The sequence below is a fragment of the Megascapheus bottae genome, chromosome 34 (assembly GCF_031878675.1).
Source record: "Megascapheus bottae isolate mThoBot1 chromosome 34, mThoBot2.hap1, whole genome shotgun sequence".
NCBI lineage: Eukaryota > Metazoa > Chordata > Mammalia > Rodentia > Geomyidae > Megascapheus > Megascapheus bottae.
In genome coordinates, this window is record NC_143542.1 from 4,258,997 (window position 1) to 4,389,025 (window position 130,029).

The following is a 130,029-nucleotide window of genomic DNA, read 5'->3' on the forward strand; positions in this document are numbered from 1 at the left end:
TCTTCTTCCTTCCCTTCTTCACTTCCTTTTTTCCTTTCCTTTCTCTCTCCCTCATTCCCTGTCTCTCCTTCCTTCCTTCTTTCCTTGGGTTTGAACCCAGGGCCTCATTGCTGACACTCTATTTGAACCACACCTCCAGTCTTGCTTTTTTTGCTATCCTTATTGGAGACAGAATCTCTCTGAGTTCATTCTTTCTTTCTTTTTTCGTTCTTGCCAGTCTTGGGGCTTAAACTCAGGGCGATGTCCTTAGACTTTCTCAAGGCTAGAGTTCTACCACTTGAGCCACAGCATCACTTCCAGCATTTTTCTATGTATGTTGTACCGAGGAATCGAACCCAGGTCTTAGTGCATGCTACGTGAGCACTTTACCACTGGACCCCACTCATGGACCATTTCTCTGAGTTTTCTGCCTGGGCTAGCTTTGAACATCAGCTCTCTGGATCTCAGCCAATCCTGAGGTTTGAACTCAGGGCCTGAGCACTGTCCTTGGGCTTTATCAAGGCTAGCACTGTACCACTTAAGCTACAGTACCACTTCCAGCTTTTTCTATGTCTGTGCTATGGAGGAATGGAACCCAGGGCTTTGTGCATGCTAGGCAATCACTCTACCACTCGGCCATGATCCCGGCTCAGGTAGTGGTTTTATTTGGTGTAATCATTGAACATTTCTGAGGGAAGTGGGGTAGGAAAATAAGGTAGAATTTTGTCCATTTTATGCAATTTAGTCCCACAGTATTTGATAGATGGTGACTGATGCCCAGAGAGTGAATGGCAAATGGGGAGATGCTAATTCATAGGAGGTTCTTCTGTGCAGAGGGAGGCCCTCTGTTTCCCCCATATGTGTAGAACCTCACTGAAGGAAAAGCTAACTGGCAGCTCAAGAGAAAAATGCCAGCTGTTTAATGCAAGAATGCCAGAAGGCCATAAGCATGGTAAGAAGGTGATTGTCAAGGACAAGGCATTGTCTAGGAGTTGAGACAGAACCATGGCTTCAGTCTAATATAGCCTGTAAGGGTTATAATAAGGAGTTGAGTTTAGCCAGGCAACAGTGGCTTGTGGCTAATCAGGAGGCTGAGCTCTGAGGATCATGGTTCCAAGCCAGCCTTGGACAAGAAGTCCAGGAGACTCTTATCTCCAGTTAGCCACCAAAGTATTAGAAGTGGATTTGTGGCTCAAGTGTTTGAATGCTAGCCTTGAACAAAAGAAGCTCAGGGCTAGCACTATACCTTAGGAAGAACCAACCAAGCAAGTAAGCAAATAAGTATATTTAGCAGGGTATCTGTGTGTATATCTGTTATCCCAGCCATCTGAAGACTGAGGCATAAGGATCATAAATTCGAGGCTACTCCAGATACATAATGAGATCTTGTCTTAAAACAAAAACAAGGATAAGAAAAGAAATGAGCAGCTTGATAGAAAAATACCATTAGCATGAAACTACTAGTCCCTGATAGTTCTAAAAGCTCTAAATTCTCAGCCTGGAAAGTCAACCTGGATGTGGAACATTCTATCTTTCAAGCAAGTGAACAGTCTCTACCTGCTCCTTTCTCCTTCTGGGACACAGCATACCCCAGTCAAACTATTATCGCATTGCAACACAGAACCCAATTGTCTGGTTTATCTCCCTTACCAGACTTGTGCTGCAAACTGTAGGGTGGAGAATGAAAAATGAAATAAAAATAAAAGGTTACATAAAGGTGCTGGAATGATAATCAGGCCTTGAAGAATGGAGATAATTTCAACCATTATTCTGGATGTGGAGGCTGAGGGAACTGCAAAGGGGAGGAACAGATAGAAAGAAAGGGGGAATTGAGCAAGACCAAAGATGCCTGCCTACCCATGGTGGAGTGAAGGACTTGCATGCTTGTTCAGATGTTCAGGCCCTGAGGTGAAGCCTCTGTGTGTGTGTGTGTAATGCAAACACATGTCACCAGCCAGTGTTTGGAATCAGTAGGGCATTGTTGTAAAATACTACAACACTAACTACTCAGGAGGGTGAGGATCATGGTTTGAAACCAACCCAGGAAAATCCATGTGAACCAGCTAAAAGCCAGGAGTGGAACTGTGGCTCAAGTGGTAGAGCACTAACCTTGAGCAAAAGAAACTCAGGGACTTGGGGGCCGGGAGTTTGGCCTAGTGGTAGAGTGCTTGCCTAGCATGCACGAAGACCCGGGTTCAATTCCTCGGTACCCCACATACATAGCAAAAAGCTGGAAGTGGTGCTGAGGCTCAAGTGGTAGAGCTCTAGCCTTGAGAAAGTCCAAGGACAGTGCTCAGGCCCTGAGCTCAAGCCCAGGACTGGCAAAAAAAAAAGAAACTCAGGGACTGTTCCCAGGCCTTGACTTGCAAGCCCCAGGACCAGCTTAAAAAATGCTCTAAAATGTATATTGATTACATTCTACTTATTGACTAGCAGATTTACCAGTTTTATCCTTAGACATCAAAATTGACAAGCAAAATATATACCACACTATGTATATATTTTCAACTGTGTTATTGAAGTTTTCTGCCAGCTATTTTATAATTAAAAAAAAAAGATCCATTTAGTTGTCAACTCTTAGCTTTAACTAAGTTCACAATGGTGCTGGATTCCTGTGGTTAAACTAAGGTCTTTGTTATCAAAGAATGAAATCCTGGCAGTTGGAACAACAATGTCTTGAGAGAATGGGTTTCCTCCAATCCCTTATACCCTCATTTAATTTCTACTGTTCAAAATTAGGAACATTTGATCACAGGAGCTTGGAAACAAAGAATGATGCACAAAGTCCAGTCAGAGGAAAATAGGCTGAGGCAAATGTTTTCTAGAAAGTTTTTTTTTAGTGCGTGCGTGCGTGCGTGCGTGTGTGTGTGTGTGTGTGTGTGTGTGTGTGTGTGTGTGTGTGTGTGTTGGTCCTGTGGCCTGAACTCAGGGCCTGGGTGCTGTCCTGAGCTTTTTTGCTTAAGGCTAGCATTCTAGTGCTTGAGCTGTAGCCCACTTCTGGCTTTTTTGGTGGTTCATTGAAAGTAAGAGTCGCATGGCCTTTCCTGCCTGGGCCGGCTTTGAACCACAATCATCAGATCTCAGTCTCCTGAGATTGATTATCAGCAGGAGCTTCCAGTGCGTGGGCCCAAGGATTTTTTTAAAGAACTCCACTTCTACCTTTCTGCCTCTAAGCCACTAGACCTCTCTCTCATTCAGGGAACTAATGGGTTAACACTTAGCACAGCTGTTGACCCTCAAGAGCTTGAGTTGGGGCTAAAGTGGTGTCTGTTCTAATTGGCTGGTGGCCATATGGAAACCAGCTGTTTAATATTTTGAATATCACCCTACGTTGTGGCCACACACACACAAAAAGCCAAGTAGGTGTGGCAAATTCATTTCATGAAATGGCCAAAGTGCTGAGTTGAGGTTTTGGCTTCTTCCTGAAGTGTTGGCAAGAACTGCACAGATGGGCAAGCCTGGGTTATGCTTCATTTAAGATAGCAAAATTATGTTTTAGCTTAATGAACAAAGATTTAACATAAGCCAGAGCACCACTCAGAGTCTTTGTTTCTCTGACTATAGTCATCTCTGAAGAAGACAGGGTAAGGCTGCTTACCTTAATGCTTGCTTATTTCCTTTATTAATTAGTTTCTATTTTTTGGCTTTTGCAATTATCTTTGATACTGGGGTTTGAACCCTGAATCTTGTATTTGTTAGACTGGCATTCTATCACTCAAGCCATGCCTCCAAACTTTTCACCCATTATTCTTTTTTTAAAAAAAATTGCCAGTCCTGGGGCTTGAACTCAGGGCCTAAGCATTGTCCTTGAGCTTTCTCAAGGCTAGAGCTCCACCACTTGAGCCACAGCACCATTTCTGGCTTTTTTCTATGTATGAGGTACCAAGGAATCAAACCCGGGTCTTCCTGCATGCTAAGCAAGCACTCTACCACTAGGTCAAACTCCAGGCTCTTCCTTAGCTTTTTCCATTCAAGGTTGGCACTCTACCACTTGAGCCACAGCTTCAGTTCTGGCTTTCTGCTGGTTAATTGCAGATGAGAGTATCACGAAGAATCCTGAGGAAGCTGGCTTTGAACTGTGATCCTCTAATCTCAGTCTCCTGATTAGCTAAGATTACCGATGTGAGCCACCAGTGCCCAGCCTCAATAAACACTTTTTTTTTTCATTTTGTTTTCTTTCCTCTAGCAAGATCCATTTTAGACTCACCATTCTTGGAAATACTGACTGTGTGTAACATAGAGTAGTTGTGAGACAATTGTCTGCCACCAAGCAAGTCACTTCTCAGTGACAGGAATTGGATACTTGGCCAACAGAGGGCTGTTATCATATTCCCTGTCCATTAGAAGCAGCTGGCCTGAAGAACAATGACATAGTCTCTTGAAAACCTATCTAGCAATATCTAGGAGGCCACACCTGCAAGCATGGGAGATAAGGAAATGTGATCTGAGCTGTGATGGAACCCCAGTGCCAATTCTCCTCCAGTCAGGACAGAGATCCAGAAACTCAGGGCTAAAGTGGAAGGTGGCATCTCTCATGATTACTAGTCTCTTTTAAAACATTTGCACCCGTAGCTTGCACCTATAAACTTAGCTACTCAGGAGGCTATGGTGTGAGGATTGAGGTTTTGAAGCCATCCCACGCAAGGGAGTCCATGTGACTCTTACCTCCAAGCAATCACCCAGAAGCTAGAAGCTTGAGCTGTGACTCAATCCGGAACACCAGTGCTGAGTGAAAAAGCTAAGGGACAGTGCCCAACCCCTGAGTTCAAGCCCCAGGGCTCAGCACCAAACAAAAACAAGGAGAAAACATTGCTTTCTATCCCCCAAGTCACTCAGACTCTGTGACTAGGCGAGGTGTTCTTACCAAGGAAGCCAGCAAGGGTTCCACCTGGCCTTCTGGGACTCCTGTTGCTAGAGCAATGGCTGTCCCCATGTTTGCTGGTCTTCCATTGATTATGAAGGATGAATAGAATTGTCACTCTCAGATATGACCAGAGTGGAACTGACATGGGGGGGAGGATGAGTCCTTTGGTTTCCCTTGCTGGACCACGCCCAGTGGCAAAAACGACCAGAAAAACTGATCAGAGCGTGAGGAACATTTTAGTTTTGTTTCTTTTCATTTACTACCAGTGTTAACTAAATTTTCCAACTTACTCGAAGACTCAAGATGGGAAGAAATAACCCTTGACTAATAAGGAACTACAGGAGGGATGGGTAGCACTTGGAAGTTCTGAACTCTGAAAAACATTCAGAAAGAATATTAAAAATGGGCTGAAATATCCCATTTGCATGTCTAGATGTTCCTTAGTATGGCCATTGTGTGTGTGTGTGTGTGTGTGTGTGTGTGTGTGTGTGACAGGACTGAGGCTTGAAGTCAAGACCTTTATGCTCTTGCTTGGCCTTTTCACTCAAGAGTGGTGCTCTACCACTTGAATCACAGTTCCACTTCTAGTTTTGGGGTAATTAACTGTTGGAAGATAGATTTATCAACCTCACTGTCCAGGCTAGCTTTGAACATAGTTCTCAGCCTCCTAACTACCTAGGATTACAACTGTGCGGCATCCTCACTCTCGACTCATGTGTCTTTGTTTTGCCTCTGCTTCTCTCCTTTAGAATGTCAGTTGCTGCCATTTCTTAGGTTTAGAACATGCCTGAGAATAAAAAAGCAGATGTTTAGAAAGAGTCTGTCAAACTAATACTATTCTACAAAGCATGGTTTCTAAGGTCAAGTGACTCAGATCCAAATCCTGGCTGAGCCATGTGCCTAACCTGCCTGTAACATGAGGATTCCACCTATGGGGTAGGGTAGAGGTAACTGAAGTAGAATTTATAAAGCCCTCTCTCCTTCTTCCAGTCTGTCCTACGGGACAGCTTCTGCTGCTTTGGCTGACAATCGACGCAGTCCACAGTAAAGCGTTGAAATCTGGAGAGAATGTTATCAGCATGTGTATGTGTGTGTGTGTGTGGGGGGAGGGATGGTAGTGGTGGCGGTGGTGGGGTTGGTGGTAAGAGCTGCGCATGCGCGGGGGCACGTCCACGCCCTCGCGCGCTAACTTTGCGGCTTTGACAGCCAATCAGAGTTATCCTAGGAACGCTAGTGCCCACAAGTGGCCAATTGAAACTAGGGGGCGGGCCAAAATCGAGTCAGTGGCGAGAGTGGGCGGGGACGAGGGCAGAAGGCACGCACACTTCTTGCGGTCGGCGTTTCTACTAGCCAATGGGAGAGGCCGAAGCCCCGAAGGCGGTGGGGCGTGGCGCTGGGGGGGGGGCTCCGGCAGTCAGGAGAGAGCCAATCATCGTGAGGAGGTGGGAGAAGGCTAGCCAATCAGCGCGCAGGACCTGCGAGGCAGCGGGGGGGGGGCGGCGGAGGCTGGCGCGGACGCCGCTGGTTCTGTAGCTTCTGTCAGGGTTGCCGGGCGTGCGAAGGCGGCGGAGGCGGGAAGGCGGTTGAAGGGAGCGGAGCATTTTGCGGACTTGCAAAAGGAAAAAGAGAGAGAGACTGAGCAGTGATGGTGATGGCAGCCAAGAAGGGCCCGGGCCCTGGCGGCGGGGTCGGCGGGGGCAAGGCAGAGGCGGAGGCGGCCTCGGAGGTGTGGTGTCGCCGGGTGCGGGAGCTGGGCGGCTGCAGCCAGGCCGGGAACCGTCACTGCTTCGAGTGTGCCCAGCGCGGGGTCACCTACGTGGACATCACCGTGGGCAGCTTCGTCTGCACCACCTGCTCCGGCCTCCTGTGAGTGCGCCCGCCGCAGGGTGGGGGTCACCTCGAGGAAGGCGGAGTGGAAGACGGCATGGGGGTGGGGGGCGGCCCTCGGGGACCCGGGGCGATGTGTGTGGGGGGACCCCTGGGTCGGAGGGCGACGAGGTGGGGGGGCATCAGAGGGACCCTCCCCACCCCTGCGGGGATCTCCTGAGGAAGGGCCGCACGAGGGGACAGGAGAGGGGGAGAGGCCGGAGCCGTGGAGGCAGAAGTGAGGGTGGTGGGGGCGAGGACAGACAACGCCGGCAGGCTTCCTGGAAGAAGGCGAGGCCTACTGCAGGTGGGGAGGGAGAAAGTGGGCAAGAATCGAAAGAGAAACTCGGGATGGGGACAGACGACAGAACAGGCACGTCGTGGAGATGGAGAGCCACCCATGCAACGAGTTAGGGTGAGCTGGGATTATGCTGGAGTTGCACGATGCAGAACGCAGTGGGACAATAAATAGGTGGGTTAACCCAGGGTGTTAGCCGAGGCATACATAATGGTAGATCAGGAGCGTGGGTTCAGTTGTATGTAGATCTTATTCTTGCAAGATTTTGAAATGTTAGCATCGTATAGACTTCAGGATCTAATATGAGATGAGAACCAACGAGTTATTCTGGTAGAGAGCTTAGCTTTTTGAAAGGTGTGGGGATCTCAGAGCACCTTCGTTTTATTTTTCTTTTACTTTTGTGTGGGTACTGAGGTTTGAACTGTCCCTTAGTTTTTTGTTTTTTTTTTTTTTTTCACTCAATGCTGGAGCTCTACCACTAGAGCAAAGCTTCTGGCTGTGTGTGTGTGTGTGTGTGTGTGTGTGTGTGATTAATTGGAGATAAGAGTCTCATGGACTTTCCTGCCTGGTTTGGCTTTTTTTTTTTTTTTTTTTGCCAGTCCTGGGCATGGGCTCAAGGCCTGAGCACTGTCCTTGGACTTTCTCAAGGCTAGAGCTCTACCACTTGAGTCTCAGCATCACTTCCAGCTTTTTTTTTTTCTATGTATGTGGTACCGAGGAATCAAACCCGGGTCTTTGCGCATGCAAGGCAAGCACTCTACCACTAGGCCAAACTCCTGGCCCCTGGCTTTTTTCTATGTATGTGGTACTGAGGAATCGAACCTGGGTCTTCATGCTCACTAGGAAAGCACTCTACCACTAGGCCACACTCTCAGCTCCTGGGTTGACTTAACTGCAGTCCTCAGACCTTAGACTTATGAGTAGCTAGGATTACATGCGTGAGCCATTTGGGCCTGGCCATTTATGCCTTTTAGTTTCTCCTTGACGTGCTAGATCTTGATGGTATCATACAGTAAACCCTACAAAATTTGGGGTCGGGGCATTGTTCTGTATCATCTGTCTTGTTACCCTTGGCATGACACTGTATTTGGTCCTGCCAGAGCTACATTGGAGCCTTGATTCTAGTTTTATAGTTATAAAGTAAGTCCTATCTACTTAGAAATTGATAAGATGCGTAATATAACATCTGCTATCAGGCCTACATCTTTTCTTTTTAGAAGTTTGTTGAGGGTTTTATTGTGCCTGTTTTTTTTTAAAGCATTATTTTAATACATCGTTGTTCTGTTTTAACAAGCAAAGCTTCCCTTGTTTTTATATGCTTAAGAGCTGAGAAACAAGCAGTATTGTTCTTGTATGACAGATGGGAGAACAGAAGCAAAGCATGGTTTAGTAACTTATCCTGTGCCATATGGGGGTTGCTGTTTTCAACATTTGTTGTTTCATATTAGTTATGATTATGGCAGGACCAGAAATGAAGAGCTAAGCCTCCTCTGAGGTGCAATTTGAGACTATTTCTGTACTTGATTTTTTACCTGCTTTATCCAATTCCTCTGGGTGTTGTATCAAATTTCCTGGTGTGTTGTGAGGATGAACTTGATTTTGATCTAAGTAAAAGCTATTGTGGCTCTTGAGACTGGAATTTAGAACACAAACAAGAATGTCATAAGATGAAACAGAGACTCAGTTGAAGCAAAAGAATTGAGACTTTATGCAGAGAAGAAGGAATGAGGTTTAGGAGTATTTTATTTTCTTTCTTTCTTTTTTTTTTTTGGCTAGTCCTGGGGCTTGAACCCAGGGCCTGAACATTGTCCTTGGGCTTTTCTTAAGGCTAGTGCTCCACCACTGGAGCCACAACACCGGCTTTTCTATATATGTAGTACTGAGGAATCAAACTTAGGTCTTTGTGAATGTCAGGCAAGCACTCTACCATTAGGCCAAACTCCTGCTGCCCCATTTTTTTTTTTTTTGCCAGTCCTGTCTTGAACTTAGGGACTGAGTACTGTCCTTGGGCTTTCTCAAGACTAGAGCTCTACCACTTGAGCCACAGCACCACTTCCAGCTCGGTCTTCATGCATACTAGGCAAGCACTCTGCCACTAGGCCAAATTCCCAGTCCCTTTTATTTACTTTTTTATTTTTTGTCAATCCTAGGAGTATTTTATAGAGGAAACTAGAAAGAGGTAGAGAGTCTGGGGAGAAGGAAACAAAGCAAGATGCTTACATTGACAGTTTAACAGATACAGGACCTAGGAAGAAAATACCAGGAAATAGCATTCCATTGCAAATCTGGGACTGTATAAAAGGGAAAACTGACTAAATGGGAAGGGCAAATGCTGTTCTTATTCTTTTCAAGCTCTTGAATAGATCCCACAAATAACATTTCCTGTCTATAAGGCATATCCTGCAATCAGGACAGAAGGAAGGCCAAGGGATGCTGTCTACATTCAAAACCTGATGTCTTTTACTAGAAAAGTTAACTTCTGTCATGTCAGCACACAGTTTGCAGAAAACCTTATCACTTTTTCCTGGATCACTATCGCTCTGACATAAATTCAGACATGTCATCTGCGCTTACACTGGGTAAAGTGACTATGATGAGAAGATGCATAGTTATTTTATTTTTTAATTTATTTTTGCCAGACCTGGGGACTGAACTCAGGGCCTGAGCACTGCCCTTGGGTTTTCTTCAAGGCTCTACCACTTGAGCCACAGCACGACTTCCAGCTTTTTCTATGTATGTGGTACCCAGGAATTAAACCCGGGTCTTCGTGCATGCTAGACAAGCACTCTACCACTAGGCCAAACTCTGGGCCCCCACAATTATTTTAAGAAAGAAGAACCCCAGAACTGGAACATGGCCTCATGGTAACTAAGCCATGTGTATGTGAGGTACCAAATACACAGAAAAGGCTGGAACTGGTGCTGTGGCTCAAGGAGTAGAGCTCTAACCTTGAGAAAGCTCAAGGTCAGTGCCCAGGCCCTGAATTCAAGCCACAGGACTGGCAAAAAGAAAAAAAAAATGCCCCCAAAGGCCTGGCTTTGTCAGGTGTTTATATCTTAGACTGAGCGGGGCTTAGTTCCTTGGAGCTTCTGTTCCCATGGTGCAGAGTGAGAGGGATCTGCCAACCCTTTTGAAGTTTCAAAAGGAATCTTATAGCTGGGCAAGGTGGCTCACATGAGTAATCCTAGCTACTCAGGAAGCTGAGATCTGAGGATCAAGGTTCAAAGCCAGCCCGGGCACAAAAGGACCTGAGACTCTTATTTCTAGTTAACCTCTAGAAAATGGGAAGTGGGGCTTGGCTCTAGGGTAGGGCAATATCCTTGAGCTAAAGAGCTCAGGGACAGTGTCCAGACCAAATTCAAGCCCATCACCCACCAAAAAAAAAAAAAAGGAATCTTATATGCAACTTTGTTAAAGCAGGAGAATCACTCAAGGGGTAATTTTTGAGGTATGTTTGGGGGAATATTTTTTTTTTTTGCCAGTCCTGGGCTTGAGCTCAGGGCCTGAGCACTGTCCTTGGACTTTCTCAAGGCTAGAGCTCTACCACTTGAGCCTCAGCACCACTTCCGGCTTTTTCTATGTATGTGGTACCGAGGAATCGAACCCGGGTCTTCATGCATGCTAGGCAAGCACTTTAACCACTAGGCCAAACTCCCGGCCCCAAGGGGGGGGGAATATTATTTTAGTGCTTAGAAGTGAGGCCAATCTTTTTCTAGCAGGAAGTAAGAATAGAGTGAAAGGTAGCTGTCTGGACCTGAGAGCCGGGCATGGTGGCACACACTTGTAATCCCACCTCTTGGAATCTGAGGCAGAAATGAGATTTCTAGGCAAGCCTGGGCTACATAGGGAGACTGTCTAAAAAGAAAGAGAGAGAGAGAGAGAGAGAGAGAGAGAGAGAGAGAGAGAGAGAGAGAGAGAGAGAGAGAGAGAGGGAGAGAGAGAGGGAGAGAGAGAGTTGGGCTGGGCGTGGTGGCTTATACCTGTAATCCTACCTACTCAGGAGGCTGAGATCTGAGGATCATAGTTCAAAGCCAGCCTGGGCACTAAAAAGTCCCTGAGACTCTTACCTCCAATTAACCACCAGAAAACCAGAAGTGGTGCTGTGGCTCAAGGGGTAGGGTGGTATCCTTGAACTGAAGAGCTCAGAAACAGCACCCAGGCCCAGAGTTCAAGTCCCATGACTGACAAAAAGAAGAAAGAAAAAGAGTTGGTACAATGGGAGCTAAGATTTCCCTGGCTACGGTGCCAGGAGTTTGGCCTAGTGGTAGTGTGGTAGAGTGCTTGCCTAGCGTGCACGAAGATCTGGGTTCAATTCCTCGGTACCACATATATAGAAAAAAGCCGGAAGTGGTGCAAGGCTCAAGTGGTAGAGCTCTAGTCTTGAGAAACTCCAAGGACAGTGCTCAGACCCTGAGCTCAAGCCCAGGACTGGCAAAAAAAAAAAAAAAAAAAAAAAGATTTTCCCGGCTATAATTTACCTGGGTTCTGGTAGTACTTCTCATGTGCTAATTGGACTTATTAGCAGGACTAGGAAAAGGCATACAAATCCTACAAAGGGTCTTCCAGTGTTATCTCTGTCCTATGTGGGGCCTGGAGGAGCTGGCAGCATTTTTAGTCCACATGGTTGGATGTGCAGATTAGGATTCAGTTGTGAGGTAGTAAAATTGTGGCAGGGCAACAACCTACCTGCACATTGATTCACTCAAATAATCAACAGTTATTTACTCAGCACCTGTCAAGCTGCAGGTTACGTGTAAGAAACTGGAGATAGGGTAGTCATAAATAAAATAAGCAGGCTACTGGGCCTTGCTAATCAGGAGGCAGAGATCTGCGGATCCTAATTTGATGCCAGTCCAGACAGAAAAGTCTGAGACTCTTATCTCTAATTAAGCAGCAAAAATCCAAGAGTGGAGGTGTGGCTAAAGTAGTAGAGTGCCAGCCTTGAGGGGAAAAAAAAGTCAAGGGAGAGTGGAAAACCCTGAGTTTAAGCCTTCGTATTTGTGTGTACATGTACACCCACATGTGTGCTGCCCTCCCCCCACCACATTAAGTCCTTTTGCATGTACTCGTAGATAGTGTGATGGGAAGAAACCATCTTTCTGAAAATTTCCCTCAGGCATCTTGAGGGGAAATTTTGAAATCTCATCTTTAGAATCCTAGCCACAGAAAGGAGACTTCAGGATTTTTTTATTTTTAGTTTTAGTTTTTAAAATTTTTTGCCAGTCCTGGTGTTTGAACTCAGGGCCGGGGTATTGTCCTTGCACTTTCTCAAGGCTTGCACTCTACCACTTGAGCCACAGCAGCAGCAGTTCCAGCTTTTTCTGTGTATGTGGTACACAAGAATCAAACTCAGGGCTTCCTGCATCTAGGCAAGCACTCTACCAGCTAGGCCACACTCCAGGCCTGTCCCTGAGTTTCTTTTGCTCAAGGATAGCACTCTACCACTTGAACCACAGCTGCATTGTAGGTTTTTTGGTAGTTAATTGGAAATGGGAATGTTTCAGATTTTCCTGTCCTGAATGACTTTGAACCAGGATCCTCAGAGTTCAGCTTCCTGAGTAGCTAGGATTACAGGCATGAGCCACCAGTACCTGGAACAGTTGGTTTAATTTTAAAAGCAGACTTTCTTTAGACTGTGTTAAAAATGTGTTTGCCTGTGAGATCTGAGGATCGCAGTTGTTCAAAGCCAGCCCAGGAAGGAAAATCCATGAGACTCTTATCTCCAGTTAACCACCAGAAAACCGGAAGTGGTGCTGTAGCTCAAGGAGGCATTGAGCAAAAGCGCTCACGAACAGTGTCCAAACCCTGAGCTCAAGCCCCACAACTGACATACGTAAATGAATGAATGAATGCATAAATAAATATGTATGTATGTATGTATGTGTCTGCCTGTTAGCGAGAAGGAATACTCTGGGAGACAGTGCAGAATTGCGAGAGTTTCTAGCTGGCTGGATTAACTGGTAGAGAGCAAAGTTGATTGCTCTAGCCAATGTTAAAATTCCTAGGTTGTAGAGAAAAATCCACAAGTTAATATTGGTGGGTAGCTGTGAATATGTCTTTATCCTTGCATGGGTGAGTTTATTCTCTTTTTTCTTTATTCATCTCTCTCACTTCCCCACCCAGCTCTCTTTTTCTTTTTTTTTTTCCCCCACCAGTCCTGGTCCTTGAACTCAGGGCCTGGACACTGTCTTTAAGCTTCTTTTGCTTAAGGCTAGCACTCTCCTACTTGAGTCACAGCTCCACTTCCAGCTTTTCTGTGTATGTGGTACTGAGGAATTGAATCCAGGCTTTTATACATACTAGGCAAACACTCTACCACTAAGCCACATTCCCAGCCCCCCTGCTTTCTTTTTTAATGAGAATTATTTTCTCAGCTGTAGCAAAAACCTGTAGCGTTGGTGTAAGGCTTCTGGCTGCTGTTTCTAAATATGCATGCATGCTGACACATTTGTAGGTCCCAAATTTGACCTAGTTTTAATGATTTGGTTTTCTTCCAGTACCTCCTGTCCTTAACCTGGATTCATATCCTTTTAATTCCCTCCAACATATACATATGCTTGTTTGTTTAGTTATAGTTTTAACTCATCTAGTGGAGAAAGAATCTATTATTTGATGCTTAAATAAGATAAAACAAGCCATTTACAATGGATGCTGGTGCATACACCTTCCGTCTTAGCTACTGTGGAGACCTGAGTTCTGAGGATCTTGGTTCAAAGCCAGCCTGGGTAAGAAAGTCTATGCGGGGCCAGGAGTTTGACCTAGTGGTTAAAGTGTTTGCCTAGCATGCACGAAGATCCGGGTTCGATTCCTCGGTACCACATACATACAAAAAAGCCAGAAGTGGTGCTGAGGCTCAAGTGGTAGAGCTCTAGCCTTGAGAAAGTCCAAGGACAGTGCTCAGGCCCTGAGCTCAAGCCCAGGACTGGCAAAAAAAAAAAAAAAAGAAAAAAGAAAGTTTATGCGACTCTTTAACCAGCAAAAATCCCTAGTGGAACTGTGGCTAGAATGCTAGCCTTAAGCAAAAATGTTCAGGGACAGCACCCAAGCCCTGAGTTCAAGCAAATGTTCAGGTCTAGCACAAACAACAAAAGCATTAGCTACTAAGAGGTATCTATAGTATCTATAGAGGAGATTTAAAATATTCCTTTTTCGCTGGGTGCAGTTGGCTCACGTCTGCCATCCTAGCTAGTCAGGAGGCTGAGATGTGAGGATCGCAGTTGGAAGCCAGCATAGGCACAAAAGTTCATAAGATTCCTACCTCCACCTGACCACCAGAAAACCTGAAGTGATGCTGTGGCTCAAGTGGTAGAGCAATAGCTTTTAGCTGAAGAGCTCAGGGACAATGCCCAGGCCCAGAATTCAAGCCCCACAACTAGGGTAAAGGGGGAAATCCCTTTTTTTTTTCTGTTTTGTTTTGTTTGCGGTACCAGTACTGGAACTTAAACTCAGGGCCCAGGCACTGTTCCCTAACTTTTTCACTCAGGCCAGCATTGTACCACTTGAGCCATTGCTCTGGTCTGGATATCAGGAGATGGGTTTTTCTTTTGTGAAAAGCTCCTGTATTACATGTGTCTTAGTTTCTCTTTCTGGATTGCTAGTAGTGATTCCTAGTTAGAGTTTTGTCTTTTTTTTTTTTTTTTTTTTGGTGGGGGTGGTTTGGTGGATGGTAGTAAACAGTGTGATTTGAATTCCAGACCTGTCAATTGCCAGGCTAGTGCCCTACCAGAGAACTTTTTATTTTTCCCAGATTGGTCTCAAACCTTGATCCTGCAGATCTCATCTTCCTGAGTAGCTAGGATTAGAGCCCTGAGCCACTGGTACCCAGCAAAGTAAGGACAATTTTTTTTTGCCAGCCCTGGGGTTTGAACTCAGGGCCTGCGCACTGTCCTTGGGCTTTCTCAAGGCTAGAGCTCTACCACTTGAACCACAGCACTGCTTCCAGCTTTTTCTATGTATATGGTACTGAGGAATTGAACCTGAGTTTTCGTGCATGCTGGGCAATTACTCTACCACTAGAGAGAACATTTTTATCTCTGTGGAAGGGAGATATAGTGTGTTGTTCAGTAATTCAGTACTTTTCCATCTGTTTGGCTTAGAGAGTTACACATATAAGTTGCTGCCCCTGTTTAATCTCATTCCTCTCTCCTGCTCTCTTTAGCTTCTATCTTTACTTCTACTGGGCAGGTTGACTGACAAGCACTCTAAACACTGATTGAGGCACTTTACATTAAAAGGATCATTAGGGGCCGGGAGTTTGGCCTAGTGGTTAAAGTGCTTGCCTAGCATGAATGAAGACCCAGGTTCGATTCCTCGGTACCATATACATAGAAAAAAGCCGGAAGTGGTGCTGAGGCTCAAGTGGTAGAGCTCTAGCCTTGAGTAAAGAAGCTCAGGGGCAGCGACCAGGCCATGAGTTCAAGCCCCAGGATTGGCCAAAAAAAAAAAAAGGAGAGAAAGGTGAGGGGAGAGGGAAGGAAGGAAGGAAAGGAAAGGAAGAAGGAAGGAAGGAAGAGAGGGAGGGAGGGAGGGAGAAAAAGAAATGGAAAGAAGGGGGAAATGAAAAAATGTAAAAAAGGATTCATATTAAAACTGGAAAGGAAAATAGCCAGTAATATCAGGCCTGTACTTGACTCTACAATGATAGAAAGGCTGGAGAAGCATAGGAAATAGGTTGAAGCAGAATTTAGGAAGCGGTCTGCTAAATTTAGTGAAATTGACCTTGGAACAGGGTAAAAGGAGAGGTTTCTTATCCCTGATAGAGTCTCTTTATTTGAGTCTGGGAAAAGAACTAAACAGAGGCAGAGGAGTGAAGTCCCAGGAACAGAGAGACACAACCCAGGATGTATGAATTCCAACACAAATATTCAGAGGCCAGGAATTCCCAAGTTCAAATCTGGCACAGATGAAAGAAATTAGGGTACTAGGTGGAACTGGGTTTTTTTCCATTGTTGACCTGGCAGAACCTTCTTATCTGAGCAGCTGAGCAGGTTTGATATTTTTATGAAGCAAAATATAGGCCAGCTTGAGGCTAATTACCACAGAAAAGCAAAAGTGGTGGTATTTGTGAAAATATTTGCGTGCTTGATGGAACCAAAGGAAAGGGGAGAGAGGAAAAGAGAATTGGACCGAGGAAACAGTTTTATGTGCAAATGGCTTCATTTGCCAAGAATTTTTGAGCATGTCAGATGCTTTTTGTTTATACTGGGGCTTGAACTTAGAGTCTGGGTGCTGTCTCTTAGCCATTTTTTGCTCAAGACTGGTGCTCTACCACTTGAGTTACTTCTCCACATTTGGCTTTTTGCTAGTTAATTGGAGATAAGAATTTTATGGAGGGTTGGAAGGGTGACCTAGTGGTAGAGTGCTCGCCTAGCATGCATGAAACCCTGGGTTTGATTCCTCAGTACCACATACACAGAAAAAAGCCAGAAATGGCGCTATCCAAGGACAACACTGTCTAGCAACAGTGCTCAGGCCCTGAGTTCAAGCCCCCAGTACTGCCCAGGTTGGTCTGGAACTGAGATTCTCAGATCTTGGCCTCCTGAGTAGCTAGGATTATAGGCAGGAGTCACCTGTCACTTGAGGTACTTTAAAGGCCCAATGAAAAAGAAACTAGAGAAAGACCACACGATTTGCTTAAGTAATGGACTTTATTTCCATTGGAAAAGCTGGGCCTATTCTGGTTGGGCAAATACATTTATCTTGGTATTTCCCCCAGCACTGGGGGTGGACGTAACTGGAAGGATTTAGTGCAATAACTAAAGGGCAGTACCTCTAACTTTCTCCTCTCTGGAAAAACCTGCGAGTTACATTGGGAGACATGGATACACTTGGTTGGGAGGGTTGGGTCTTGTTTAATTCCAGGCCGGTGACTCACATCTGGCCCAGCACATGATGCTGGACCAGACCCAAGGAAATGCAACACACCTAGACCATTTGATTTCAGCAGCTGGCAGGAGAAAGCTCTGTTCGAAATTGCTTCTCTCAGCCAGAAATGGCCTCCCTATGATTCAGAAAGAAGTACTCTGACTCATAGGCCATGTCACTAGGCCCTGTTCCTGGGCTGCACAATGTTGCCTTGTCAACTTCTCCCTGCCCCCAAACTGTGGCTCAGGTTATACATAATCCCGTTGACAGACATCAAGGTCACAGCAGTGCTTTTTGTACTGTACTATGGAAACATCGTGTTCCCTCACATTTCATTTGGCCCAGAGCACTTAAATCATTTCTTATTTTGCTGCCTTTCCCTTCATCCTGTCACCCTCCTCCCCTCCTTAAATAACCCCCCCAGTTCCGGCTCAGTTCTGTTGTTCTAAGCATCTGCCCCCCCCATAATAAGGAAGCACACCTCCCCTATTTGCACTTTGCTAACAGTTCCTCATTATCCTTTCAGGAAATGTCAACGACTGTCTTGTGATAGGCTCAGGATCTATTTTTCTAGTGTAAACATACTGCTTTTTGCCAATCTCCTGACCATACCCCCCTCCCCCCGCTTGCCATTGCTATATTCTGGAGTGTCATTCTTCCTGGTCCACTGGTGTCTGATTAAATGGTATCCTACTACACACTGGAGCCTCTTTTTTTCTTTCCTCACCTCCTCTCCTCTCCTGTATATGTATTATATATATATATGTGCATTATAGATATATATGTACATAATATATATGTATTTCTCCCCCCTCCCCCCCAGCACTAGATACTGAACTCAGGGCCTAGAACTTACTGGGCAAGTGCTCTATCCCTTGAATCATGCCTCTAATTGTCTGCCTCTAATTGTCTTTTTTTTTTTTTTTCTTCCCAATTCTGGGTGTTGAACTCAGGGCCTGAGCACTGTTCTTGGACTTTCTCAAGGCTAGTGCTCTACCACTTGAGCTACAGCACCACTTCTGGCTTTTTTCTATGTATGTGGTACCAAGAAATCAAACCCAAGGCTTCATGCATGCTAAGGCAAGCGCTCTACCACTAGGCCAAACTCCCGGCCCTGTCTTTTTTTTTTTTTTTTTTAAGTTTACTTCGCTGTTGTTCTGGCTAGCCTCTGACCATGATCTTTCTGCCTTCCCTTCCTGAGTAATTGAGATCACACGCCTGTGTCCCTGAGTATCTTTTTGATCCTTTCTGTAAGCACCTGGTAGTCAAAGACTAGGTCTTAGGATTTTTGCATCTTCTTCCCTTTGCCTTGTGTTTTGGCAAAGTCAAGATTTGTTAGTGATGGACTGGGAATGTGGCTTAATGGTAGAATGCTTGCCTAGCATACATGAAGCTCTGGGTTTGATTCCTTAGGTATCATATAAACAGAAAAAACAAGAAGTGACACTGTGGCTCCGGTCATAGAGCACTAGTCTTGAGCACAGAGAGGCTCAGGGACAGAGCCCAGATCCTGAGTTCAAGTCCTAGTACCGGCAAAAAAAAAAAAAAGATAAAGCTAAGGGACAGCACTCAGGCCAGATTGTAGGGACAGTAAAGGCAACTCTAGCTATACTTCAAGGAGGCCTAGAGGGGCTGGAAGCGTGTCTCAGGGGTGAGTGAGTGATAGCATTAGGTAGTGAGTTTGAGTCTCTGTCTCAGACAAGAAAAAAAAAAGGCCTAGAATTGGGATGAGGAGAGCCTAGAGATTAAGCTGAGAAAGAGTCAAGGGGGGGGAGTGGCCTAATGGTAGAGTGCTTGCCTAGCATGCATGAAGACCATAGAAAAAAGCTGGAAATGGTGCTGTGGCTCAAGTGGCCTTGAGAAAAAAAGCCCAAGGACAGTGCTCAGGCCCTGAGTTCAAGCCCCAGGACTGGCAAAAGGAAGGAAGAGAGAGAGAGAGAGAGAGAGAGAGAGAGAGAGAGAGAGAGAGAGAGAGAGAGAGAGAGAGAGGAGCATAATAGCAGGCTGGCTAGCATTAAAAGCTAAACCCAACCCAGCCATTAGCAAAAGAGGCTAAACTGGGCTGTCTTGGAAATGAGATCTGCACAGCCTTGGGGCAGATAATATTTAAGAACAATTGTTTAATATGTAGAGCCACAGCCTGGCTCTTAGCTTTCCTGCCCTCACCTTTCCTTCAGGCACCAGCCCCTTTGATAATGCTTATTTCATGTGAGGACATTTTGACAGCCCATATTTGAAAACCAAACAGCAGACTTGGCAAGAAGGACCTGAAGGTGGCCTCCTGGTTCTGTCCTTTGTGAGAATCCCTTCATAAGTTGTTTATCATCCATAAGAACAACCACTCACGCTAGTGGTGCACGCCTGTCCTCCTAGCTACTCAGGAGGTTGAGATCTGAGGATCAAGGTTGAAAGCCAGTCAGGGTAGGAAAGTTTATGGCATTCTTTTTTTTCATATATTTTTATTGTAATTAATAGAAGGGTTACATGATATTTGCCAGATAGATGGTGGTGCATTAATTTCCACACATTGATACCATACATTGGTCTCCATTTCCTTCCCCCCACCCCCACCCCTCATCTTGTTTTCCCCTGTTTCCTATCCAATTTCAAATAATCAAATACAAATATATGGCATTCTTATCTCAGCTAAGCACCAAAAAAAGCCAGAAGTAGAGCTGTGGTTCAAGTGATAGAGTGCTATCCTTGGGCAAAAAAAAAAAAAAAGCTCAGGGACAACATCCAGGCCCTGAGTTCAGGCTCTAGGATCAGCACCCCCCAAAAAATAAAGGAAAGAAAAGCCACCCAACTCAATTCACCCTTTGCTATGTCATTCTCCCCCCCCCCCTACCACTCCATCACCTAACACTGACGTATTCACTGCCCATCTTCCCTCTTTACTGGAGTGTCGTGGTGCTGTATCGATTCCCATGAGCACAAATGTGTATTATGTGTTTTGCTTTGCTTACTTGTTCTCTCCTTCTTCTCCCTCTGTGTTCCTAAGAATCATAGTCCAGGTTTATGGCCATCCTTCCATACTTGGGGGGCTGGTCCCAAGAGCTCCTCCATATCCCAGAACCTCAGCTGGCCAAGGCCCTTTCCAGCTTTCTGCTTCTTGGTCATTCTATTCTGTCTTTGTCATGTTGTTGGGATTCATCGCAGGCCTTCATTTTAGCCTTTCTTCCGGTATGAGAAAACTTGAGCCTGGCTACAGAACTAAATCAATGACAAGGCAGGAAATGGGAGGAGGTCATGTGTCTGAATTCCCAGAAACAGCTGTGCAGCCTGAACACCAGACCTGTGGGGACTGAGCCAGGCGAGAGGGGACATGCCCCCTCCCCAGAATCATGGGGACACAGTGTGTTCCTGACTCCTCCCTGGATCTCATTCAGAGTCTCTAGAATATCCTCTTCTTTCCTGGAATTAGGAGGTGGCTGTGGGTAGGAGGCTTTCTCTCCCTTTCCCCTACTTGAGGGACAAAACCCAGGCAAGTACCCCATCACTGAGGTGCACCCCCAGCCCTGGGGTAGGGGGCTGGTTCTGTTCACATGCTGCTGTCTTGATCTCCCCCCTCCATCTCTTCCCATGAATAGCCCTGTGGTGCTCACATCATTGTGCTTTCTCTTCTCCCCACAGGAGAGGCCTGAACCCGCCTCATCGCGTCAAGTCCATCTCCATGACAACCTTCACTGAGCCCGAAGTGATGTTCCTGCAATCCCGTGGAAATGAGGTAAGTTGCCTTGGAGGAACTGGGTAACCAACTCTCAGAAGAAGGAGGCCTGGGCTCAGAAGATCACAAATGTCGGCCCTGCCACCCAGGAAAGTTTTACTTCATGATTGGAAAACAACAACAACAACAAAAAAAAAAAAACATAGTTTTCTTTTTGGGGGAGCTCTACCACTTGAGCCACAGCACCACTTCTGGCCTTTTCTGTGTCTGTGGTACCAATGAATCAAACCCAGAGCTTTGCACATGCTAGGCAAGCACTCTACCACTAGGCCATGCCCCTGACCCCACAGTTTTTCTTTCTTTCTTTCTCTTCTTTTCTATTCTTTTTCTTTGCCAGTCCTGGGGCTTGAACTCAGGGCCTGGGTGTTGTCCTTGAGCTTTCTCAAGGCTAGAACTCTTCCACTTGAGCTGTCACAGCACCATTTCCAGCTTTTTCTGTGTATGTGGTACCAAGGAATCGAATCTGGGCCTTTGTGCATGCTAGGCAAACACTCTACCAGTAGGCCAAACTCCAGGCCCCACATTTTTTGAATATGTAAAATTTCTTATCTTCATGTATAGACATATTTATTTTTTTAATTAATTAATTTTTTTTGTCAGTCATGGGACTTGAACTCTGGGCCTAGATATTGTCCCTGAGCTCTTCAGCTCAAGGGTATCGCCCTACCCCTTGAGCCACAGTGCCACTTCCAGTTAATTTGACTAATTGGAGATAAGTCTCATGGACTTCAGTCCCAGACTGACTTTGAACTTCCATCCTTAGATCTCAGCCTCCTGAGTAGCTAAGATTACAGGCATGAGCAACTGCACCCAGCTTAGACATATTTTAATTTTTATTTTATTTTAAATTTTTGTGTGTGAGTATGGGGGGGTCATGGAGCTTGAACTCAGCCTGGGCATTGTTCCTGAGCTCTTCAGCTCAAGGCTACCACCCTACTCTTGTGCCAAGCCTCACTTCCCATTTTCTAGAGGTTAATTGGAGATAAGAGTTTCAGGTCCTTTTGTTCCCAGGCTGGCTTTGAACCTTGATCCTCAGGTCTCAGCCTCCTGAGTATCTAGGATTACAGGCATGAGCCCGGCTCTTTATAGAGAATTTTTAGGTTTTTTTTTTTTAGTTTTTTTTTTTGTTGTTTTGTTTTTGTTTTTTCCAGAGCTGGCACTCTTACCATTTGAGCTCCATTTCCAGTTCTTTGGTGGCTAACTAGAGATAAGAGTCTCAGAGACTTCCCCGCCCAGGCTGATGTTGAGATCCTCAGATCTCAGCCTCTCGAGTACCTAGGATTATAGGGGTGAGCCACCAGCATCCAGCTGAACTTGTTGTTTTATTTAATCTAAGGCTTGACTTCCCATTAGATAAGAAATTCTATGTAGAGAGAGATGGAGTCTGATTTGTAGGCATACCTAGATCCTAGCCCTATATCCAAATCAGTAAATATTTATTGATGATGACATTGAACGTGGCATGTTGGTGAAAGGTACATTTGGAGCGTCTTTCATCTTTCATGCTGTGGCTCCAACTCTTCTGTCACCCTGCTCTATCCCTTCAGGTTTGCAGGAAGATTTGGCTGGGTCTCTTCGATGCTCGCACCTCCTTAATGCCAGATACCAGGGATCCTCAGAAGGTAAAAGAGTTTCTCCAAGAAAAGTATGAGAAGAAAAGATGGTAAGTGTGAGGAAGGACTTTGTTGTGGAGATGTATGCCAAGATAGGGTTCACCGGGCAGTCAAAAGTTTCCAGAGTGCGCTTTTCTCAAAGGCCTGGTTTAGATTAGGGAATTCAGATTCAATGAAGGGCTAAAGTCTGACTTTAGAAAAATAAATTGAGGGACCCGGAGTTTGGCCTAGTGGTAGAGTGCTTGCCCAGCATGCATGAAGACCTGGGTTCAATTCCTTGGTACCACATACTTAGAAAAAGGCTCAAGTGGTAGAGTTCTAGCCTTGAGAAAAATCAAAGAACAGTCCTCAGGCCCTGAGCTCAAGCCTAGGACTGGCAAAAAAAAAAAGAAAAAAGAAAAAGAAATTGACATGAAAGGGTTTATTCTTAACCACTGACGGTTGTTTTTGATGTCCCTCCTTTAAAGAGACTATAGACTGGAGTAGAAAAGTAGGCTTGTGCTAACGAGTTCTGTGAGTTAAAAAAAAAAAATGTTATTACTGGGCCTAGTAGCTCACGCCTGTAATTCTGCTACACAGAAGACTGAGATCTGAGGATTGTGGTTCAAAGTTAGCCACAGCACTAAAGTCCATGAGACTCTTATCTCCAATTAACCACTAGAAAACCAGACATGGGACTGTGGCTCCAGGTGCAGGGAATTATCCTTGAGCTGAAGAACTCAGAGACAGTGCCCAGGCCCAGAGTTCAAGCCCCACAACTGCCAAAAAAAAAAAAAAAAGTTATTGAGGGTTTTTTTTGTTTTTTTTTTCAAAACTGATGGATTGGCCACAAGTTTGGCCTAGTTGTAGACTAGTGCATGCACAAAGACCCAGCTACAATTACTTGCTACCACATATATAGAAAAAAGCCAGAAGTGGTACTGTGGAAAAAAAGCTTAAGTGGTAGAACTGTAGCCTTGAGAAGGCCCAAGAACAGTGCTCAGGCCCTGAGTTCAAGCCCCAGGACTGGACAAAATACAACACACACACACACACACACACACACACACACACACACACACACACACACACACAAAACTGATGGACTAAACTTGACCTCTTACTTGGTACCTCACAACACACACACATTTTTTTATTTGGTTCTGGTCCTGAGATGAACTCAGAGCCCAAGTGCTGTCTCTGAGCTTTTATTTTTTGCTCAATTGGAGATTACTGTAATTAGAGATAAAGAGTCTCATGGAATTTCCTGCCTGGGTTGGCTTTGAACAGTAGCCTCAGATCTCAGCCTCTTGAGTAGCTAGGATTACAGGCATGAGCCACCAGCACCTGGCATGAACTGATCTTCATAGTTTAGCTGATCTTTTACATGAAGAGGAGTGTATAAAATCACTTAGCTTTAGGCTTTTTCTTTCTTTTCTTTTTTTCCCAGTGGTGATAGTCCTAGAAGCTTGAACTCAGAGTCTGGACACTGTCCCTGTTTTTATTTTTTTTGCTCAAGGCTAACATTCTACCACTTGAGCCCTTTATACTATTTACCCATCATTCATTCATGGTTTATAGTTACTCTGTTTTATAGTTGAAGAAAAGAGAATCTCCATTCTCCCTTTCCTTTTCTCTCACAAAGTTTTCCCTGCTGTTGTTTGATCGTCTCATGTGCTGGTGATGGGGAGAAGCTGGTGACTGTTAGGTGAAGGAAAAAAGGAGATAGACATGGATAAAAACCACATATTGAGCACATTGTCAGCTTGTCCTGGAATTAAGAGGCTCCTAGAATAGAGACCACATGTGCTTTGGTAGGAAGAGGTTTTTGTTTGGTTTTGTTTTGTTTTTTTTTGCGGGGGGGGGTGTGGGGTGGGGTGGGGGTGGGGTGGGTCATGGGGCTTGAACTGGGCCTGGCGATGTCCCTGAGCTCTTCAGCTCAAGGCTACCACCCTACCCTTGAGCCAAGCCCCACTTCCCATTTTCTGGAGGTTAATTGGAAATAAGAGACTCAGGTCCTTTTGTGCCCAGGCTGGCTTTGAACTGCGTTCCTCAAATCTCAGCCTCCTGAGTAGCTAGGATTATAGGCATGAGCCACCACACCCAGCTCAGGAAGAGGTTTTTATCAGAAGTAGCAGGAGCTGGAAGTCAAGAGGTTGAGAGCACCGAGCATGCAGAGGTCAAACCCCTTTCTGTGAAATGTAGAAGAAAGAACCTGAAGACGAATCCAGGAGGGAAAAATTTTAAAAATCAGTATTGGGGCCAGGAGTTTGGCCTGGTGGTAGAGTTTTTGCCTGGCAAGCATAAAGACCTAGGTTTTATTCCTGTGTAGTACATACATAATAAAAGTCAGAAGTGGTGCTGTGGCTCCCTTGGTAAGGTTCTAGCCTTGACAAAACCCAAGGAAAACCCTTAGGCCCCAAGTTCAAGCCCCAGGACTGGCAAAACAAAACAAAACAGTATTATTGTATGTGTTATTACTTCAAATCCAAATGATTTTCAAGTAATAGAAAATAGACACAGCATAAGCTAAGGACCCATGGTTTATGCCTGTAATCATAGCTACTCAGGAGACTGAGATCTGAGGATCACAGTTCAAAGCTAAAAGCTAGCCTGGGCAGGAAAGTCTGTGAGACTTATCTCCAGTGAACCACCAAATAGCTGAAAGTGGAAATGTGGCTCAAGTGTGCCAACCTTGAGTGAAAAAGCTAAGGGGAGTGCCTGGGCCCTGAGTTCATGCTCCAGTACTGTGCATACCCTAAATAAATAAATTAAAATGAAATCTTAGACTAGAAAACAGATATAACATGAAACAAACAAATTCTTCTACATTAAATGAGCATCAGAATACCCAAGGGGGATCTGGGAGTGTGGCTTAGTGGTCTAGAGTGCCCAAGGCCCCAGGCTTGATCCCCAGCACCTCAAAAAGGAAGACAGACACCCAAGAGTCTGCTCAAGGAAAGAACTTGGTTATGGAGTGTACAAAAAAAATTTTTTTTGAGAAAAGACTGTAATATGTTTTGCCAAACAGCTAAGCTGAGCATAATCTGAGGTTTTAGTCAAGCCTTAGCCTCACTGTTCTTTCTCAAAGGTATGTGCCCCCAGATCAAGTCAAGGGGGCTGCTTGCACCAAAGGCGGTGCCCCCACCACTGTCCAGGGCTCCATTCCTGGAGGGAAGCCGCTGCGAACCCTTCTTGGGGACCCTCTACCACCCCTCTCAGATGCCGCCTCCACCTCAAGCCAGGTAACTTTCAGATCTTCCTTCCATGTTTCTGTTGCAATTTGGATACCGAGAGAGACGTCACTTTGCTAAGTCTGGGCTTAGCTGCAGCACCACCCTACAGGGCTTCAGCCCTGCTGTCCCCTCTGGACACCGGAAGTGACATTGAGGGGATCGTGAGTATCAATTCCAGAGCCGGGTTCCAGGGCTCACACCTGGAATTGTAGTTTCTCAGAACCTGAGACCACTGATCTGAGGATCATTGTTAGAAGGCAGTCCAGGCAGAAAAGTCCCTAAGATTTTTTGTTGTTGTTGGTTGTGGGGCTTAACTCAGAGCCTGGGTACTGTCCCTGAGTCTCTTCGTGCTCAAAGCTAGCACGCTACCACTTGACCCACAGCACCACTTCTGGTTTTCGAATGGTTCATTGGAGATGAGAGTCTCAGGGGACCTTTCTTGCCCGGTTGGCTTCGAACCATGATGTTCACCTCTCAGTCTGCAGAGTAGCTAGGATAACAGACATAAACCACCAGTACAGACTCTAGCCTACTCTGGTCCTAAGATTCTTATCTCCAGTTTTTATCAGCAAAAAGCCTGAAGTAGAGGTGTGGTTCAAGTGTGGTTCACTAGGCTTGAGCTGAAAAAGCCAGGGGAGAGCAGGAAGCTCTAGATTCAAGCCCCAGTACAGGTCACACACTCACTCACACTGGTATGCATGGGGATCGATTCTAAGCATGACCATTTTCCTTCAAGGAAGTACAGACGTGGCTAGGGCCCTGCCTACCAATGAGAGATGAGTTGGCAGTCACGGAGCACTGCTGGGCTTGTGTATCTTTTTACATTGGCTGATATACTATAAAATATATGGTCCTTGTTTCTGGGGTCCTAAGAAGGCAAGGATGAGCTGAGTTAGGAAAGAGGCTAAGTGACTTGTGCTTGGGGAGCCTCTTAGCTAAGGACAGTTCCTTTCAGGTCTTTCCATTTTCCTGGGAGAATCTAGATAAAGGGTTTGCCTGCCTGCGTGCCTGCGTGCCTGCCTGCCTGCCTGCCTGCCTGCCTGCCTATCTATCTGTCTGTCTGTCTGTCTGTCTGTCTGGGTCGTGGCTGAATTCTAAGTATTGCTTATCATCCTTCTCGCAGTCTGTTAATCAGTCTCAGAGCCGGACAGTCCAGGCCCGGAGCTCCCAGCCCCCGCCGCATTCCTCAGCCAGGAAAGCCAGCACGGACCTGCTGGCTGACATCGGTGGAGACCCCTTCGCTGCTCCCCAGGCTGCACCAGCTTTTGCTGCCTTCCCAGCTTTTGGGGGTAAGTGTCTTGGTGGCCGTCGGGGTGCCCCAACCTCCCATGGCCTGGGAGCTCTTGAACATGAGCAGTATGGCTGGCAGGACTGGGATAGTATAGTATGACCAGGGTTACAATTTTGTATTATAGCTGGGGGTTCCTGACCCTTCCTTTTAGAACTCAGAAAGAACCCACTTAAAATGTGAGGAAGGTAGCCGGGAGTGTGGCCTAGTGGTAGAGTGCTTGCCTAGCATGCACGAAGACCCAGGTTCGAATCCTCAGTACCCCACGTACATAGCAAAAAGCCGGAAGTGGTGCTGAGGCTCAAGTGGTAAACCTCTAGCCTTGAGAAAGTCCAAGGACAGTGCTCAGGCCCTGAGCTCAAGCCCAGGACTGGCCAAAAAAAAAAAGCTCAGGGTCCATGCCCCAGGACTGGCACCAAAAACAAAAACAATCTGTGGTCTTTGGCCTGCTGCCAGTAGTTATGTAGATAAGCTTCTACCTTTTCTTTAAATAACCTATTTCTTCCACCTTTAGGCCAGATACCTTCCCATGGGGGTTTTGCCAACTTTGATGCCTTTGGCAGCAACCCCAGCTCTTCTGCCTTTGGAAGCCTTCCTCCAGCCGGCCAGACCCCCTTCCAGGCCCAGCCAGCCCCTGCAGGTAAACTGCCCTGCTCCTGTCCACTCTGCCGTCTAGCCACTTCCGCTACCTGAATCCATGCATCAACTCTGCCTTCAAACCCAGCTGACCTAATAACCATGCAACAGAGAAGAAGCTTCAGGAAGAGAAAGGCAGGGAGGGGAGGATGGAGGCGCTGTGGACCTATTTATCATTTTAAGAAAAATGGCTGGACAGGGGCCGGGAGTTTGGCCTAGTGGTAAAGTGCTTGCCTAGCATGCATAAAGGCCCGGGTTCTATTCCTTGGTACCACATACATAGAAAAAAGCCAGAAGTGGTGCTGTGGCTCAAGTGGTAGAGCTCCAGCCTTGAGAAAATCCAAGGACAGTGCTCAGGCCCTGAGCTCAAGCCCAGGACTGGGAAAAAAAAGAAAAGAAAAGAAAAAGAAAAATAGCTGGATAGGTTCTACGCTTGAAAGTTCAGGTCTGAAGCCTAGAAAAATGTGAGCACACACCTGTCATCCTAGCTACTCAGGTGGCAGGGAGTTGAGGCTAAAGATTCAAAGCCATCCCATGCTGACAATTTTTTTGTTGTTGTTCGGTCATGAGGCTTGAACTCTGGGCCCTGTCCCTGTGCTCTTCAGCTCAAGGCCCCCACCCTCTCCCTTGAGCCACAGCGCCATTTCCAGTTTTCTAGTAGTTAATTGGAGATAGGAGTCTCACGGTCTTTAGTGCCAGTGCTGGCACCAGCCAGGAATCTGGTTCAAGTGGTACAGCACCAACCTTGAGTGATAAAGCTAAAGGAGGATTCAAAAGTCCTGAGTTCAAGCCCCAGGACTGGCAATCACACACATCAATGCTTATAAACTTCATCTTGTATTGTTAAGAAATTGCAAGAGGAGCTAGGGTTTGGCCTAGTGGTAGAGTGCTTGCCTAACATGCAAGAAGACCTGAGTTTGATTCCTCGGTACCACAAACATAGAAAAAAGCCAGAATTGGTGCTGAGGCACAATTGGTAGAGCTCTAGCCTTGAGAAAGTCCAAGGACAGTGCTCAGGCCCTGAGCTCAAGCCTAGGACTGGCAAAAATAAATAAATAAATAAAGAAAGAAAGAAAGAAAGAAAGAAAGAAAGAAAGAAAGAAGAAACTGCAAGAACGCTAGGGCACTGGTGGCTCACTCCTGTAATCCTAGATACTCTGAAGGCTGAGAACTGAGGATCAAGGTTCAAAGCCATCCCAGCCAAGAAGTCTGTGAAACTCTCTCTCTCCCTCTCTCTCTCTCTCTCTCTTTTTTTTTTTTTTTTTTTTTTTGTTGGTCGTGGGGCTTGAACTCTGGGCCTGGGTGCTGTCCCTGAGCATTTCAGTTCATGGCTACTGCCTTACCCCTGGAACCACAGCCCCATTCCCCATTTTCTAGTGATTAATTGGAGATAAGAGTCTCATGCTTTTATAGTGCCTGGGCTGGCTTTGACCCTCAATCCTCAGATCTCAGTCTCCTGAGTAGCTAGGATTACAGGCATGAGCCACTATGCCCAGCTCCTTGAAACTCTTGTCTCCAATAAACTACCAGAAAACCAGAAGTGGGGCTGTGGCTCAAGTAGTAGAGCACTAGCCTTGAGCTCAGGGACCGCACCCAGGCCCAGAGTTTAAGCCCCATGACTGATTAAGAAAAAGAAATTGCAAGAGATGCCCCTTTTGAAAGTATTCATTCTGTCCCACAGCCCCAGACTTCAGCCTTCATATGTGTGCATTCCCCCTTCCTTTGGCTGTCCTGGATGGGTGGAAGGACAGGCAGAGGGCTGTGGAAACCCGTGTGTGGGCACAAGCCAGTGACTTACACTTTCTTTCTCCTTCCTCTGCACCACCCCCTTGCCCTTCTCACACCTTCCCTGCCAGCCAGTCGGATGCTAACTGGGAGTTACAGCTTTGGTAAGTTTTCTTCCCATCCCACAGCTTACCCAGAAGTCCTTCCATACCAAAAGTTTGTAAGATCTGAAAGGATCCCATTAAATTGTAGCCAACGTTGTACTGTGTGTGCTTAGATTGCATGAGAACCCCCGGTTCAGTCTCCAGCACCAAACAATATAGAGTTAGAAAACGAATCTGTTTTATAGATGAGGCAGTAAAGCAAATTCTCTAGTGGTCCAGCCCACGGAGTGGTTGAACTGAGGCTTCTTGACTCTCTCTCACTCTGCCCACAGCCTCCCACCGGGCCCCAGCAAAATGGTGGGTTGTTCTTGTTTTAATTTGATTTTTATACTTTTTGATGGAACAAGAAGAGACATTTTATATTGATTTAAAAAAAAAGTTTAAAAGGCACAAAAGAGTTCTTGTACTCATGAGCTTACAGTAACTGACAACGTAATCTTGAGATTCACAAAGAACAAGCTGTTAGACACAGAATTTAATGGACTAAGAAAACTCTATAAACCCTCTCATGAGATTCATGATAAGCCTGGTACCGTGGCTCACGCCTGTAATCCCACCTGTTCAGGAAGCTGAGATCTGAGGGTCAGCTTGGAAGCCACCCAGGCTTCCATGAGACTGTTGTTTTGTTTTGTTTTCGTCAGTTGTGGAGCTTGACCTCAGGGCCTGGGCACTGTCTCTGAGCCTCTTTGTACTCAAGGCTACTGTACTACTCAAGCCACAGTGCCATTTCCAGTTTTTGAGTAGTTATTTGTAGATAAGAGCCTCACTGGGACCTTTCTGTCCAGGCTGGCTTCAAACTGTGATCCTCAGATCTCAGCCTTCTGAGTAGTTAGGATTACAGGTGTGAGCTGCTGATGCCCAGCCCATGAGACTTTTTTTTTTTTTTTGCCAGTCTCAGGCTTGAACTCAGGACTTGGACACTGTCCTTGGATGCTTTTTGCTCCAAGCCAGCACTCTGCCATTTGAGCCACAGCACCACTTCCAGCTTTTTCTGTGTATGTGATTCCAGGGAATGGAGCCCTCCCAGGGCTTTGTGCATGCTAGGCAAGCATGCTACTACTAGGCCACACTCCTGGCCCCCATGAGACTCTTATCTCCAATTAACCACCAAAAGGCTGGAATGGAGTGCTATCTCAAATGGTAGATTTCCAGTCTTGAGTGTAAAAGCTAAGGAACCCTGAGTTCAAACCCCATTACATGCACCAAAAAACAAAACAAAACAAAAAAAAACTCACCATAAAATAAATTGGCAAGCAAACAAAAGGATGATCTGAATAATTGTTAAATTTGAGCTAATAAATATGACTACAACATTGTAACCAATAGAGAGAATATGTCCTTCTTTTCTCTCTCTTTCTCTCTTTCTTTCCCTCTTTCTCTCTCTCTCTCTCTTTCTCTCTCTCTCTTTCTTTCTTTCTTTCTTTCTTTCTTTCTTTCTTTCTTTCTTTCTTTCTTTCTTTCTTCTATCCTAAGGATTGAACCCAGAGCTTCACAGTGTGTTAAGTGTGTGTTCTACCACTGAGCTACATCTCCATCCCAGAATGTATATTATTTGCAAACATAGAATTTCTTTATGATTTGACCACTATAGGAACTAAAAATCTCCAAAAATCCCAACAAATAAGAATTGCAGGGACCAGGGCTGGGAACATGGAACTAGCCTTGAGCAAAAAGTATCCAAGGACAGTTCCCAGGCCCTGAGTTCAAGCCCTAGGACTGGCCAAAAAAAAAAAAAAAAAAGGAATTGCAGGGACCAGGAGTGTATTTTAGTGGTAGAGTGTTTGCCTAGCATGCATGAAGACCCTGGTACCACATACCCAGATTCCTCAGTACCACATACCCAGAAAAAGCCGGAAGTGGTGCAGTGGCTAAAGTGGTAGAGCTCTAGCCTTGAGAAAGCCCAAGGACAGTGATCAGGCCCTGAGTTCAAGCCCCACGACTGGCAGAAAAAGAAAAAAGCTTAAAGTCATAGTTAGAAGGTAGAACATGGAAAACAGGCAAATGTTAATGTCTACAAAGTATCTGTTGAACTCCTATAATTAAAGAAAGACATCAATGGCTCATGCCTGTAATCCTAGTTACTCAAGAGGCTGAGATCTGAGGATCACAGTTCAAAGCCAGCCTGGGCATTAATAATTAATAAGACTCTTATTACCAGTTAATAACCAGAAAGCAGGGAGTGGTAATGTGGCTGAAGTGATAGAGTGTTAACCGTAAGCAAAAGAGCTCAGGGACAGTGTCCAGACCCTGAATTTAAGCCCCATGATTGATCAAAGGAAAAAAAAACTAGGCTAGAGGCATGGCTCAAAAGGTAACATACTAGCTATGGAAATAGAAATTCATGAGTTCAGGGGCCGGGAGTTTGGCCTAGTGGTTAAAGTGCTTGCCTAGCATGCATGGAGACCCGGGTTCGATTCCTCGGAACCACATACATAGAAAAAAACCAGAAGTGGTGCTGAGGCTCAAGTGGTAGAGAAAGAGTCCAAGGACAGCGCTCAGGCCCTGAGCTCAAACCCAGGACTGGCAAAAAAAAAAAAAAAAAAAAAAGAAATTCATGAGTTCAAATCTTGGTACTGGCACAAATAAATTAATAACTTTAAAAAAAAAAAACAGGACACTTCTGAAATGCCTTCTTGCACCACTTAAAGATGGAGCTTATGGGACAGGCTCAAAGAGAAGGAAGACCTCAGTTGCACACCCAACAGGCATTAAACTTACTTTATCCAGTGTCTACTTGTCTCAAAACAGATCACTGCAGCCAAACCCTTGATCCCATGAAGAAGGAAAGAACCTAGCTCACCTCACTGTGGCCAGTCACTTGGCTGGAATCCAGTACTATCAGGAAGCTGAGATCTGAGGATTGTGGTTTGAAGCCAGCTGGGGCAGGAAGATTCATGAGATTGTTACCTCCAGTTAACCAGCAGAAACCCGGAAGCAAATCTGTGGTTCAGGTGATAGAGCAACAGCCTTATGTGAAAAAGCCAAGTGAGAACATGAGGGCCTGAGTTCAAGTCTCATATCAAAAATAGCAGAAGAGACTCTCTCACTCCCACCCACCATAGCCACAGGCGTGAGCTGAGTGTGGTATGAAGACCTGTTGGGCATCTCGGTGATAGGGTACAAGGTTCTGAGTCAAATCCCCAACTCCAAACAGAAAAACAAAACAAAAACAAAAGGCTGGGCACAGTTGCTCCTTCCTGTAACTCTAGCTACCCAGGAGGCATATTTAGGAGTATTGCAGTTCTAAGTGAGCCCTGGGACAAAGCAAGAGATCCTATCCAAAACCTAACAAGCAAAAAGGGCTAGAGGCATGGCTCAAGAGGAACAACACTTGCTTAACCAGTTCAAGGCTCTGCGTTCAAACCCCAGTATTACCAAAGACCACACACACACACACCACCACCATCACCACCACCACCAACAACAACAACAACAAGCTTATGTGTGTGCAGTAGGAAAGGTTTTGAGAAGCTGTCTCTTCTCACAGCCTATGTCATGTCGACCTTTCTGAGGCTCGTGGGGAAGGCAAGGTTTGAAAGACTGCAGTTACCTCGGAAGCCACTGTAAGGGATATGCAAATCGTACTGCAGGAGAAAGGCGCTGGAGTTGTGGGAGCTGGGTGTAGATGGCTGGTCTGGAAGCGGGGTGGGGCTTAGTGAAAACATGCTTATGCTTGAGACCCAGGCTACTTGAGTAGAGCCAGCTCTGCCCTCTAGCGTCCACAGAGAGGCACAGCAGACCTGATCAGCCAATGTACAACGCCCTACCCTTAACGTCCTTGTGGGTGAAAGGATGGGGAGTTGGGAGGGAGGTAGCACAGGAGGAGAGGATGCTGGGTAAGACAGAGCGGGTCCTCATGGTTATGAAGCAGCCGGCAGGTGACAGGGACCTTGTCCTTCCTATCTTTTGAGCTGCTGTTCTGGCTCAATGCCTGGTATTGCATGAGCCCCTCAAAAGGAAAATCAGAACCAGGTGCTGATGGCTCATGCTTCTAGGCTTAGCTACTCAGCAGGCTGCAATCTGAGGATCACGGTTCAGAGTGAGCCCAGGTAGGAAAGTGGAGCTGTGGCTTAAGAGGTAGAGCACTAGCCTGGAGCATAAAAGCTCAGGGACACTCAAGTCTGTCATCCTAGCTACTCAGGAGGCTGAGATCTGAGGATCATGGTTCAAAGCCACCCACCCTGGGCAGGAAAGTCTGTGAGACTATCTCCAATTAACCACTAGAAAGTGGGAAGTGGTGCTGTGGCTCAAAAGTGGCAGGAGACGAGCATTGGGCTGAAGAGCTCAGGGACATCACCCAGGCCCAGAGTTCAAGCCCCACGACTGACCCAAAAAGCTAAGCTGCTGTGAGAGGAAAATCGGAGTCCAAGCCACCTTGGATCAGGGAAGCCTGTCCAGGCGAGTAGCCACAGATAGGGCATCGTGAAGAAGGTGACCCTTTTTCCTTGGGTTTTCAAATTCACTTGGCCACTATGAACGCTTTTATGACCTTTCTTTGCCCTTGACCCCTCTGACCCAGAAGTGGCTTCTAATAGGTATGAATTATGTGTCACCCCTTGACCTAGATTTCCAAACCCTTTCACCCACCTTAGAGTCTTTAGGACAACCTAAAGCAATTTAAAAGAAATAAATAAAAGGATTCAGGACAGGGTGATGCTTTGTTAAGAATCACAGCAAATGGCAGAGCCACGACTGGAGACCAGTTCTCTGTGCACTCAATCAAACAGTTGTTCAGCCAGCAGTCATAGATCCTTGTCCACTGGGAAAAAGAGGCCAACGGAGGCTTCCAGCATGTCTGCCAATAATGCCTCCTGGCCTCTCTGGTCTCCATTGACTTCCACAACAGCCCGGAGTGGCCGGTGCAGCTGGTCTGAGCCACAGATGAGGTGCTTTCCCGAGGCGACAGGCACCGGGGCTGGAAATCCGCCCTGGAAATGAGATTGTGCAGCTCCTGCAATTCATGCTCCTAGATCTCCATGTGTGGTTTGCCTGCTGCGCTTTTCCTGTTGCATCTGAAGACCGGGGAGAGAAGGGAACCTGACAGTTGGCCTGGCCTCATGGACTGCCCAACCCCCCCTCCCCAAAGCCCAGGGCCTCAGTTGGGGGCTTCTGAGAGGAGAAGGCTCCCTGGGAAGAGATGCTGGTGGACGCAGGCCCTGGTGGTTTGTGCCTGTAATCCTAGCAACTCAGGAGGCTGGGATCCGAGAACTGCAGTTCCAAATCAGACCAATTAGAAAGGTCTGTAAGACCCCATCTCCAGTTAACTGGCAAAAAAGCCAAGATAGAGGCCTGCTTCAAGCAGTAGAGTACTAGCTGAGCCAATAAACTGAGCATGAGGCCTTGAATTCAAGGGAAGGACAAAGTGTTGATGGCTAGAGACTCAGCAGCCCTGGTGGCATCTGTATTGTGTGTCTGCTGAGCATGCTCGGGACTTGATGTCCCTAATAACTCTTCTGTGTGTCTGTCCCTTCCTGTGCCATGTCAGTAAATACCAGGATGTCCAGCACTCGGGACTGAGGCAGGAGGATATCGACTTTAGGGCCAGCCTGGGTCACACAGCATGACCCTGTCTGCAACAGCAGCAGAGGGCCCCGTGGAGAGGAGGGGTGGTGAAGTAAGAGAAAGGCAGCTGGGTCACAGAGGGAGCACTTACCTCTCCCCTGTACCCCAAACGTAGGGTACTGGGGAGCTTGAGGAGACCCAGCCCGCCTCAGCTGGCTAACTCTAAGAAGCCTGGCACTTCTGCCATTCTTCCTCCACAACACCTCGCCCCGTCTCCTCCCTACTCACCCCAGCCTTCCCTGTTTTGTCTCCAATGGTGCCCAGGAAACAGCCAGGTGACTCCATTTGGCACTGTGCCACTGGCCGCTGCCAGCCAGCCTGCCAGCCTTCCAGACGTGGGCAGCCTCCTGGGACCCGGGGTGGCCGCTGGCAGGATTTCTGGCAGGTGGGTGCAGACATGGGGGGACTTGCCTTAGGGGCAACCATGCTTCTGCATCCTCTTCCCCTCCCCCTTGCTCCCTGGTCCTAGAAGATAGGCACCCCATTTCTCTCTCTGTACTGCAGTATCTTCGGGGTGACAGGCCAGGTCCCCGCACTCCAGTCTGCCACGACCGTCGGCAGCACAGGCCTTGCATTTGGAGGTGAGTGCATCCAGGGGCAGGCAGAGGAGTGGAGGCCGAGAGGGGAGCGTGGGGGCTCTGGACAGGGAGGGGTGGGGGGGCATGCCACATTTCCAGGGACATTTGCAAACTTCTCTCTCCTTGTTCTCGGAGCAGCTTTCACCAATCCCTTCACTGCCTCCACTGCCCAGCCTCGGCTACCTTCCACCAACCCATTCCAGCCCAACGGTCTGGCCCCAGGTAAGCCACCAGCACTGTCCCCTCCCTTCAACAGATTCCTGAACCCCTGTTTCTCCCCATCAGAGGAATGGCAGCACCCCACTCCTGACTAGCCACTCTTTACCAGGCCACAGCCACGTTCATTTCCAGGCTATCTAGTGGGTAGAAGTAGAAGCATCCAGTTGCTTATGCCTGTAATGCCAGCTACTAGAGAGGCTGAGATCTGAGGAACAGGGTTCAAAGCCAGCCCAGGCCCAAAAAGGACTCTTATCTCTAATTAACCTCTAGAAAAACGAGAAGCTCAGGGTAGGACAGTACTCTTGAGCTGAAAAGCTCAGAGACAGTGCCCAGGCCCAGTTCAAGCCCCATGACCCACAAAAACAACCCTGAGTTTCAAAAAAGAAGAAAGCCAGAAAAAAGGAGGCTGAGGGAGTTGAGCTGGGGTGGGCCACGCCAGTTGTGTTTCCACAGGGTCAGAAATGGCAGAAAGCTACCCCCAGTTTGTGTGTGTGTGTGTGTGTGCACACGCGCGCATGCATGCACACAACGCGCCAGTCCTGGGATTTGAACTGGGGGCCTGAGCACCATCTTTTAGCTTTTTCACTCAAGGCTGGTGTTCAACCACTCGGGCTACAGCTCCACTTCCAACTTTCTGGTGGAGATAAGAGCCTCATGGACTCTTTTACCCAGGCTGGCTTTGAACCATGATCTTTGGTCTCAGCCTCCTGAGTAGCTGCAATTACAGGTGTGAGCCACCAGCGCCCAGGTCTACGTCATGCCGTGTTCATTGTGGCTGCACCCAGCACCATGAGCCCCACAGGCAGGTGGATGGTAGAGGGTAGGAGTGGATGACCTCCATGGCATACTCAGGGTCCGTCCACTGGGGACCTTGTTAGGAAGAAACCCTGTACCCCGTTTCCCATTGGGAAGGACTTTAGCAGCCCTCCTGAACCTTCTATCTCTACCCAGGGCCTGGCTTTGGGATGAGCAGTGCTGGACCTGGCTTCCCCCAGCCAATGCCACCCACCGGGGCCTTTTCCAGCCCCTTTCCCCCACCATTGTACCCCGCACAGACCTCACTGACGCAGCAGAAGAATGGTAAGGCGTTCCTTGTGCCCTCCCTCAGTCCCCGCTTCCCACCTGGAGTGCATGCACTCCAGATTTTGTAATACCTAACACAATATAAATGTGCGTTGTCTCGTGGAGGAGATAATGGCAAGGAAAGAAGATCTGGACATAGTATACAGTCTGCGGCTGGCACCCACACAGGCCTCTGAATCAATTCCCTCTGTGACCAGGAGGGGGAGCAAGGGAGCAGCGAATCTGCCCCCTCTTGACAGCTCCCATATGCTGGCTCTGTGCTGGAATATAGCAAGGGTCTGTCCTCCAGAAGTGGGGCCTGGAGGGAGGGAGTGGTATGAAAACAACAAGAGGGGTCGGATATGTCACCTGAGTTATTCCTTCTCCTCCAACCCCCACCCCACCAGGCTCTTCCTTCATGGACTTAGGAACCTCAAAGTTGGGGCAGAGACCATTGAGCCAGCCAGCTGGAATCTCCACCAACCCTTTCATGGTGAGTGCCCCCCCCCACCCCCATGTGTGATGCTGGGGATAGAATCCTAGAAGAGGAAGCTGTGGCCTGGAACTCCCCCCTTCCTCGTGGAGTTCTGTATTGCCCTAGCCAGGGATGAGTGGATATACACCTCATATACCTTCTCCCCCAGCTTGCAGGTTTGTTTTTTGCTTGCTTTGTTTTTGCTTTTGTGCTAGTACTACATGAGCTGGTCATTGTCCCTTAGCTTTTTCCCTCAAGGCTGGGGCTCTACCACTTGAGCCACAGCTCTACTTCCAGCTTTTTGCTGGTTAGTTGGAGATAACTACATGGACTTTTCTGCCCAGACTGTCTTCAAGCCAGGATCCTTATCCTCTCAGCCCCCTGAATCGCTAGGATTACAGGCGTGAGCCATAGCACCTGGCTCACGTGTAGTTTTGCTTCTTCACCGCCTCCACCAGTTCTCCACTCATCTAATAATTTTTGTTTGTTTGTTTCCAGACTGGATCTTCACCATTTACCTCCAAACCTCCAACCACCAATCCATTCTTGTAGCACTGTGTCCTGTGCAGGGCTCCTCCCTGCTCCCTGGAGCTCTGCTGACCATTTGCCTGTGGGCATATAGGAGGGTCTCAGAGAAGAATGAGTCTGGTTTGCAGGGGTCCTGGGGAATGGTGGAGGTGCTAATGCTTTGCTTAGGGCTTCCAGAAGACTCAAGTCTGAAATCCTCCCTGAAGCTGCCTCCCTTTTCCACCAGCCACTCCAGAGGGACGCTATGGAGAAGTAAAGGCAGGGCTGGTCTAGAGGGAGTACAGTAGAATGTTTCTTATCCAGTTATTCTTTTATTTTTTGTGCCGGTCCTGGGGCTTGAATGCAAAGCATTGTCCCTTATCTTTTTTTGTTTTTTGCTGAAGGCTGACACTCTTAACCACTAGAGCCACAGCTGTTCTGGCTTTTCAGTGGTTCATTGGATTGAGAATTGCACAGCTAACCTGCCAGGGTTGACCTCAAGCTACAGTCCTCGGATCTCAGTGTCTTGAATCGCTAGGATTACAGATGTAATCTACTGGCACCTGGCTGTGGGATTATTAATGATGACCACCCTTCTCCTCTACCCCTGGCACACACATACATGATGCTTCCTTCACTCTGGACTCGGAAGAAGTTGACATGGCCTGGTTGGGCAGGAGACACTTCTTCCCAGCCTTCCAACCCTGTGTTCCCCTAGCAGGAAGTCCAGGGAAGAAAGTAAAGACAAGTCATCCTGTTGACGTGGACAACAGTGAGACCACTGGGGCTGAGAAAGCCGCTGTCCATTACCTTTAGTGCCCAGTTGGGCAGCACCCACCCTTCACCCCTATTGTGTTGCTTTGCCAGCTTCTTCCCATCCTGGCGCTCGGGATGCGTAGCTTTACCTGAGATTCCACACGTGGCTTTCCTGCCAAGCACTTGAGTCGGCTATTGGTGTCGTGTTTGATACCAGTGTTTTATATTTATACATAGAGAGAATTTTCTAATATAGCCTATTATATATGCACATATATATATATATATATTTACACCCCAGCCATTATCTCTCCCAGTCAGCTGCTGCTTTTTTTCTTTCTTTTTTTCTTTTTGGTGCCAGTCTGAGACTTGAACTCAGGGCCTGGGAGCTGTCCTTGAACTTTTTCTACTCAAAGCTAGCACTCTACCATTTGAGCCACAGTTCCACTACCAGTTTTCTGGTGGCTAACTAGAAATAAGAGTCTCACTGACGAGTTGGCTTTTGAGCCACGATCTTCAGGTCTCAGCCTCCTGAGTAGCTAGGATGACAGACGTGAGCCACCGACACCCGGGTCCAGCCAATTTGTAAACATGGAGAATGGGATGAACCCCTAATCTGTGTCTGGACCAGGAAAGTGGGAACCCAGGGGTGGGGGAAGGGCACTTGAATCCTCCCCACCCAAAGGCTTATGCAATTGATTTAGCCTTTTTTTTTTTTCCTATTTTCTCCTTTTCCACATTTCTCTTCTCCCCCCTCCCCCAAATCTGCACCAAAGCTGTCACAGGCAATGTTTAAAAAGAAGTACATTTGAAAGAAAAAGTGGCTCGGGGTCTTGCTTGGGGCACCTTGAGGGGCCACACGTCAGGTCAGTGTGACTGATCTGTGGCTAAGTTCTGCCTGTCTGCGTTGATGACCAAGGTAGACTGCCCAAGGACAGGGCCGAGTGGCAGACAGAACCTGAGTCCCTGGGAGCTGTGGGGCTCTGAAGAGGGGGGCTGCCTTGCTGAGGTGGGGTCCCAGTAGACACCACGGGGTGGGGCCTAACAGATGCTTCATGGGGAACAGAGTGGACCCCATGTTTGGGTCAACACCACCCCTCCACGTGACACTTTCATACAATAGCCCGGTGTCTGGGCTCTGAATGTGGCCACCAGACAGAGGTACAGGGCAGTGCCCCTGTCACCCCCATGGAGGAAAGACCTAGAACTAAAGCCACAGGCCTGGCCTTTAGCGGTTCATTCTTGACATTTCTCTGAGCCTCTCATAGAAAACAGCAAAGGAATGTGAGGGTTGGGGCCGTCTCTTTCTTTCCTTCACAGACTTTACTGGAAAGACCTTTAGCTGCTATTTGGCCAGCCAAGCTTGTATTTCCCTAATGCCAAGAGTTGTCCCCTTCTGGTTCCCTGCTCACCCGGCCTCGCCCCTCCCTCCCTCTCCTGGCAGGGAGGGGGGAGTCTGTACCCTTGGTTCTCTGGCTCTTTCCCCTACTCTCTTCCCCTTCTGGTATTTTTCTCTACCATCTGCTACCCCTGGTGTGGTTGTAACCCCCTGTGCAATGGACTGGATTCTGATCAGTGCCTGGACTGTCAAAGCCGGAACGTCAAGGCCACCGAGTATCCCAGAGCCCGGGTCCTCCTTTCCTAACCCGGAACAGGGGGCCCACGGGGGTCAGGAGCTGAGGCAGCTTTTGCTGTTTCAGTCACACTAAGCCTTATTCCAGACTCTTCTCCCCTGGGCCTAGGACTCCTTGCAGGCTCTCTAGCCCTCTGTCTGACATGGACTCAGGCCAGCTCGTTGGCCAGAGTGGATGACCAGTCCCGAGCTGCACTGAGCCAGTTCCACAGGGCAGGAAAGTAAAATGTTTCCACAGGCACTGGCTGAGTGGTGGCTCTCGGCTGCTTTCCTTGGTACAGGCAGCCCAGCCCCCTCCATCTCCACGCCGCTCCGGGTCAGTGGCAGAACTGGGCAAGGTCCCTGGCCTGACAAAATGGCTAAAAGTCTGGATTGGGTTTTTCTTGCATGGTCTGGCCTGTGGTTTGCAGATCTCAGCCCGCTATACGTAGGCACATGTGCACGGCGAGACTGGAAGTGACTCACCCAGCCTATACCACCCTTCTGGCCAAGTTTTCCCCCTGCCACATGCCTCTGGCCAGTGCGGTGGCCACACTGCCGATGATGTCCTCTGGACCGGTTCCAGTCTTCATTGGACTATCTGCAGGCACCATGAGGAAGCAGAGTGCAGCCCCAGGATTCTGTCTACACAGCCTGCCAGATCCAATCTGGGAGCCACGGGTTGACAGGCGGGGGGTCACAGTGTGGCTCTGTACCCAGGCACCCTCTACAGAACAGTGAGAGGCCACGTGGGACAGCCTGCGCCCTCCCTTTGGCTTCCTACTGCCAGTAACATTCTTCCTAGCCTGTGGCTGCCACTGGGGCAGTGACTCACCCCTGGAATCCTGGCTACTTAGGAGGCCGAGAGCTGACAGTCCCAGTTTGAAACCAGCCTGGGAAGACAAACCTGAGGGACTTATCTCCAACTAAGCACCAAAAAGCTGCAAGTGGATCTGTGGGTCAAATAATAGAGCACCAGCCTTGAGCAAAAAAAACAAATCACTAGGTGCTGGGAGTTTGGCCTCGTGATAGAGTGCTTGGCTAGTATGCACAAAAACCAGGTTTAACCGGCCCAGTGGCTCAGGCCTGTAATCCTAGCTAGTAAGGAGGCAGGAGACTGAGATCTGAGGATCATGGAACTAAAGTCCATGAGACTCTAATCTCCAATTAACTGACCCAAAAAGTGGAAGTGGCACTGTAACTCAAGGGGTAGGGCGGTAACCTTGAGCTGAAGAGCTCAGGGACAACGCCCAGGCCCAGAGTTCAAGTCTCCCGATTGACAAAAAAGAAAAAAAAAGGGGAGGGGACAAACTAGGTTCAATTCTTCAGTACCACAAACATAGAAAAAGCCAGGGGGCCGAGAGTGTGGCCAAGTGGTAGAATGCTCACTTAGCATGCATGAAGCCCTAGGTTCCATTCCAGGGTACCACATACACAGAAAAAGCTGGAAGTGGTGTTGTGGCTCAAGGGTAGAGCACTAGCCTTGAGAAAGCTCAAGGACAGTGCCCAGGCCCTGAGTTCAAGTCCCAGGACTGGCAGAAACACATGCATGGTTATATGTGCACATGTGCACACCCATGTACAAGATTCTTCCACTGGGGTGTGGAATGTATTGCCTTGACCTCACACAGAACACAAAGGTAGAAAGGGAGGGCCTGCTAGCAGACCTGAGGTTCTGACACTTGCTGTCCCTGGAGAGCTATGCCAGCTACCCAGGACTGCTGGCTATATAAATCGAGTCAGGATAGGAAGGAGGGCAGTTTTGCTAGGGTAACTGATACAGGCCAGGCTTTTTCCCGGTACCTGGTAAGTCACATCACCTGGCTCTGTTTACTACCCCCCCCCCAACTTCTGTTTGTCCACACTCCAGGCACTGGAATTACTATGGTTTCCTGCTTTATCTTTTACCCAACACCTCCGGGCAGGATGACACAGAGTTGTCTGCAGCTGTCTCTGAGAGCAGCTGGGATTTCACAAGGACAGGTGTTGAAAGATCACCTGGCTGAAGAAAGCAGGAAGAGAAGGCAGGATGAGGCACTGGGCTAGCTTCTAATCAAGCTTCCAGCCCCAGGAGCACCCCAGGCAGAGCCCTGTATACATCCTGTTCCTTGAGGTGGTCTCCTTGGCGGCTATGAGACTGCAAAGGACAGGGATGTGCTGACATCTTGCACACAAGCCCTGGGGCCTTGGATGTCTGGGTTACTGACCAGGGATCCAGCAGATACTAACATCCGCCTCTAGACAGGCGCTACGGCTACGCCTGCACTGGGTGGTACCTGGACCAGGCCCTGGGTACCAGATACCCATGCTTGGGGTATTGATTGATTCTGCTCTCACACAGCCTCTGGAAAAGTGTTGCAGGATCCCAGCTTCACACACCAGGAAGCCCTCAGGCACTAATGTCTCTAGCAGAGACCAAAGCTTGACCCCCCTCCTCTAGACTGACTGCTTCTCCCTGCAGGAATCCTGCATGCCACGGGGATGGGTCATGGCTAGTGCCATGCTGTGTGTCCACTGTGGCTTGTCTAACAAAGTGTGCCCTGGCTAATGCCACCCCAGCCCCAACTGAGCCAGCATTCCTGGGCTGGGAATGGAAGTGGGGAAATGTCCAGTATTTTCCAAACCTTTCAAGACAACCCTCCACGATGGGATCCGCGTTTTGGTTCTCAGAACCTTGAGCTGGTTCCAGCAGGGACCACCACCTTCAGCTGACAGCCACGGGGTATCCTTAAGGGACCAGCCCAAAAGTTTATCCTGAAACAATTCCTTGTACCCTGATCCCCCCGGAAGGAGGGGAGGAAACTGGCCTGAAAATCCGACTTTAGCCCACCCGTCAGCAGCCCTGGGACGGGGGAGCGGCAGGTACAGAGAAAACCAATGCCTGGAGGCCCAGGAGCCAGAGGGGCTGCTACAGCTGTGGCCTGCATGGCCGCCCAGTAATCGCCAGCTCCATGGTCTTCGGGTCGCTTTCCCAGGCAGGCGTGGCCCTTCTCCACCCCCGCGGCGCGGCCACCCATTGGTGGGGATGACCCCGCACTCCCCGCCCCTTCCAAGACTTGGTCCCTAGGGTGCTGGTAGCCCGGTCAGATTCCCGGGCTGGGCTGAGGATGGCCCGCCAGCAAGGGACGGGGGGACTGGAGCGGCGGCCCGCCGGAGGGGTCCAGGGCCGGCCCTAGAAGCCCAGGTAGCCCAGGCCTGGGAGGTGCCCGCGGTGCGCTGCCCTCTGCCTCAACTCCCAGCGTGGGACCTTCATTTGCCGTGGATCCAGGATGGAGCCCGCGAGCGGCGAGCCCAGGTGCATGGAGGCGGCCCCCGGCCCACCGGCCATGGCCTGCCCGCCCTGGCCGCCCGACGTGCGGCTGTGCGGCCACCTGCGCAAACAGAAGTCCCAGAGCCTGCGCTTCTTCGTGCTGCGCGCGAGCCCGCCGCGCCTCGAGTGCTACGAGAGCGAGAAGAAGTTCCGCGCGGCCGCGGCCTCCCCCGCCGCCCGCCCCGCGCGGCCGCGGCGCTGCATCAGCCTGGAGGGCGCCTGCACCATCAGCAAGCGCTCGGACGCGCGCCAGCGCCACCTGATCGTCGTCTACACGCGCGACAGCAGCCTGGGCGTGGCGGCCGCCAGCGAGGCCGAGCAGCAGGCGTGGTACAGCGCGCTGCTCCAGGTGCGCGCCGCCGCCAACGCCGCCGGCGCCCCGGGTGAGCCGAGGCCCGAGGCCCGGGCGCAGGGAGGGCGCTCCCGGTGCCTGGCGAGGGGGCCCCCGACCCCGCCCGGGCCAAACAAGAGTCCAAGCGCGAAGCGTCGTCTCCGCCGCCCCCCCCGACGCCCCTGACCGCCCCGCTGTCTCCCTAGGTCCCACCGCCCTCGACGACCCCGGGGCCTGGATCCTCGCGCCGCCGTTCCAGGACGTGTGGCCCGTGACGCTGCGCGCCAAGGGGCTGGGGAGGGCGCAGGGCCTGGGCGGCGGCAGCTACCGCCTGTGCCTGGGCTCCGGGGCGCTGAGCCTGCTGCGGAAGCCGGGGAGCCGGGGCTCCCGCGATGACCGCGCCCCGCCGCCGCCGCCCGCCCTGCGCCTGTCCCTGCTCAGCGTGCGGCGCTGCGGACACGCCGATGCCTTCTTCGTCCTGGAGCTCGGCCGCTCGGCGCCCACCGGGCCCGGGGAGCTGTGGCTGCAGGCGCCCGACGCCGTGGTGGCCCGGAGCATCCATGACACCGTTCTGGCCGCCATGAGGAGACTGGGCGGCGGGGCCGAGCCCCTGCCCCGGGCCCCCCCGGCCGGCGCCCCCACGCCCCCCGCCCTCTCGCCCTACGAGACCCCGGCCCCGGCCGTGCGGCCCAGAGGCCTGGGCGAGAAGGCGCAGGCGACGTTCCGGACGCTGGCGCGGCTGGTGCCCGCGGCCGCCCGCTCGGGCGCGCCGGGCCGGGCCGGGGCCGCCTCCGCCGCGGGGACCCCCGACCCGGACCTGGACGACTACGTGCACATGGGGGGCAGCGAGGGGGGCGACTACGTGTGGATGGCAGCCCCGCGCGACGGCAGCGCGGGCCCCCGGCACGCGGAGGGCACGGAGTACGTGCCCATGAACCCCTTCCCACCGGGGTCCCCCTCGGGGAAGCGGGAGGCTGAGCCCCGCGGGGACAGCGCGCGGCGGGGCACCTCGCCGGGCCCGCCATCCTGGTCAAGGCTCCTGCGGGAGCGGAGGTGCGCTGGCGTCCAGGCCAAGGCCGCGGCGACCGCCCCCGACAGCTGCCTCAACTACACCGAGCTGGACCTGGTCGCCCCCCTGGAGGTCCGCGGGGGCCCCCCCAGAGCCCCCCCGCAGGCCTATGTGAGAATCAAGTTCTAGAACCTTCCCAGGCCAACAGGTGAGCGACAGGGCACACGGAAAACGGAGCCCATGTTACTCAAGTGCTGCAACCTCCACGCCCGGCCTTCGCGAGGCCCCGGGGCAGGCGGGCTGTGACCTGGCCAGCGACCCCGCTCAGCCCTCCACTTCCCTTCCCTGCAGGGGTGTTGCCTAAGAAACCCCCAAGTCTGATTCTTTCAAAGAAAACTCCAGGGGCCTTGGGGGTGGCCTGGTGGTAGAGGGCTTGCGTAGATGCACAAAGCCCTGGGTTCGACTCCTCGGTACCACAAGCACAGAAAAAGCAGGAAGCGATGCTGTGGCTCAAGCCACAGAGCACTGGTCTGGAGAAACCGCAAGGGCAGTGCCCAGGCCCCGAGTTCAAACACCAGAACTGGCAAAAATAAGAAAATTCTAGAATATCCACACCCCTTCCCCTCCCCAATAACAGACAGGCCTGGCTTCTCTCAGCTAAAATCCTCATCCTGTTTCCTCGCAGAATCCTTATGGAATTGGTCTCAAGCTGCCTTTGGCCAAGATATGGAGGAAGAACCATCCCCCCCAAGCCCCGCCCCAATGTGGACAACCTGTCCCCACACCAGCTGTGCCTTTGTTAGTCTTATGAACTCTTCTCTCTGCTGAGAGCTAGTGGCCCACACCTGCAATCCTAGTTACTCAGGAGACAGATCTAGGATGGCAGTTTGAAGACAGTCCTGGCAGGAAGGTCTGTGAGACTCTCATCTGCAGTTCACCACCAGGGAGCTGGAAGTGGAGGGCTAGCTCAAGTGGTAGAACACCCAACCTTTGAACACTCAAAGGCAGCACCCTGGCCTGAAGTCAAGCCCCAGCACTGGCACAGAAAATCAAGAACAAAATCCTAACCGTCATCCAGTCCTATGGGGCCTCATGGCGGAACTCCTGGGACTGCAGGGATCTTACCATGAGTGCCCACTTCCCAAAAGCAATGTGCTCCTGAGCAATGTGCTCAGGCCTCTCCAGGCCTGGCAGAGTTGATCACATCTTTGCTTGCAAGAGATTTGGCCCCACCTTTGGACTATGGACTGACCCAATAAAAGTGCCCTGCTCAGTGGCCATGTTGTCTAGATTTCCCACCCCACACCAACGGGGTGACCAGTATGTGAGACTTCCCTCCCCCCTCCCTCTGCCACTTGCCACAGGGAGACTTGTGTATGCCATTGCTGTTTTACTGTCAATACATTAGGCTAGGCGAAAGGAAACCGCACTAGCTGGGGGCGTGGGGGAAGGGGTTATGGACAGTGGGAATCTGGATCCTGAGTAACAGGTGGATCGGTGGTGTCACAGCAGCTCTGACCACCACTGGTCTCCTGGGAGTTGGAATCAGGCTCTGGAAGGCTGGCGGAGGCCGGGGGAGCCTCTGAAGCGCTGGGTCTCTGCTCTCCCTGGCTCATCTGCAGCAGGCCGGTGAGGGCAATCAGCTCTGGCCCGCTGAGCCAGGCCGTGGTGGAACTGCCCTGGGGTGCAGAAGGGTACACCCAGGGGGTCATAACAGGTGGCAGGACCAACAGCTTCATGGGGCCCATGGCCTGAAAAGAAAAGGGAGCAATGGTTCCTCTTCCCTGGCGCTGTGCAGAGGCTATGGTGTCTGTGAGAGAGGGTTGTGGGCAGGAGGGGGATTTGATCTCACCTGCTGAGGAGGCTCACCCAGGTACAGAGGAACACGCTGTCCACGTGGCAGCAGAGGATCCAAGAGAAAAAAGTCTTCCCGACACATCACTGGGACTCCTAGGGCAGGGAGCATGGTGAGTGTGTGTGTGTGTGTGTGTGTGTGTGTGTGTGTGTGTGTGTTGGGAGGAGGGGGATGGCCTGAGGGCTCCTGTCCCTGGTTCCCACTGGGAAACAGTACATTGGAGTTGGTGCAGCACAGGAAAGGGGTTGGAGAAAGTACCTGCATCCCTGGGCATGGGTTGTCCGTTATGATGATGCCCTCCAGGGGGCGCTGGCACAGGGTACCCCCTGCCAGCCGCCTCATAAATGGGGTAGAACGAAGGATGACTCATAGTCCGGTTAGAGAAGGAGGCTCCTGACCCACAGCTGGGCCCCTGTGGAAGGCAGGAAGGGTTACTGGAGCCTTTGTCCCTTCCCAAGACACCTAGATCACCCCAAGCCAGAGCCATGAGGTCTCCCCAACTTACCCATGTCAGATGAGATCTTGTTTTAGCCTCATAGTTAGGGTCCCATGGTGACAAAACAGCCGTCCTGGAAGGGGTCACCTCCCAAGCCATCTGAGGAGGTGGGACTGAGGGGGACACTTGAAGAGATTAGAACAGGCCTACAAGCTGGAGGTGGGGCAGACTCAGCAAGGCCCTGAGTTCCAACTCTCAACATCACATTGAAAATAAAAGGTTTCCGGGCCGAGAGTTTGACCTAACGGTAGAGTATTTGCCTAACATGCACAAAGACCCAAGTTTGATTCCTCGATACCACATGCGTAGAAAAAAAACCAGAAATGGTGCTGTGGCTCAAGCGGTAGCGCTCTCGCCTTGAAAAAAAATACCAAGAACAGTGTCCAGACCCTGAATTCAAGGCCCAGGACTGGCAAAATAAATTAATTGAATAAAACAAAAGGTTTTAGGCCAGGTGTTGGTGGCTCATGCCTGTAATCCTAGCTGCTTAGGAGACTGAGATTAGAAGACGGTGGTTCAAAGGCAGCCTGTGCAGGAAAGGTAGTGAGACTTTTATCTCCAATGAACCACACCAAAAAGCCAAAAAGGGAGCCGTGGCTCAATTGGTAAAGAGAAAAAAAACCTAAATACTGGCTAGCTTTGAGCGAAGGAGCTCACGGACAGCGCCCAGGCCCTGAGTTCAAGCCCCACGACTGGCAACATTAAAAAATAAAGGGGAAAAGAAAGGGAGCAGTCTGTGAGACCAATGATCAGAACGGCGGGAAACGCGGTCAGGGGCGGCCCAGGCTCAAAGCCCGGGAGGGAGGCGAGGGAGGCGGAGGTGCGAAGGCAGCGGCGGGCCCAGCCTACCTGGAGTCGCCGGGGGCCGCTCGGGGCCCAGATGCGGGGCGCAGCGCGGCGGCAGCAGCAGCTCGTGCTGGACCCAGGGCCCGGCGCGGAGGTGCACGGGGCCGGAGGTCTGGAGATGGAGGCTGGGGAGGCGGAGGAGATGCTCGGCGCGGTGCCCACGGCCCCCCCACCCCGCCCCCCGGCCTTCCCCGGGCGGCGCCCGTCCTCACCCGGCCGGCGCCCACGCCGACGCGCCCGCGCTCCAGGCCAGGCTCTGCCCGCGGCCCTCGCCCTGCTCCCCCGCGGCCTCGTCGTCCTGCTCCTCCGCGTCCTCCTGCGGCTGCTCCTGGGCCGCCGCCGGCTCCTCCACGTCCTCCTCCTCCTCCCCGGGCTCCTCCGTCGCCTCCCGGCCTCGCTCCCTCATGCCCAGCTCCTCCGCGCCCCCGCCACCCGGGCCCTGAGGCGCGCTCGGCCGGGACAACATGCCAGGCGCGTGTGCCGAGCGCGTGTGAGGCAGGCCGGGCCCGCGCGGCAGCCCAGCCCGGTCACGTGGCCGCTCGCCTCGCTCCCGGGCGTCGCCCACGCCGACGCCAGCGCGCATTTCCCGCCACCAGCGGCTCCCCGCCCACGCGGCCCGGCGTGCGCCCCCTGGAGGCGGGGCTGGGAGCGCTTCACACGCCAGAGCGCGCATGCGCGCTGCCACTCCAAACGCCGAGCTCGCAGGCATGGAATGGGCATGCGCGCTGCCACTCACAGGCTGGAGCTCACACCCGTGGAGTGCGCACGCGCGCTGCCGCTCACAGGCTGGAGCTCACACGCGTGGAGTGCGCACGCGCGCTGCCCCTCACACGCTGGAGCTCACACGCGTGGAGTGCGCACGCGCGCTGCCACTCACAGGCTGGCGCTCACACCCGTGGAGTGCACACGCGCGCTGCCCCTCACACGCTGGAGCTCACACGCGTGGAGTGCGCACGCGCGCTGCCACTCACAGGCTGGAGCTCACACCCGTGGAGTGCACACGCGCGCTGCCCCTCACACGCTGGAGCTCACACGCGTGGAGTGCGCACACGTGCTGCCCCTCACACACTGGAGCTCACATGCATGGAGTACGCACGCGCACTACCACTCACACACTAGAGCTCACACGTGTGGAGTGCGCACGCGCGCTGCCGCTCACAGGCTGGAGCTCATACATACGAGTGCGCACGCGCGCTGCCACTCACAGACTGGAGCTCACACGCGTGGAGTGCGCACGCGCGATGCCCCTCACACACTGGAGCTCACATGCGTGGAGTGCGCACGCGCGCTGCCCCTCACACACTGGAGCTCACACGCGTGGAGTGCGCACGCGCGCTGCCACTCACAGACTGGAGCTCACATGCGTGGAGTGCGCACGCGCGCTGCCCCTCACGCTGGAGCTCACATGCGTGGAGTGCGCACGCGCGCTGCCACTCACAGCCTGGACTTGCACACTGGAGCACGCACGCACGCACGCTGGCCCCCTCGCACACTAGAGCACGCTCGCATGGAGTAGGCAGGCGCGCCCGCTGGTTTCCAGACGGGCGCAGGCTCGCACGCATGGCACGCCTGAGCGCCGGCCCTGCGCCCTGCCTTTTATTGCGTTCTCACCCCCTCCGAGCCCCCACCCAGGCCCGGCCCAGCCGCGGCGGCCGAGGGCACCGGCGCCCCCGCCAAGTCCTGGTTTCAGGCGGAAGCCTGGCATCTTCCTTGCCTCCTCCCCTAAGGGCTCTCCAGCAGCGCGCGGACCACGGCGGCGATGTGAGGGAGGCCCCCGCCCGGGCCCCCCTCCTCTTCCAGGATATGGCGGGGCTGACACAGGGACTCCTGGGGGGAGGTCCGGGTCAGGCTCCCCGCGGGGTCAGGGGGTCCCCGCCAGACACGGCCCCCTGGGGACCAAGGCGCCACAGAGCCAACGCGGAGATCACACAGGGGTCAAGGTGGGGACAGGTCGGGGACAGGAGGCTGGGGATGGCATGGCTGGCTCAGGCTAGCACGCGGGAGCAGACGAAAACACACACACAAGCAGCTAGTCTGTACAGTTTATACACAGAGCCGGGGAGCCCAGCCAGGGCCCCCACATCACCTACAAATATAGATCTCTCTCTACAAAACAGAGATAATTTAGCCCCCATAGCAGCAAGTGGGGGGAGGGAAAGATCCAAGCGCCCCTGGGGGGCGGAGAGAGCAAGTGGGGTGGGAGAGGGCATGAAGGCACCATCAGCAGAGACGGGGAGGGGCTACAGGAGGGAGACCAGAGGCTCCGCCCAAGGTCTGGGCACACCGGAGGAGGGGGCTCTGAGGTCAGTGTGCGTGAGGGGGACGTAGTGTCTTTGGTAGGGTCTGAAGGCACCACTGGTGGGGACAGAGTTGGTGGGAGTCATAAATAGAAGAGGGGGAGGGGAGAGGTGACTTCAGTCCTAGGAACCCAGAAGCCGAGTGTAGACGACATAGAGCAGCAGCATGAAGGCCACGTAGAAGAGGATGAAGCCGCCCAGACCAGAGGGGGGCCAGACAGGGGGAGGCGCCTTGCTCCCCACCCGCAATGCAGCCTCCAGTGTGGTCTGTAGGCCTTGGGCAGTGCCCTGGAGGAGATCCAAGGGCGAGCAGAGGTCAGCCTGGGAATGGAGGGGAAGGGCAGATGGACAAGGACAAAAGACAATCAGCAGCAGCCCGGGGTCCCCCCACCCCATGCCAGGGCTAGAGCCACACCAACACTCAGACATGCGGCAGGACACATGCAGGCGGAGCATGCAGAGGTGCTTTCTGTGGGAGCAGACACCCCTGTGAAAGGAACCCCACCATCCATGCATGGTGCTCAGCTGAGCCCCAGAAACCACCACCCTTTAGAGCAGAGAGCAGCCCCCATACCTCAGGCACCCCCATTTTTCGACAGGCTTCTAAGAAATTCTCCACATTCTTCTGAGACTTGAAGGCACTGAGCTTTGGCTGGAGGCAGGGAAGAAGGGTGAGAAAGAGAACCCCAGAGCCCTGGCACCATGTCCCTCTTCTTCCCTCGGGTCCCAACTGACCACTGCAGGTGAGGGCACATGAATGAAGGGCACGGAGCGGGGCCGCAGCCGGTTGGCCAGCTGACAGAGAATGACGCCATTAGCCAGCGCCTCTGTGAGGTCCTCCGGGAGGGGCTGTTGCAGCCGTGACTCCAGAACCTGGGAACAGGAGGGAAGAGCACAGAGTGTCAGCAGGAAACACAAACTTGCCCTCTTCCCACCTCTGGTGGGTACTAAGTAGAAGAGAGGGTATTGAGGGAGCCCTGACAAAGGGCACTGTAAGAGGCTGAGCCCAAGCCTGGAGCTCCTGGCTCACGCCTATAATCCTAACCACTCAGTAGACAGATTGGAGGATTGTGATTGGAAGTCGGCCTGGAAAAAGCCAGTAGGAAAGTCTATGAGGTTCCTATCTCCACTTAACTATCAAAAATTCAGAGATGTGATGGGAACGTGGCTCAGTGGTACAGTGCTTGCCTGGCATACACGAAACCCTAGGTTCAATTCCTCAGTACTAGGTACACAGAAAAAGCCAGAAGTGGTGCTGTGGCTTAAGTGTTAGAGTGCTCAGTGCCCAGGCTCTGAGTTTAAGCCCCAGGAGTGGCAAAAAAAAAAAAAGCAAAAAGCCAGAAATGGAATAATAGAACTGTGGCTTAAATAGTGGAGTGCTAGCTTTAAGGAAAAAAAAAAAATGCTCAAGGACAGTGCTCAGGCTCTGAGTTCAAGCTCCGGAACCAGCACAAAAAGACAAGGAAAAAAAAAAAAAAAGAGGTTAAGCCTAGGCTCAACCTGTGTCAACCCCACCCCTGCTTACCTGGCGTAGTTGTGACATTAATTCTTTCCGGTCGAGATCCTGAGCTGAAGGCCGATGTCTCAAGGCAGAGTCTGGGGAGGAAGGGCCTAGCAGGAAGAGGAGGGCCTCGCTGTCTCCACTGCGTAGAGCTCACCACACCGTGCCCACTGCCTGGCACCCCCCACCTGCTGCCTTAAGGGGAGATTGCCAACCCAAAGGGACGCAGAGAGAAGTCAGTGCAGGCTGAAGCTGAGGCAGAGGCGGGGAGGGCAGGGAGACCCACCTGAGCCACACTGAGGGGATGACCGGAAGAGGAAGCTGTTTGGTCTCTGAATGGAGCTGAGTGGCCAGGAAGCAGGTGCTGTCACTGGGGGGGTGGGGGGGAGAGGAACAAAACCAAAGGCATGTGAGAAAGACACCCTCTCCTCCTCTCCTCTCCGTGTCCACTTGTCCCCCTCAGGCCACCATTCTTCCTTCCACATCCCCGTCCCACCTGGTCCAGCTACAGAAACAGGCTCTGGGGCAGGAGGAACAGGTGCAGGAGCTCCGTGTCCCCCAGATGCTCCCAGCTGGGTGGCACTGGGCTTGGGGGGACCGCTGAGGAGACAGAAAGGACATTAGGGGATGGGTCAGAGGGAAGGGGTGGGAAGTGGGGTGGAGGGGAACCTACTTGCAGGCAGCCTGGTTGGACACGAGTAGGGCAGTGCCTCCCCCAGCAGCCCTGAGCCCCAGCTTCAGGAGACTGGAAGAAGCGGGAGAGGCAGAGTCAGTGCCACTGGATGGGCCACAGACCCACGGAGCCCACTTACTCAGGAGGTGCCCTGGAGCCCCAGGCTTCAGCAGGGACTCCCCCCAGCCAGGGGTCGAGTGCCCACACCTGTCCTTCCTGGGGGCTCCCCAGCCCCCGCTCTGCTGCTGTTGCCGCCGCTCCCGTTCTTGCCATAACTGCAAGGAGTCTGGGCGCCTCCGCTCCTCCCCGGCTGGCTCCTCCCGCCTGAGGGGAGACAGGACAAGAAAGAAATCCTAGCTGAAGAAAGAGTGAGGGCCACGGTGGTGAGTACAACGTCTAAGTGTGGGCTCAGGGCACGGTGTACCTGCTACTCAAGGCCCTCTCCCCATCCCCTGGCACAGGGCTTAATTCAGGTGTCTGCTGCTCCTACAGAGAGAATGAGTGGGGGCTGAGGGGAGGCCTGGTCCCCCAGGCCTGCACAGGTGTGCCCCCCAATTGGACTGCCCCCGGAGGAGGGCATGGCGCTGTCCTCACCTCGGCTGTACCTCGCTCTTCTTCCTCCCCGGGGACATGGCTGTCAATGAAGTCTATCTGGTCCGGGTCCCCATCCGCTGGAGGGGCCAGGGAGTGTGGGTGAGCGAGCAGATGGGGGACGTGAGACCCTCATCCACGCCGGCCCTCCCTACTCACCAGAGCCATCCTCTTTCCTTTCCCTGGGGCCTCGAGGCTCCCGGGCCAGCTCTGAGATCCGGAAGGACAGCTCTGAGAACTCATCTGTTGACTGTAACGACAGAGAGGGGAGGTGGGCTGTGCACTACAGGGGCTCTCAAGGCCCCGGAGGACTGAGATAGGGGTCTGTGGCTGAGCCACACCTGCTGTCCCAGGACAGCGAGGAGAGGCGGTGTGCCAGCCCCCTCAGCCTGAGACGCAGCTGGGCACGCGTGGCGCACACCTGTCATGCTGGATACTCAGGACATTGAGATCTGACGAGCATAGCGCAGAGCCACCAGACGCCCAGGGAAAGGAGACCGTACCTCATTTCCAGACCACCTCTTGCTGCCGCTGTCCACGCTGTGGAAGCCTGAGTCCAGCCCTCCATCATACCGACGGCCCGGAAATAAATCCTCAGCAGGGCTGGGCCAGCCAGAAAGACCCAGTCAGCCCTCGCGGGCAGCACCCCCTCCCTGGAGACCAAGCCAGGGTTTTGTGCCAGCAAGGCGCATGAGGTGCTTACGGCCTCCTTCTTTCCCATCAGGACTTACCAGGGACTGAAACTTGGGGGACGCGAAGGGACTAGGTCCCCAAGGGCAGCTCCACGCCGCCCGGCCTCTGTTGACAGGTACTTGAAGATGTGAAGTTTTCCTTTCAGGCAGATCTGGGAGAAGAGGGAGGGGAGGAAGGAGGTCCCCTAGGTCCTGCTGGCCTACCAGAGGTCTCCCCTCTGCTCCCGACCCAGCCCACACCTCACCTGAGCAGGTGGGCTCTGCAGGGGGTTGCTGTCCAGCAGAATGACCTGCAGGTGCCTGAGGCGGCAGAAGGAGACTGGGATGCGGGAGACACGGTTACAGGAAAAATCCAGGCGCACCAGGGGAAGGTCCCCCAGCTCTGGGGGTGGGTGAGGGAAGAGTCAAGAGCAGGACAGAGCCTGGGGCCCTGTAGTCCCTTGCTTGCCTTCTGCTCTGGCCAGGTCGTCACCCCTACTCCACCAAAGCCTCTCTGCCTGGCTCAGTTACTTGCCAAGAGCCAACTCTCTGCCCCTGCTCTCACTCACACCTGCACAACCCCATATTAAGCCTATCTGGAAGCAGGTGCAATCCTGCTGCTCAGGCTAGGAAATCAAAATCAGCCTAGGGGAGAAAACCTGGAAGACTCCAACCATCAGCCAACTAGCAAAAAACCAGAAGTGGAGCTGTGTCTCAAGTGGTAGAGCACCAGCCTTGAGGGAAAAAAGCTAAGGAACAGCAGCAGGCCCTGAGTTCAAGCCCCAGTACTAGTGCACACATGCGCATAGGCATGCACGCATGCACACACGCACACACGCACACACAACACACAGAGTAAAGTCCACTGTGGCTTCAGCTCCTGCCCAGTTCTGTATTCACCTACCCTGCAAAGATCAGCACAAGACACAAATCAAATGATGACATCCACTGATCAAACCCTCCCAGGCCCAGCTCCTGGCCTGGGCAGCAGAAGAGGGGTGAACCCAAAGACCACAGTCGCCCGCCCTGTGCTACCCTTGTGTGCGCCTCTGCCTTACCAGGGGGAAGGTGACTTGTGCTAACTCTCTCAGAGAAGCAGTCCAGACCCCAGATCCAGTTTGGGGTGACCCTAGGCACAGAATAAAATAACAACCTGTCTTCCTAGTGGGGTCAATTCCCACCCCACCATCTGCCCCTCTGGGTCCTTCAGTTTCTGCGCTTCCCACATCCTCTTCACTCAGCTAGAAGCAACAAATGGAAACCCAAGCTACACATCTTTCATGGTCCTCTCCTCCCCTCTGAGTGTTTCCAGAGACCTCAGAGTGTGGAATTCATTCTTCCCCTGGGTCTCCGGGGCGTGTGGTTGGATCTCTTTTTATGGCTCAGGGAGAGTACTGATCAAATATTTGCAACTTGTATTATGGTTGAATGTGTTCCCAAACGTTATGTGTTAGAAACAATCATCAAATTCATACAGTTTTTAAACTTAGTACAAATTAGATGTACAAAAGTATTTTACCATGGTATTCCAAGACCCGAATGAATAGATGATGGTGTTTGGAGGTGAGAGCTGCCCTGAGGAATGGACCAGTCTCCTCACAGATGCCTCCAATGCTCTGATTTAGCCCAGAAGATGCTGGCACCATGCCCTCAGACTTTCCAACTCCAGATCCAGAGCCAAATAAAACCCAATTCTTTGTTTCCCCCTTTGTCCTGATACTGAGACTTGCACTCAGGCTCTGTCCCTGAAATTTTTTGCTACCTTTCTACCACTTTGAGCCACAGTGCCATTTCCAACTTGTAGTGAATTGGAGTTTAAGAGTCTCACGGACTTTCCTGCACAGGTTGGCTTCAAATCGAGATCCTCAGATCTCAGCCTCCTGAGTAGCTAGGATTACAGGTGTGAGCCACCAGTGCCTGGCGTCAATTACTTGTATCAGATATTTTGCTGTAACAGCAATGCACTAAGATACTTGCTGACTTCTAAAGGAAAAGAGAGCAAGCTCAGAAAGGGTATTTAGTGAGACGGAGAAACTAATGACCACCCCTTCTTCTCTAGCTCTTCAATATTAGGTTGTATCAGGAAACAGTAAAGTGCCACAGTTCAAATTCAAGTACTGGAAAGAAAAAGAAAAAAGATTCCAGCTGGTGGCTGCTGGCTCACAGCTATAATACTAGTGACTGAGGAGACAGATCTGAGGATCATAGTTTAAAACCAATGCAGGCAGGAAAGTCTATGAGACTCTCTTTCCAATTATCCACCAAAAGGCTGGGAGCAGAACTGTGGTGGAGTGCTAGGTTTAAGCCAAAGACCTCAGGGACAGAGTCCAACACAAAAATAAAATACAATTGTTGTGCTATATGCCTATAGTTTAACCATGTTCATCCCTTACCCTCACCACTCCTGCTAGTTCTCATCTCCAAACAGCCTCACAACCCCTACTCTCATTTATACATTCTTGTCTTTTTTTTTTTTTTTTTGGATGGTCAGCTCATCATCTCCAGGCTCGTGCTCTACCACCTTGAGCACAGCCCTACTTCCGGTTTTCTAGTGGTTAATTGGAGATAAGGTCTCACAGACTCTTACTACATTTGTGGTGGACACTGCTCTCTCTCACTGCAGTGGAGGTTCCCCTGCCAGAATGAAGGGCGGAAAAATTCTCTTTCCAGATCCAGCTTGTGCTATGCCTACACTTTTTTTCCCTTTTTTTTTTTTTTAGTCTTGGGCCTTGAACTCAGGGCCAGAGCATAGTTCCTGAACTCCTTTTGCTCAAAGCTAGCACTCTATCATTTGAACCACAGCACCATTCCTGGCTTTGGTACTGAGGAATGGAACCCATGGCTTCATTCGTGCTAGGCAAACACTACCATTAAGCCACATTCCCAGCCCCATGCCTAAACTTCTGAGCAGAAGTCTTCAGCCTCCCTTAGCAGAGCCCCTGCTCCTCACTGCCTCCCTGAGCTGTCAAAGCATCCTGAACTAGCAGTGCCCTATGAACAGCTATCTCTCCCCGTTAAGCCTTTAAACCCTTGAGAAGTGACCCCAGATCTTAATCACATCAGCCACATCTACTTGGCCCTCACATAAAACAAAGGGGCACACACACACAATCACAAAGCTGGCTGAACATAAGGTGTGTTTGCTTCTGAGCAGAGGCTATCAAATGATGGTGTGTCACAATTAGCTCACTGAAATGGGACTGTCAGACTGCCATACAAGGCACCACCAATTCACAGCCCTGGAGAGGAGGAGCAGGGCGTCACCTGACTCGATTTTTGAGGGCTCCTGATGGGGTGCATGTGATACTAGATGACCTTGAAGGCCCCTCCAATCTTGAGACTGCACAGAGCCACCCAACTCACCCGCTCCCTGCACCTATTTATTTGTAAAACTGAGCTAGCAATCCTTGCCTTCTTGCTATGGTCAAAAACAAATACAAGGGGCTGGGAGCGTAGCCTAGTGGTAGAGTGCTCACCTGGTATGCATGAAGCCCCAGGTTCAATTCCTCAGTACCACATACACAGAAAAAGCTGGAAGTAACACTGGTGGCTCAGTAAGCAGAGCGCTAGCCTTGAGCCAAAAAAAAAAAAAAAAAAAAAAAGTGTCCAAGGACAATGCCCAAGCCCTGAGTTCAAGCCCCAGGACTGGCAAAAAAGCAAACAAGCATTTACAGTTTGTTTTCAACACTGTAAAAACCCAGGATTCTAAGATTCCTTGCCTATAACCCCTTTGATTATAGAGGCATTATGTCACACTAAATTCCTGAATCCCCCAGATGCACAACCCGAAAAAAGGGCTGTGGGAGGAGCTTGCAGGCCAAGGTCAAGAAACGTTTTTTGTTTTTTTTCTCTTGGTTGTGGGGCTTGAACTCTGGGCCTGGGTGCTGTCCCTGAGCTCTTCAGCTCAAGGCTACCACCCTACCTCTGAAGCCACAGTGCCACTTCTAGTCGTTTTCTAGTAGTTAGTTGGAGACAAGAGTCTCACAGACTTTAGTGCCTGGGCTGGCTTTGAATCCCAATCCTCAGATCTCGGCCTCTCAGCCTCATGGGTAGCTAGAATTACAGGTGTGAGCCACCGAGTCTGGTAAGAAACTCATCTTTAGTTAAACAGTAAAAAGGTTGAAAGTGGATCTGTGGCTCAAGTGGAAGACAGCCCAAGCCCTTTCGAGTCCCAGTGTCACTCACACTCTCTCTTATACACACACACACACACTAAGAGAGTCCAGAAAAGTCTCTGTGCTCTGCTACTAAGGGCCCTCACTAAAACTTGGCCCACCGGTACCCTCACTTTGGTCTCCTAGCTTCCAGAACTGTGAGTTTGGGTTGTTGATATGCGACCTGTCTATGGTACCTTTGTTACAGCAGCCTGGGCTCAGGCCGGCGCATGCGCACACACCCACATCGGGGTCTTTTTTCTTACCATCAGGCAGGGTGCTAAGCTGGTTCCTGCGAACATTGAGGTCGCGCAGGGACCGGAGGCCGCACAGCTCCACGGGGAGAATCTGCAACTCATTGCTGCTCACATCCTACGATCCAGACAGCAGCAAGAAGGAGCCATGAGAGCGGGCTCATGAGAAAGCGCCTTCCTATCTGTCTCTGCCTGCCTTTGGTTCCAGTCTTCCCCAGAGCGGGCTTCCTGCCTGTCCCCAGCCTCCCTCCCGCCCCCAGAGGTCAAGGGTCCCAGCTCCCCATTCTCACAAGCTGCCGCAGGCTTCCCAAGGTGCCAATGTCGGAAGGCAGGGCTCCCAGCTTGTTGTTGCTGACAATGAGCACTCGCAGGGGAAGCTGGCAGATGTAGGGTGGCAAAGATGACAGCTGGTTCCGGCTGTGGAAGGGAGAGGGCAGCGGGTTCATTCCCTCAGCCCGGCATTCTGGCAGACTGGGGCGGGTGTCTCCATGCCCCAGAACCTGGAGACTGATAAGGAGAAGAGCTCCCCTGCTACCTGAGGTTGAGGTAGGTGAGGGCCGTGAGGTTTCCCAAGGCGGGGTTCAGGCATCGTAGGCAGTTGTGGTAAAGGCTCAGGCCTTCCAGGGACACCAGCTGGCACGCTGCCTCGGGTACCTCGGGAAACCGGTTCCGGGACAGGTCTAGGGAAAGCAAGTGTCAGGAGAAAGCTTGGAGAGGCCCAGTCCTGCATGAGGGGAACCTGAATGACCCCTACGCCAGCTGCCCAGTTCTCTACCTATGGATGACTTACAAGGATCAAGCCCAGACACCTGGGCTCCCCAGAGACACAATGCAGCCTGCGGCTAGATGACCAGAAAGGCAAAGAGAAGGCAAAGGTGTTAGGTCACTGACTAAGCAGCGGCCAGTGGGCCAGTGAATGAGAAGTTACTGGGGAGTGGGGATAGATCATGAATGCCACCTTCAAATTCACAAATGAAGAGGTATCCTGCTAGGTCTTGTAACCAGTGGTTCCTGTGTTCTAGAATACAAGGGAGAAGAGAGAAGTCACAAGAGGGGGCTGCATCAGGAACAGTCAGGCAGGGGTGCAGAGGGCTCAGTGGAGAGCAAGTGTGTGGCCGGGTTAGATCCCCAGCACTGAAGAAAAACAAAGAGACAAAAGTAAGGTGATAGGATGGGAGTGGCCAGAGGACTTAGGGAATGCTACAAAAGTCTTTCCTCCTCCTTCTGGGAGAAGCCAAGGTTGTTCCCTATATCCAGGTTCTATAGATTATATAAGGTCTCTAACACTGGACAAATGTTTTCACTAGGCACCAGGACCAAGGGCCTGAGAAATTCTAGCTTGCCTAGGACTGGGTGGGAAAGGCCAAAGAGTGAGCTAGAGCTGGGGGGCTAAAGTTCTCAGGTCCTCTCCCTCTGGGCTCCCCTGCCTCAATGCTGGTCTCCTTCCCACCGCTCCAGCCCCCCCCCCCAGCCTTCCTCTCTTTCCTCTCAGATTGACCTACACCTCAAGAGTTCAGTCCCTTGGCCAGTATCTAGGCTTTAACAGGGAGTGAAGCGGAGACAGGGAAGAGGCTGTTTCCCCTCCTTATCTAACTAAAGCTGGCTCGGGACTGGACAGCCTCCAGGCAGACCTGGGGGTTCTCTCCAGTCTGCAGACTCAGCCTGAGCTGTTGTTTCTGTTTGCCCAGCTCAGACTGCACAGGGAGGGGCCCAGGCCGGCTAAGGGAAGTTCCCAGCAAGAACTTGTGGAAGCTTCTTGAGGGCCCTCCTGCCAAAGGGGGGGGGGTCAAAAAGCTATGAGGAGAGGAAGTGGAGGGCTTATCCCCCAAGGAAATGAATCTTGTGACAGGAAATGAAGTCAAAACAACCCATCAGATCATGGCTAGAAGGATCTGTTTATGCTAGCTCTGCGGCTTCACAGCAGCACAACACAGGTCCATACCTAAAAGACTGTTCCAGAGTCCTCCCATCACCCCACACACCTGCCTGCATCCTCTGTGCTTGCAAATGTATTTGTATGTGTCCATGTGGACACCAAGGTGGAGACCAAGTTTTCATGGGGTAAGGGTGGCAGGGCACACACCAGGAGCCCAGGCTGGAGGAGGCAGGGCTCAGAGGCACAGGATGTGGGCTGTGGGAGAAACAGCTATATACTTCTCCTTTGCTATGGCAGCCCCACCCCTGAGCAGAACTCTTCCTACCAGTGGGCCCAGGGAACAAAGTCCTAGGGATAAAATCAGGAGCCTGAGCTCAGAGAACTTGCTGGGAAGGCTCAGAACCAGCAGGGAGGGCAGGAGGAGAGGAGAGGCAGTGTGTGTGAAAATATTCAGTCTAGGTTGAAGGATAAAGAGCAGAGGGCAGGGTAGGGAGGACTGGTTGTTCGACACTTCCTCTTTATACTCCAAGCTAGGAGCTCTCTGCCTGGGGAGGGGGACAGAGGAGAGAGAGCTGTCCAGATGGAACCCACCTGGCCTAGAACTTGGGTCCTGCAAGGATTGGGGAGGGCAGAGAGAGGTTCTGGAGAAGCTGGGATTTTCCCTGCTTAGCCACCCATGGGAACCCATGGGAACCGGGGCTGCACCCTGAGCGGGAATGTTAGGGGAGGTGGCTGGGTGAGGGGAGGGCCGGGAGTTCTTGGTAGTTTTCCCCAAGAGTCCACTCACTGAGACAGAGCCCTAAGGAAGAATAACATTTGGTCTTTGTCAAAACACACACACACACACACACACACACACACACACACACACACACACACACGAGGGGGGAGGGGAAGGGAACAGACGGCCAGTGTCACACAGCTGCTGAGGTCAATCTGGAGCTTATGGGTGGGGAGTGGGAGGCTGATGGCTCAAGGGGGTTGCCCATTTCTCCACATTCACTCATTGCAAGAAGAGTGTAGTTTAAACTAGTTCTCCCCTAAAACAGCAAAGGGAGTGTCTAGCCGGAGTGGTTGTGTGGGGAGAGAGGGAAACATGTACCTACTGGAAGAGAAATGCACTCTTGTATTCAACTCCATAACCCCGATTCGGAAGCTGGGTGAAAAGCAAGAGGCTCTTTCTACAACAGCCAGGCTAGGGTGGGGCTTGGGGAATTCGGTCTCCCCACCCCCCATCTGACAGCCCAAGGTCAAAGGGCGGCCTCTGGAGCAGCTGAAGCCTGACTCACCTGTCAAAACAGTTCCCAGCACCGCCCCTTTACACCCCCCCACCCCAGATCATCAGGCACCGGAGTGGATGGGACATTAGAAGAATCTTACCAACTAGCAAGGACCAGAAGGAGAGTCTCCAGGGGGGGACTCCTCTCGCTAGGAGATCGAATTCCCCCACATTCTCCCTCCCAAAGGGAAAGCAAAGACTGCAAAGACAACTGTGGGATTCTTATGAGGTCACAGGCACCGGTGACCTCACAGACGCCAGGAATGTCAGCGATAGGGATCGAGGATAATGGGAGAAAAATCTCAGGGAGCAGAGTTAAAGGAGGTAGATTTGCTTCCTCTCCCCCCGGGTTTGCTGGGGGGGGGGCTGGCACCTGAGGGGGCGGGGCTACGGCCAAGTCAGCAGAAACCTCGGGTGGTTCGGGGCCAGACACGGACGATCGTACTGGAAGGGGAGGGGAGGAGCTGCTGCCTGGAGACGAGCGAGGAGGGAGAGGTAGAAATGGATGTAGAGGCGCTGGCCGGGGATCTTTTACTTTTGGGTCACCATCTCCAAGCGGAGGTGGAAGGAACTCGCCAACGGGCGAGCCGGCCGGGTGAGGGACGGGACCACGGCACAGGTGCATGGTATATGCAAATAAAATAGGCCCTCCACGCCCGGCCAGCCGCGCCGGGCATTCCGTGCAAAGCGACCAGCGCACCCATTCATGGTCCCGCGGCTCTCAGCCCCGCGAGGGGGGGGTGGTCTCGGGCTCGTGCCAATCAAGGCCCCGGAGCGCCCCGGCCGCTAGGTGAGAGGGCGGGCCCCGTTCGAGGGCGGGGCCGGGGGCGGGGCTATGCAAATGAGGGTCTCGGCCTCCTGGCCCAGTCCCCCTCCCCCCTCCCGGCCCGCGCGCACACTCACCTGCCTGAGTGATGTCTGACAGGTCGTAGCTGCGGGCCGCGCCCCGGGGGAAGTGCTTCAAGCGTCGGTTAGACAAGTTTAGGGTCCCGGTGGCCACAGCCTCCTCTAGGGCTCGTTCTGCACTGCGGCTCCCAGGCAGACCCGGAGATCCTGGTACAGAGATCGTGGCTGCTGCTTCTTCACCCCCGGCGGCGAGAGGGGCCGCTACCACCGCCGCCATCCGCTCCCGGCGGCTCCCGCTGCCTGACTGACGGGACCGGCCGTCTCTCCCGTCCCCTCCCCCGCCCGGGAGCCGCCGTAGTAGCCTCGAGAGGGAGGAAACGGGGTCCGGGACCCAGCGGACCAATCGTGGGCGAGAGACCCGTGGGAAGCAGCTAATCAGAAGCCGGCGGAGGGGTGGAGCCTCCCGGGCTGGAGCCCGGCGGGAGAAGGGCGGGGGGAAGAATGGAGCACCCGCCAACGGCCGACGCGCCGGGCCGGCCCGCCCCGCGCAGCCACATCCAATCACAATGCTCAGGGCTGGCGATGGAGCCAATCAGAGACAAGCAGAAGGCGGGGATGCCGGCACTCAACTAGAAGAGCTCTGGAGCGACGCGAGGCGAACACCAATTGCAAACCAAATACAGGCGAGTGACTTGTCAAGATGGCCAATTAGAACCTCCGGAGGGAACCTGTCCCGGCCTCTTCTCTTGAGGGACGGCTCTACCGACCAATAGCATGGGCGAGAAGGCGTTCCCTTCGCTAAAGAGGCGGCGGGTGAGCTAGAACTTTTGAGACAGAGGTAAAGAACAGCGAGCGCCGCGGGCCGGTTCTGTGCGGGCCTGGCCCGGGCAGTTCGTTCAAGCTGGCCTCGGCGGGAAGCCAGCCAGCCCGGAGGGCGTGACAGACGCCCAGGGGAGCCCGTGCAAGCGGGGTGGTGGTGGTGGCGGGGGGCCATTTCCGGCTGCGGTTGGAAACTGGGGTGACCCGCACCAGAGGAGCTTAGAAAGGACATCACGACCTTCGTTTTTACGAGGGAGGAAACTGAGGTAGAGGGAAGTGAATGAGTCAGAGCAAGAGCAAACAGCAAGGTCCTACCGGGGGGCGGGGGGAGCCAGGGGCTGGTGCCTTCACCCCAGTAATCCTGGCTACTCAGAGGATGGAGGTTCGAAGCTAGCCTGGGCGGGAAACTCCGTGAGCCTCTTATCTCCAATCAACCACCAAAAAGAGCCGTCGAAGTGGGGGTAGAACCCCAGCCTTGAGTGAAAAAGCTCAGGGACGGTGCTCAAGCCCTGAGTTCAAGCCTCAGTACCTGCCCAAATTCTTCATGGCTGCCATTAGGCTGGATCTTAATCCTCCACACTGGACTCTCCCCCCCCCCCATCTTTGAAACCTCTTATTTACTTTTTGGAAGGTGAAATGGAGAAAAGAGTTCTCAAAATACAAGATACAATACTTGCTGTCCACTTAAGAGAGCCTAACATCCTTTGAGACCCCCAGTAGAAGTAGTCACTGAAGTTTACTCTGTTTTCTAAGTCACATCTGAGATAGCCATACACCTAAATAGCTATTAAATTGTCAGTGCCAGGTACTGGTGGTTCACACCTGTAGTCCTGTAAGCCACTCGGGAGGCTGAGATCTGAGGATCTAGGTTCAAAGTCAGCTCGGGCAAAAGAATCCAGAAGACTTAGCTCCAGTTAACCAGCAAAAAGCCAGAGTGGAGGTGCAATTCCAGTAGTAGATGGCCAACCTTGAGTGACGTGCTAAGGGACAGCACCCAGTCCCTGACTGAAACCCTGAAACCTTGTTATCAGCATACACACACACGCACACACACGGAATTATTAGAATTCCTTCTTGGGTATTTAAGACTAGTTGCAGCAAATAAAGAAGCTGGAGTGGAGATAGTCTATTCATTGACCTCTAGTACAGTCAATAAATAGACCTAGGGCTGGGAGGGTGACTTAGTGGTAGAATGCTTTCCTAACATGCATGAAGCCCTGGGTTCAATTCCTCAGGACCACATGAATAGAAAAGGCTGGAAGTGATGCTGTGGCTCACGGGTACAGTGCTAGCCTTGAGCAGAAAGTTTGGGCACAGTGCCCAGGCCCTGAGTTCAAGCCCCAGGACTGGCAAAAAGACAAAAAAAAGGAATATACCTGTAATAATAAACTGCACTCCTGCGCAGTATGGGGTGGTTGTCTTACAGGACTGTGTTTCTTTGAACCCCTGGAAAGCCATTCTTTGACTGTTGTAAATAGACCTGTTTCTTCCTACCTGGTCACACTCAAACTTGTTTGACCTAGAAATTTTCATCCTCCACAAGAAAAGCTAACAGACTTTTTTGCTTAGGGAGATTAAGTTTTCAGAGCATGTCCATTCCTTTCCCACCTTCTCAGCTTATTTCTTGTAAATGGAATGATGTTGCTGGCCCCCAGGAAAGCAATGTGCTTTCACTGTGTCTTCATGAGAACTGCAGTGAATTATTTTATCTGATGAATGCCTTTGTGAGCTAGGAGGGAGACACGGGGTCTTTTTTCTCTCCACCATCTGTCAAAACGGAGTGTATACCTTTCTCTTCCCTCCCCCCCCCCCCGAGTTTATACTCAAGCTACAAATCTCTGAAGGCCCTGGTCTGCAGAGATGTGAAGGATTCCTCAAGTGGGAAAACATCCACTTCTTCAAAGTCAAGGTCTCATGGATCAGTAGTTGACAATTTATTTCTCCAGGGATATACATACCCCATAGGCCATCTGGTGGCTGGAGGCTAAGCTAGAATCTAGGATCTCGCTCTCAGGCCAAGTTAAGGAAGACAGGTCACAGTGAGCTGAACAGTGAGGTCACAGAGAGGTTTGTTTGTCCCAGACTCCATAGGGGAGGGGCTTAGGAGGGAGAGGGGCCCCAGAGGCCCCCCCCAAGCCCAGGCAGGGACATGGTGTGGGAAAGGCAGCAGCGGGGACAGGGGCCCGGAGAGATGAGGGCAGGAGAAGGGAGGGGCTGGTCAGGATGGTGAGGAGAAAGTGGAGACAGAAGCCGCAAATATTGACTGGGCTGTGCACGTGGGAGGAGGGGCGCAGGGTGAGGGGGTGTCCAGGCAAGGGAAGGGCAAGAAGCCAAGAACATTCAGAGATTTGGGGATGGGTCAGAGAACAGGCAGGCGGATAGCCAGGGAGGGCCCCTGGGATCTGGAAGATGGGAGGACCGGACAGGGGACAGTGCACAGTTTCGATGAGCAGCTAGACAGGAAGTGCAGGAAAGACTGATTGGCAGCCCACAGGAAGAGAGGCTCCGTGCACCAAACCCCCATGCTCTCTCTCCTCCTCCCATAGGTAAAGCGGACCTGCCCTTCTTGTGGCCCAGAGCCTAGGGGTGAAGAAAAGAAGGGGAGAGGGAACCCTATTTCTGTTCAGTTGTTCCCCCCAGAGCTGGTGAGTGTTTCGTGGGAATGTATGAAGAATGGAGGGGCAGGCTGGGTGCCCGTGGCTCACGCCTGTAAATCTTAGCCGAGCAACTCAGGAGGCTGAGATCTGAGGATCTCGAGTCACAGCTAGCCCACTAAAAAGAAAAGCCAGAAATGGAGTTGTGGCTCAAGTGATCGACTGAGCTTTGAGCAAACAGGCTCAGGGACAGTGCCCTTGCCTTGAGGTCAAAGCCACAAGACCAGAAAATAAAAAACAGAGGGCAGACCACTGGAGGGACTGCCAGTGACTCCCACTTCCCCCCTCCGTCCCCCTCCCACCAGGTGGAACACATCATTTCATTTCTTCCGGTCAGAGATGTGGTGGCCCTTGGCCAGACATGCCGATACTTCCACGAAGTGTGTGACGCCGAGGGCGTGTGGAGACGCATCTGCCGCCGGCTCAGTCCTCGCCTCCGAGAGCAGAGTTCTGGGGTCCGGCCCTGGAAGAGAGCTGCCATTCTGAACTGTACACCTTCCCCAGCACCTCCTCCTCTCCTCGCCTCTGTCCTTTCCCTCTTGGGGGCGCTTCCTGCTCTCTAGTTAATGGATCACCTCTGCTCTCTGTGCCAACCCCCCAGATTCAAACCTTCATCCACAACACCAAGACCTCTGGCGGACATGCCACCCATCACTCCTCCACACACAGCCCGCACACACGAGAAGCTTGCCTGCATCTCGCGTGTTCCTGTCTCAAAACCTCAGTTTCCAAGCCTCTCCATCTTTAATTTGTCAGAAGGAAGAACAGTGCCCGGGCCGCCCAGCCCAATGAGAGGCCATCAGCAGCTAGTTAGCAGCTTCTCTGGTTGCACAACAAAGCTTTTAAAACCCTTCCTCTAAAACCCTTTCCAGCCAGGTGCCCGTGGCTAATGCCTGTCATCCTAGCTTACTCAGAGGCTGAGATTTGAGGATGGAGATTCAAAGGTATCCCAGGCAGGAAAATCCATGAGACTCCATCTCAGATGACCCATCAGAAAACCAGAAGGGGTGTTGTGACTCAAACTAGTAGAGGGCTAGCCTTGAGCAAAAAGAAAAAGAGCTCAGGGATAGCGCCCAGGCCCAGGGTTCAAGCCCCATGTTGGACCAAAACGAACTACCTCAGAGAGCCCCAACCCCATTATTTCTTTCACAAACAAACAAGGAGATTAGGGGAGAAGGCCCAGCCACAAAACAGAGCCACAGCTTGGGGGGAGTGAGGAGAGGTTCTTGACCTCTCCTAGTCATCCTTTTCTTCTTTCTACCTCTCTTCTTTATTTATTTATTCTTCTATTTCTTTGATGTCTCGGATGCAAGGTTGCACTAAAGAGATGCTAAGAAGCCCGTGGCTGGCCTTGGGCTGAGGTGGGAGCAGATCTAAGCTTTCCACAGCTCCCTAGTCCTGGGGAAAAAATATTTAGCTTGCCCCAAACCCCGGGCTTTTCCCCTCATATCCACCTGAATCCCTTGAACTGTCCATCTCCTTCCATTCCCCAGACACGAAGGGCCTGTATTTCCAAGCGTTCGGAGGCCGCCGTCGGTGTCTCAGCAAGAGCGTGGCACCCCTGCTAGCCCATGGCTACCGCCGCTTCTTGCCTACGAAGGACCACGTGTTCATTCTTGACTACGTAGGGACTCTCTTCTTCCTCAAAAACGCCCTAGTCTCCTCCACCCTTGGTCAGATCCAGTGGAAGCGGGCTTGCCACTACGTTGTGTTGTGTCGAGGAGCCAAAGATGTAAGTAGCTGGGACCCCCCCCCGTCCCCCCACCCGGCTTCCAGAGACGAGTCCCCAAGTTCCTTGCCTCAGGAGGTTGTCAGGACGTGGGCCCTGTCCTGGCAGGAGCCTGAAAACAAGTCTTCTCCACAGTTCGCCTCAGACCCAAGGTGTGACACAGTTTACCGTAAATACCTCTATGTCTTGGCCACTCGGGAGCAGCCAGCTGTGGTTGGCTCAACCGGCAGCCAGGCCTGCGACTGTGTGGAGGTCTACCTGCAGTCCAGTGGGCAGAGGGTCTTCAAGATGACATTCCACCACTCCATGAGCTTCAAACAGATTGTGCTGGTTGGTCAGGAGACCCATCGGGCCCTGCTGCTGCTCACAGGTGGGGTCCGGAAGCAGTGGTTTTTGTAGATGTTCAGCAGATTCTTTGATGCAGGCTGTGGGCCACAGGGGAGGGCCTCTTGGGGCCCTAGGGGTGTGTGTGTGTGTGTGTGTGTGTGTGTGTGTGTGTGTGTGTGTGTGTCCTAGGGCTTGAACTCAGGGCCTGGATGCTATCCCTGAGCTTTTTTTTTCACTCAAGGTTAATGCTCTACCATTTGAGACTACAACTCTACTTCTGGCTTTTTGGAGCTCAGTCTCCTGGACGTTCCTGTCCAAGCTGGCTTTAAACCATGATCCTTAGCTCTCAGCCTCGTGAGTTGCTAGGATTTGAAGCATGAACCACTAGCATCCAGCCAGCCTGCTTTTATCCATCTCCTAGTCTAGAATTCTGTATTCTATTTTACGTGAATGAAGGAGCCCTGCTTTAAAAAAACAAAAACAAAAAAGGTTTGGAAATCACTGCTGTCCTAAATACCTAATTTTTTTTAAATCTAACTTTGACCTGGGGGTTTGGCCTAATGGTAGAGTGCTTGCGAGCATGCACGAAGACCCAGGTTCGATTTCTCGGTACCACATACATAGAAAAAGCCAGAATTGCTTCTGTGGCTCAAGTGGTAGAGCTGTTGTCTCCCCACGCACCTCTCACACGGACGTATGTTCTTGGTGTCGTCTGGGGTCCAGGCGACCCTTTTCCTTCCATCCTCACTCCAGCAGTCAATGCTGTATCCTTGTGTGTCCGGGAGGGGAGGAGGGGGAGTGACATTAATACAGATATTGCTGAGTCCCTGTCCCCAAATGCCCACCCCCTCTTCCCCCCAGAGGAAGGAAAGATCTATTCTCTGGTGGTGAACGAGACGCAGCTGGACCAGCCCCGCTCCTACACAGTGCAGCTGGCCCTCAGAAAGGTGTCTCGTTGCCTGCCCCACCTGCGGGTCACCTGCATGGCTTCCAACCAGAGCAGCACCCTCTACATCACTGGTAAGAGCAGCTCCCCTGCCCCTCACAGCCCCACGTCCTGTCCCGAGCCATGGACAGCCTCTCCGCGTGCTGACGCCCCTTGCCCTTGTTCTAGCCCTGAAGTGTGACATCCTCATGGGATCCTAGGCTTTCCCCGGGGGTCAGAGCTGATGTATCTCTCTCAGGTGTTTGAGCTGCCTTCAACCGGGCAGCTTTTGTCCCAGGTGGGGTCTTAGGAAACAGGTGCCCGAAGCTGCTGAGCTGAGGGCTCCTGACCCCCCAGACCAGGGGGGAGTATATTTTGAGGTGCATACCCCAGGGGTGTATCGTGATCTCTTTGGGACCCTTCAAGCCTTTGATCCCCTGGACCAGCAGATGCCGCTTGCTCTCTCACTGCCTGCCAAGGTAGGGAGCTGGGGGCACGGGCAAACCAGAAAGGATGGAGCCTGAACTATAAGCGGGAATCGAAGGGTGGATCCAGGGTGAGGAGGAGAGGAGGTGAAGAGAGTCACTGGGGGTGGGTGGGACGTGGGTCAGATACTCCAGCATTCCTTTAAAGGAAACCCAGTGCCTGCCTGTCCTGTCTCCCGTCCTAGATCCTGTTCTGTGCTCTTGGCTACAATCACGTTGGCCTGGTGGATGAATTTGGCCGAATCTTTATGCAGGGGAATAATAGATATGGGCAGCTGGGGACAGGGGACAAGATGGACCGAGGAGAACCCACACAGGTAAGAAAGGCTCTCTCTTCCGCTTTTCACTTTTCCAGTCTCCATGAAGCGCTGTCCTTTCCCTGGCCTCCCCCAAGGCACTCAGAGCGTCTGATCATTATACATTGAGTACGCATTAGAGATCTATTGCGGGGAGGAGGGGGAGATGGCTAGAGTAATTAGAAGAGAGATGTAAACAGGGCCTGGTAGGATACTCAGGATTCAAGTGGGGCTGGGGAGGGAAAGGCATCTATGTTAGAGGATGGAGTTAGGGGGTGAAGCTTGCAGGTAGTTTAATGGCTGGAGGCAAAGTAGTTCCCTGGAGATCTGTGAGATAATGAGCTGTGTTTACAAGTCAGAAGCCATAGTGAACTTTCACCCATGACGGAGCTGGTCAGCTGGCCTTGGGGCACAGGATGCTGGTGAGGGCCAGAGGCTGGTATGTGGCAGTGAGAACAGAAAAGAGTGGGTTCAGGACAAGTTTGCGGGGAACATAAACAAGCTCCTCCAAACTAATGACTGGTTTGAAGATGAAAGAGTGGGAATTTAGACTTTTTCTTTCTGCAGTGAGAAAGTATAAAGGGTTGACTTGGAAACTGTCTAGCTGGCAGTTCAAGTGCAAGGTGGGACAAGATTGAGATGACAAAAGCAGACAGAGAGACAAATGGGGACGGTAGCCACCAATGCCAGCAAGGGGTGATGGGACAGGTAGCAGGACTGTCCTCGGTGCATTCTAGAAGCTGTGTGCGCATGGGGGTGTCAGGGTGGCTCATGATGACAGTGTGAACACAGAGAAAAGAGTCAGGCCATGGTTTTATCTTGGTGTGTGTGTGTGTGTGTGTGTGTGCGCGTGTGCGCATGTGCTGGTACTGGGGTTTGAACTCAGGACCTGAGCACCGTCTCTTAGTGTTTTTTCTCAAGGCTAGCCCTCTACCATTTGAGTCATATCTCCACTTCTCTTACCTGCGTCTGGAATTGGAGTACCAATACACCCAAGAGAATGATCATGCAGGAAAGGCCCCGGAAGTACCCCTGGAGAGGGCAGGTCAGGGGTGTGCTAGGAGAAAAGCCACATCACAGAGAGCTTCGGGGAGAACTGGTTATCATAAGGAACAAGAGTGCAGTCATAGCCAGGTGCCAGGCTCTCAAGCCAGTAATCCTAGCTATTTAGGAGGCTGAGATCTAAGGATCTTAATGAGAAGCCAGCAGGGGCAAGAAAGCCTTGCTGTGAGATTCTTACCTCTAACTACTCACCACAAAGCCAGAAGTAGAGCTTTGGCTCAATTGGTAAAACACTTACTTGGACAATAAAGTTCAGGGAAGGGCCGGGAGTTTGGCCTGGTGGTAGAGAGTGCTTCACACACACAAAGACCCAGGTTCAATTCCTTGGTACCACATACATAGAAAAGTCAGAAGGGGTGCTGTGCTCAAGTGGTAGAGCACTAGCCTTGAGAAAGCCCAAGGACAGTGCTCAGGCCCACAGGTCAAGCCCAGGACCAGCACATACATAGACGGACAGGCTGAGGAAGTCTGCATCCAGCAGGCATCCATTTCGTCCTTCCATAACCCATGCCCTGAGCCTCTGCCCTCCGTCTCTGGCTGGGCCCGGGGTTTCCCCGCTCACGGCCTCTTTGGCTCGTCTGCAGGTGCATTATCTGCAGCGCCCCATTGCCTTGTGGTGTGGCCTCAACCATTCCCTGGTGCTCAGCCAGGGCTTGGACTTCAGCAAGGAGCTACTGGGCTGTGGCTGCGGGGCAGGAGGCCGCCTGCCTGGTTGGCCGAAGGGAAGCGCCTCCTTCGTCAAGCTCCATGTCAAGGTCAGAGTTGGAAAAGAAATGCTGGATCCTCTCTGCCTGACTCGCCATGCCCAGACTCCTTCAGGGGCCCACTAGTTCATTTTTCTAGCACCTCACCTCCCTCCCTTGCCTGCTGCCCTTGGCTCTCCCTTAGCTGACCCCTTTTGACCTTATATGGCCCTGGCACCTAGCCAGGTGCCCCTCAGTTGCTGGCTCAGGGCTGATCGGAGCTGGACCAGCACAACAGCTGGATTCAACACACAGGTGGCTCACGCCTGTAATCCTAGCCACTCAGGAAGCTGAGATCTGAGGGTGATTTAAAGCCAGCCTGCACAGAAAAGTCCATCTCCAAGAATCCATCAAAAAGACCAAAGTGGAGCTGTGGTTCAAGTGACTGAACCAAAAAAAGATGGCAGCTGGATTAACTTCTTGGGAGGCTTGCTTGCTTCCCCCCCCGCCCCACAGCCAGCCTCCTCCTTCTCCCCGCAGGTCCCCCTGTGTGCCTGCTCTCTCTGCTCCACCCGAGAGTGCCTCTACATGCTGGCCAGCCACGACATCGAGCGCGGCCCTGCCTATCGGGACCTGCCACCTAGCAAGGCAGTGGGGAGCCCTGAGCCAAGCCTGGGGGCTGGAGCGCCCCAGGACCCCGGGGGGACAGCGAGGGCCTGTGAGGAGTATCTCAGCCAGATCCACAGCTGTCCTACATTGCAGGACCGCATGGAGAAGATGAAGGAGATCGTGGGCTGGATGCCCCTGATGGCGGCACAGAAGGACTTCTTCTGGGAGGCCCTGGACATGCTGCAGAGGGCTGCTGGCGGGGTTGCGTCAGACCCCTCGACCCCCGAGAGCTGACCCCCTCCCTCAGCCTCAGTCCTGGAGGAGAGATGGAGCGGTAGCATGGACACTGCGGGTGCCTGTGGGGAGGGGCCATGGGGGTGGGTCGGGTGGAGACGGGGACTCTTTTGTAAAAGGTTCAGGGGCTGCACAGCCTGACTATCATGGACAAGAGATTTGATGGACTAATAGAATAAAAGGCTGAAGTGAGGCCTGCTTTGGAGCCCTGGGGCCTGGAAGGATGGGGTAAGAGATGGGGTAGGATGCCCGGCCCAGTGGATGAGTGGAGGTCGCTGGGCGCAGAGCTCTCCAACTCACTCCCCCTTTCCAGCTCCTAAGACCTTACCTGTTTTGTTTTGCTTTTGGTTTTTGTCCCATTGTGGGGTTTGAACTCAGGGCCTGGGTGCTGCTGGAGGCTGGCCCTCTACCACTTGAACCACAGCTCCAAGTCTGGCTTTTTGGTGGTTCACTGGAGATAAGTCTCACGGACTTGGCTGCATTCTCAGATCTCCTGAACAGCTAGGATGACAGGTTGTGAGGCAGTTTTTTGGTTTGTTTTTTTTTTGACTTGGGAGTCCTGGCCCCTCCTAGCACCATTCATCACAGCTACTACTTGGCTCCCCAGTTTGAGTCCTCTGAACACCAGTCTCATCCTGACAAGCGATTTTCCCCCGATTCTAGAAAGCTCCATGCCACACTGCCCTTGTTCCAGTGATGGCACCGCTCTTCTCCAGCCACACCTGGTCTCCTCTGACCATCCTTGACGTTTTTTTTTTAATTGTTGTTTTATTGTTATAAAGGTGATGTACAGAGAAGTTGCCATTTCATAAGTCAGGTAAAGAGTACATGAAAAAAAAAATGTCACCCTTCCCTAACTCTCCCAGTTTTCCCTCCCGGCCCCACCCACAGATTGTGTAGTTCATTTTCAACACAGTGTCTAGTGAGAACTGCTGCTGCATTTGTTTAAACCCTTTGTCCCTCCATTTCTGTGTTCCCTCACTCTCCCAAAGACAGATAAATAAGACCAAAAGAAAATAAAAACAGTAACAAAGAAAAAAAAACTCTTGTTTCCATTTCTTTTTTCTTTTCTTTCCTTTTTTTCCCCCCCTTTCATTGTGGGGCTTGAACTCAGGTCCTGGGTGCTGTCCCTGAGTTCTTTTGCTCCAGGCTTGCACTCCACCATTTGGAAGCAGAGCACTGCTGCTTTGGGTTTTCTAGTGGTTCATTGGAAATAATGAGAGTACCATAGACTTTCTAGGCTGGCATTCAACTGCCATCCTCAGAGTGGAGATCCACCAGTGCCTGGCATGAGAATACAGTGTGTAGGACTGTGCAACAAGTATAAATAGGTAGATCCCGGTACAGGATGCTGGCCCCTGGGGAAAATATTAGACCCCTGGTGGCTCACACCTGTAATCCTAGCTCCTCAAGAGGCTGAGATCTGAGGATCACAGTTCAAAGCCAGCCTGGGTAGGAAAGTCCATGAGTCTCATCTCCAATTAACTACGTGAAAACCAGAAGTAGAGCTATGCCTCAACGTGGTAGAGTGCTCGCTTTAAGCAGAAAAGCTTGAGGGTGGGCTGAGGCCCTGAGTTCAAGCCTCATGACAATAAAAATAAGCAAGCAAGCACCAGGCACCAGTGGCTCTCACTTATACTCCTAGACTGAGAGATCTGGGAATGGAGATTCAAAGCCAGCCTAGGCAGGAAATAATCAGTGATTCTAGAGATAAATGTCAAGAGCCAGAGTGAAAAAGTGAAGGGAGAGCATGAATCCGAGCCCTAATACCACTGAATAAATAAATAGGAGGACAAACAATGGTGGTATAACTCAGCGGTGAAATGCTTTCCTGGCCTACAGGAGGCTTTAGGTTTCATCCTCAACCCCGCAGAGCAAAAGGAAATAAAAGCCCAGAAAAACCATGTAGTGGAACATGACCTGGGGCAGGGGTGACCTGGGGACCCCCGGGGATGCTGCCCCCTCCTTGGGTCGATCTCGCTGTGTCCTGGACCTGGCCGGGCTCCCTGGCCTCCCTACTGACCCAGATGTCTCCCCGTCCCGCCTCCCCGCCGCCCGCCCCGCTGGCCGGGCCCCACGCCCACACCCCGGCTGCTGCAGCTCCGTCTGGCACTGGTGATCCCGCCGCCGCCGCCGCCGCTGCTGAACTCACTGCAGGCCAGGACCCCGGAGCCCCCGCCCACCATGCAGCCCACCGCGCCAGCCTCCGCCCTGGGCCCCTTCCTCGTGGCCTGGGTGCTGCTGCTGCCTCTGGCCCAGGGTCAGACCCCAAACTATACCAGGTAGGTCTGGGGCATTTTCTAGTTGGCTCAAGGGAGCTTGGAAACCCTGACTCCTGGTGTGGACCGGGGAGCCCATGCTGCTCGGTCCCCCCGATTTCCCTGTTTCCTCCTCACCATACTGTAAGACTGAGCAGGACCCCCCCCACACCCCATCCTCTGCCTTCGCCCCTCTCCCTCCACTCAGAACCATGATCCTCCATGGAGCCTGAAGGGAGAGAGTCCAGACCTTGAACTTGCCTGGCAGCTGATCTCAGGGGTCCAGGAAGGAATGAGAGATGGTGGGGAGAAGAGGGGACAGGGAGCAGAGAACCTGGGGCTAATGGGGGGTGTCGGAATAGCCGGATCTTGGATGGAGTAGCGGAGTGGAGCTGGAGGCCAGGGAAACCTATCTCTAGGTCCAATTGCAGGCCGCCTCGTGGCTTCTCCACATCTGGAAGCAGTTAGGCTGGCCCCACGGCGGGCAGGGTAAAGCTGAGGATTCCCGGAATTCCTGCCGGATGGGGGTGGAGTCCGTGGGGACGAGGGGTGCTGGGGTTCCTGGTCCCACTTCTTTGTGCTTTGCTTTAACCCTGCTGCATGAATCCCTCCCACCCCAATGCCAGTCTTGCTGGCTGATGCTTTCTTGGGGTCCCTATGGGCCTGTCTCCCTCATCACCCAACCTGATGAACTCCTTTATGTCCTCCAGACCTGTGTTCCTGTGCGGAGGGGATGTGACGGGGGAATCTGGTTACGTGGCAAGTGAGGGCTTCCCCAACCTCTACCCCCCAAATAAGGAGTGCATCTGGACAATTACGGTGAGAAGGCCCCTGGCTGCTGACCTGGGGTGGTCTCCCAGGCCAAGGCCTGGTCACCAGAGAGCCCCTCAGCTTCTCAATCCAGGGAAGGCCAAGCTGCCACCCCTCTGTTCACAATAACAAGGGCCCCCTGTACATTAATCTCCCTCTCTCTCTCTCTCTCTCTCTCTCTCTCTCTCTCTCTCTCTCTCTCTCTCTCTCTCTCTCCATCTCTCATCCTGGGGCTTGAACTCAGGGCCTGACCACTGTCCCTGAGCATTTTTAATCAAGGCTAGCACTCTACACTTTGAGCCACAGCACTACTTCCAGTTTTCTGGTGGTTAACTGGACAGGAGTCTCACAGACTTTCCTTCCAGGCTGGTTCTGAACCAGGATCCTCAAAATCTCAGCCTCCTGAGTAGCTAGGATTAGAAGTGTGAGCTACCTCATTGGTGCCAGGTTCCTTGAGCTTGATTTTTTTGTCAGTCCTGAGGCTTGAACTCAGGGCCTGAGCACTGTCCTTGGGCTTTCCTCAAGATTACTGCTCTATCACTTGAGCCACACAGCACCACTTCCAGCTTTTCTATATATGATGTACTAAGGAATTGAACCCTGATCTTCCCGCATGCTAGCTAAGTACTCTACCACTAGGCCAAACTCCTGGCCCCTCCCTGAGATTTTTTTTTTTACTGAAGGCTGGTGCTCTACCATTTGAGGTACAGCTCTACTTCTGATTTTTGTAGAACCTCCTGGCTTTCCTGCCAGACTGGCTTCTTCTTCTTCTTCTTTGTTTTTTTGTGGGTCATAGGTCTTGAACTCAGCCTAGTGCTGTCCCTGAGCCCTTCAGCTTAAGGGCTACCACCCTGTCCCTGGAGCCACAGCCCCACTTCCCATTTTCTAGTGATGAACTGGAGATAAGAGTCTCGGGGTCTTTTGTGCCCTGGCTGGCTTTGAACCTCGATCCTCAGATCTCAGCCTCCTGAGTAGCTAGGATGACAGGCGTGAGCCACTGGTGCCAGGCTCTCTCTGTCTTTGTTGAATCTTAGTGTATAACCCACACTCTTGAAGCTATGAGGCTCTCCTCCTGCTGGCATTCCAGGCAATTACAGGCCAATGTTGGTGTCACAGGCCAGTGCTGGAAATACAGCAAGCACCACCAACCAGTGTGTCTCTCTCTTTTCTCTTTCCTTTCTTTCTTTCTTCCTTGCTTCCTTCCTGTCTTTCTTTTTCATCGTCGGGGCCATGCCCGGGGAGGTTGGAGTGACATTGGTCAGGCCTCCCCGAGGTCCTGATTGTCCAGTCCCGGCTGCCTTCCTGTCCCCTTGGTGTCGGCCGGCGCCCAGGCCCTCGGGGATGGGTTCCTTGGGCGGGGGGAAGGCTTGGGCAGGGGGCTGCCCGGTCGGGGTGCAGTGAGGCTCACTTGCGGCGCTGGCAGGTCCCTGAGGGCCAGTCCGTGTCCCTCTCCTTCCGCGTCTTCGACCTGGAGCTGCACCCGTCCTGCCGGTACGACGCCCTGGAGGTCTTCGCCGGGTCCGGGACCTCGGGCCAGCGGCTCGGCCGCTTCTGCGGGACCTTCAGGCCCGCGCCGGTGGCGGCCCCGGGCAACCAGGTGACCCTGAGGATGACGGCGGACGAGGGCACGGGAGGACGCGGGTTCCTGCTCTGGTACAGCGGGCGGCCCGGCTCCGGCACTGGTGAGCGCCCCGCCCGCGCCCCCCCGACCCCGGCCCGGACCCCGGGGTCCCCTCCCAGCCCCAGGAGCTCAGGGCCACCGCGACTCCCTCGGCCCGTCTCCTCACTCCCCGGCCCTCCAGTCCCTCCTCCCCATCTTCTCTCCCCCCCCGCCCGCCCCCCCTCTTCCAGGGCCCCCCCCAGGCGCAAGGCGGAAGTGGGTCACCGACCCGCGGGTGGAATGGGCGGCCTGGGGTTACTGGGACGGTGAGTAACTGCCCGCCCCCTCCGCAATCGGGCTCCGGCCGGCGGGGCGCACGAGTGGGGGCCCCCGGGCCTGGGGGCCGCGTTTCCCCCGCCCGGAGTCCCCCACACCCCAGCCCTGGGTCCCCGATTGCGGTCCCATCGCCCGCGCCCGGCAGAAAGGTCGCTCTGAGAAGGTTTCAGGGGGGCCCACGAAGGGGGTCCCCCCCGCCCCGCCCTTCCTGCCGGGCCGGGGGATGGGATCTGCCGGGGGAAGGGGTGCGGTGTGGCTGCGGGCCGGGGGGGACAAGAAGGGAGTGGTCCCGCCAGCTCCTCCCCACCCGAGCCCGCTCCCCTCCTGCTGGACCCCTCTTCTGAGCCCGGCCCCGGGCTGACCGGGGTCTCCGCTACCCCACCCGCCTCTCTCCCCCTTCCCAGAGCACCAGTTTTGCGGGGGGCGGCTGGAGAAGGCGCAGGGGACCCTGACCACGCCCAACTGGCCCGAGGCCGACTACCCTGCGGGCATCAGCTGCTCCTGGCACATCATCGCGCCCCCCAACCAGGTACAGACCCCCCACCCAGGTACAGACCCTCCAACCAGGTACAGACCCCCCAACCAGGTACCAAGCCCCCAATCAGCCAGGTACCGACCCAACCAGGTACCGACCCCCAATCAGGTACCGACCCCCCCAACCAGGTACAGACCCCCCAACCAGGTACAGACCCCCCAACCAGGTACCAACCCCCCAACCAGCCAGGTACCGACCCCCCAACCAGGTACCAACCCCCAATCAGCCAGGTACCGACCCCCCAACCAGGTACAGACCCCCCCACCCAGGTACAGACCCTCCAACCAGGTACAGACCCCCCAACCAGGTACCAAGCCCCCAATCAGCCAGGTACCGACCCCCCAAGCAGACACCGACCCCCAATCAGGTACCGACCCCCCCACCAGGTACAGACCCCCCACCCAGGTACAGACCCTCCAACCAGGTACAGACCCCCCCACCCAGGTACAGACCCTCCAACCAGGTACCAATCCCCCAACCAGCCAGGTACCGACCCCCCACCCAGGTACCAACCCCCAATCAGGTACCGACCCCCCCAACCAGGTACAGACTCCCCAAACCAGGTACCGACCCTCACCCAGGTACCAAACCCCCAACCAGATCCCCCACCCAGGTACAGACACCCCAACCAGGTACAGACCCCCTAAACCAGGTACAGATCCCCCCAAACCAGGTACCGACCTCCCACCCACGTATCAACCCCCCAACCAGGTACCGACCCCCCAACCAGGTACAACCCCCCCAACCAGCCAGGTACAGACCCTCCAACCAGGTACAGACTCCCCCAACCAGGTACCCAACCCCTCCAACCAGGTACAAACCCCCCCAACCAGCCAGGTACAGACCCTCCAACCAGGTACAGACCCCCCCAACCAGGTACAGGCCCCCCCAACCAGGTACCCTACCCCCCCAACCAGGTACTGAGCTCCCAAACCAGGTACCGAGCCCCCAAACCAGGTACCGACCCCCCAACCAGGCACAGACCCCCCAACCAGGTACAAACCCCCCCCAACCAGCCAGGTACAGACCCCCCAACCAGGTACCGACCCTCCAACCAGGTACAACCCGCCCAACCAGCCAGGTACAGACCCCCCCAACCAGTACCGACCCCCCCAAACCAGGTCCCGACCCCCCAACCAGTACCGACCCCCCCAAACCAGGTCCCGACCCCTTGCCCTTGCCGCGGCTGACCGAGGTCCCGGTTCCCAGTTCCCAGCTCACACCTGTGGGGACCCAAGCCAGATCTGAACCAAAACGCTAGACGTAAAACTGCGGGGCGGGGCGGGCGGCCCACGCCGCCACGCTGGCTTCTCCGGAGGTCGGAGGATGGCCTGGGCGGGAAAGCCCAGCGGCTGGCCGCCAGGGAAGCCCGGGGAGCCCTCGAGCGAGCTGTGGCGCGAGAGGCAGCGCGGGCCCCGAGGGTCGGAACTCGGAGAGCATCGAGGCCCTGAGTTCGAGCCCCAGGACAGGCACCACACACAAACACAAACACGCACAGACCCACTGAGATCCACTTGGAGGGAAGACGGACCGGCCGCGCCCACCCGGCACACACCCACCCCCGCCAGCAGGGCTCCCGGGACGCGAGCGGGAGGGGCCTGCGGTCCGGCTCAGCCGACTTCTGGGCGGCCCGCAGGTGATCGCGCTGACCTTCGGGAAGTTTGACGTGGAGCCCGACACCTACTGTCGCTACGACTCGGTCAGCGTGTTCAACGGAGCCGTGAGCGACGACGCCAAGAGGCTGGGAAAGTTCTGCGGGGACACGGCCCCTGGGTGAGGGGCGGGGCCTGGGCCGTGTGGGCGGGGCCTGCGCACGGGGGCGTGGCTCGGAGGGCGGGCGTGGCGGATGCGATCCGGAGGGGCGGGGTCTCGAGTGGGGCGTGGCCTACATCAAAGGGGGTGGCCCTGGCTGTGTGGGCGGGTCTTGGGGCGGGGCCTAGGAGAGAGGGCGGGACTCTGCAGATTGGGGCGGGGTCTTAGCAGGAGGACTCCACCGAAATCTGGCTGGCTAGGAGGCCTGGCACCTAGTCTGAGGTCACTGGAGTAAGAACCACGTGTGGGGGGGGGGGCGGGGGAGAGGTCAGTGCTTCATGCCTGTAATCCTGGCTACTCAAGAAGTTTAGACCTGAGGAGTGCGGCTGAAACCAGCAGGGGTGGGGGACGAGCGGGGAACAGAAAATCGGACTCATATAACTAACAAAAAGCCATAAATGTAAGGTGTTAAGTGTAGCAGCCTTGGGCAAAAAAAAAAAAAAAAAAAAAGCTAAGTGAAAACGACAAGCCCGGAGTTCAAGTCCCAGTCTGGGCACAAAAGCTAGTGCAAGCTACCAATGGATGGAAAGGGAATTCGGTGCCTTGATACCTCCCCCAAACACTGCCATCCTCAGCCCCATCTCCTCGGAAGGGAATGAACTCCTGGTCCAGTTCGTTTCGGATCTCAGTGTCACTGCCGATGGCTTTTCTGCCTCCTACAAGATGCTTCCACAGGGCACTGCTGAAAAGGAGTCAGCCCCTAGCCCAAAGGAAGATGTCCCCAAAGTCAAGCTGCCCACCAAGCCCAAAGTCCAACCTACCAAGAAGCCAGTGACGTCCCCAGACACCCAGGAAACTCCCATGCGCCCAGGTGAGTCTGGGAAGGAGGAGGAAAGAGATTGTTTCAAAAAGTTCTTCCTTGAGTCTGTCACCTGAAATTCCACCTCAGGAGGCTAAGATCTGAGGATCACAGTTCAAAGTCAACCCAGGAAGGAAAGTCTGTGAGATTCTTTTCTCCAATAAACCCCAAAAATTTGGAAGCAGAGCTATGTATAGCTCAAGCTCAGACAGCACCCAAGCTCTGCCTGAGTTCATGTCCCAGGACTGGCACAAAAAAAGAAAAAGAAAAGTTCTTCCCTGGCTCACTCATCTATTTAGCACTCAGTGGTGCCTTCTTCCCGCCAGCCACTAGGCAGAGCGGAGTGCAGAGCTGTGTACTAGAAGGGGTAAGGCCCTATCCCTAGCAGTACATAAGGGGAAAGGGGCTCTTCTTCCATGCTCCCCCTCTCTTCTAGATGAAACAAAAGCCCCCTGCCCAGTTCCCTGCCGCCGCCGGACAGGCACCCTGCAGAGCAACTTCTGTGCCAGTGACCTGGGTGAGCAGCCCTCTCCTGCACTTTTAGCCCTCCCCCTAACTCAAGAGAGAGGAGTCCAGCACTGGCCGCCTCCTGTTTCTTCTCCTCTCGCTCTATCCTCCCACAGTGGTGACCGGGACAGTGAAGTCTATAGTGCGGGGTCCAGGTGAAGGCCTTACCGTCAGCGTCAGTCTCATTAGCGCTTACAAAACCGGAGGACTGGATCTGCCCTCTCCACCAAAGGACACACCTTTGAAGTTTTATGTACCCTGCCGGCAGTGCCACCCCATTAAGAAAGGTAAGAAAGGTAGAATACGGGGAGGTGGGGTGCTGAGTCATACCCAAATGAGAAGAGGTATCCAATCAGCTCAGCCCTCGTGGCTCACACCTATCATCCTAGCTACTCAGGAGGCTGAGATCTGAGGCCCATGGTTCAAAGCCAGCCCAGTGGGCCAGGAGTTTGGCCTAGTGGAAGAGTGCTTGTCTAGCATGTATGAAAACCTGGGTTCAGTTCTTCGGTACCATATACATAGAAAGAGTTGGAAGTGGTGCTCTGGCTCAAGTGGTAGAGTGCTAGCCTTGAGCCGAAGAGCTCAGGGACAGCACCCAGGCCCGGAATTCAAGCCCCAAGACCAACCCAAAACACACAAACAAAAAAGCCAGCCCAGGCAGAAAAGTCTTTGAGATTCTTCCTTCCAATGAACTTCCAAAAACAAAAAAACACTCATGGATAGTGTGCAGACCCTGCACAAAAACAAACAAATAAATGCCTCAATGGCTCATGCTTATCAACCTAGGGACTCATCAGAAGTGGGGCTGACTCAAGTGATAAGAGTGCTAGCCTGGAGCACAAAATGGCTCAAGGGCAGCATCCAGGATCCCCGAGTTCAAGCTCTGGGACCTGCAAAAAAAAAAAAAATCAAAGTGAAGGTGTGGTTCAAGTGGTGGAGTTCCAACCTAAAAATAATAGTGCCTATGCCCTAAGTTCAAGTCTCACTCTAAGTTCAGTACTAACATATTGAGCTTTCCCTCTTACCCTCCTCGATTTCTCCCCAGGAGTCAGTTACCTGCTGATGAGTCAGATGGACGAGAGCAGAGGCCCCATCCTTCCTCCAGAAAGCTTCGTAGTCGTCCACCGGCCCAACCAGGATCAGATCCTCAAAAACCTGAGCAAGAGGAAGTGTTCCTCCCCAGCTGTTCGGATTGCTTGAGAACCGGGCCAGCTCTAGCCCCAGGCCTCCCACCCTCTTTCTTACCCAAATAAATTTATCTTAACTGAGGGAAGGGTTGTGTTTTCATTTCTATGGTTTAGTGGCCCTCAGAATTTTATGAGGTCATGAGTTTCTTCACAGCTTTTTACTATTCAGAATAATTTCTGGACACTGCTCGGTCAGACCTTTCATGTGTATGTGTGCTGACACGAGGGCTTGAACTGAGAGCCCTCCCATTCTTACTTGGCTTTTTCCAATCGAAGTTGATGCGCTGCCATTTATGCCACACCTGTTTCCTTTATGTCATCTTATTACACTCTTTTTGCTCAGAATTCTCTCCCATAGTTCTCATTATAAAACCCAGATTTTTGGGCCGGGAGTTTGGCCTAGTGGTTAAAGTGCTTGCCTAGCATGCATGAAGACCCGGTTTGATTCCTCAGTACCACATACATAGAAAAAGCCAGAAGTGGTGCTGAGGCTCAAGTGGTAGAGCTCTAGCCTTGAGAAAGTCCAAGGACAGTGCTCAGGCCCTGAGCTCAAGCCCAGGACTAGCAAATAAATAAATAAATAAATAAAACCCAGATTTTTTTTTTTCCAGCCTGATCACTGTCCTTGGGCTTTCCCAAGGCTCGAACTCCACCAATTAAGCCAAAGCACCACTTCTGGCTTTTTCTACATATGATAGCTGAGGAATCGAACCTGAGTCTTTGTGCATGCTAGGCAAGCACTCTACCACTAGGCCAAACTCCTGGCCCTGTCTTTGGGCTTTCTTTTTTGTTGTGTGTGGAGGTCAAGGGGCTTGAACTCGGCCTGGGCGCTGCCCCTGAGCTCTTCAGCTCAAGGCTACCACCCTACCTTTGAGCCAAGCCTCACTTCCCTGTTTTCTAGAGGTTAATTGGAGATAAGAGTGTAGGGTTCTTTTGTGCCTGGGGTAGTTTTTCTTAAAAATTATTTGTTTACATTGATTTTTACATCCTATTTCACATGTCATGTTTAACAAATAAGTATTCAAGAAGGGAATCTCTATATACAATCACTGGCACATAGAACATAATTAAAATTAAGCTGAATTTTTGTATGTCATAGATATTAACCCATGTAATAAAACATTGTCTATAGAGTATATAGTCATCATAATTTTTTTTTTTTTTTGCCAGTCCTGGGCTCGAGCTCAGGGCCTGAGCACTGTCCTTGGACTTTCTCAAGGCTAGAGCTCTACCACTTGAGCCTCAGCACCACTTCCGGCTTTTTTCTGTGTATGTGGTACCAAGGAATCGAACCTGGGTCTTCATGCATGCTAGGCAAGCACTTTAACCACTAGGCCAAACTCCCGACCCTCCATCATAGATTTTTATATCTATGTAGTTATGTTTATATCTCCAAGACCATGTCCATAACGTTGGGCTTTAAGGCTAGCACTCTATCACTTGAGCCACAGCACCATTTCCAGCCTTTTCTGTGTATGTGGTACGGAGGAATCAAATCTAGGCCTTTGTGCATGTTAGGTAATCATTTTACTATTATGCCATACTTCCAGCCCCTAAAATCCAGAATCTTATGCTGGGTACTTTTTTGATGATCATTCTAAACCCTGCCTACCAAGTAGCTGACATTGCAGGTGTGTGCTACCACATCTGCCTGCCTGTTCTAATTCCTGCTTGCTTTCTTTGTTTCTTTCTTTTCTTTTTTTTTTTTTTACCAGTCCTGGGCTTGAGCTCAGGGCTTGAGCACTGTCCTTGGACTTTCTCAAGGCTAGAGCTCTACCACTTGAGCCACAGCACCACTTCTGGCTTTTTTCTATGTATGTGGTACCGTGGAATCGAACCCAGGTCTTCGTGCATGCTAGGCAAGCACTTTAACCACTAGGCCAAACTCCAGGCCCCTCTTTGTTTCTTTCTTTTACTCAAGGGTAGCACTTTACCACTTGAGCCACAGCTCTACTTCTGGCTTTTTGTCAGTTCTCTAGAGATGAGAGTGTCATGGCCCTTCCTGCAGGCTGGCTTTAAGCCACGATCCTCAGGTCTCAACCGTCTGACTAGTTAGGACTACAGGTGTAAGCCACTAACACCTAGTATAACCTTTCATTTTGAAGGTACTGGAGTTTGAACTCAGGGCCTTTCACATTTGCTCAGCTTTTGAATACATAGATAGGGCTCTATCACTTGAGCAACACTTCCACTTTGGCTTTTTGTTGGTTAATTGGATATGTGTCTCATGCACTCTTCTGTTCAGGTTGGCTTTGAACCAGGAGTCTCAGATGTCAGCCTCCTGAAGCACTAGGATTATAGGTGTGAGTGCCTGGATCCACCCTCTCTCTTCTGGGATCTTCTGTTCTTATTTTCCTGAGTGCTGGGATTACAGAGCCTCATTTATCCATTCCAAATAGCAGGCACTGTTTTAAATGCTGAAAATACAAGAAAAAATAAAACCAGGCTTCCTGCTTTCTGTATATGAGAATATAGTTCTGGAGGAGAGGGGGGATTTTTTTTTTCCTCTTGGCAGTACTCAGTTGAACCCAGGGCTTCAAGCTTGCTAGCTGGCACCCTTACTGTTTGAGCCACACCTCCAAACCTGATTTTCTTTTGCTGGTTATTTTGGAGATAGAATCTAGCAACCATTTCTGTCCGTGCTGGCTTTAAACCACAATCCTCTAGATCCCAGCCTCTTGAGTAGCTAAGATTACAAGTGTGAGCCACCAGTGCTTGGCACAAAATGCAAATTTTTTTTGGGGGGGGGTGGTGATCATGGGACTTGGACAAAGGGCAAGAGCGCTGTCCCTGAGCATATTGTTCAAGGCTAGTGCTCTACTACTTTGAGCCACAGCTCCACTTCTGGAGAGAAGTCTCACCGCAGGGCGCTGATGACTCCAGACTATAATCCTAGCTACTCAGGAGGCTGAGATCTGAGGGTCACAGTTCAAAGCCAGCCCAGCAGAAAAGTCAACAAAAAACAAAACAAAACAAAACCCTCAAAACCAGGAAGTGGCGCTGTGGCTCAAAGTGGCAGAGCCTTTGCCTTGAGCACAAAAGCTCAGGGACAACGACCGGGCCCTGAGTTTCAGCCCCACAGCAAAGTCTCACCAACCTTTCCCCTGGGCTGGTTTCAAACCACTATTTTCAGATCTCAGCCTCCGGAGTAGCCGCCACTGCCTGGTTTTAAGTAGCACTCCTTAGTGCTTTCAAAACACACACGTCAAATTATGTGTGTGTGTTGGGGTGGGGAGGAGAGGGTGCGGTTCTGATGACTCGGATCTGCATCCCAGCTACATGGGAGATGGAGATGGGGGGGGTCATCCTTCAACTCTTTCAAGGCCGGCTGGGATAAAATGTTAGTGAAGAGCTAAAAAAGCGGCCCCCCATTCTGAAGCAGCAACCGTCTGGTTGTTTCTGTAAACTGTGAGTGACCCAAAAGTGCACATAAATGAAAGAAACAGAATTGTGGTGCCAGTAAGTCCCAGGAACTGACCTGTCGGTGTGAAAATTAACCAGAACTGGTGTAAATTCAGGGGATGGCATTTGTTTCAGCTCCCCCTGTCCTGAACTGTCCCTAACCCCTACCTTATCTCACTCCAATAGCTGACTGCTGTGTTGGTGTCAATCTGTGGTCTTTGCCTTTAAAAGCCCTGCATCGCCCCGTGCAGGCCTTTTCCTCGTCTGTAACGAGTGCACATCCGGTGGCAGCGGTCGGCCAGCCTTCATTCCTTCGGTCCCCGTGGACGCCCTTCTTTCCCGGGCCCTGGCGGGAAGGAACGAACGAGGACCGGGAAGACGGAAGGATCCGGCGACCTCCCGAGCCCGCCGCCCGGCCAGGCCCCGCCTCCCTGAGCTACTTCCGGCCTTCCGCAGGAGCTTTAGGACGATCCTTAGAGGCTTACGTTATTGCGATCTAGCCAATCACCGCCGTCAGCTGGTAGATGGGCCTTTAAAGAAACCAATCGGGGAAAAGGTAGGCGGAAACGAGACTCTCTGGACCAATAAGAGAAGCCGCACAACGGGAGTACGGAGATGGCGTCACGAGGCCGGCCACAAGCTGATTGGCAGGTGCTTTGACCGCAAGGGGATTCTCATGGCACGAGGGTCCCGTTCGGACACAGAGCACGAGCCGAACTCAGGGAGAGACCAGAGACACAGCCGAAGGTGTCCGGATAGCAGGCAGGGCGCCGCCGCGGCGGGCACAGCCTGGCGGGAAGCCGGGGCGGGGCCTGGCTCCCCCGGAAGGGGCGGAGCCTGGGAGGGGCGGGGTCTACGGAGCTCGGGGCCTGGGCTGGAAGGGAAGGCCGGGATTGGGAGCACCGAGGTGGGCGTGACCGTCGGGTAGAGACTTGGGGGCGGTGTCTGCAGGACGGGGCGGGGGGCGGGGGGGCCCGGCCCGGGCTGGGAAGGTGAAAGGTTTGGGGGGGGGCGTGGCTTCCTGGGTCTTTGCGGGGTTCAGAGGCGGCGGTGGCTCTAGCCCGTCCCCCCTACACCCCAATTTCACCTCGTCCCCCTTAGACTCCAGGCCTTGCCCCCTGAGCTCTGCCCTCGGATGTCCGCCCGCCCGGAGCCTGCATGCGCCGAGGGGCGCCCCAGGACCAGGAGCTGGTGGGTCCGGGGGCCCCTGGGCGGGGGTCCCGGGGCGCCCCTCCTCCCTCGGGCCCCGTGGTCCCGGTGCTCGTCTTCCCACCGGATCTAGTATTCAGAGCGGACCAAAGGAGCGGACCCCGGCAGCTGCTGACCCTCTACAACCCCACGGGAACCGCGCTCCGCTTCCGAGGTGCAGGGCTGGGGGCCGGGGGGTGAGCGGGATGGGCCTGGATGGCCAGCGTCGGCCCTGGGACCGCCTTGGGGTAGAGGGCGGAGGGGATTCTGGATTCTGGTGTCCCATCGGGAGTAAGGCCTGCTTGGGGTCTTTCTATCTATCTATCTATCTTCTTTCCAGTTCTGTGCACAGCACCTGCCAAATATACGGTGTTTGACGCAGAAGGGTTCGTAAAGCCTCAGTCCTGCATTGACATGTGAGTGAGGCCCGCGGGAGGCTGGGACTGGGCACCCCGTTGTCTCAGGTCTGAGATCTTCCCCTCTTCAAGCTGTTTTCCCAACCCTCTGTCTGCACCCTAAGTGAAGCGCGCCTGGGACAGGGACAGACCTGGATTCCCCAGGATAACTGCCTCCTGCCGGTCTCTTTCTTATCTTGGAGTCAGTGTGATTCGCCATGTGGCCCCCATTGCCAGCCACTATGATGTCCAGGATCGCTTCCGCATTGAGCTGTCTGAGGAGGGGGCTGAGGGCCGAGTGGTGGGACGGAAGGACATCACCTCGGTCCTGAGAGCCCCAGCATACCCCCTTGAGCTTCAGGGCCAGCCTGAGCCAGCACCCCACCCAGGACCACCTGCCTGGACTGCACCACTTCCTGCCAGACCGGTCCAAGACAGTGAGTTGAGTGATGGGGTTTGTGTGTGATTACTGGGGCTTGAACTCGGGGCCTCCCTCCATCTCTCAGCTTTACCATTCAGGCCTAGCGCTCTACCATTTGAGCCTTTACTTCTTGCCTTTTGGTGGTTAGTTGAAAATGGGAATCTCATGGACATTCCTTTCTGGGCTGGCTTTGAACTAGGGTCCTCAGATCTCATCCTACTGAGTAGCTAGAATGAATAGGTGTGAGCCACTGGTCTCCAGATTTGAATTCTTTAGGGTGGAAAGAACTAGCAGTAAATCTGCAGATGATATAAATTTGATTTAAAGAGGGGCCGGGAGTTTGGCCTAGTGGTTAAAGTGCTTGCCTAGCATGCATGAAGACCCGGGTTGGATTCCTTGGTACCACATAGAGAAAAAAGCCGGAAGTGGTGCTGAGGCTCAAGTGGTAGAGCTCTAGCCTTGAGAAAGTCCAAGGACAGTGGCTCAGGCCCTGAGCTCAAGCCCAGGACTGGCAAAAAAAAAAAAAAAAAAAAAAAAAATTTGATTTAAAGAAGAGTTTTTGCCAGGAGGGAGTTTGGCCTAGTGGTAGAGTGCTTGCCTAGACCTGGGTTTGATTCCTCAGTACCACATACATCGAAAAAGGGGGAAGTGGTGCTGGCCAAACGACAGTGCTCAGGCCCTAAGTTCAAGCCCCAGGACTGACAAAAAAAAAAAGTGTTTTTGCCTTTTGGTGGAGACATTCCTAGTTGAGATTTTTGTATCTAGTAAGGGAAGGAACTACATACAGTTTCCTTGATGTCTAGTTTCTCTTTAGAGGAAAAAATTCTTCCTTAGCTCTACCTAGCAGTACTTATCGGGTATCAGATAACTGCAGTTCAGTAAGAAACCTATAGGAAGCAGTTAACTTACAGAGTTGGGTTCTGGGTTTGGGAGATAAAGGGTTCTCTGCCTGCTGGATTGAGTACACAGAGGACAGTAATGAAGGCAGCTGGAAGAGAGGGTTTCTTATGCCTCTGGGGTCAGAGTCTCCAAGGAAGAGAGGACACATTAGAAGTAAATACACAACTGGCACTGGTGGCTTATGCCTGTAATTCCAGCTGCTCAGGAGGCTGAGATCTGAGGATCCCAGTTTGAAGTCAGCTTGGGCAAGTGAGTCTGTGAGACTCCCACTAACCAACAAAAAGCCAGAAGTGTAGGGGTGGCTCAAGGTAGAGTGCCAGCCTTGAGTCACAAAGCTAAAGGAGAGCACCTTGACCCTGAAGTCAAGCCCAGAACAGAAGCTGACGCATCTTCAGGGGTGGGGGCTGGCCAGGGGGCAGCCAGAGCTGATGAACCTGTTTCCCAGACCCCCGCCAGCAACTGGCCACCAGCTCCTTCCTGCTCTTCTTCTTGGCGGGCATTGTCTCCGTGGCCTTCCTGCTGCTCCCACTCCAGGATGAACTGGGCAGCCAGCTGCCTCGAGTCCTGCATGTCTCCTTGGGACAGAAGTTGGTGGCAGCCTATGTGTTAGGTGAGCCCAGTGGCCTACTTCCAGAGATGGGTGCCAGGGGCAGGGGAGGGCTGCTGACAGGGACTCACTGTTGCTCTCTCTCCCAGGCCTCCTCACCATGGTGTTCCTCCGGACCTGAGCTCCCTGCTCAACCCAGCCCACCTCTCTCCTCCCCAGACAGGGACCTGAGGTGCCACTGTGATGCCCATACCTTGCCCGGGCTCTCTACTTCCCGACCACCCAGCAGCTTCACCCCCACCCCCAGGAAAAGTACCCAGGGATTTGTACTCATTTTCCAAGTTGAATAAAATAAATTTTTAAAATCAAAATGAGAAATAGAGCATATTTGCCCCTACCTTTTTTATTTTTATTTGTGTGTGTGTGTGTGTGTGTGTGTGTGTGTGTGTGTGTGTGCTGGTGGTCTAGGTGCTCTTCCTGAGCTTTTTTGCTTGAGGTTAGCGGGCTACCACTTTTGGCTTTTTGATTTGTGGCTGGGCACGGTGGCTCATACCTGTAATACTAGCTACTCAGGAGGCTAAGATCTGAGGATCACAGTTGGAAGCCAGCCTGGGTTGAAAAGTCCCAGTGAGACTCTTATCTCTAGTTAATCACCAGAAAACCAGCAGTGGAGCTATGGCTCAACGTGATAAAGCACTGCTGGGTGCAGTGGCTCAGGCCTATCATCCTAGCTACTCAGAGCACTCTATCACTAGGGGAGCACTCTATCACTAGGGGAGCACTATCACTAGGGGAGCACTCTATCATTAGGCTCCTAGCCCCTTCTCTTATACTTCTAAGGGTCAGAACTCTAAAATTAGGGTCTTTTTAGAACTAAAATCAAGCTGTTCACAAGGCTGAGTTCCTCTGAGTGGACCAAGGACAGAGTTGATTTCTTGGTATTTTTCAGCTTTTCCAAGCCATTTATGGCCTGACATTTATTTTTATTTTCTTTATTTAAATAAAGAAATGACAGGTGTTGGCTCACACCTATCATCCTAGCTACTCAGGAGACTGAGAGCTGAAATTCACCATTTGAAGCCAGCAAGGGCAAGAAACTTTATGAAACTCTTTTATCTCCAATAAACTTAAAAAAATAAAAATCCAAAAGTGGCACTGTGGCTCAAGTGGTAGTGCACTAGCCTTGGGCAAAAGAAGGTCAGGTACAGAGTCTAGGCCCAGATTCAAGTGTCAGGACTAGCAAAAAAAAGCAAAACCAGAAAATCACTGTAAATGCAAGTACCAAGGCTTGGACTTAGGGCCACTGTCACTCACCTTTCTGCTCAACACTGGCACTCAACTCACTCTAGTCGATTAACTCAATTAACCATGCTGGTTAATTGAAGTCTCTACAGTTTTCTATCCAAGCTGGCTTTGAACCTCACATCAGCCTCAGGTGAAACTCTTATGACCAACTGACCTGCAAAAAACCAGACGGGAGACATGATTCAAGTGACAAGAGTGCCAGCTGTAAGTGAGAAAGCCAAATGAGAGCTCAGGGCCCTGATTTCAAGCCCTAGTACATGCACAGACATACACAAAGACTGTCAGAAAGACTGCACTGGTGGCTCTTGCCTGTAATCCCAGCTGCTTAGAAGCTGACCTCTCTGTCCTTGAGCCCAAGTCCACCCTGGGGAAGACAGGTAAGAGCCCCTCCTGCTGGGTCATGGTGTGGGGTGCGGGGAAGGCAGATGCCCACCATTGATGAATGCCACATTGACCCAGCAGATCAGGAAATGTGAGTTCTAAGATAAAACTGCTAACAATTGTCAAGTAGCAACTGCAGAGAAAAAGCTTAGGGAAAAAGCTAAGCAAAAGTGTGAGAGGCCCTGAATTCAAGCCCCAGTATGGGCACCAGACAAAAGTAAATAACTAAATAATAAAAATAGGGAGGGTGACGTCTGGGTACATGTGGTTTCCAGATCAACTTGACAAGAAGAAACTCAGATGCTTGATAGGGTCCGCCCCTCACCCCAAGTTCCATCATGCTCTAGGAAACAGGACTTTTTCTTGTTTGTTGTTCAGGTCCTACAGCTGGAACTTAGGGCTCTGGAGCTGTCCCTGAGCTTTTGTTTGCTCAAGGCAGGTGAAAGACCACTTAAGTCACAGCTCCACTTCTGGCTATCTGGTAGCTAACTGAAAGTAAGAGTCTCAAGGACATTCCTGCTGTAGCTCAAACCAGAACTCAGCCTGAGGAACTAGGATTACAGACATGAGTCACTGGTGCCCAGCCCCAGCTTTTGTTTTTTAGTGATGGTACTGGGGCTTGAACTCAGGGCCTGAGCTCTGTCTTGTAGCTTCTTTTGCTCAAGGCTTGTTGGTGCTCTACCACTTGAGCCACAGCTCCGTGTCTTTTTTTCTTTTGGTAGTTTATTGGAGATGAGCGTTTTGTAGACTTTTCCTGCCCAGGGTGGCTTTGAACTGCAATCCTCAGATCTCAGCCTCCTGAGTAGCTAGGATGACAGGTATGAACCTAGACACCCTGATCAGCCTATTATTATTATTATTATTACCAGTCCAGGGGCTTGAACTCAGGGCCTGGGCACTGTCTTGGGACACTTTTTTGCTTAAGGCTAACGCTCTACCACTTGAGCCATAGCACCACTTCCGGCTTTTCTGAGTATGTGGAACCAAGGAATCGAACCCAAGGCTTGGTGCACACTAGGCTTCCCTCCTGGCCTCAGCTTATTTTTGAGATTAGGGTCTCATGAAATACAGGCTGGCTTCACACTCCAGATCCTCCTTCCTCTGCCTCCTAAGTGTGGGGCTTCCAGGGGGGTGAAGCCGCCCTGCCTGGCTGTTTCTGCTTTTTCAGTCTGTATCAGCCTGTGCAAACAGGACCATGATCCCAGGTCCCAAAGCCAATTCTGCGGCCAACTTGGAAGCCCAGGCCTCATGATCTGCCAGGACCCAGTATCCCTTCTGTGTCCTCTCTAGTCCCTCTGCCCACCTCTTCCTTAGGACTGAAGGGAGGGTTGTGAGGGGGGGGAAGGAGAGGGAAGAGGAAGCCACGGGGTTCAGGAACCACAGCTGTCGATCACCAGGTGGTTTATTAGCTCCACCTCTCCCCGCCCAGGGTGGGCTAAGGCTCTGTGGAGTCAGCCACGTCCTGGGGCCTAGCAAGACTCTGAGCGCTCCCCGAGACCTCGGCCCGGGGCGGGGCTCCCAGCACGACCATCCCCTGGACGGGAGAGCCGCGGGGGCCCGGGGAAGGGGGGGGCTCCGTGGTGAGACCCCACGGCGAAAGCCTCGCCCCGGAGCGGGGGGCGCACGCGCGCGGCGCAGCCCGGGCGCCCGGACTCCCCGGGCGGGCTGCACCTCAGAAGTTGTTGTCTATGTTCCAGACGTCGCCGCCCAGCGCGTTGGCCGCCCCCTGCAGCGTCCAGGTGAGCAGCGCCAGCTGCCGTCGGAAGCGGCTCTCCTGGAAGCCGGCGCCGTCGGGGCGCAGCAGCCGCAGGTGGTCCAGCAGGGCGTCCAGCGTGTGATCGCCACGGCCCAGGAAGATGTGGCGGAACGGGAAGTCGGCCGGCGACACGTACTGGGACAGGAAGTAGAACTCCACCTGCACCGAGGAAGGGGGTCAGGGCGGGTCGCGGGGCGGCCCCGCGTCCGAGGCGCCAGCACCCCTCGACCCACACCTGCAGACCTACTGGGCTCTGCATTCTAGCAGCGGCTTCCGGCCCGCCCCCTCTGGCTGTCCAATCAGAAGCCACCACCCTGCCACGTCACCAGTAGCCGGGCAGGATTCCTCCTCCAGCTATGCTGGGTTCTCCTTCCTGGCGGCGGGCTTCTGGATATCCCCAGCTCTTCCCGACCCTTTTACTTCAACACTAGAGCCTCAAAAACAATCTGCGGTCCTGCCCCGCTTCTTCTTCACATCACACGTCTACTAATGCGCCCAGCGTGGGGTCAGAAGTCAAGGAGGGCGGGCGCCGGTGGCTCTTGCCTGTCATCCTGGATATTAGGAGGCTGTTGGAAGCCAGCCTCAGCAGAAAAGTCAGTGAGACATTTAACCCGCAATAAGCCAGAAGTGGAGCTGTGGTTCAGGTGGTAGAGCGCCAGCCTTAAGCGAAAAATGCCAAGTGATATGGGCAACAAAACACACACGCACGAAGAACAAAGTTCAAGGAGCCAGAGATTTGAGGGTCTGGCTTAAAGGATAGCACCTAGTGTGAGACTCATTTTCTGAAACCAATGGGGCTTACAAGGGATTGAGTCTAGGATAAGGAAAAATGGAAGAATGGTGGATCCTGGACTGCCAAGTACTCAAAACTAATCAGAAGAGACCCCTGGTATAAATTCTTAATTCTCACCCTATACTTCCTCCAGGCAGCCTTTCTGGATTCCAATTACTTTGTTAACAGAAGGAAGGAAGCTCTCTATGCCTTTATTATTATTTAAGATAATCTCACTATATAGCCTAGGCTATTCTCAACCCCCTGAATATTGGGATTCTAGGCCTGTTCACCCTTATAGGAGATTACCATATACTTTACATTATTTGTATGCTAGGACCTGGGTGCTGTCCTTTACCTTTTTTTTTTTTTTTTTTTTGCTTAAGGCTGGTGCTCTACCATGTGAACCATGCTTGCAGCTCTGTCCATCATGGGGCCTGAACTCAAGGCCTGAGCACTATCCCTGAGTTCTTCAGCTCAAGGCTGCCACCCTACCTCTGGAGCCACAGCTCCACTTCCCGTTTTCTAATGGTTAATTGCAGATAAGAGTCTCACGTTCTTTAGTGCCCTGGCTGGCTTTGAACCACGATCCTCAGATCTCAGCCTCCTGAGTAGCTAGGATTACAGGTGTGAGCCACCGTGCCCGGCTTGCAGCTCCAACTTTTTGTTGTTAGTTGGAGATAAAAGCCTCTGATTTGACTGATTTCGAGCCATGATCTTCAGATCTCGGCCTCCTGAGTTGCTAGGATTACAGGCCCGAGCAATCAGCTCCTGGCCTATTTCTTTATTCTTTTGCATTTCTCCTTCTCCAAGACACTTGGAAACTTCTTGTGCAGGTTCTCCGGAGATGAGGCTATACCTGGTTGTATTGCTGGGACACGTAGGGGGCCGAGAGGTTCACCTGTGTTCCCGGTACGGTGGACACACTCTGTCCCTCCAGAGGGCTGGGGAGCTACATGGCAGCTGCACCAGCCAGGCTACTGTGCCTCTCCTTGTGCATCTCATCACTCAGCGTGGCCGTCAGCCTGGCTTGGCTGTGCAGATGTGTGAGTGACAGCGGAGGACACACACACACACACACACAGCCTTGCACGGATTGCACCAGCACCGAGGAAGGAGGAGCCCTCCCGCCCCCCACCCCGCGCGGCCGGAAGTGGGCGTGCCCGGAAGTGGGCGTGCCCGGGGCGGGGCCTCACCCGCATGATGCGCACGTTGTACATGCGCGTCAGCCTCTCGTCGCTCTCCTCCGAGCTGTAGATCTCCTTCCGCAGCTTCTCGGCCGCACGCATGTAGTCCCCGCGCGCCGAGTACACCCACTGCAGGGTCAGCCCGCGGGCCTGGGGGCGGAGCGGAGGCTGGGACGGCGGGACCCGGCCCGGGGTGGGCGGGGGCCGTGTGGGAGGGTAGTGTCCCCCGCCCCCCAGGCGGGCTGGGCTCTCAGGGATGGCGAGGGTGGGGGAGGAGGAGGAGGAGGACCCCTGGGCTGAGGCCGCGGTGGGCATCTTGGACCTTGAGGTCCCCGGAGAACTCGTTGAGGGTGCCCATGTGCCGGAGCACCACGTCCCCGTAGCGGCCGAAGTCGAGGGGCAGCAGGTGGTCGTGGCTCAGGCGGATGAGGAGCAGCCCCACGAGCTGGGCCACCGCCTGGGCCACAGCCGGCAGGCGGCCGCGGAGCATCTGGTGGAGGTTCTCGTAGGTGTCCTCCTTGGTGTGCAGGAAGGGGTAGGCCTGGTCGTCCTGCCGGGACACGGAGGGGGCTGGGGGCAGGGGCGTGGCGCAGGCAGGCCTGGGGCCGGGCCCCCGGGGGCAGGGCCGAGAAGGCTCACCTCCAGGAAGGAGAACTCCACGGCTGGGACCCCCGCGAAGGCCGTGAAGGAGTAGGCGCTGCTGTCCATGGACAGAGGCTGGATCCTGAGGGCGGTACCGCGAAGGCCTGGGTCGGCTCAGACTCCCGCGACCCCCTCCGCGGCCCCCCTCCGAGACTCCACTTACACCTCAGCATCCCAGCTGGAGTTGACCGGCATCACCTGCTCGAACAGGGTCTGCCCGCTGTGGTTGGGAGACTCCACCTGGGATGGGGCGGGGCAACTGTCAGGCTCCGCCCATCGCCCAGGGGCGGGGCGTCTTCCAGGCTCCGCCCCCATCGCCTTGCCCTCCCTGTCTTGGACTGGATCTTGCCTGCTTCAGGATGTTCTCTATGAGGTTGATGAGAAGCGGACTGGTCTTGGCCTGAAACTTGTCATCTCCTGAAGAGAAGCGGGGGGAAGAGGAGGGATGACAGCCTCATCCTTCATCCCTGGACCCCCAGGGGTAAGGTTAGGCTCAGGGGCCTCTGTCCCAGCTCACCCAGCACTGCGTTGTCCAGGCTCACGTAGGCTACGGCTTTGAGGTGCAGTATGCTGAGGTAGCCCTGTGATTGGGGGGAAGGAAGTGTGTGGAGATGGAACCCCCCGACTCTCCCCACTGTATGACTACCTGCCCAGACCCCAGATCACCTCCAGCCACTCGGTGGAGCCCACGCTGCCGAAGTCACCTCCATCCCAGCTGATAAAGAGAAGACTCCTGCGAGGCTGGAAACCTGGGGGCAGAAAGAGGAAGAGGATGGCTCAGCTAGGGGCCACCAAAGACACCCTCTGTCTATTGTCTTCTGTCCTGGGTCCCCAGGGGATCATTGCTTCTCAGCAAAACATCAGCCTGGCTCATCTCACCATGGGCATGTGCTGGCTCGTTCATAACCGAGTGATCCCTCTCTAGAATCTTGCTTCATTGTCACTCAGACCTATGGCTACTTGCCATTTTTCCATTGTACTGGTCCTTGAACTCAGAGCCTAGATGTTCAAGGTCTGCTGTTCTGCCATTTGAACCACTTCTGACCCTACTTCTGCCTTTTGGGGGGTGGTTAATTGGAGAGAAGCAGCTCATGGGCTTTCCTGACATGGCCGGTTTCCCCCCCCCCCCCCCCCACTGCCCAGTGGTGGAATTTGAACTCAGGACCTGGACACTGTCCCTGAGCTCTTTTATTCAAAGCTAGTGATGTACCACTTTAAGCCACAGCACCAATTCCAGTGGCTGGCCTTGAACTGTGATTCTAGGAACTTAGCCTCCTGAGTAGATGGGATTACAGGTATGAGCCACTGTCAACTGACTTCCTTCCTTCCTTCCTTCCTTCCTTCCTTCCTTCCTTCTTTATTCATTTCTTTCTTCCTTTCTTCTTACTTTGGTGGTACTGGAGATTGAACTTAGAGTGTCATTCATACATTCAACCACTTGAGCTACACCCCTAGTCCTCTTGCTTTTTATTATTATTATTGTATTCTATTGTGGAGGTAATGCATAGAGGGATTACAGTTACATTGGTCAGGTAGTGGGCACGGCACATTACTTCTCAAACCTTGATACCCCTTCTTATGTTTTTGTCCTCCTTTCCTTCCCCCCCCCCCTTCCTCTTACTTTTAGATTACTTTTCAAATTAGATCTCTGGGTTTTGCCCTGACTGGGCTCAGATTATGATCCTCCTTCCTCCACAGTTCTAGTAGCTGCGATTACAGTCTTATACTACCACACCCATCCATCATTGTCATTATCAGATGAGAACAGACTCTCACCGATGAAATGACTTGAGCAGGAGAACTGGGTGCAGAGCCCTGGTCCTAGTGGCCTCTTTCCAAATCTATGCTCCCCGCTGCCTCTCTGCCTCAGCCCTGGCTCCAGCCCCAGCCCTGGCTCTTCCAGGCCCAGTTGCAAAACTTAGCCCTGATCTTACCTTTGCTCACCATGGAGGAAAATGTCCTTGCCAACTCCAGCAGTATGGCCGTCCCCACCGCAGACTTGGCTGCTCCTGGACCCCATGCGTCCCTCTGGGCCCCGATGACAACATAGTGATCTGGACAGGGAAGGCGACCAACCCACGTCTTACACCGCAGCCCCCAGAGTTCCCTTCTGTACCCCAGGAGGGTGGATGCTCTCCAGGACCCATGCTGTCCTCCATGAGAGCCTCCCCTCTCCCTCAGATCAGCAGTCCCAAAGTCTCTGTGTGACCAGCCTCTTCACGAGGTGCCAGGACATTGACACTCCACTGCTAGGGATTGAACTCAGGGCCTTGTGTTTGCTAAGCAGGTGCTCTACCACTTGAACCTCGCTGCAAGCCCTTTGGCCCTCTTTGGCATGATAGGATCTCGCTTTCGTCCTTGGGCCAGCCTGGAGTGCAGTCTTCCTGCGTGTGTTCCCTGCTTTGTTGGGGTGACATGAAGATGTTCCTGTGTCCCACCCGTGCCCCTGCTATTCCTGGACAGTCTGGAACCTGCAGGCTCCCCAGCTCAGATGGCCTTTGCCAGCCTCCCTCCTAGAAGCACCACTCCTGCCCTCTCTCCAGGGTCTTTGGTGCCAGCCCTGCCATGCCAGGCTTCTTAGTGCACACCTGGCTCTGCCACCCCCTCAATGCAGCCAAAGATGTTTCTAATGGGAGTCGAGGCTCTGTGGTTGTTGACTTCTAGATACACGCCTGGCCCGGGACCCAGACGATAAGGGAAGCTTGCGAGGTCTCCTTGCCATTCCTGGGGGGCCTCAGGGCCTTTGAGCTTCCTGGAAAAGGGTGGAGAAGACAAGGTTAGTAGTAGCAGAGCCCCAGACAACGGATGAGTCCAATGCTTCTCACTCTTCTGTTCCTACCACCCTCTGGCTCAAGATCTCTGGATCATGCCTTCCTGGAAGGCGGACCAGCAAGTCTGCCTTGGGCAGTGCCCTGAGTCTGTGCATTGCTCCGAGGATGTTCAGCAGGAGAGACGCTGCCTGGTGAGCCCCACAAGAGGTCTTTTTAATTTTCATTTAATTTTTTGTGGGTCACAGGGCTTGAACTCAGGGCAGCTGAGCTTTTTCACCCAAGGCTACCATTATCAGCCACAGCACCACTTCCGGTTCTGGAAACGGGAAGCTAAGAATCTCACCGACTTTCCAGTTAACCCTGGGCTGGCTTCAAATAGTGATCCTCACATCTCAGCCTTCTGAGTTGCTAGGATTATAAGTGTGCGCCACTGGCGTCTAGATGTCTTTTTCTCTTTCTTTTTTTTAAATTTCTGGCTCACCCAAAGGTGCCCTATGGCTAGCTTCAGGTCCCTCCCTCTGCCTCCTCTTCTGGTCCTCGCCACCACACCTTACCCGAGCAGGAGGCCAGCGATGTCTGCACTTATGGGCTGGGCAGGTATGCTGGGGAGGCCCGAAGATGCAACTGGAGGGAACTGAGTTTGATTGAAGGAAGGAAACCCAGGTGTGTAGGGATCCCCAGTACCCAGGTGCACCTGTTAGGGAAAGGGGTGCCTATCTTGAAATGGAGTTGGGCCAGCTTTATTCCAAGGATGTGTGGCCTGGACTCCAGGAAGGTTCTGCTCACGTGTCCGTAGACAGCCCGGTGTGTGGACAGGCTTGGCTTGTGTGGGTCCCGGGAGAAGTCTGCTGGGTCAGGGTATATGAGCACTCCTCGGGCCCCTGAGTCTTGGGCACTGGCCACCTGGGGGAGGGCAGGAAACAGGGAAAAAAGAAGCTGGGCCCTGGTAGCTCATGCTTGTGATCCTATAAATCTAGCTATTCAGGAAGCGAAGATCTAAGGATCAGGTTTTGAAGCCAGCTCCAGCAGCAAAGTCTGGGAGATTTTTATTTCCAATGAACCAGCAAAATTGCAGAAATGGAACTATGGCTCAAATGGTAGAGCACCAGTCTTAAAGGGGAAAAAGCTGAGGGACAGTGCCCAACTCTGAATTCAAAACCCAATATGGACATAAAATTTAAAATAAACATCGAAGAAACGAAAGTGAACTTTGACCTCAGAGCCTTATGCTTGCTGAGGTAAGCTGGAGCTCTATCATTTGAGCCACACCTCCAGCCATGTTTTTTGCTGGTTATTTTCCAATTATGGTATCCCAGACCTTTCTATCTTTCTTTCTTCCTTTCTTTCTTTTCTTCTTTCTTTTTTTTTTTTTATCAGTCATGGGGCTTGAACTCTGGGCCTGGGCACTGTCCCTGAGCTCTTCAGCTCAAGGCTACCACCCTACCCCTTCAGCCAAGCCCCACATCCCGTTTTCTAGAGGTTAATTGGAGCTGAGTCTTAGGTCCTTTTGTACTCAGGCTGGCTTTGAACCTGGATCCTCAGATATCAGCCTCCTGAGTAGTTAGGATTACAGGTGTGAGCCCCCCATGCCAGGCTCTCTCAGACATTTCTGCCCATGCTGGCCTCCAGGTGTGGTCCTGCCAATCTCAGCCTCCCGAGTGGCTGAGATCACAGACCTGTGAACCTAGAGTTCCTGGCTCCCAATTGTCTGGCCATGCTGGTTAATCAGAGGTGAGAGTCTCATGGACTTTCCTGCCCAGGCTGGCTCTGAACCGTGATCCTCAGGTCTCAGCCTTCTGTGTAGCTGGGATCACAGGTCTTTCATCATCCTGGCTTTGACCACATTTTCTTAGATATTTGATCTCTCATTTCTCCCTCGGCTGCCCTTCTAGCCGTTTCCACCATCTGGACTCTGGGATACCCTGGTCCTATCCAGGGACCCTCACCTTCTGAGCAAAGCTTGTGCCCCCTGCGCGAACCAGCAGGAGGTGTCCGGCCGGCTCCACGCCTCTGGCCCGCAGCTGGCGCAGGTCCTCCGGCCGTCCGTAGTGAGCATAGACCAGTGACCCCTGGGGACGCGGGGTGGCGGATAGTGAGGCAGGGCTGGGGGCTCCCCATTCTGGGAGTGGGGGGACTCGAGGTGCTCACCGTGACATTGCCTGTGGCGCTGTAGGGGCAGTAGACTTCGGGGTCCTCCAGGGGCAGCGGCTCCCCCCTCTTCCCAGCCTCATCCACCCAGTGCAGAATGTTGGGGTGCTCCCTGGGGGCGGGAGTGGTGAGGACATCCCTCTCCACCGCCCCCGTGCAACCCCTCCACGCACTCCCCCACTCACAGGTCTGGGAACTGGAGGCCCACGTAATGCGTGTCCGTCCACACGTGGTCCAGCCTGTGTTGAGACAGCGTGGTGAGGACGTCCTGGGCCAGAGCGGCCATCCCCGCCGAGCCCGCAGCCCGGTCCCGGAGACTGGTTTGCCTGGTGGAGGAGAGGGGGTATTGGACCTCAAGAGGGGTGCAGGCTGGGACTTGGGACGGCCAGAGACACCGAAAAGTGAGGATGGACGGAGGGTGGACCAAAGTAGACACTGGTGGACCACACCTGTAACTGGGGCTACTCAGGAGGCTGAGGCCTGGAGGGTCAACCTTTGAGGCTAAGCTCAGCTGAAAAATACCAATGGCACCGTCTCCACTTGATTAGCAACCTGCTGGACTGGAGGCATGGCTCAGGCGGTAGAGTACCCAGCAGTGAATAAGCAAGCAAGCCAAGCAAGAACAGGAGACACTGACTTCAATTCCTGGTGCACGCACATATGAGAGAGAGAGGGAGAGAAAAGCTGTTTCCCACCATCTATAGTCTATGTGGCTAGCTACTTAGAAATCCCGGAGCACCCACTGTAAGATCTTCCTGACTCCCATGAGGGCGGGAGGAGGCCTGATTTTTTCTCGGAATCTCTCTTGGCGGCTCCTTTCCAGTAGAGCACAGAGACTGTGGTAGAATGACTCAGGTGCTCTGGCTATCTATGCTGCACTGCAGGCCTGCTTGGTCCAGGCCTGGCTGGCACATACCCACAGTGGAGATGGGGTTCTGTGCCCACAAATGTGTTTGCTTGCTTCTTTCTCTTTCTCTTAAAGGTCCTTTCTCAGAGCTTTCTGTTGCTGTGGGTCGTTTCAGCACAGAGTGTTCCTGCCTCACATTGAATGCTGTGGGGTGTGTGTGTGTTCGCAGTATTTGTGCATGCTAACAAGCACTCTACCACTTGAACTATATCCTTGGTCCCTTTTTTTTCCCTCCAGTCCTGGGGCTTGAACTCAGAGCCTGGGCCCTGTCCTTGAGCTTCTTCTTCTTTTTTTGCCAGTCCTGGGGTTGAGCTCAGGGCCTGAGCACTGTCCTTGGACTTTCTCAAGGCTAGAGCTCTACCACTTGAGCCTCAGCACCACTTCCGGGTTTTTTTTTGTATATATGTGGTACCAAGGAATCGAACCCGGGTCTTTGTGCATACTAGGCAAGCACTTTAACCACTAGGCCAAACTCCCAGCCCCTTGAGCTTCTTTTAACTCAAGGCTAGCACTTTGCCACATGAGTCACAGAACCACTTCCAACTGTGTCTGTGTATGTGGTACTGAGGAATTGAACTCAGGGTTTCATGCACGTTAAGCAGTCTACCACTAAGCCACATTCCCAGCCCCTTAATTTTTTTTTATTTGCTTGCTTCTGAGATGATGTCTACCTTCACTTTGCTTGGGCTGGCTGTGAGTCCTCCTGCCTCGTTATCTGAAGTAGCTGGGATTCTAGGCATGCCCTTCCTGGCTCGCCCTTCCACATCTCAAATATGCCACTCTTAGAACCTCAGCCCCTGGAGTCTCATCTCCATCATTCTTCTCAAAAGTGTGCACCAGAGAGGCCACTGAGGTAGGTGGAAGAGGGGAGAGAGCAGGGAGGGGACCCTGGGTGAGCAGGAAGGGAGACCAGACTGAGTGGACATAGAGAGGGCCCCGCAGGGCCAGGAAAAGCCAGGCTGCCCCTACCTGATGGTGTCCTCCAGGCGTCCCTTCCCCAGGAGCCTCAGGAACATGGCGAGGAGGTCGCTCCAGTACAGCACCCCCTGGCGGGAATCCGGGCCCCACTCAGAATTGTCATCCTCACTCACCACCAACACGGAGTCACCACATGCCTGGCAGGACCCTCGGAAGGCCACGTAGCCCAGGAGGAAGGCTGGCAGATGGCAAGATGAGGATTCTAGGGGCGTTCCCTCTGAACCCCCAAAAGGTCCCCAGCCGGGGCCCATCACTAGGGAAGGAGTGGGAGGGGACGGGCCTCACCCCCAGTGAAGATCAGCAGGGCCATCAGAACCAGGTACGGGGCTGCCCTTCTTCCTGCTTCTGCCCAGGGTATGAGGACCGGTAGCCCAGGTGTGGAGCCCAGAGGTTCAGGGCCCCTCAGCTCCATAGGGCAGAAGTGGATGGGAAGCTCGGTGCCCTCCTCCCTGTCTTCCTCCTCCTCCTCCAGGCGCCCCTGGGAGGGGCCTTCCACGCATTTGTAGATGGATTGAGAGGGTTGTGAGGACCACTGCTGGGGGGGGCAGGAAGACATGAGACTGGAAACAGGGGTGGAGAAGGATCTGGAAATCATGATCTTTGGGGGTGCTGAACAACTGCCAGGTAGGAAGAGGAGAGGGAGAGGGAGGCTGTTTGGGGAGTGAATTGAAAAGAAAGGAGGTGAAGGAGAGGCCATGGCAGGACAGCAGCCAGAAGGGGCAGCTGTATGGTGTGGGGGGGCTGAGGATATGAGGAAAAGTCTAGGGTGTCCCACGACCGTACCGGTCTTACCGCGCTCTGAAGTACACGCCGGAGCCGCTCCATGCTCAAGCCCCCTGTGAACGCTGTGGTTACCTGCCCCACACCCGCGGTGATAAAGGTGATAAACCGTTTGTTGGAGCCCCACAGGGCCTCTTATCAGCCCTGGCAGGCCTCTCTGTTCACCCCCTCACACACACCAGGGTGCACAGTGCTGGTCTTAGCCAGTCCCTCGAAGCCAGGCCAGAGAACTAGAGATTGCGCCCTCTTCCTGGCAATCCCCTCCCCAGCCCCACTCTTGCCCCTTCTCTGCAAAACAATCAATTTATTTTTTTTTTTAAACCTTGGAGTAGACTTTGGCCTCGTGGTTCCTGGCAAGGATGGGGGAGGGTGCTGATGTGAGGGGGAAGGGGACTTCTGGGTATCTCCCTCCCCTTTCCTGTTTCCACCTTTCCTGGAATCCCCTTTTTTAAGCACCCCAGTTCATTGTGGAAGGTTTATGATGCAGATATCTGTCCCCCACTCTGTATCTGCCTTCAGGTTCCCCAAAGCCCAGACTCTTCCAACACAGTTGCTCTTCCTGCCCTGACACGGCCCACCATCCTAAGAGGGGGGCAGTGGTGTGGGGGTGACTGGAACTCAGTCTAGCCAGGCAGATGTCTGCCTCTTTGGCATCAGGCCCTCTGGGTGTGTTGAGGGAAGACCATGAGGTGAAACAACTGGCCAAAGAGGTACCCATGAGTGTCCAGGATCAGGGGTGTTGGGGTCTACCATGCAGTGGGGGAATCGGAAAGCATCCTGACCAAGTGTTGGGCAGGGCTATGATTCCTGGAACAGTCACCAGAGGACTCGGATCAGGTGGGTTTTGGCTTGAGTCTGAGGCGAGGTCACATCACAACCCCGAAGCACACAGCTCTTCCCTGTGAAGTCACAGGGAGCAGACAGCCCCAGCACCATCAGCGCTGAACAAAGGCTCGGAGTCCAGGCAGGCCCTTACTCCTACTGCGCAGAGGTCTCTGGGAAGTTTCTACCCAGGTCCAGAGAAAAGGCCTGAATCATCGGGGCTCAACTGTACCCCACTCTCCACTCCATGTCTGTGAAAGTCAAGAGCCCCACGAAGAAACAACAGCACAACAGGCCCCCCCGCCCCCTGCTCACCTGAGCTGCAGGTCCTGGGTGCAAGAGCTTCTCAGAGACCCCAGGCCTGTGGCAGGCCCCGCCCCCGGGACCCGGCCCGGCCCCGCCCACTGCGGCCCGCCCCGGGGCCCGGCTCGCCCAGGCCCCGCCCCCGGGATCCGCCCCACCCAGGCCACGCCCCCGGGACCCGGCCAGGCCCCGCCCACTGCGGCCCGCCCCCAGCCTCCTCCCCGGGTAGTCAGTCCTCCAGTTCTGGGCCGTCTGGAACCAGAGGAATCCGGGCCTCCTTCACTGCGCCCACTCCTCACCCCAAGGAGGTCAAACTTTTCTTAAAACTTTACTTCTTTTAACTCAGAAACATCACAATCTAAGAGGACCAGAGGAGAAGAGGGGGAGGGGGGTAAAGGGCTTCGATCTGTGCTCGCGGAAAGGGGGGGCAGCAGGGGGAGGCGCCCTCCTTCTTGCCCCCAAGGGCCATGGTGGGGTGAGGTGGGCCAAAGGGGCGCCCTCAGGGGCACTTCCGCTCCACACACTGCTTCCCGCCCTCCTCGTACTCCTGCTTGGAGATCCACATCTGCTGGAAAGTGCCCTGGGCGGAGGGGAGACACGGTGGGGGGGGTAGGCAGGGGGTCCCCAGGCCCCCTCCCCTGTCCTGGCCCTCCTCCCTCCTCCCGAGACCCTGTCCCCCTCCCTTGTCTGCCTCCTTGCTCCTATTCGGTGTGTCTGACAGTCAGGAGTCACTGGGTGAACCAACAGCTGTTCCTCTGGGCAGTAGCTGTGGGTGTCAAGTCAACCTGTGGGTTGGGGTTGGGCGTGTGTGTGTGTGTGTGTGTGTGTGTGAGTACTGGGATTTGAACTCAGGGTCGCATGCTCTCACTTGGCTTTTTTCCACTCAAGGCTGGTTGCTCTACCACTTGAGCCACAGCTCCATTTCTGGCTTTCTGGTGGTTGGAGATGAGTCTCATGGTGACTTTTCAGCCCAGGCTTGCTTTGAACCTTGCTCTTCAGATCACTCTCCTGAGGAGTTAGGATTACAGGCAGGTGCCTGGCTCAAGCTCTTGCTATTAACGCCTAAGGCTCAGCTCGAAAGTACTGAGTTTGCAGGCATATACTACATGCTTCGCTTACTTACTAAAAAGTTTGTATTGAGGCAGGGAGTGTGGCCTGGTGGTAGGGTGCTTGCCTAGCACGAAGACCTGGGTTTTTGATTCCCTGGTACCACATACACAGGAAAAAAAAATGCTCAAAGTGGTACTGTGGCTCAAATGGCAGAGCTCTAGCCTTGAGAAAACCCAAGGACAGTGCTCAGGCCCTGAGTTCAAGCCCAGAGACTGACAAAAAAAAAAACTTTATATTGGTCACACATTGAAATGATAATAAATGATTTTGTCTATTTTAGATTAAATAAACCATACTTTTGAAAATGTTTATATACTCCAGAGGCTTAGGCAGGAGGATGGTAAGTTCCAGGTCAGCCTGGGCTAGGAACTATATCTCAAAACAAACACACAGAAGAAACTCCCAAGACAGAAGTGGGGCTGTGGCTTACAGTGGTAGAGCACTAGCCTTGAGCACAAATGTTCAGGAACAGCATTCAGGCCCTGAGTTCAAGCCTCCCAAATATTAAAAAAAATAATAAAAGAATGGAAATATAGGGACAGTGCCCAGGGCCTGAGTTCAAGCTCCAGGATTGGCACAAAAAAAAAGAGAGACATGGAAATCTGGGCATTGCTCACAACTGCAACCCTACTGCAACTCTGGAGGCTGCAATCTAAAGGATCATAGTTGAAAGCCAGGTGGGGAAGGAAAGTCTGTGAGATTCTTTATCTCCAGTGAACCACCAGAAAACCAGAAATGGCACTGTGGCTCAAAGTAGTAGAGAACTAGACCTCAGGAACTCAGGGAGGGCTGGGAGTGTGGTCTAGTGGTAGAGCATGCACAAAGCCTTGGGTTCGATTCCTCCTGTACCACATACACAGGAAAAAGCTGGAAGTGATGCCGTGACTCAAGTGGTAGAATGCTACCTTGAGTAAAAGAAGCTCAGGGACAGTGCCCAGGCCCTAGGTTCAAGCCCCAGGACTGGCAAAAACAAAAAAATAACTCCCAAGACAGACAAAAGGGTTGGAGATATGGCTCAAGTGGCAGAACACTTGCCTGGAAAACACAAGGTCTTGAGTTCAAATTCCAGTACTTCCAACAGCATTCTGCTTCTGTACAGTCCCTCCATGACCTCGTCCTTGACCCTGCCTCTTTCTTACCTCTTTGTACAAGCAGTGTCCACGTTCTGTTACAAACCTGACTGATGGCCTCTGCCACCCCCAGTCAGAGCTATGGAAACACCCTTGTCCCATTCGTTTGGTTCCCTCTGCCCTTGTGGGCCTCCTTGTACCCCTTTTGGCCCTGCCTAGCTCTTTTCCCCTCAGAGTATGACACCTTTTGTTCTCTGTCTCCTTCCTAAATTCTGCCTCTGTGCCTGTGTGTGTGTGTGTGTGTGTGTGTGCAGGTGATACTGGTGTTTGCCTGAGCACTATCTGTTAGCTTTTCTGCTCAAGGCTGGCACTCCACCACTTGAGCTACAGCTGCATTTTCAGCTTTTTGGCAGTTAACTGGAGCTAAGAGCTTCACAGACTTTCCTGCCTGAGCTGGCCTCATATCTGGCTCCTCAGATCTCAGTTTCCCAAGTCGCTAGGATACAGAGGACAAGTGCCCAGTGACCAGCGGCCTGCTGAATTCTCATTCTTCTCAGCTTGTGCTCCTGCTGAGCTGAATTGCATTCTTTTTTTTTTTTTTTTTTTTTTGGTGCCAGTTCTAGGGCTTAAACTCAGGGCCTGAGCACTGTCCTTGGACTTTTTCCTCAAAGCTAGCACCCTGCCACTTGAGCCACAGTACCATTTCCAGCTTTTCTCTATGTATATGGTACCAAGGAATTGAACCCAGGTCTTTGTGCATACTCAGCAAACACTCTACCACTTGGCCAAACTCCCAGACCCTAAACTGCATTTTCTCTGCACTCTTTTTTTTTTGCCAGTCCTGGGCTTGAGCTCAGGGCCTGAGCACTGTCCTTGGACTTTCTCAAGGCTAGAGCTCTACCACTTGAGCCTCAGCACCATTTCCAGCTTTTTTCTACATGTGGTACCGAGGAATCGAACCCGGGTCTTCATGCATGCTAGGCAAGCACTTTAACCACTAGGCCAAACTCCCAGCCCCTCTCTCTGCACTCTTCATGGTAACTTCCTGTGAACTGTCCTCTGCCAGTCACAAGACTCCCTGGCTCCTGACCTCCAGGTTACCCTTCTGCTCACTGAAGAGTGTGCGCATGTTTCCACCACATTATTCAATCTCTCCAGCTTCCTGTCCTCTGCTCCCTGCCTTGTGTCCTGATGGAGCAGTTCCTAATTGTCCTGTCTCAAAAATATTTGCTAGATGGACGGATGGACAGACAGACAGACGGACGGACAGACGGACGGACGGATGGATGGATGGATGGATGGATGGGGACTCAGGCAAGGTGTAGCGCTCTCTGGGTCTCCCTTTTCCTTCTAATCCCAAGAGGCTCTGCCTCTCTCCTCTCACCAGTGAGGCCAAGATGGAGCCCCCAATCCACGGGCTGAACTTGCGCTCCATGGTGCTGTTGCTGGCAATGAGCTTCAGTCGCATGCTCTGGAGGGAGAAAGGGGCTGAGGCAGCGGGCGTCCAGGATCGGGTGGCCCGGGCCTCGGGAGCAGGAGAAGGGCTCAGGGCAGGAGGTTGGAGAATTCCATCTGGGGAAGGTAGAAGACTTCATCTCCCCACCCCCGGCAGTCATGAGGATTGAACTCCGAGCCTCGTGCTTGCTAGGCCATGACGCCAGCATTTCCACTTTAAATTTCCTGATGGGCTCTGGCTTTATGCTCTGGCTGGCCTGGACTTCAGTCCTCCTGTTTCTGCTTCCCTCTGTCCCTACACCCACCCACTGCTGAAGACAGAAACTCTTCATTTCTTTTTGCCTCCTCTGGCTTTCAATCTTGATCCTCCCGAGATAGCTCGGGTTAGAGACTTGAGCTACCATGCCACCGGCTGGCTAGAAGGACTTAATCTTGAGGATAAACCAGAATTGAAAGCCAGGGGGTGAAGGCCTACCGGTGGGGTCTTCTGGGAAAGTTCTCGATTGAGTCTGTCAGTGAACCCTTGCAGCAGCGTGTTTCCACCGGTGACAATGACACTGCCATACAGTCCCTGAGAGCCAGGAAGAACCAGTGAGTCCAAAGGAAATGACCTTTCCCAGGCCCTCCCCACTTCCCCTGGGCTTCTTTGTCCCGCCTGGCCTCAGGCCTCACCGGGCGAATGTCGATGTCACACATGCCAATGCTGGTTGTCACCACGTGGCCCACGCCTAACATGGTGTTCCCCGACAGTCCCTGTGGACAAAGGACACCTGACTTCCTAGTCCTGCCCCCTGCCCCCCGCATGGGATGCTTCCCAGCCTCCTCCTCCACCACTCTCCCCGCTCAGGATCCACCACCCAGCCAGACCTTGACATTGGAAGGGTCAAAGAGGCCCTCGGGGATGCGCAGGCGCTCGGCCCCGTAGTCTGTGTTGTAGCCGTTGGGCATCTCGTAGTGCACGGTGGGCATCTGTGCAGCCACTCTGTTCAGAAGCGGGGAGCCAGACTCTGCCTGGGGCGCTCACAGAGGCCCCCCGGGCAGGTAGGCCCCAAGAGATCCCCAACCCCAGCGCCATTTCCTACCTCCCGTACCCAGCCCCACTCACTGTTCATCATAGGGCGAGTCTGAAACCTGCAGCACGGAGGCCTGGAAGTCCTGGATCACCTCCTGAGAGCCAAGAGCGAGGAAGGCCATCTCTTCCTCCACCACCACCCCCCTTTAAAAGTATGCTGCCACTAGAGCCACGCTCCCAACCCTTTTCTGCTTCATTCTGCTCAGGGCCCGCATCAGACCATAATCATCCCATCTCACCTCCGGCATAGCTGGGGTTACAGGCGTGCGCCACTACAGCTGGCTCCCTGGCCTCCCTTTGTTTGCACCCCAACCCCACCTTACTTTCATTCAGAGACTTCATCGATTGCCCTCATTACTGCAGAGGAGCAGGAGCTGGGGAGGGAAGCAGTTTGGGGAAGCCCACATCAGAGGCTTACATTGCACATGTAGTTATGCCAGGACTTGGAGACTTGGGGTAACTTCTCCTTCTTCTTCCAGTTTGGAGGGGCTCCCTCTCGGACAGGTTCCTGTGGGGGTACAGGGACAGGCTTTTCTGCACTGCAGGATGGAAGAGGGCAGCTGTGAGGCCCGGTGGGCCACACACTCATCTTAGGCACAGGTGTGCAGAGAGGCCACAGTCAGAGAAAGGCAAGGGCATTTGCCAAAGACCTTGTTCCTGTTCTTCCCGGACAAGACTTCAGCACACAATATCTTTTTTTTTTCCTCTTTCTTTTTTTTTGGGGGGGGCTGCTGGTCCTGGGACTTACGTTCTTGCTTGGCTTTTTCACTCAAGGCTGGCATTCTGCCATGTGAGCCACTGTGGCTTTTTTTTTTTGCCCATGAACTATCTATTGAGCATAAGACTCTGAGTTGAAACCCTAGAGTTCCATGTGACAGAGGTAGGATGTGAGTGGACCCCGGAACCCACCATGCTGGCCCTCACAATCTGATGCCAGCTGACGGATGGCAGGACCTCCGCCATGTCCCTCCTCTTGTCCTGATGCCTCGATTTCCACACATGGAACTCAACTGGCAATCGGCAGTCTGCCCTCTCCTGGGTCAGGGAGCCCGTGGGTCAGGGCGGGCCCGCAGGACCTCGCGGTGGCCCTGGAGCGCCCACCTTGGCTGCGATCATGTACGGGGGAATGATGTCAACGGCCATCTCTTGAAAGAGCTCCCGGCACTGCATGGAGATGAAGTCCCCAGCCAGGGGTGATTTGACGATGCCTGTGGGGAGGCAATGTCAGGGCTCCATCCTTCCTGAGCCCCCCCCCCACCTCCCTCCACTCCCGCCAGGCCCCACCTTGCTGCAGGACATAGCCATCGTGCACGGGGATGGCTGTGGTGTGTGTGGCCCCGCTGTCCAGCACAAGCCCTGTGGAGCGGCCATTTGCAAAGCTGGGATGGGATGGGTCAGTTAAAGAGACGGTGGCAGCCACAGAGGGTGCTGGGACGTGGGTCTACTTAGGTCCCCTGTCCGCTGTCCCTAGGTCCCTCATCCCAGTCTGCAAGTCTCCTGACGTCCTGAGTCCCTCTACCCCCTTGTAAATCACTTCTCTTCCCATTCACTGACCCTATCCTTGCCTCCTCCTCCTCCTCCTCCTCATTCCCCTCCTCTTCCTCCTCCTCCTGCTCCTCCTCTTTCATTTTTATTTACCAGTTCCGGGACTTGAACTCAGGGCTCTACACTTGAGTGGCAGCTCCACTTGTGCCTTTTTGGTGATTGATTGGAGATAAGGGTCTAAGGGACTGAGATTCTCAGATGTCAGCCTCCTGTGTGGGTAGGATTAGAGGCGAGAGCACTGGAGCCCGGCCCCCAGACGCTCTTCTTGGTTTTACAGATTCCCTGAATTTGAATTCTTGTCACTCTCACTCCTGCCATGCTCTCCCAGCACAGGATTCAGTGCAGAGCAGATCCTGACTCAAAAGGCAGTCCTGAGCTGGGTACCTGGGGCTCACATCTGTCATCCTAGCTTCTCAGGAGGCTGACATCTGAGGATCACGGTTCAAAGCCATCCTGGGCACTAAAGATCGTGAGACTCATCTCCAATTAATCACTAGAAAATGGGAAGTGGGACTGTGGCTCTAGGGGTAGAGCGGTAGCCTTGAGCTGAAGAGCTCAGGGACAGCGTGCAGGAGCAGAGGTGAAGCCCCATGACCCACAAAAAAAAAAGAGAGAGAAGCAATGGAGGTTGGCTCTCTGGGGAAGAAAGGCCTCAGTATGGGTGGCAGCTCTCCTTCTTCCTCAACCCAGTCCCAGGCACTGCTGCCTCTCTGCTTCCCAGCTCTCTTTCACCCGATGCAGGCAATAAAAAAAGGGCCATTGGCGTGGGGTCCACCCATGTCCCAGCCTCTGCACCAGTGGGGTTAAAGAAGGTATCTCCCCACCCAGGGCACTGATTTCCATAGAATGAGGTCCTCCACCCCGGTTCTCCTCCCTGCACCCAGGTCCCCCGCCCAGGTGGAGCAGCTCAAGCAGAGGATACGCAGTGAGCACGGCCGTCTTGCACAAAAAGAAGGCAGGAATGTTGTATTGCTCGAACATCAGCTCGGTTAGCTTCTCCCTTTTGGCCCGAGTGTTCCACTGCAGGGAGAGTGCAGGAGAGAGTCAGCCCGGGCCCGTGCCTGTGTGTGTGTGTGCAAACTCACACTTATACAAATAGACCAACGCCTGCACAAACACACACAGTAGACATACATAAGGCACCTACATATGTGTACCAACACATGTAGGCACATGCACAAATATACATGCACACTCAAACATGTATGCTCATAGTGTGTACACACACATTTGTACATGCATATAAACACAATGCACACATAGATACACACATAGGCAAGCACACTTGTGCTGAAACACACACATATAATAGAAGTCAGGCCCTTTGGCTTCCTTATACTATGAGAACTCAAAAGATTTTTTTTTCCAGTTTTCAGGCTTGAACTCAGGGCTTGAGCACTGTCCTTGGACTTTCTCAAGGCTAGATCTCTACCTCTTGAGCCTCAGCACCACTTCTGGCTTTTTTCTATGTATGTGGTACCGAGGAATGGAACCCGGGTCTTCGTGCATGCTAGGCAAGCACTTTAACCACTGGGCCAAACTCCCAGCCCCACTTCTGGCTTTTTTCTATGTATATGGTACCGAGGAATGGAACCCGGGTCTTCGTGCATGCTAGGCAAGCACTCTACCACCAGGCCAAACTCCCGGCCCCACTCAAAAGATTTTTAAAGAGCTAGGCGCAGTGGCTCACACCTGTAACCCTGGCTACTCTGGAAGCTAAATCGGAGGATTGCAGTTTGAAGACAGCCCAGGAAGGAATGTCCAGGAATTCTTATATCCAATTATTCATCAAAAAACTAGAAGGGCTGGGAGTTTGGCCTACTGATAGAATGCTTTCCTAGCATGCACAAAGACCCAGGTTCCATTCCTCGGTACATATAAAAAAGCCAGAAGTGGTGCTAGGCTCAAGTGGTAGGGTTCTAGACTTGAAAAAACAAACAAACAAACAAACAAACAAACAAGGACAGTGTTCAGGCCCTGAGCTCAAGCCCAGGCTGTGGGGAAAACAAAAACGTAAAAGTAGGGCCAGGAGCATGGCATAGTGGTAAGAGTGCTTGCCTGGCATGCATGAAACCCTGGGTTTGAGTCCTTGGTACTACATACACAGAAAAAACCTTAAGTGGTGCTATGGCTCAATTGGTGGAGTGCTATCCCAGGGACAGTGCCCAGGCCCTGAGTTCAGGCCCCAGAACTGGGGGGAAAAAAGGTCTGGCCCAGTTGTAGAGTGCTTGCCTAGTGGTAGAGAGCATGCGTGAAGCCCTGGATTCGATTCCTTGGTACCACATACATAGAACAAATCAGAAGTGGTGCTATGGCTCAGGTAGTATTGCTCTAGCCTTGAAAAGGCCTAAGGACAGCACTCAGGCCCTGAGTTCAAGCCTTAGGACTGGCAAAAACAAACAAACAAACAAACAAACAAACAAACTAGAGGTGTGTCTCAAGTAGCAGTGCACTCACTTTGAGCACAGAAGCTCTAAGATAGCACCCAGGCCCTGAGTTTAAACCTCTAGCTCCTTGGTAGGTGAAATTAAGATTACAGATTGAAGTTCAAAAGCTAACAAGACCCTCATGCAAATCAACCAGCCACACACGATGGCTCATGCTTGGAATTTCAGCAGTCAGGAGGCAGGGGTAGTAGGGTCATCATCAGAGGCCAGTTAGGTGCAAAAAAACACGGAAGACTGGCTGGGCGCCGTGGCTCACGCCTGTCATCCTAGCTACTCAGGAGGCTGAGATCTGAGGATCATGGTTCCAAACCAGGCTGCGAAGAAAAGTTCCTGAGACTCTTATCTCTAATTAACCACTAAAAAACTGGAAGTGGAACTGTGACTCAAGTGGTAGAGCAAAAAAGCTCGGGGGGGGGGCAGGATGGTGGCCTAGTGGTAGAGTGTTTGCCTAGCATGCAGGAAGTCCTAATTTCAATTCTTCAGTACCACATACACAGAAAACACCAAAAGTGGTGCTGTAGCTCAAGTGATAGAGCATTAGCCTTGAGAAAGCTCAAGGACAGTATCCAGGCCCTGAGTTCAAGCCCCAGGACTGGCAAAAAAAAAAAAAAAAAAAAAAACCCTCAGGGGTAGCACCCAGGCTCTGAGCTCAAGCTCTAGGACAAGCACAAAAAAAGAAAGTACTCAGAAGACACAATATTGAAAATGAACTGAATAAGTCACGGGTAGGAGGGGAGGGAAATGTTGGGAGAGAGTGGAGGAAGGGGTGACATTATTCAACAGGAAATGCACTCATTATCTGACTTACCACACTGTAAGCCCTCTGTACATCACCTTTATAAGAACAATTTTTTAAGCTCTAAAAAATGAATGCAGTAAGGAAAGGAAGAAGGAAGGGAACAGAAAGAAAGACTATTTTTGGTTCTAGAGAACATTAAATTTCAAAGGAAGGAAAAAATAATGGTAGTGTAGTTCTGGCTTAGCTCTGATTAGCCTACCGGGTAATAAAAGCCTAGAAATTGAGTATTGAGCCTTTTGAAAGTCTAAAATACAACTGTACTTCAAGGTGGAGAATGAGAAATCCATGTGATATAGTTGGAGGAAGAAAAAATTATTACTGGTGCCCGGGCACTAAAGTCCATAAGACTCTTATCTTCAATTAACCACGAGCAAACTGGAAATGGCACTGTGGCTCAAGGGGTAGGGCGGTAGCCTTGAGCTGAAGAGCTCAGGGACAACACCCAAGCCCAGAGTTCAAATCTCATGACTGACAAAAAAAAAAAGTCAGCCACAGTTCTACTTCCAATTTTCTGGTGGTTCATTGGAGATAAGAGTCTCACAAACTTTCCTACCCGCGCTGGCTTTGAACAGCTCCTCAGATGACAGCCTCCTGAGTAGCTAACAATTGCAATAGTAAGCTACCAGAACCCAGCAATCCTGCAGCTCCTCCTCCTCCTCCTCTTCTCCTCCTCCTCCTCCTCCTCCTCCTCCTTCTTTGGTTTGTGGGTCATGGGACTTAAACTCTGGTCCTGGGTTCTGTCCCTGAGCTCTTCAGCTCAAGGCTACCACCCTACCCCTTGAACCACAGCGCCACTTCCCATTTTCTAGTGGTTAATTGGAGATAAAAGCCTCACTGTCTTTAGTGCCCAGGCTGGCTTTGAACCAAAATCCTCAGATCTCAACCTCCTGAGTAGCTAGGATTACAGACATGAGCCACCATGCCCGGCTGCCTTCTTCTTCTTCCCCTCCTCCTCCTTCTTCTCCTTTTCTTCTTCTTTCTTCTTCTTTCTGCCCATCCTGGGGCTTGAACTCAGGGTCTCGGTACTGTCCCTGAGCTTCTTTTACTCAAGGCCAGCATTCTACCACTTGAGCCACAGAACCACTTCCAGCTTTTTCTGTGTATGTGATACTGAGGAATCGAACCCAGGGCTTCATTCATTTTAGGCAAGCAGTCTAGCATTAGGCCACATTCCCAGCCCATGGTGCAGATTCTTAAACACATCTTAACATATACAAGGCAAATGGATAATGTATGTGTATACACGACACTGACCAAACATCTGAAATGACTGGGGATGGGGACTGGGAGGGGGGTGAGCAGAAGCCGAGTGGACACAGCTGGCGGAAAGAAGGGAAGGTGCAGATTAAGCTCCAGAGTGAAGTCGACAGGGTTGGAAGGAGACTCTGAGAAGGGAAAGTAAGGTGACTGATGGTGCCATTCGGGCTCCAGGTGAGGTGAATGGTGGACAGGTTGTGCCAGAGCTGGACGTGGGTGTGGACGAGGCACTCACCGGCGCCTCGGACATGAGCACAGGGTGCAGGTTGGGCTCAGACTTGACGTGTTTGCTGTAGGTGTGGTCCAGGATGGCTCGGAAACACTCCCAGTCCTCGACTGGGGGCGGGGCAGGGAGGCAGCATGGAGAGATGCAAGTGAGAAGTCAGGAGTCAGAGACAGGAAGGACAGAAGACGGGAAGGCCAAGTCTAGGCAGGGGTGGGTGAGTCCAGCTTTCAGCAGATAAGCACCCCTATTCCTAGGAATCGGGGGCTCCTGGACTGGGAACCTGGCAGGTATGGGGCACTGTGTGGAAAAGAAAGTCTCTGTGTCTGTGGGGTGCTGCGTCCCCAGTGGGGTCCCCTTACTCATGCCGTTCTTGAGGGGTGACATGACCTCCGCTCCGTCCCGAGGCACGTGCAGGGCGTTGGTGTCGATGTGAAAGATCTTGCCTTTCTTCTCCTTCTCCCCTTCCAGCTCCAGCCCGCCCCCCTCTTCTGCTGCCAGCAGCCCCACGGTGGTGGGGAAGTCAGCCTTGGGCATGAGGAAGGGAGACATTGAGAGACTGAGAGAGGCAGAGACAGTGAGGGAGAGAGACAGGGGCACCCCCAGGCCCCAGCGCACCCCCCCCCGTGTGTGTCCGGCTCAGCAGAGCCCAGCACCCCGGGGTGGGGGTGGGGGTCGTGAGGCGTCCATAGCCCTTGAATTTGGGGGGGGGGCTGAAAGTCTCACCTTGGGACAATCCTCTCCGGCGTATCCAGCGCGGACTGAGAAGGAGCCAATGTCAAAGACCAGCGCCCCCACCTCATCTGTGGGGGATACGGCCTCGTGAGGGGACTCCCCCAAACTCTCCCCCCACACCCCGGGAAGCTTCCAGGAGCGCTGGGGGCGCGGCCGGGGGACGGGGCCAGCAGAAGTTGGGGACAGATGATAGGGAGCGTGGCCTGGAGTTGGGGGGGGGGGCGGTCAAGACACCAAAAGTCCCCTTGTTGCCCAGTGGCCTGGGTTCGGGGGCGCTGGGGCCCGGGGAGGAGCCCGGGCCGGGGCGGCGCGGGGTCGGGCGCGGGCCGCGGGCCCGGCCCCCAGCCCCAGGCCGGCTCACCTCCGCCGTAGACGCCCCCGCTCATAGTGTCCCCGGAACGCGCGGCTCGCGGCCCGTGGGCGGCGGCGGGATCAGCACTGAGGCGGCCGGACAGCTCCCGGGGTCCCGGCGGGGCGGGGCGGGGCGCGCGGCGGCCAATCAGGAGGGGGCGGCCCCGCCCCCGCCGGGGCCGCTGATTGGCTGCGAGGCGAGACAATAACCCGGCCGGGGGCCGCCGCTTTAAAGGGACAGACACCTCGGAGCCTGGCCCAGGCCCCTGGAGCCTGAGTCGGGGACGCAGGTGATCGACTGGGTCCGCGTTTCCAGGGTTTGTGTTTTGATTTTCCTGATGGGAGCTGGGGAACCGAGCACCCCGGAGCCGCACTGTCGTCTGTCCTTAGGCTCCTGGGTGGCCTCCACTCCTCACCAGACCGTAACGCAATCAGCTGGGAAGATCAAGAGAGGGAAGAGGTGTGCTTGGCCCTCCCCACCCGTGTCTTTTGTGGGTGCCAGTGTGTGTGTGTGGGGGGGATGTACTGGGGTGTGAACTTGGGGACCTCTGGCTTTCCCTTTTCTCTGCACACAGCTGGCGCTCAGCCATGTGTGCCACGCCTCCATTTCCGGCTTTGGCTACTTATTGGACCAGAAGAGTCTGATAGATGCTGTCTGTGCCATGCTGGCTTCACACTGGGATCCTGAACAGCCAGAATGACAGGCTTGAGGCACAGATGCCCCCCCCCCCCCCTTGTCTTGGTGATTTTCCTTTTTCTCCCCATGGTCCCCTGGCAGTGTCTGGATCTTCTACATACAGACACTTACAGAAGCTCACACACAGGCAGTCAGTGAACCCAGGCTTAGGGTCCTCTCCCATCAGACTGGAGATGTTGAGGAAGACTGCTGCCCATGGCAGGCAGCATGGCACACTCCTGTCACCACCACAGTGCTCAGGAGGGGAGGAAGGATGACAGTTTGAGGTCAGGCTATGCCACACAGTGGGACTCTGGGAGATCTGCCAGGTCTTCAGGAGGCTCTCAACTTCTTTTCAACTCACGGATGGCACTCTACTACTTGAACCACACATTTACTTCCCAGTTAAATGAGGATTTCTCCCACTTGTCTACCTGGGCTGGCTTCAAGTCTTTTTTGGGGGAGTTGGGCGTGTTTCAAGTCTTGATCCTCAGATTTCAGCATCCTGAGTAGCTACAGTTAACAAGTGTGAGCCACCAGTGCTTAGCCAGATCTCAGCCTTCTAAGCTATTAGGATTCTAGACATGAGCTACTGACACCTGGCTGGTTACCAACTTTATTTATTTATTTATTTTTTTGCCAGTCCTGGGCTTGAGCTCAGGGCCTGAGCACTGTCCTTGGACTTTCTCAAGGCTAGAGCTCCACCACTTGAGCCTCAGCACCATTTCTGACTTTTTTCTATGTATGTGGTGCCGAGGAATCGAACCCGGGTCTTCATGCATGCTAGGCAAGCACTTTAACCATTAGGCCAAACTCCTGGCCCATGGTTACCAACTTTATAAATCGGATGAAACCCTTAACTTCTCAGAGCATTTATTTCCTTTTTTTTTTTTTAATTAAGATTTGTATTTTTTTGACAGTCCTGGGATTTGAACTCAGGACCTGAACTCTGTCCCCGAGCTTCTTTTGGTCAAGGCTAGCACTCTACCACTTGAGCCACAGCACCACTTCTTGCTTTTTTGAACCCAGGGTTTCATGCATGCTGGGCAAGCCCTCTACCACTAAACCACATTCCCTGTCCCATTCTTAAGATTTTTAAATTAACATATACTAGTTGTACAGGTGGGAGGAGTCCCTCGAGACATTTGCACTCCCGTACACAGCATACCTCATAGGCCGGCCTTACCCTAACACTCTCCCCTACCTTCCCTCCCTTTTCAAAAAAATTCCAGTGGGGGAAGTGGTGCTGTAGCTCAGGGGTAAGAGGGTAGCTTGAGCTGAAGAGCTCAGGGACAGGGCCCAGGCCCAGAGTTCAAGCCCCATGACTCACAACACACACACACACACACACACACACACACACACACACACACACACACACACACACACACACTTGTTTGACTGGGAGTTTGGCCTAGTGGTAGAGTGCTTGCTTAGTATGCACAAAGACCTGGGTTCCATTCCTCGGTACCATTGAAATAGAAAAAAGCCAGAAGTGGTGCTGTGGCTCAAGTGGTAGAGCTCTAGTCTTGAGAAAGCCCAAGGACAGTGCTCAGGCCCTGAGCTCAAGGCCTTCGTGGGTTTTGTGGCACTATTCTCATACGTGCATACAGAGTTCTTCAGCCATAGTGGTCCTCATTTGCTTCTGCATGCATTCTCCTGGTTCCTGCTGATGCCTGATGCTGCTTCCCCAAAGTATTCCTCATGTACACAGATTATATTCTAGTAGTGAGGATGCCCTCTATTGTGCAAGAGTTTGTCTTTCTTTTCTTTTTTCTTTCCTTTTTTTCTCTTCCTCTTTCTCCCCCCCCCCCCCTGCCATTTGTGTATGTGCCAGTACTGGGGCTTAAACTCAGGGCCTTTAGTTTTTGTGCTCCAGGCTGGTGCCATATCCTTGAGCCACAGCTCCACGTCTAGCTTTTGTGTGTGGGTATCAGTCATGGGCTTGAACTCTGGGCCTAGGCACAGTCCCTGAGCTCTTCATCTAGAGGCTACTGCCCTACTCTTTGAACCACAGCCCCACTTCCCTTTTTTTTTTTTTTGCCAGTCCTGGGCTTGGGCTCAGGGCCTGAGCACTGTCCTTAGACTTTCTCAAGGCTAGAGCTCTACCACTTGAGCCTCAGCACCACTTTTGGCTTTTTGCTATGTATGTGGTACCAAGGAATCAAACCCGGGTCTTAGTGCATACTAGGCAAGCACCCTACCACTAGGCCAAACTCCCACTCCCCCCTTCTCCTTTTCTAGTGATTAATTGGAGATAAAAGTCTCAGGGTCTTTAGTGCCTGGGCTGGCTTTGAACCGCAATTGTCAGATCTCAGCCTCCTGAGTAGCTAAGATTACAGATGTGAGCCATTGTGTCTGGCTCACTTCTAGCCTTTTGTTACTTAGTTGGAGAGAAGAATCTCATGGACTTTCCTGCCTGGCTGATTTTGAACCTCAATCCTAAGATTTCAGCTTCCTGAGTAGCTAGGATGCCAGGTGGGAGCCACCAGAGCCTGGCCTGCTTACATAGCTTCATGCTTCAAAATCCACAGAAGAAAGCAGTCCTCTCGTCTAAAGCTCCCTCTTCTCAATTCCCATGACCCCTTCTCTCTCCCCATCCTCAGCCCTCAAGGACTTAGACACTTTCCCAGTTAGAAAAACTGGTTAACAAATCCTGGATCTGACACCCCGATTTCACAAGGGTTTCCCCAGAGAGAAGCTGGGCCACCTCTGTCTCGAGTCACACAGCTCTTTGGGTGGGAGCCAGGACTGGGCTCACATTCCTGATCGGCCAGTTGAAAGCTGACCTGTTTCATAACACCTCTGTGTTCTTCTCCTGGCTTTGCTGTTCCTGTCCAGCTCAGAGACTCACAATCAGCTGCCAGAATCAAGTGCTTACCTGAGAGCTGGGCGCAAAGGACTACTGAATAAACATGGGGAGGTAGAGATAGAGACCAGTGAAGTTCAAGGTTAGCCCAGGGCAAAAAAAAAAAAAAAAAAAGAAGATTGTCAATCAGAGTGACATGACTGTCACCCCAGCTACCAGGAAGGTCTTCAGAAGGGGGATCAAAGCCTGAGGTTATCTTTCAGCCAAGACAAGAAACCTTCCGTTAACATTAACTGAAGTAATTAGGCTCCAGTGGAACCCCACACCTGGAACCCCAGCTACTCAGGAGGCTGAGATCTGAGGACCATGATTCCAAGCCTGCCAGAGGCAGGAAAGTCTACAAGGCTCTTATCCTCAATGAGCCACCAAAAAAGCCAGAATTAGTGCTGTGGCTCAAGTGGGAGTGCTAGCCTTGAGGAAAAGTGCCAAATGAGAACACAAGGCCCTGAATTCAAGCCCCAGACCCAGCACACATACAAAACACAATGCAGAGGTCCTCACAGTCCAAGGCCAAAGCTCAGCCCTTAGTAATGACACCTGAGAGGCCTGAAGCACTCATACCCACATCTTAGAAATGACTCTGCATCTTGTAAGGGTCTGTTCGTGTCTGGCAGGGTGCTCTCCTGGGCTTCTGCCAGATAAACTAAGAGTTTTGACTTTACAAGGAGTCCTTGGCCCGGTACAGGTGGCAAGAAACCAGAATTGCCCAGTCTAGTAAAAACTGCAATCGGAATGGAGCCAGAGCTGCAGTGGGCACAAATATCAGCATACTCAGGGAAACAGCATTTAAATCAAGCCCCAGAAGATGACCTGAATTTTTTCTAGCACACCCACCAGAAAGTGGATTTGGAGAGTGTGTGTGTGTGTGTGTGTGTGTGTGTGTGTCTGTCTGTCTGTCTGTCCGTACATGTGTCTGTTTGGGGGCAGGGGGGGCAGAAGGCAATCTGAGTTGAAGGAATAAGAGCTGATCTGTATAGTGAATACTTACATTAGTCTGTTCTCTTAACGGGGTACCAGTGGCTCACATCTGTAATCCTAGGTACTCAGGGGCTGAGATCAACAGACTATAGTTCAAAGCCTGCCCAGGCAACAAAGGCCAGGAGATTCTTATCTCCAATTAACCATCCAAAAGCCAGAAAGTGGAGATATTTCTCAAGTGGTAAAGCGCTAGCCTTGAGTAGAAAAGCCAAGTGGAATGGAAGTGTGAGGCCCTGAGTTCAAGCTCCAGCGTTACAGACACATGTATGCACGTGCACACACACACACACACACACACACTTGGGGACTTAGCATAATCGCTTATACTTATAGTCCATGAGGCCTCAGACTGGCTCTTACCACTTGTGTCATACCTCCATCCCTATTCTTTTGCTATTTTTTGCCAAACCTGGACTTGAACTCAGGGCCTGAGTACTGTCCTTGGGCTTTCTCAAAGCTAGAGCTCTACCAGTGGAGCCTCAGTACCACTTCTGGCTGTTTTCTATGTATGTAGTACTGAGAAATCGAACCCGGGTCTTTGTGCATGCTAGGCAAGCACTGTACCACTAGATCAAACTAGCCCTGCTATTTTTTTTTTTTGCCAGCCCTGGAGCTTGAACTCAGGGCCTGGGCACTGTCCTTGGACACTCTTTGCTCAAGACTAGAGCTCTGCCACTTGAGCCACAGCACCACTTCTGGCCTTCTCTGTGTATGTGGTACCAAGGAATGGAACCCAGGTCTTCGTGCATGCTAAGCAAGCACTCTACTACTAGGCCACACTCCTGGCTCCCCAAAGCTTTTTTGCTCAAGGCTAGTGTTGTACCCCTGGGGTCACATCTCTGCTTCTGGAATGTGTGTGTGTGCCTAATTGGAGAGAAGAGTCTCAACCCTGATCCTCAGACCTCAGCCTCCTGAGTAGCTGGGATGCCAGAGAAGCGCCACCCCACCTGGCTTGCCTCTTCTTTGAGTCAGCTCCTATGTTGCTCACGCTGATCTCTGGCTTGAGATTCTTCTGCCTCTGACTCCCACGGCTGGGGATTCCATGTGTGCACCCTGACATCTAGGAATCCTTCCAAACGTCCAAACTCTTAACATTTAAATGAGATATTCTCCAGGCTCACGCCTGTCATCCTAGCTACCCAGAAGGCTGAGATCTGAGGATGGAGGTTCAAAGCCAGCCTTGGCAGAAAAGTCTATGAGACTCTACCTCTAGTTGGCACTGCAGCTCAAAGTGGTAGAGCTAGTCTTGAGCACAAAAGCTCAGGGACAGTGCCCAGGCCCTGGGGTTTGAGCCCTAGAACTGGCCAAAGGAGGGAGGGAGGGAGAGAGAGAGAGAGAGACAGAGAGAGACAGAGAGAGAGAGAGAGAGAGAGAGAGACAGAGACAGAGAGAGAGAGAGAGAGACAGAGAGAGAGAGACAGAGAGAGAGAGAAACAGAAAGAAAAGAAAAAGAAAATAAGGAAAAAAGAAAGGAAGAAATAAATAAATGACATATTTATTGCTAATAGGGCCTTTGGGTAGTTAGATACATCTTCATAAGATTTATGCATAAAATTATCACTTCTCAGCTAGGAGTTTGGCCTAGTGGTAGAGTGCTTGCCTACCATGCACAAAGACCCAGGTTTGATTCCTTGGTACCACATACATAGAAAAGCCAGAAGTGGTGCTGTGATAAAGCGCTAGCCTTGAGGAAAGCCCAAGGACAGTGCTCAGGCCCTGAGTTCAAGCCCCATGACTGGCAAAAATAAAAGTGGAATTGGAGCTGTGGCTCAACTGGTAGAACTCTAGCTCAGAGACAGCACCCAGCTCTGGCACAAAAAAAAAAAAAAAAAAAAAAAAAGAGGAGGAGGAGGAGGGAGAAAAAGCTAATTCCATTGCAATTCCACCGTAGAACTGTGACCAGTTAAAACATTATCAACAACAGGAATAGTGTGCTTTGGTACTTCAAAATCAAGAAGACAACATGAAAGCTATTCTTTTTTTTGGGGGGGGGAGGCAGTGCCAGTATTGATGCTTGAAACTGAGGGCCTCATCCTGGCCTGCCCTTTTTGCACAGGCTGGCACTCTACCACTTGGGGCACACACACATCTACTTTTGTTTTTCCAGTCCTGGGGCTTGAACTCAGGACCTGGGCACTGTCCTTTGATATATTTTGCTCAAGGCTAGTGCTCTGCCACTTGAACCACAGCACCACTTCTGGCTTTTTCTGTGTATAAGGTACCATGGAATCGAACCCAGGGCTTCATGCATGCTAGGTGAGCACTCTACCACTAGGCTCGGTTCCCAGCCCCCACTTCATTTTTATTTTTCCAGTTAAGTGAAGATTAGAGTCAAAGGGGCCTTTCTGCTCAGGTTGGCTTCAAGTGGCAATGGCCAGATCACACAACCTTCTGTTCTGAGTAGCTAGGATTCCAGGTGTGAGCTGCCAGTGCCCAGGTCATGAAGGCCATTTGTTGAGGTGAACCTTCCAAGGCATTTGCAGATGTACAGTGATGGATCTCTGAATCCAAGAGACTTCCAGGGCCTTCACCATCCTCAAGGAAGCGATGTGGAAACAGGCCCGGTCTTCCACTGTCACTCCTTCCCGAGGTCGGTCCACAACTGCAAGCCACCTTGCTGAGATTGATATCTCGATTCTGCAGCCTGGATCTGTTTCTACTTCTACCAAGCTGGGGTACAGCTCGTGCTGGGATAAAGCCCAGCCCCGACCCGGATTAAATAGCAATAGTATGGAGCACCGTGAGCCGTGCAGCCTTAGACCAACGTCCACGGGGGCTCCTGGGGGTTTCACGGCCCTGGGTCTTTCCTAAGGATGAGCTGCTGTTTTATTTTTCTCCTTCTGTCGCCTGCAGGCGGGTCCGGTGCAGCCCGGGGTCCGGTGCAGCCCGGGGTCCGGACGCTGCGGCCCCGCCTCTCGGAGGGGGCGTGGCCAGGCCAGGCAGGGGGCGTGGTCAAACAGAGTCAGAGCTTCGAGCCCCCCGGGTCTGTAGCCGCCCAGGGTGGGCGGGGCCGACGGCCGGTCACGTGACCCGTGAGCGGGTTGGGGGACTTCACCCATGAGGGTCCCCCCTGTAATCGGCCCGAGGGAGGTGGGGGATGTCTCGTGTCTTTTCGAGAAGTGCACGCTTCCTTTTGGTCCCTTTCGGTGTTTGAACGGCGCGGGGTGGCGACCTCGTGGTGCGTCCGTCCATCGTGGCCCCTGAAGGGGCGTTGTTTCCCGCTCGGCTCCCCCTCCCCGGCACTTGGTGTCGCCCAGCCGGGCCTGGGCGCGGCGGCGGCGGCGGCGGCGGCGGCGGCCGCGTCACGGGCGGGCGGGATCCCTCCGCTCTGGGGAGCAGCGCCGGACGGTGGAGCTGGGGTGACTGAGGAATCCATCCGCGCCGCCGCCGCCGCCGCCGCCGCCCCCGCCGCGGAGGAAGACAGCGCCGCCCGCGCTCCTCGGCGACCCCTTGGCAGAGTCCCACCGCCACAGGTACCTCCGCGGGCGAAAGGAGTCCTCCTCCCCCCCAGCCTCAATTTCCCTCGGCGGGGGTCGGGGGGAGTCTCCCTCCCGTCTCCCCGGGTCTGGTCTCCCGGGAGCGGACGTAACTCTCCAGATCTCCCCTCCCTTCCTCCGGCCCCGGCGCTCCCAAACCCGGAAGGGGAACTGGGGGTGGGGGGGGACCCTCGGCCCCGACGCTGCCTGCGCTCCCTGGCGCCTCCGGCGGCTTGTCTGACCCCAGACCCCCGTCCCAGCCTCGCCCGCCTGTCGCCGTCTCCGGAGCTGGGGGGCTGCGATCCGGGTCTCTCCCGAGGGTCCGTCCCGCCCCCTGCCCGCGCCCCGCCGGCCCCTGGGTTACAAGTCCCCCCCCCGGGGCTCCCCGGCCCCTCGCCCCGGCGGCATTCGTCGTGCAAAACTCTAGAATCCTGGGAGCGATCGGCCAGGCCGCGGAGCCACCTTCGCCTTGGTCTCCACCCCGCGCTCTCCATTTGGGCTCCGTCCGCCCTTGGTTTCGGCCCCCTCCCCCCCAGGCCAGGGGCTGGACACTCGGCACCCTTTTTCCTTCATAAGTCCTGAGCCCAAGTCCACCCAGTTCCTGGGGATCCCCCCCCCCCCGCAACCTCCCGCGCCTTGCTCTCTCTGGGGGCAAAATGGAGGTCGAGGGGGCCGGAGAGCCAGGCCCGCTTGGGCTTCGTTAGCGCGGCCCCAGGCAGAGCCTCCCAGCTGCCGGATCTGGGGACCCTGTCCTGTCCCCTCCCTTCCGCCCCGCCTGGCCTGAGCAGGCGGTGGCCACCGCTTTTCTGTTTGGGGCTCGGATTGCTCTCTCTCCCCAGAAGCGGGGGGCTGCCAGGGCGGCCGGGGAGGGTGGTGGGAACCGCGGGGCTGGACGCGGCCCCCGCCCCCAGCGGCTTCCTCCTGGCCGGCTGCCTGCTGCCCTGGGCCTCGGGCGCTGCGGCCCGGCCTGGGCCGCTGGCAGCTGGCAGGATGGGGCTTTGTCACCCCTGGAGTGGGTGGGCTGGGCACGGGGCTCCCCTCTTCCCCCCGTTCTGCAGGGACCCCTCCCGCGGTGCTGGCGTCGAAAGCTGAACTTAGGGGAAGAGGAACGCCCAAGGCCGGGGTGGGGGGGAAGTGGGAGCTGGGTGGGGGCGCCCCGGGCCGGCCGGTGGCACAGGTGTCCCAAGTGTGTGTGTGGTGGTGGGGTTCGGGACACCGCGTCCTGGAGCGGAGCCAGCCAGGTCCCCGGAGCCCCGGCGCCGAGCCCCGGGACTGGGCTCCTGGGGGCGCCCGGGGCGGCGGGGCCGGGCCGCCTGGGGCCCCCGCCGGCGCCTGGGAGAGAGCAGCGCGGCGCCTCGGGGCCGGGGGCCGCTCCTCCCCGAGCCCTAATTACTCCCGAGCGGCTCCCACGGGCTCCGTGCGGGCGTGGCGGGGCGGGCGGCCTCGGCGCGGGAGGGAGCAGCGGCTTGGGGCCGCCTTCCTCGCCGCCCTTCGCCCCCACCCGGGGCCGAGGGCTAATGGGGTGCAGCCGGGCTCCGGGATTATCCGGGGTGAGCCTTTCCGAGCCTATTAGCGCCCAATCGGCTTTCCCGAAATCCTGTAAACAGCCACCCGGGCCGGTTCTGGGGAGAGGCGGGAGGCCGGGTCGGGCGGGGGCGCCGGCCCGGGGGTGGGGTCACCCACCCTACAGGTCTCTGCCGTGGATGCGGTTGCCGTGGCAACCGGGCTGGGGTGGGAGCACTTCACCAATGAGGTGCTCTGGGTCCGGGTGACGGTTGCCTAGGCAACCCCACGAACAGCCCGCTTCCCCCTCTCTCCGGTCCCCCCCCCCCGCCGTCGGAGCTGGGGTGCGCGGCGTGGGGGTGCGCGCCGAGAGGCCCCGCCCCCCCAGAATTAGGCGCTGGGAGGGCGGCGCCCCGCGGGCTGGGGCGGACGCCGGGTCTGTTTTCGAAGGGACCCCCCCACCCCAGTTCCTGCCGCGGTGTCCCGCCCGAGGGAGGGGTTCCCCGCGCTTCCTCTTGCGCTTCCCGCTCCGCTTCCGGGACCAGGAGGAAGATTGGGGAAGTGTCCTGTCCCTCGGCAGGGCCCCCGACCCCGGTGCAGCCCCGGGGACCACAGCCCCCTCCCCCTGCTGGGCTTTCCTCTTCCGGGCTGCGCTTCCACCCCGCCTGCCCCTCCCCTTCCCCGGCGGCCTTGGGGCCTGACGTCAGCCCTGCACCCCCCAGGCCTCGGGCCAGCGGCCAGGAGCTGCCTCCCCCGGCCCCCGTCCCGCGGCCCCCCGCCGCCCCCAACCCCGCCCCACCGGCCCGGCGCCATGAGTGAGCTGGAGCAACTGAGACAGGAGGCTGAGCAGCTCCGGAACCAGATCCGGGTGAGGGCCCGGGGCCGGGCCGGGCTGGGCCGCGGAGGGGAGGCCGGGCCGGGCCAGGCCGGCAGAGCCGGGCTGTTGTGGCCGGCTGCGGCTTACGGGGCGCGCCTGGGGGCTTTGAGGGTAGGAGGCAATTCCAGCGTCTCATCCTCTCAACTGCTTTGTCCTCCTGCTTTCTTTCCTCTTCCTTCTCCTCCCCGTCCTGTCTTCATTTCTTTTTCTTTATGGCCATGGCTTCCAGGATGCCCGAAAAGCATGTGGGGATTCAACACTGACCCAGGTGAGGAGGCCAGCCGGCCCCAGGACTTGAGGGAGGGGCCGGGCTATATGGCTTCTGGTTGTCTCGGTCTACCCGAGCCCCTTTGGTCTCCACTTCCAGATCACAGCTGGGCTGGACCCAGTGGGGAGAATCCAGATGAGGACACGGAGGACCCTCCGTGGGCACCTGGCGAAAATCTACGCCATGCACTGGGGGACCGATTCAAGGTGTGTGGGTGGCAGGGCTGGGCTCTGCTGTGCCCGGGTGATGGCTGCTGGTCAGGGCAGCCTGAGGTCTGGTGAAGTGCTCCATTTGCATTTGCCCAAGGAAGTCTGGGCAACCCCAGAGGACCAGGGAAAGATTGCTTGCAGGACTTGGGGCTTCTGCTGAGGATCAGCTTGAGTGCCTCCCCCTAGACGGAAGAGAGAGGGGGTAACCTACCTGTACCTTCATCCCTCTGCCTCTCCCCTGCCACTGTCCCCCAGGCTGCTGGTCAGCGCCTCCCAGGACGGGAAGCTCATCATCTGGGACAGCTACACCACCAACAAGGTAGAGCTGGCACCTTACGTGGGGGGGGCACAGGTCTGCAGAGCTCTGGCTGACTCTGGCTGTGTCCGTGCTTCGTCCCTTCCCCCCAGGTCCACGCCATCCCACTGCGCTCCTCCTGGGTCATGACCTGTGCCTACGCGCCCTCAGGGAACTTCGTGGCCTGTGGGGGTTTGGACAACATCTGCTCCATCTACAGCCTCAAGACCCGAGAGGGCAATGTCAGGGTCAGCCGGGAGCTGCCTGGCCACACTGGTGAGAGATCCGGCCAGGGCACCAGGGCCGGGGGAGTGCTGTCCTCCCTGTGACTCACTGACCAGCCCTTTTCCCCAGGGTACCTGTCATGCTGCCGTTTCCTGGATGACAACCAAATCATCACCAGCTCTGGGGATACCACCTGGTGAGGCCCTTCCGGGGCTGGGTGGGGCAGTGCCTGCACAAAAGCCTCTCTCCGGGTGGGCAGCAGAGGGCCCCCTCCTCAACTAAGGCCTGGTCTTGGGTCAGGAGTTAGCTTCCTGGTCTCCCTTGTGGGGCCCCGCCCACGTGGTGAGAGGGGGTGGAGTGCTAGGGAACCTGCCCTCCCCTCCATTTCTGATCTCTTATGTCCGGTCCCTCTCCAGTGCCCTGTGGGACATTGAGACAGGCCAGCAGACTGTGGGTTTTGCTGGACACAGTGGGGATGTGATGTCCCTGTCACTGGCCCCCGACGGCCGCACCTTCGTGTCGGGTGCCTGTGATGCCTCCATCAAGCTGTGGGACGTTCGGGACTCCATGTGCCGGCAGACCTTCATCGGTCACGAGTCTGACATCAACGCCGTGGCTGTGAGTCGAGGGTGAGCTGGGCTGACCTGTCCCTTCCCTGCGTCCAGCCCTGACCCGGCACCCCCCACTCCCCAGTTCTTCCCCAATGGCTACGCCTTCACCACGGGCTCAGACGATGCCACGTGCCGCCTGTTCGACCTGCGGGCGGACCAGGAGCTGCTCATGTACTCGCATGACAACATCATCTGCGGCATCACCTCCGTTGCCTTCTCACGCAGTGGCCGGCTGCTGCTGGCTGGCTATGATGACTTCAACTGCAACATCTGGGATGCCATGAAGGGTGACCGCGCAGGTGAGGCTGGGGCTGTGTCTGGCCGGCAAGGGTTCTTCATGGCCCAGGCCAGCCAAGTTCAGGGGTCTCTCTTGTTCCAGGTGTCCTCGCCGGCCACGACAACCGTGTGAGCTGCCTTGGGGTCACCGATGATGGCATGGCTGTGGCCACAGGCTCCTGGGACTCCTTCCTCAAGATCTGGAACTAACTTCCCCAATCCCAGCTGGGCCCAGGCCGGGAGGGGCCCTGCCCATGCCCACACTACAGGCCGGGAGCTTTGGGGCAGAGTGCACACCGAGCCTCCCTCCCTGGGCCACAGGGCCTTTGTCCCTGCTCCCTCACCCAGGTTTGGTTCCTCCCGGGGAGGCCCCCACTGTGGAGATAAAAGATGGGGATGGAATGGGGGACAAGGAGGGGTGGAAAATCCTTTGCTGCCCTGGGGTCAGGGCCTCACCCCTCTGGAGGGCCAGAGGCAGGAGGTGGAAACTCCAGGGGCTGGCTTTTTTAAAACTGGTTTTATTTTAATTTTTATTATATTTTCAGTTTTTCCATAAAGGAACCAATTCCAACTCTGTACCTGGTCTCCTCCCTTTATGTCTTTGTCTTCTCTTGTCGCCTGGCCTCACTAAGCAGAGCAGCAGGCCAGAGCCACTGCTTCCCAGATATGTACCACCTCCCTGCAGACACACCACCCACCCCAGTGCACACCTCCCAGCTAAGCGACACCACCCATTTCTACCACCAGTGCCCACAGAAGCCAGCAGGCAGGCGAGGAACACACACCAAGTTTTATTGGGGCAAGTATTTACAGGGGCAATAGAGGGGAAATCACACAGGGTGGAGGGAGTGGGGAGACCGAGTAACAAGGATGCGGAGGGAATACAGAAGGATCCCTGTGCCACTCCAAACCCCAGGAAGGGGGATTGGATAGCGAGGGCCCAGGAAGACTGGGGAAAGGATTGGATGGGGGTCTGAGTCCCTGGGCTGGGGGGCTCAGAGCTTGTAAACATTGACCACTCTCAGAGGGGATGGGGTAGGAGAGGGCTCCCCCTATACTTCCTCATGGGGGTTAAGGCCTCTCCAGGCTCATGGGCCCCCCAAGTTCAAAGTCTCTTTAGCTGGGGGTAAGGGCCAAGAAGAGACAGGAAGTGCCCCCCTCCCCTGCATTGGCTGCGGCAGGGGCAGGGCGGTTACATTCAGTCACAACAGGCGTCTCCCCCACCCCTCTCATGCAGCCACACTGGCAAGAGGGGAGGAAGAGCTGGGGGGCCAGCAGCAGCAAGACGTTTCCCCCGGCCCCTCACCCCCTTATTGCTTTAGAGAGAACACTGGAAAGCGAGGAGGAGCAGGTGGAGGCGTTCCACCTGCGAGCCAGCTTTACCCCAACACTGACCCAGTTGCCACTTTGGTGCCAAAAACCAATCAAAAAATGAACAAAACTCAAAGTCATCTCTCCAGAGACAATGGGGAAAAAAACTGGGGCCCCTCCCCTCCCCGGGGCAGGAGGAAATACATTCATGGAAGCGGCAGTGGCAGTCTTGCCCTAATACTGCACTCTAGCAATGAGGTCGATGGAGAAGCTCAATGAGAAACCCAGAAGAGAAAAAGAAAGAACTTGGAAAAAAAAAAAAAAACAGAACGGACGGAGCCCAGCCAGGGCGGGGGACAGTGAGGCGGACAGACGGGCCAGGCGCCTCTTCCCACTCTGCCCTGTGAAAGCCTAGCGCAGCCAGATGGCTGGGGGTCCACATGCCACAGGCTGGCTGCAGTCTGGGGGTCCCTCCAGACAGCCCCTAGCCACCCATTTCCGGCCTTCAACACCTTCCTACCTCCCAGGAGCAAGGACTTGGCTAGCCACAGCGCCCATGGCTCCTGAAGAACAGCCCACCCCTCTCCAGAGGGGCAGCGCAGGGCTTGATGGCCAGAAGATACATTCATGTGGCAAGGCAGGGAGCCTGTGCTCAGTGTCACCCAGGCTGTCCCCCGAAATGGCAGCAGTGGGGGGGGGGAGGAATCCCTCAGCAGGCTTGAGTCTTTCCACCCGACAAGAAGGCTGGCACCGAATGGCCCTTCCCTTCACCCTGTCGGCGGGCGCAGAATGGCAGCTGGGACGGTGGAGTGGAGGCAGCTCGTCCAATTTGTGCAACTTTCCCCCAAAGCAGCGATGCCAAGGGGCAACTTCGGCCCCCATTCAGAACACCTCTGCCACAGTCACAGCAATGGGGGGCTGTTCACAGCGGGTCAGCAGGCAGGGCTCCAGGGGAGGCCATGCTGTGCAAACTGCTGTTCCCCCAGCTTCCAGTTCCCCAGCAGCCCGCGCTCAGGGGCAGGAGGGTAAGTGCAGCCCCGGGGCTGGTGCCCGTGTCCCC

The 130,029-nt window shown here is 53.3% G+C and overlaps 10 protein-coding genes across 19 annotated transcripts; 6 read left to right on the forward strand and 4 right to left on the reverse strand.

Moving 5' to 3' along the window:
- The first annotated feature begins 6,346 nt into the window (after nucleotides 1-6,346).
- Agfg2 (ArfGAP with FG repeats 2) lies at nucleotides 6,347-39,200 on the forward strand. Of its 2 annotated transcripts, XM_090324329.1 has the most exons (13): nucleotides 6,347-6,709; nucleotides 20,505-20,598; nucleotides 22,146-22,261; nucleotides 25,282-25,435; nucleotides 26,550-26,715; nucleotides 27,229-27,354; nucleotides 29,207-29,239; nucleotides 35,066-35,186; nucleotides 35,306-35,382; nucleotides 35,518-35,601; nucleotides 36,550-36,678; nucleotides 37,068-37,153; nucleotides 37,634-39,200. In XM_090324329.1, exons 1-13 carry the CDS (start codon nucleotides 6,489-6,491, stop codon nucleotides 37,685-37,687), a joined length of 1,461 nt encoding a protein of 486 aa, XP_090180455.1. In that variant the 5' UTR covers nucleotides 6,347-6,488; the 3' UTR covers nucleotides 37,688-39,200. The 2 variants fall into 2 exon arrangements, with proteins under 2 accessions (XP_090180455.1, XP_090180456.1); XM_090324330.1 differs by lacking the exon at nucleotides 29,207-29,239.
- Nucleotides 39,201-43,336: 4,136 nt separating this feature from the next.
- LOC150042692 (insulin receptor substrate 2-A-like) lies at nucleotides 43,337-44,849 on the forward strand. Its single transcript, XM_090324076.1, has 2 exons — nucleotides 43,337-43,703; nucleotides 43,858-44,849. Exons 1-2 carry the CDS (start codon nucleotides 43,337-43,339, stop codon nucleotides 44,847-44,849), a joined length of 1,359 nt encoding a protein of 452 aa, XP_090180202.1.
- A 1,187-nt stretch (nucleotides 44,850-46,036) lies between these two features.
- Sap25 (Sin3A associated protein 25) lies at nucleotides 46,037-48,530 on the reverse strand. The gene is made up of 6 exons (XM_090324077.1): nucleotides 48,095-48,530; nucleotides 47,861-48,043; nucleotides 47,021-47,124; nucleotides 46,774-46,927; nucleotides 46,513-46,610; nucleotides 46,037-46,411 (listed from the first exon to the last, which is right to left on the reverse strand). Exons 1-6 carry the CDS (start codon nucleotides 48,528-48,530, stop codon nucleotides 46,115-46,117), a joined length of 1,272 nt encoding a protein of 423 aa, XP_090180203.1. The 3' UTR covers nucleotides 46,037-46,114.
- An 856-nt stretch (nucleotides 48,531-49,386) lies between these two features.
- On the reverse strand, nucleotides 49,387-62,536 carry Lrch4 (leucine rich repeats and calponin homology domain containing 4). 2 transcript variants are annotated; one of them, XM_090324157.1, is made up of 17 exons: nucleotides 62,057-62,536; nucleotides 58,534-58,678; nucleotides 58,289-58,415; nucleotides 58,011-58,116; nucleotides 53,857-53,993; nucleotides 53,651-53,763; nucleotides 53,423-53,522; nucleotides 53,079-53,169; nucleotides 52,923-52,999; nucleotides 52,753-52,814; nucleotides 52,329-52,652; nucleotides 52,152-52,255; nucleotides 51,942-52,025; nucleotides 51,680-51,765; nucleotides 50,890-51,027; nucleotides 50,729-50,806; nucleotides 49,387-49,684 (listed from the first exon to the last, which is right to left on the reverse strand). In XM_090324157.1, the coding sequence occupies exons 1-17, from the start codon at nucleotides 62,274-62,276 to the stop codon at nucleotides 49,580-49,582; spliced, it is 2,097 nt and encodes a 698-aa protein (XP_090180283.1). In that variant the 5' UTR covers nucleotides 62,277-62,536; the 3' UTR covers nucleotides 49,387-49,579. The 2 variants fall into 2 exon arrangements, with proteins under 2 accessions (XP_090180283.1, XP_090180284.1); XM_090324158.1 differs by lacking the exon at nucleotides 49,387-49,684 and adding an exon at nucleotides 49,888-50,475 and having other exon boundaries at nucleotides 62,057-62,532.
- On the forward strand, nucleotides 61,413-72,899 carry Fbxo24 (F-box protein 24). 5 transcript variants are annotated; one of them, XM_090324161.1, is made up of 10 exons: nucleotides 61,413-61,477; nucleotides 65,365-65,463; nucleotides 65,778-65,961; nucleotides 66,966-67,204; nucleotides 67,337-67,571; nucleotides 68,390-68,548; nucleotides 68,811-68,932; nucleotides 69,124-69,255; nucleotides 70,881-71,051; nucleotides 71,520-72,899. In XM_090324161.1, the coding sequence occupies exons 1-10, from the start codon at nucleotides 61,442-61,444 to the stop codon at nucleotides 71,880-71,882; spliced, it is 1,740 nt and encodes a 579-aa protein (XP_090180287.1). In that variant the 5' UTR covers nucleotides 61,413-61,441; the 3' UTR covers nucleotides 71,883-72,899. The 5 variants fall into 5 exon arrangements, with proteins under 5 accessions (XP_090180287.1, XP_090180285.1, XP_090180288.1 ...); XM_090324159.1 differs by lacking the exon at nucleotides 61,413-61,477 and adding an exon at nucleotides 62,195-62,682; XM_090324160.1 differs by lacking the exon at nucleotides 61,413-61,477 and adding an exon at nucleotides 62,689-62,812.
- Nucleotides 72,900-74,015: 1,116 nt separating this feature from the next.
- On the forward strand, nucleotides 74,016-81,807 carry Pcolce (procollagen C-endopeptidase enhancer). The gene is made up of 9 exons (XM_090324364.1): nucleotides 74,016-74,164; nucleotides 74,851-74,959; nucleotides 76,374-76,632; nucleotides 77,291-77,415; nucleotides 79,058-79,194; nucleotides 79,809-80,044; nucleotides 80,469-80,549; nucleotides 80,656-80,826; nucleotides 81,585-81,807. Exons 1-9 carry the CDS (start codon nucleotides 74,067-74,069, stop codon nucleotides 81,737-81,739), a joined length of 1,371 nt encoding a protein of 456 aa, XP_090180490.1. The 5' UTR covers nucleotides 74,016-74,066; the 3' UTR covers nucleotides 81,740-81,807.
- Nucleotides 81,808-85,787: 3,980 nt separating this feature from the next.
- On the forward strand, nucleotides 85,788-88,951 carry Mospd3 (motile sperm domain containing 3). 4 transcript variants are annotated; one of them, XM_090324365.1, is made up of 6 exons: nucleotides 85,788-85,890; nucleotides 86,230-86,491; nucleotides 86,657-86,732; nucleotides 86,919-87,148; nucleotides 88,478-88,642; nucleotides 88,729-88,951. In XM_090324365.1, exons 2-6 carry the CDS (start codon nucleotides 86,287-86,289, stop codon nucleotides 88,758-88,760), a joined length of 708 nt encoding a protein of 235 aa, XP_090180491.1. In that variant the 5' UTR covers nucleotides 85,788-85,890; nucleotides 86,230-86,286; the 3' UTR covers nucleotides 88,761-88,951. The 4 variants fall into 4 exon arrangements, with proteins under 4 accessions (XP_090180491.1, XP_090180494.1, XP_090180495.1 ...); XM_090324368.1 differs by having other exon boundaries at nucleotides 85,788-85,875; XM_090324369.1 differs by lacking the exon at nucleotides 85,788-85,890 and adding an exon at nucleotides 85,967-86,035.
- Nucleotides 88,952-91,634: 2,683 nt separating this feature from the next.
- Nucleotides 91,635-102,660, reverse strand: Tfr2 (transferrin receptor 2). The gene is made up of 18 exons (XM_090324362.1): nucleotides 102,219-102,660; nucleotides 101,712-101,961; nucleotides 101,418-101,604; nucleotides 99,727-99,867; nucleotides 99,542-99,653; nucleotides 99,340-99,462; nucleotides 98,180-98,296; nucleotides 97,948-98,087; nucleotides 97,211-97,374; nucleotides 96,557-96,676; nucleotides 95,289-95,371; nucleotides 95,140-95,203; nucleotides 94,972-95,039; nucleotides 94,786-94,862; nucleotides 94,620-94,704; nucleotides 94,303-94,530; nucleotides 93,990-94,130; nucleotides 91,635-92,180 (listed from the first exon to the last, which is right to left on the reverse strand). The coding sequence occupies exons 1-18, from the start codon at nucleotides 102,249-102,251 to the stop codon at nucleotides 91,938-91,940; spliced, it is 2,376 nt and encodes a 791-aa protein (XP_090180488.1). The 5' UTR covers nucleotides 102,252-102,660; the 3' UTR covers nucleotides 91,635-91,937.
- A 930-nt stretch (nucleotides 102,661-103,590) lies between these two features.
- On the reverse strand, nucleotides 103,591-115,508 carry Actl6b (actin like 6B). Its single transcript, XM_090324396.1, has 14 exons — nucleotides 115,406-115,508; nucleotides 115,036-115,112; nucleotides 114,672-114,837; nucleotides 114,322-114,422; nucleotides 110,506-110,603; nucleotides 109,323-109,417; nucleotides 109,140-109,246; nucleotides 108,457-108,546; nucleotides 108,072-108,133; nucleotides 107,834-107,948; nucleotides 107,639-107,719; nucleotides 107,442-107,537; nucleotides 106,896-106,982; nucleotides 103,591-103,911 (listed from the first exon to the last, which is right to left on the reverse strand). The coding sequence occupies exons 1-14, from the start codon at nucleotides 115,428-115,430 to the stop codon at nucleotides 103,831-103,833; spliced, it is 1,281 nt and encodes a 426-aa protein (XP_090180522.1). The 5' UTR covers nucleotides 115,431-115,508; the 3' UTR covers nucleotides 103,591-103,830.
- A 7,730-nt stretch (nucleotides 115,509-123,238) lies between these two features.
- On the forward strand, nucleotides 123,239-128,234 carry Gnb2 (G protein subunit beta 2). The gene is made up of 10 exons (XM_090324406.1): nucleotides 123,239-123,391; nucleotides 125,620-125,765; nucleotides 126,004-126,042; nucleotides 126,142-126,248; nucleotides 126,507-126,570; nucleotides 126,660-126,822; nucleotides 126,901-126,967; nucleotides 127,188-127,389; nucleotides 127,465-127,681; nucleotides 127,762-128,234. The coding sequence occupies exons 2-10, from the start codon at nucleotides 125,709-125,711 to the stop codon at nucleotides 127,866-127,868; spliced, it is 1,023 nt and encodes a 340-aa protein (XP_090180532.1). The 5' UTR covers nucleotides 123,239-123,391; nucleotides 125,620-125,708; the 3' UTR covers nucleotides 127,869-128,234.
- The last annotated feature ends 1,795 nt before the right edge of the window (nucleotides 128,235-130,029 follow it).

Bases quoted from the DNA above. Each gene is read 5' to 3' on its own strand.
- Fbxo24 (XM_090324159.1), top strand. From the start codon at position 62,566: ATGCTCAGGGCTGGCGATGGAGCCAATCAGAGACAAGCAGAAGGCGGG. The intron at 67,205-67,336 runs GTAAGTAGCTGG...TCTTCTCCACAG, and splicing joins TGTGTCGAGGAGCCAAAGAT to TTCGCCTCAGACCCAAGGTG. The intron at 68,549-68,810 runs GTAAGAGCAGCT...CTGACCCCCCAG, and splicing joins CAGCACCCTCTACATCACTG to ACCAGGGGGGAGTATATTTT.
- Sap25 (XM_090324077.1), bottom strand. From the start codon at position 48,530: ATGCGCGCTCTGGCGTGTGAAGCGCTCCCAGCCCCGCCTCCAGGGGGC. The intron at 46,928-47,020 runs GTAAGTTGGGGA...TGCCTTCCACAG, and splicing joins CAAGATCTCATCTGACATGG to GGGCCCAGCTGTGGGTCAGG. The intron at 46,611-46,773 runs GTACTTTCTCCA...TCCCTGCCCTAG, and splicing joins ACCCATGCCCAGGGATGCAG to GAGTCCCAGTGATGTGTCGG.
- Tfr2 (XM_090324362.1), bottom strand. From the start codon at position 102,251: ATGGAGCGGCTCCGGCGTGTACTTCAGAGCGCG. The intron at 99,868-101,417 runs GTAGGGGCAGCC...CTCCTCCACCAG, and splicing joins CGCCTGGAGGACACCATCAG to GCAAACCAGTCTCCGGGACC. The intron at 96,677-97,210 runs GTGTGCACTAAG...TTCCCTGTCCAG, and splicing joins TGAGGGGGTGGCAGAGCCAG to ATCACTATGTTGTCATCGGG.
- Agfg2 (XM_090324329.1), top strand. From the start codon at position 6,489: ATGGTGATGGCAGCCAAGAAGGGCCCGGGCCCTGGCGGCGGGGTCGGC. The intron at 20,599-22,145 runs GTAAGTTGCCTT...CTATCCCTTCAG, and splicing joins TGCAATCCCGTGGAAATGAG to GTTTGCAGGAAGATTTGGCT. The intron at 36,679-37,067 runs GTAAGGCGTTCC...CCACCCCACCAG, and splicing joins ACTGACGCAGCAGAAGAATG to GCTCTTCCTTCATGGACTTA.
- Actl6b (XM_090324396.1), bottom strand. From the start codon at position 115,430: ATGAGCGGGGGCGTCTACGGCGGAG. The intron at 108,547-109,139 runs GTGGGCGCTCCA...GTACCCCCACAG, and splicing joins CGTACATGATCGCAGCCAAG to GAACCTGTCCGAGAGGGAGC. The intron at 103,912-106,895 runs GTGAGAGGAGAG...CCCTCCGCCCAG, and splicing joins GCTCCATCTTGGCCTCACTG to GGCACTTTCCAGCAGATGTG.
- Pcolce (XM_090324364.1), top strand. From the start codon at position 74,067: ATGCAGCCCACCGCGCCAGCCTCCGCCCTGGGCCCCTTCCTCGTGGCC. The intron at 77,416-79,057 runs GTACAGACCCCC...GGCGGCCCGCAG, and splicing joins TCATCGCGCCCCCCAACCAG to GTGATCGCGCTGACCTTCGG. The intron at 80,550-80,655 runs GTGAGCAGCCCT...ATCCTCCCACAG, and splicing joins CTTCTGTGCCAGTGACCTGG to TGGTGACCGGGACAGTGAAG.
- Lrch4 (XM_090324158.1), bottom strand. From the start codon at position 62,276: ATGGCGGCGGTGGTAGCGGCCCCTCTCGCCGCCGGGGGTGAAGAAGCA. The intron at 53,764-53,856 runs GTGAGGTGTGGG...CTCTTCTCCCAG, and splicing joins TGCAGAGCCCACCTGCTCAG to ATCTGCCTGAAAGGAAAACT. The intron at 51,766-51,941 runs GTGGGTCTCCCT...TCTTCCTGCTAG, and splicing joins ATCCCCTCAGTGTGGCTCAG to GCCCTTCCTCCCCAGACTCT.
- LOC150042692 (XM_090324076.1), top strand. From the start codon at position 43,337: ATGGCCTGCCCGCCCTGGCCGCCCGACGTGCGGCTGTGCGGCCACCTG. The intron at 43,704-43,857 runs GTGAGCCGAGGC...CTGTCTCCCTAG, and splicing joins CAACGCCGCCGGCGCCCCGG to GTCCCACCGCCCTCGACGAC.
- Gnb2 (XM_090324406.1), top strand. From the start codon at position 125,709: ATGAGTGAGCTGGAGCAACTGAGACAGGAGGCTGAGCAGCTCCGGAAC. The intron at 126,823-126,900 runs GTGAGAGATCCG...CCTTTTCCCCAG, and splicing joins GGAGCTGCCTGGCCACACTG to GGTACCTGTCATGCTGCCGT. The intron at 127,390-127,464 runs GTGAGTCGAGGG...CCCACTCCCCAG, and splicing joins CTGACATCAACGCCGTGGCT to TTCTTCCCCAATGGCTACGC.
- Mospd3 (XM_090324365.1), top strand. From the start codon at position 86,287: ATGCGCCGAGGGGCGCCCCAGGACCAGGAGCTGGTGGGTCCGGGGGCC. The intron at 87,149-88,477 runs GTGAGTTGAGTG...CCTGTTTCCCAG, and splicing joins TGCCAGACCGGTCCAAGACA to ACCCCCGCCAGCAACTGGCC. The intron at 88,643-88,728 runs GTGAGCCCAGTG...TCTCTCTCCCAG, and splicing joins GGTGGCAGCCTATGTGTTAG to GCCTCCTCACCATGGTGTTC.